The sequence below is a fragment of the Carassius auratus genome, chromosome 43, assembly GCF_003368295.1.
Source record: "Carassius auratus strain Wakin chromosome 43, ASM336829v1, whole genome shotgun sequence".
Taxonomy (NCBI): domain Eukaryota; kingdom Metazoa; phylum Chordata; class Actinopteri; order Cypriniformes; family Cyprinidae; genus Carassius; species Carassius auratus.
Genome location: NC_039285.1, coordinates 5,798,542 through 5,942,720, shown reverse-complemented (window position 1 = coordinate 5,942,720; position 144,179 = coordinate 5,798,542). Strand labels below are relative to the sequence as shown.

The following is a 144,179-nucleotide window of genomic DNA, read 5'->3' as shown; positions in this document are numbered from 1 at the left end:
CAATGTGTCAATCTCTGTGTTCTCAGTGATTGTTCATTACTTGGAATCATTAGTTAGTAATCCTTCATGTCAAATCCTCATGCATGCATTCACATACGTCCCCAAATATACATTAGCACCTCACATGCCTCTTTAACATAAGCCCTGACCCGGCAGGTGCTGGCCACAGCTGAGCAGAATCAATGGCCCCTCTGTTCCGCTCACTTTGTTCTATAGCGCACAGTTGCTGGATCCCTCATATACATACTCACACACACCTGACCCATTCTGGACAGTTGCTGCACCCCTAATCTAGTCCTCATATGGACTGGGGGGGGGGGGGTTATGGTGACTGGAGCGTAGAGATGCTGGTTTAGGTTTAGCTTTCGCTGCTTAAAGGGATAGTTCATATTTTCGAATCAATCCAAATGTGTATGGCTTTACTCTGCAGAACAGAACAGAAGATTTAAACTTTTTTTTATTTTTTATTTTTTTTAACATCCAAGATTCTTCAAAATGCATTATTTTGTGTTCCATACAAGAAAGGAAATCATACATTCACACAGAATGACATGAGGGTGAGTAAATTGACAGATTTAAATTTTTGAGTTTTTGGCAAAAACAGCTTCTGGTCTCTGCTCCAGTTACGTACACATGTACGTAAACTATGTAAGAATCTAGTGATTACATTGCGGTTATGGTCATGCTACAGCAGTTTTTTCATAGTCAACTATCCAAATATACATGACAATGTATAATCAAATATTTAGTTACCATGAAATAAATATTAGCAGTTGTTATTTTTATATTTTATTTCGCATGTTATAAATAATATTCACTCAGATATACATAATAGGAAAGGAAAGATGCTCACAATTGCTCATCATTTCATTCCAGCTTTAAAGAATGAATGATAGAGTTTCAACTTTGTATTTTAGAGCAAGTGCACAATGCATTTGTAGTTTGATTAATGTGTATACATCCTGGATAAAATTATTGATTTAAACTGACTGAAAGCAAACTTTTAAATGCATGCAAACTTTATTATTTTGTGGTTTTTAGAGTCCTGTATGTCATATCTATTTAAAGTGATAATGTCATATTCACTGTGTGTCTATTGGAAAACCTTTGCAGGTTTATCACATTCCAGTGGTGTGATGTGACATGGTGTTGCATTCGCTGAATGATCTCTATTCACGCAGTATCTCTTCTTTCGAGATTCCCTTCTGTAGGCCTCTCTAGACACAGACACATACACATACATGATGCGAACTAAACTAACTAACACAGTCTGCAAGTGATAATACCAACACTATACCTTCAATTCGTTGCGGATTAATTTTACCCTCACTTACTCATTTGGTCACAGCTAAAAAAGAATCTAGAGAAGACGTGAAGCAGTAAGAGCAGAAAAACTTTGAGGTGAAATTAAAAAAAAGACTTGTGGGGTTGGTGAGTGAGAGGAACAGGAAGTCAATTTTTTTCCCCTTTACAGTAAGCACTAAGCCCCCACAGAATAGAGAAATGGCACACACGAGTGTGTTTAGCAGTAGGTGGTGGTTTGATGGATGTTTGAACAAGGATGTGTCGACATAGTGTTATCTCTAGCATCTAAGTTGTGACCCAACTCAGCCAATTGTGAAAGGCACGTATAGGTTTTTCTCTCAACTGTTTACTTTCATTTTAGACATAACCAACTGAGTCTACACGTAAACCTTGTGTATTATGACAGTATTAGCGCAAAAGATAACTTAGTTCAATAATCAGGCACTGTTCAACAGGCTTTGAATGCACAGGTCAGACCAGTGCGCAAATGAAACCTTTAAAATCAAATGCAAATAATGAGAGAGTAACTCTACTTCTGAGTTAACACTGCTGTGAATGCATGTGGTGTTGTACAGTATATGATGGAGGCGCCAGAACTGCAGCTGATAGAATGTGCGCTGTAGCATGATATTACGATATTTCTTCAAAAGCAGATCGTGGAGACCTTTTTATCGTCCACATTTGTGTTTATTAGTGTTTATCAGAGCACTTCTCCACAGCAGCTGATTCACAACCCCTGCAACCAGAGTTGGCATGCGTTGGGTGTTTTGTCTTTGCATTGGCATAATAGACTGAATCAGTTTTTATTGTTATTTTGTAGCTTGACTCCTGTGTGATGGGGTTATGCTATGTACAAGTGACTTGTTTTAATTATACTGACAATAGGCAGCAGTTTAGGCTTCAATCCTATTGCTATGGAGTCCAGTTATGTTCTGTTTTTTATATGAATGCCCACCCTGTAGTGCGGATGACGCAAGCAGTTTAATGCTAATAAAATTAAGTGTCTAACCCCTGACCCTTAGAGGAGCCCATAAATGTTTATTTCTTTCTTTCCTCTGAAACCAGTTGGAATATGATTTTTAATGTTTACCGTTGGCCCAGTAAAAGGACATGGATGAGATTCAGAAGATTGAGATGAAATTTTGAAGGCAAAAGTGGGCGGAGGCAGCTGTCACCATCTTGGCAGTGAGCGTCACTTCTGGATAATTGAAAATGGGCAAAAAAGTCGGGAGCTGGCTGCTAAAACCATGCCCACCTAGCTCGATGGTGCTGACAGCAGCGGCAATCCACCGGTCACTCAAGTGGCTGAGCCCTTAATGATGCAGAACTTTAAAGCTTAAAGCTGCGGTAGGGAACTTTTGACGCTCTAGCGGTTAATAAACAGAACTGCTTGCGTCCTGCGGAAGAACATCGTAGCCGGAACTACTTCTCTCTGTTTATGTCTATGAAGAATCACAAAGGTACTGGGTTACTCCGCCGCGGTATCCCCGAAGCAATTTAAAATAGTCCGAATATAAACACTTATTATAGGTGCACCCTAGTGATTCAGGACAAGCCAAAAACACGGTTTGGAAAATGGATTCATGGTGTACTCGCTTATTATATACATTTTTCTACATTTTGAACACAAACAAAGTTACGGACCGCAGCTCTGATTGGTTGATTTCTTACCGGGAGCAGTCGGTAACTGCAAATGGCAATAGGACCACTGGGAGGAGCCAGAGGAGCTTGATTTTTTTCACAGATTATCTGTCTCATATTCTACTGTCAGGACATAATGACAGGTTTAATAAATATGTAAAAAATATTTTTTTACAAAAGTTCCCTACAGCACCTTTAACATAATTTAAACAGATCAGTTATAAAAACAAAATCACCCCTCACAGTTGTCACGAAGGGCAAAATTGGCTATAAAAACCAAAATATTTTTTGCCTGCTGTAAAGTTAGGCATTTTAACATGGGGAGTCTATGGGATTGACTCCCTTTTACAGCCAGCCTCCAGTGGCCAGTCGATGAATTGCCGTTTTAGTCACTTCTGTGTTGGTTTCAAGAGAGTCCGTCCACATTGAGTTTCAAAAACATTCTTCAGGAATCTACGGGTGACATCACGGACACTAGGTCCATGTTTTTAAACAGTTTATGGGCAAAACGCATAAAAAGTTTCCCGTTTATGGCTTGAAAATGTTGTCATGTAAACAGCCTTCTCTGATTTCTATCTTGTTAGTGGTGGCCGGAGTCATTCCTGTCAAGGGAAGAGGAGGTTCATGAGAAAATGAGGGAGAGAAATGAATCATCTAGAGGACTGTTGATCCAAATTGATACCTCTGTGGTCTGTAATAGGTGTCAGGGTGGGACGTGGAGTGGGGGATGGTCTAGAAAGGCCTTTATGCCAGAAATGGGGTATAGTTGTGTTTAGAAAAGCGTGTGAAGAATTTAGAGTATAGAGTCTTAGGTTAGAAATGAATACATTATGAAGAATAGGTGAAAGTGACAGTGCTAGAGTACCAGTGAAAGGGCTTTTGGAATTGGGGAGGGGTCAAATATACCCTCCTGTTGTGTGTAAACTGTGCCCAAAAAGGGTCAGATGGTGCAATAGACTGCCAGCTGCTCCGTTCCTCCCTGCGTGTCTTTTTGCCTAATGTGAGCGAAACAAAGAAGTGGCATCCTTTCCACCTCCTCCATCTCTGTGTGTGTGTCCCAGTGCATGAGACTCAGAAATAGCTGTTTTTTTTTTTTTTTTTTTTTTTTTTTAATCACGAAAATGGCAAGGGATTATTTGAGTTTGTCTGATTCCTGTTATTGCCACCCCTTGTCTTCATCCAAGCTCTATGTGTGTAGGCCTTGGAGAAATGACTGGAGAAAGGAAGCTGAGGGTGATTGATTGAGGTGCACACACCCTCTGGTCTATCCTTTTATGTTGTAGGCCATAAAATCACGAAACCAAATACATATCGGGCTGTATTTTTTAATTTATTGTAGAAATTTATAGTGAAATCCCCTATCATGCTGTTGGGCTTACATTTTACAAGGCTCAAGCCTTTTGGATGTCATTTTTAAAACATGACTCTTAGCAATTCTGCACAAACAATGATCTAAGTATGTAAACACTCTGAAGTCATAATGATGTCACTGTGTGATCGTTTACAGTAATGGTTAGTGCTCAGAAAGAGGCGTGAGTATTTCTTTTTTGCCGTTCTCCAGCTTTTTATTGTGGAAGTGTGTAGTCAAGTGAGTTTGTGCAAATTTAATCTGCGTGTGTCTGTGGAAGAGGGTTAATAAGAGTCATCCAAGTCATTATGAACTCTTTGAGATAAGCTTGTTCCACCTTTCCAGTGAACTCTTCTTAAGTCCTGTAGTATCCTAATTAACCGTTTCTAGAATACTAGGAAATGCCGTTTCCCAATTATTTTCCCAATAATTTTATAGAAACATATTTTCAGGATTCCTTGATGAATAGAAAGTAAAAAAAAAACAGCATTTGTTTGAAATGGAAATCTTTTATAGCATTAAATGTATTTTACTATCACTTTCGATTCATGCTGAATAAAATATTTAGAAAAATACATTATTTCTGATAATGCAGTGCACAAGGTTTAACACACTCTCCCATTTTATTGTTAGTTCTTTCAGTGTTTGGAAATAAAATATAGGCCAAGTTGCTGAATAGGAATCAATTGCATGTGGTGGTGATGTGTGCATGTCTTTAAATACAAAGTATAGAATGAGTTGTTTTTGCATCTTAGTACCAATAAATGCTCTTTTTGTATTGCAAAGGAAGTTTTGAGCTTTGACACTTACAGCATGTTTTGATGCAATGAACTGTTTCAAAATATCAAGGAAAATTTACATTTTTCATGCGGAACCATACCATAGTAACACATATTACCTCATTTTAAAGAGTAATTTAATTTGATCTAACCACACAAAAAAATAGCTTGTTGGTCTAACTTAATAAAATTATGACGCACATTTCCATGCATTTAAACTGATTTATTTGAACTTAAATTAAGTTAAATGTACTGATGAGTAAAATTCATGCTAATTTAATGCGATCCAACCAGTTTTCTGCACTTTTATGAAAATGGAAAGGCCTGTTAGTTTAAGTGTTTAATGTTTAGTTATTTTGAACATTTTAAAACAACATAAAATTTTGTTGTTGTTTTTTTGTTACCATTGTGGTGAAGAGTAGAGCTTGTGCTTAGGTGGTCAATATCTGTCATACACACATAAATGTTCTATGATCGTTTAATTTTGAAGAGTAGAAATACTAATATGGACTCTATAAATCACATGCTGGCCCTCAAACTGATTCAGTTTTATTTATTGCTAGAAGAATGTAACAGCCAACACAACACTTGTTCACATGCTAAGTAAAATGTTTGTAGCATGCAAGTAATGATCAAGTTAAAAATGTTCACATGACAATGACTCAGTTGAAGCTCATGTAGCTTACACCCTAACCACAGGAACTATACTTCACCATAAAGGTGACCTCAAAAATAAACAAACTTTAATATGTCTTTCCCTTTACCAAAAACACATTAAACAGCACTTAATTTCAACATTTATTCTTCTAGTCTGTCCCTATGCAAAGCATGCTGGCAACTAGAAATCCACTGCCCAGTTTCAGTCAATGCAACGTAAATGATTCATGTCTGCCCAACTTAACTTCAATGGTTTAACAACATTTTACAAATGTAATTTCATTGAATATAATAAAACTGAGTGCAAATGACAACTGTATAAAAAAACTAAAGATTTACGTTGTTTTAGCTTATTTTATTCCAGCAAACTAAGCAAACAACTAAAATAATTTGTTTTGAGTGCATCTACTTCTTGATTTGACTTTAATCTTAAGTGGAGCATGAACAAAAGCACTACAACTTTTAATCATTAATGCAAACCTGGCTGATATGCATGATCGGCCGTATGCATTGGAATGTTAAATGAATGATGTCCCCTCTATGTGCACGTGCTGGAACAAGGTACAAGACTGAGAATGGCAAACAGATGCTCCAGTCCTGCTTAATGAGTGAATAGATGGTTTACAAGCATTCCTTTAAACTTAAATGCAGAAGCACAGACATGAAGAAGAATTTAGAAGAATTTAGAGTATAGAGTCTTAGGTTAGAAATGAATACATTATGAAGAATAGGTGAAAGTGACAGTGCTAGAGTACCAGTGAAAGGGCTTTTGGAATTGGGGAGGGGTCAAATATACCCTCCTGTTGTGTGTAAACTGTGCCCAAAAAGGGTCAGATGGTGCAATAGACTGCCAGCTGCTCCGTTCCTCCCTGCGTGTCTTTTTGCCTAATGTGAGCGAAACAAAGAAGTGGCATCCTTTCCACCTCCTCCATCTCTGTGTGTGTGTCCCAGTGCTTGAGACTCACAAATAGCTTTTCTTTTTTTTTTTTTTTAATCACGAAAATGGCAAGGGATTATTTGAGTTTGTCTGATTCCTGTTATTGCCACCCCTTGTCTTCATCCAAGCTCTGTGTGCGTAGGCATTGGAGAAATGACTGGAAAAGGACGCTGAGGGTGATTGATTGAGGTGCACACGCCCTCTGGTCTATCCTTTTATGTTGTATGCCATAAAATCACAAAACCAAATACATATCGGGCTGTATTTTTTAATTTATTGTAGAAATTTATAGTGAAATCCCCTATCATGCTGTTGGGCTTACATTTTACAAGGCTCAAGCCTTTTGGATGTCATATTTAAAACATGACTCTTAGCAATTCTGCACAAACAATGATCTAAGTATGTAAACACTCTGAAGTCATAATGATGTCACTGTGTGATCGTTTACAGTAATGGTTAGTGCTCAGAAAGAGGCGTGAGTATTTCTTTTTTGCAGTTCTCCAGCTTTTTATTGCGGAATTGTGTAGGCAAGTGAGTTTGTGCAAATTTAATCTGCGTGTGTCTGTGGAAGAGGGTTAATAAGAGTCATCCAAGTCATTATGAACTCTTTGAGATAAGCTTGTTCCACCTTTCCAGTGAACTCTTCTTAAGTCCTGTAGTATCCTAATTAAAAGTTTCTAGAATACCAGGAAATGCCGTTTCCCAATTATTTTCCCAATAATTTTATAGAAACACATTTTCAGGATTCCCTGATGAATAGAAAGTAAAAAAAACAGCATTTGTTTGAAATGGAAATCTTTTATAGCATTAAATGTATTTTACTATCACTTTCGATTCATGCTGAATAAAATATTTAGAAAAATACATTATTTCTGATAATGCAGTGCACAAGGTTTAACACACTCTCCCATTTTATTGTTAGTTCTTTCAGTGTTTGGAAATAAAATATAGGCCAAGTTGCTGAATAGGAATCAATTGCATGTGGTGGTGATGTGTGCATGTCTTTAAATACAAAGTATAGAATGAGTTGTTTTTGCATCTTAGTACCAATAAATGCTCTTTTTGTATTGCAAAGGAAGTTTTGAGCTTTGACACTTACAGCATGTTTTGATGCAATGAACTGTTTCAAAATATCAAGGAAAATTTACATTTTTCATGCGGAACCATACCATAGTAACACATATTACCTCATTTTAAAGAGTAATTTAATTTGATCTAACCACACAAAAAAATAGCTTGTTGGTCTAACTTAATAAAATTATGACGCACATTTCCATGCATTTAAACTGATTTATTTGAACTTAAATTAAGTTAAATGTACTGATGAGTAAAATTCATGCTAATTTAATGCGATCCAACCAGTTTTCTGCACTTTTATGAAAATGGAAAGGCCTGTTAGTTTAAGTGTTTAATGTTTAGTTATTTTGAACATTTTAAAACAACATAAAATTTTGTTGTTGTTTTTTTGTTACCATTGTGGTGAAGAGTAGAGCTTGTGCTTAGGTGGTCAATATCTGTCATACACACATAAATGTTCTATGATCGTTTAATTTTGAAGAGTAGAAATACTAATATGGACTCTATAAATCACATGCTGGCCCTCAAACTGATTCAGTTTTATTTATTGCTAGAAGAATGTAACAGCCAACACAACACTTGTTCGCATGCTAAGTAAAATGTTTGTAGCATGCAAGTAATGATCAAGTTAAAAATGTTCACATGACAATGACTCAGTTGAAGCTCATGTAGCTTACACCCTAACCACAGGAACTATACTTCACCATAAAGGTGACCTCAAAAATAAACAAACTTTAATATGTCTTTCCCTTTATCAAAAACACATTAAACAGCACTTAATTTCAACATTTATTCTTCTAGTCTGTCCCCTGAAATCCACTGCCCAGTTTCAGTCAATGCAACGCAAATGATTCATGTCGGCCCAACTTAACTTCAATGGTTTAACTTAACATTTTACAAATGTAATTTCATTGAATATAATAAAACTGAGTGCAAATGACAACTGTATAAAAAAACTAAAGATTTACGTTGTTTTAGCTTATTTTATTCCAGCAAACTAAGCAAACAACTAAAATAATTTGTTTTGAGTGCATCTACTTCTTGATTTGACTTTAATCTTAAGTGGAGCATGAACAAAAGCACTACAACTTTTAATCATTAATGCAAACCTGGCTGATATGCATGATCGGCCGTATGCATTGGGATGTTAAATGAATGATGTCCCCTCTATGTGCACGTGCTGGAACAAGGTACAAGACTGAGAATGGCAAACAGATGCTCCAGTCCTGCTTAATGAGTGAATAGATGGTTGTCAAGCATTCCTTTAAAGTTAAATGCAGAAGCACAGACATGCATGAAAATATATGCTCTGATGCATCATTATCAATACACAATCAGTGTGAAAGTATATTGAAATGCTCATCCATGGACACACCCATGTTGTTAGTGTTGTGGTGGTCACCATAGAGACCACAGGGTTGAAGAGTGCAGCTCTGTAATTAAAAGCTGGATGTGGGGGTTTTTTATTAAACAGTTTGTCCTGCAGGGCTCCCTGTGCAGAGACGTATAAGCAGTGCACAATCCATTTTGGAAGGGCTGTTGATACTGCGACATGAAGGCCACATGTTTTCTCAATAATGGTTGTTTGAGCATTATTGAGAAAAAATACTGTATGTTGTTCCAACTGTATGTTGTTTATCTGCTTGACTTTTTTTCTGCAGAGCACAAAAGTAAAACATTATTTTGAAACATGTTTGCCATTCCAGTTAATAATGGTTTCGAAAAGCACTGTGAAAGTGTCATAAAAAAATATGACTTGTGGGCTATTTTCAAGCCATATGATAGGTCTGTGAGAAAGAAACTGAACTAAAGTGATAAGATAAGCTTATCAACAACCGCTTTTGGTTTATTCCTCATATTAAGCTGACATTTGAAATACATGGACTACTTTTAAAATAGTTCAGTTATGTTTTTTGTCATTTTGGAGAATGATAGCCTCAGTGCCCAGAGTGTCCAGAAAGACCAAGTGAATACTTCTTGGGTGAACTGTCCCTTTAGATAAGATCAATGTACCATCTTGACTTGTGAAATGAGACTTCTTGTTTTTCAGACTTTGTGAAACTTTAACGTTTCAACATTGCGCTGTCAACAGGAACTACTCTTCGGCTGAATCTGTAAGGAAAGTGTGAGTGCAGATAAAAACATTATAAAGTGGCCTTGGACGCACCGCATTTTGATAATAACACCATCATCTGCTTTCACTAAGGTGTTCTTGCCTGAATGCATGAAGAAATTACTGGTTGTAAATAAAACTGCCATACCCTGACATATCATATGTCAACATTTCAGAACGGGACACGCAAAAGTTATTGCAATAAAATGTGTGCAGCAGCTCTATTATGTGTATTTAAATAGTGCTGTCTACAAACAAATGGTCAATGATGAGTGTGGATTTTGTCTATGAAGGAGTGCCACACAATTTACCCTTGAGGAATTAGGATAGTATTTTAAATGTCCTCTCATATTGCTCTTCAAAATTAAATTATGTCATGACAAGAACAACTTGGTTGTTGTGTATCAATAGTTGTAGGCGAGGATGACGTCTAGTGATCAGCAGATGAACTGCAGCTTACAAACTGTTACTCATTTGGCACAAATCCTCATTCGTTGTGTAAAAAATTACAATATTGTTATTCTTTTGTGGTTTAATATACATGCAGCATTTCATCTTTCAGAATAATGGCTTTGCTTGTGGCCTAAAAAACTGCATTTTTTACTTTAAATCAGTCAATTCTAAATCAGTTTTGAAGGTTATAAGAAGATCGTGAAAATGCTACGCACATTAACGTGTTAGAAAATAACACACAAATTTATGATTGCTCTGAAATATTGGATACATTCCTGTTGCCCCCGTCACGTTCAATATTTCCCTTCTTTTAATAGCTCTAATCTCAGAGTTGATCTTATACATATAAACAGACCTGTGTGAATTCTTTAGTAAGGAGTGTTCGTCTTTTTATGTACGTGCACGTGTACGTGGCCATACTCTTTGATGTTTCTGTCTCCGGTGACGAAAGATTAAGCGGGCGGGCTGTTTGAGGAGCCGTTCTGGCAGGGGTGGGTGGGCTGTTAGGTAATAAACCATCAGGCGGAGCCAGAAGAGCGTTTTATAGAGCACAGCGCCCTGTCACAGACACAGAGCTGCAGTTTCATCTAGCTGTGGGAAGTTGTGCTTTATATCTTGAGATTTTTAGTTACAATCAAACGCAGAGATGACTACTTTGTTCAGATACCCTGTGTTTCCAGTCTTTCCAGGTGAGATTTGGGTTTGGAATGCATGCAAGTAGATGATGACAAATAACATGGAAATGCACTTTTAGGCAAAGCAGTGTAGTTTTAGGTTAAATGTATATTCATGTATAAGGGAAGTGTGTATTTTAGATGCAGTGATTGAAAACCTTTTAGATTTGTTTAAATTCATTTAAATAGTCCAGAAAAAGACATTTTTAAAATATAAATATTGTATGTCGTCTTTCAATTGATGTGGTTAAAAAGTATAATTTTGTATTTATCTCTTTAGCTATTAACATATTTGTATTATTCATCTGCATTTTTATTATTAATAAAATACCTTTTTTTTTTACTGAAATGTACTTAATGTATGATGGTTTTTCCTTGTTATTTCACATTGTTAGGATGTGTGTCACATGGACACTGTTATCAGTTGACGAGATCTTGTTTATTCAGATATAGTTGATCAGCCTTTCAGCTGATATGGAGCTGTGTGCTGAATGATACATGCTTGTTTGTTACTATAAAACTAATGTCTAGGATCCGGCTGTAAACAAATAATCATGTGAGATAGCAGTCACATGGGCTCGTCATTCATTATCTGTTTAATGATATTAGAAAAAACTATAAGATAAACCACTGAGAGAGAGCTTTATTTATTCACGTGGTTTTTATAAATGTATACATTTTAATAATAATTTCATTGCTAAGATAAATGCAGAACTTTTATTTATGTTGATGTTAAAATAGGTGTGTTTATGTCTTTCTCTCAGGTCTGGACCAGACAGACATACCAGAGGGACTGTCCCGTGCACGGAGCATTATGGCAGAGCCAGACTATATGGACGGTGATGGCGATGAACTCGTAAAGCCCAAGAAACTCCTCAACCCAGTGAAGTCCTCCAGAGATCACCAGGACTTACACAGAGAGCTCATCATGAACCAGAAGAGGTGATGCACACACAGCCTACATTAGATCCGTCTTCTTTCTCTGAATTCATTTTATTCTGTGTGGACATGTACCATTTATAAACTTTTTTTTTTTTTTTTATTTACTGTTGGACTATAAATCTGAAACAGCCATCAATGCCATCCTTTTTCATATAAACATAAGTAAGATTTTGGCTGTCTTTATAGAAATAATCCCTGACAAAGTGATCTGGACCCTTTCCCCCTTTCCGTTTTATTATTATTATAATTGACTATACATTTATCCCACATGACATGAAACTATCATAGCTATATAGAAAATGCAGTCAATATATTAAAATATTTGACCACATTTGACCAATCAGAATAAAGTATTATGTGATTAAAAAATGCCTGCATAACTTATGCATCATATAAAGATCAGTTTCTGCAAGTCCACTGTTGAATATTTCACAGATGAGTTCTTTAAAAAAAAATAGTCATTCTGAAATCTGATTCTACCTAGAGGACTTTTTGGACAAGACGAATGATTTCCACCTGTCTGATCTGTGTTTGTGTGCTGTATCTAGGCAGACGGGAACCAGGAAAAAATGTTTGATACACTCGTTTTAGTCCACTCATTCTTTTTACCTCTGTCTCTCTCATTCTCATTGTAGATGAATTGCAACAGCAAAAGTATACACACGCTCCCTGTTACATAAAGCAGTTTTTTCTTTTTCATTTGGAAAATCCCTTGAGGTACTTGCAGCTTGTGCTGTGACTTATCCGTTCTTATTCACATCAAAGTTATTCATGTTGCAAGAAACTTCTAACACACGCATTCTACCAGCATGATTACATAAACTCCTGTTCTCTGATTCTCACCTCCCACATGAAGGGAAGAGTTTTTAGAATTCCCACTGATATCAGGATCCTCTGTTGGGGATTTATTCCAGTAATTCCCACTTAGGTGTACTGAATGTGTTTAGCAGGTTCCAGGCAGCGCAGAAAAGATTGGAGTCTTTGTTACTTTGTATTAATATAGATTTGTAAAAATGACTGTGTGGCTTTTGGGTGATATTTTGCACTTGTTGAGCTAGTATGGTTTAAAATACACAATACAGAGAATGCAAATGACATTACTCTTGATAAACATAAATATATATATATATATATAAAATATTATATATATAATATTATGTGTGAGCAAATATATTTAAAATATTTATTTAAGTGTGTGTGTGTATATAAATATATTTTTATGTTTGAAATTTTTGTAAAAAAAAAAAAAAAAAATCAACATTTTAATTTACTTGTATGCATTTAGGAGATGCTTTTATCCAAACCGACTTAAAATGCATTCAGGCTATACGTTTTTTTTTTTTTTTTTTTTCACCAGTATGTTAATTTATATAAAATATTTCATAATAGCTAACTTAATGATATAATCAGTATTTTTCATGCCCAGTGACTGGAGATTAAATTTACTTTTCTAGCTAATTTTGGGGCAGTCATGGAACCTAATCACTTCACAGGCCTGGAAATTAAGTATTAACACTTTTTGTATTTTTCCTTAAGATGTTAGTGAGTCTTACTTAATAGAGAGTTGGGAATTGAGTGTGTGTGCATGTTCTGGCTTAGGAAATATAAATGGGAATTGTTCCAGATGTGGGATGCTGATGTTACATAAGAAGGATTACAGCATCCTTTTAGACTGTCTTCCCATGCACCCTTTCTCTGTTCTCTTTCTCTGGCGCCCACCTTCTGTCTGCCTCCCACCCTGCTGTACACCAACACTCGAAGTGTTTCTGTACACTCAGAATGTTATGAAATCACATCTACAGCCAGTGCAGAAGGTGAAGAACACTGAGTGATGGAGAGATAGAGGTCAGGCTATATATAGTCTGTTGCATCATATATTAGATAATGTATTGAGATGGGGGGCTGGAGTGGGCTTTTATTTAAACGAGGCCAAACTCTTCTTTGCTTTGTTAATTTCTGTCACTATTCATCTCTTTCCTTTTCTTTTTTCTGTCATTTGCCTTGCTGTCTTTGATGAGTGACCACACATAATGATAAAGTGACTGTTTCTAGCAGTTACCAAGAGACCAGTGTGTTCCTGTTATACAATCAGTGACGCCACACACTGGCATTCTTGAAGATGTTTGTACTTCAGAAATTCACAGAACAGAAGTATTTTTTATATTTTTGTCCCAGGTACAGTTACATGATACAGCTAAATCTTCCTTCTTAAAGGGATAGTTCACTTAAAAAAAATTAACATTTTGTAATCATTTACTCACCCTCATGTAATTTAAAAACTTTTTTACTCAAACCCTCATGTCATTTCAAACCTGTATGATCGACTTTCTTCCAAAGATTACTCAAAATAATACTGGACACGCACTGACTTTCAGTTTATGGACAAAACAGCACTGGTGGAAATGACATGATGGTGAGTAAATGATTGCAGCATTATAAACAATCCCTTTACACCAGTGTTTGCAAGTCCGTTTGTTATTCTACAGTCACTTCACTCGAGAAATATCACTTGTTTACTCCGACCCAACCACTGTTCCTGTTATAGCTGAACGACAAAGAGAAAACAGCCATAAAACCACACCTGTGGACAAAAGCACATTCTTATCTTAATATTGACTCGAATAAAAACAATAACTTCCAGAAAGCTCACTAGTCACAAGATGCAGGTGAAGTATTTTCTTTGGAAAGGCTGCATTTACACATTGTTAGAGCCTGACTGTGGTTATGGGGTTATTTTTCATTTACTTATTTCTAAATATATTAGTTTAGACCAGAAGAGTAGAGAATGGTCAAATAACAAAATGACAAAGGCAAAGTTTTATGTCTTTATTGTAGTTCTATTTTTGGGATGATATGAAACGCATCATATAATAGCTTCAGCTTGGCAAAACAGATTGCTAATGGATTTAATTATTAATCAGAAATGTGCCCTGAATCATAAACCAATCATTGTTTCCTCCTATCCTGTTGGTGGAATGTATCTGATCTGTAATTGGTCTCATAAAGTTACCTGCACAACAGACATATTCCACTCATGTGATAAACGCCTGATGTGCTGCTGTTGTTCTTACTTCTGAGAAGAGACAATAGTTGGAAGGAGAAAGTAAAACACTGTTCAGAAACTAAGTGTGTTATTTTTTATTTTATTTTACACTCACCTGGCACAGATTGTCGTAATTAAGTATTTTTTGGAGCCCTATACTATATAACTGTGGTCCAAATAGCCAAAACATTAAATCTCCCATTTTCTTAGCTCTGATGTTTTCATCTGCTCCTCTCATTTTTCTCTTCATTGTCTAGACAAGTTTACAAGTTTTGGAAGGACGGACAAAACTGTTGACATGACTCTGGTGTGCCAGACAGAGAGCAGGAATAAGTTGTTGTCATTGTTTCAGTATTATTTGTATATTTTATGTAATATTTTCTTAATATTTAGAATTAACTTTCATTTTTAATTTCTTGTAGTTTTGTTTAGTGCTTTTGTCATTTTTATTATTCAAAAGAAATAGCATTACTCTTTATTTCATTGTTTTGGTTTTGGCAGTTTTACTACTTAATTTATTTTGGTTCATTTTAAAGATCTAACATTTTATTTTATGTCAGCTTAATTTCAATTACCGACATTTTAACACTGGTTGTTGTAACGGATAGATAGATGGATGCATGGATGGATGGATTTTTATCATTATTGAATTAATTATAAAATCAGTTGACTATTCTAAATATGTGTTTCTCTGAAATTCTTTACATATGAACTATAAGTGTTTCATAAATAACTGGTTTCTGGCTTGTTAGTTTAGAGAAACATGGGATTGAGAATTCCGAATCAAAGATGTCACAGAAAAGTACTTTAATTGAAAGAGTTAATCTCCATTCACTCTAAACGCACAGCAGTCTTTGGTCATTATAAACCAATTTCAATCCCCAAAACCCTTCCAGGAATCCATCCATACTGGATTACAGTATATGGGGCAGTCAGGATTTGTTCAAAGTCATATTATGCAACTCTATGGATTATTATCCTTAAACTGTTCAGGAGTCATCTAATTTTTTGCTCCCATTAAATCAGACCTCTGATCGTAATGGAAGCTGTTATGGTTTTAAACGAACCGCAAATCCTAAATGTTAAATTTCAAAGTGCCGCTTTTGTGCTCAAATTATGAAACTATTTGATGAGAGGTGTGTTGATACTTTGTTAAAAAAGTATGTTCTGTATGAATGTGGGTAGTATGAATAGAATTTGGGCATACTATATCCACCATGTCATGTGATGCTTCACTGCCATTCATAAATACCCTCCCATTGCCTCGTGGGGTAGTAAAGTGTCCATCAAATATGCACTTCAGTATCTATCCAGAACTAGTACCGTATTTTTCGGACTATAAGTCACACTTTTTTTTTTTCTCTTGGTGCTTGGTTCTAAATAGATGCGACTTCTAGTCCAGTGCGACTTAGGGTGTACTCACAGTAGGCACGGTTGCCATGAACCAGGCCCGAGTACGATTGTCCCCCCTCCCCACTCCCCCTCTGGCCTGCACTCACATATAGGGTTTCAGCATTCGGACCGGAGCACGCTTGCGTCATTATGGTGCGACAGTTTCGGGATAAACAGGAAGAGCGGCGCTCTCTGAACACAATGGACTGCATCGCTCTGTTTTCTTTGTGGATAATTTTGTGTTGTTTGGTCCACAGCCTGTTGTTAAACAGATGTGTCGCCTTAGTGGCGCGAAAATTTTCACGTAATCGTGCTGCTCGTATGAGGATGTTTGCAAGGTACCAGCTGAAGTGCAGCAAGGACTTTGCAGTTTTTAGTTTTTATGCGTTTTGCACCTCTGCCGTAGACCAAAGCGACCCTTTCCCTGCCATGTTGTTTTTGGAGCGTCGCAAAACCGTGATGCAAAGCATCCTTTTCCGTGCTCCGGCACGGTTAGCGCTCACACTGCATGCGAACCGCGCCCGAGTCCAACTGAACCGTGCCCTGGCCCACCTCTTCCAAGCGGGCCAGGGCCGGCCAATCGAGCCGCGCCCGGGCACGATTCGGAGCACTCACACTAGTCAAACGAACCGCGCTTTGGTGGTCAAACGCACTCGGGCACGGTTCAAACTGGCAGTGTGAGTACACCCTTATATATGTTTTTTTTTTACCTCATCATGACATATTTTTGGACTGATGCGACTTATACTCAGGTGCGACTTATAGTCCGAAAAATACGGTAGTAGGTCACCTGGGCACTTTTTGCCTACTGTTTTTGGAATACTGTGAATTCAGACATAATACATCTGTCGAGTTTTGCAGGGCCAGTAACCAGACAGTTTTTCACCAACTGTAAAATTCTGGATACTTAATGTCAAGTTTCTCATAGTCTAATTTTTTTCTTATTACAGGGGTCTTGCGCCACAGAATAAACCAGAACTCCAGAAGGTGATGGAAAAGAGGAAGAGAGACCAGGTGCTGAAGACTCAGAAAGAGGAGCAGGAGGCGCACAAGAAGAGGTCAGACCTTGAGATCGAGCTCATGAAGAGACGAGAGAACCTCGAACAGGTATGTTTAATCGCATACGAATACATAGACATGGTATTATAGGCATATCCAGAAATGATCGACTAAAATTGTCTTCTTGTTTAGCTGGAATTGGAGCAACAAAAGAATGAAGAGGAGCAAGAAAACACCCCAGAGTTTGTCAAAATGAAAAGCAATTTGAGAAGAACCAAACAGGAAGAGGAGGGGCAGGAGCGTGCCACCTAGAAACCGTTTCTATTGTACATTTGTTGACATGGCAACTGGACTGTTGTTTGTGGGGATTTCCTGGTGTTCCTCCCCCATGTGTCCCTGTGAAACAAGTGACTGTAGACGAACGGTTCCTGTTGCCTGCTCGCAGACACAACCAGTATTCACGCTGCCTCTTTTTCTAAACAACGATCACAAATAAAGAGGATTGAAGAATAAACGAAACGCATACACACAAACTCTTGTACATGGGTGCAGCCTCTTTGCCACTGGTTGACTGGCTTTAAAGAACACGCATGGCAGAACAAACAGAGACCAAATGATTACTAGGGCTGCTCCGATCACAATCGGCCGATCATTATGCGCATCTCGTCAGTAAAGCCGGTTCTCTAATCAGCGGTAAATTCCATCAGGTGCGTGATTTCACATAGAGCCATTGTTAACTGAGAAGCTGCACAAATCCACGTTCATTTTCAGTGTTTATTTGCGCAACTAGTCAGTTAACAACGGCTCTGTGTAGTAACAGTAGCTCTATGTGAAATCACGCACCTGAGGGAATTTACCGCTGATTAGAGAACCGGCTTTACTGACAAGATGCGTATTAACGATCAGCCGATCATGATCGAAGCAGCCCAAATTATTACTTTGGTATATTTTATTTTTTTTGAGGGGGGCACATATTATTTTAATATTTTACATTATAAACCTGAAATGGGACACTGGATGAACTTTTTTAAGCCAAAACAATGCTCTTTTATTTATGTTCAGTGTCAGCTTTTGTTTGTAAGGGTTTCTCCGAGACATTTTTCTCTTGGTTGATGATTAAAAAAAAGAAGAAATGAAAGTAAATATGCAAAGTTGTGATGCATCTTGCTTGCTTTTTATGAATTGTAATGTCTGTGCGCTCCCTGTGCTGAATTACATAAGCAATACTAGTTCTAGTTTTGTGAGGTTACTTTGCAAATATTTTTGTTATAACTTTTTTAATGAATACATTAAGTTAATACACTTTAGTTTAATGTGGTATTAAACGCAAGTGCAACCGTTTTCTTTAACTTGAATGGTAGTTGTTCTTAAGAGTTTAAAAAGAACATGAAATGTTTATTAATGTAGATTTGAGCCAATAAATAACCACTTTTTGTGTTCCCTTAAAACCTTCTTTTAATAAATATTATTTTATCATGTTGAATTCTTTTGTTAATTTGATGTCTGTGCATTTCTGTGTGACCAAGATGTGCAATTGATCTTATAGAGCAAGGTTAATTTAAAAAAAAAAAAAAATTTCCCTAAAAAATGAAAATGTGGTTAAGATATTAGATATTCTGGATTTTCGTACTCTGCATATGGTGATATGGAGAGACACAGAGGAGACTGTTGAACCACTGATAACAGATGGACTATTTTGATGATGTCTTTCATCCTTTTCTGGACCTTGACACTGTTATTTACTAGGCAGTCTATGGGACAGTTTTAAGTCCTGGTTTTCATCCAAAATATCTTAAATCGTGTCCGAAGATGAACAAAGCTTTTACAGTTTGGAACGGGGGGTTAGTGATTAATGACAAAATTTTCATTTTGGGGTGGAGTATCCCTTTACAGTGCTTTCACTTTAAACCATTGCTTCTGGTCAAAATAAGAGTCCTCCAGTAACAAACTCCCATCCCATTGTCCTCACATTAAAATCCACCAACATGTTTGTATAGAACTTTTTTGGACTGTGTTGCTTGTAAATGGTGCTTGATCTGTGCATATTCCTCTCCTGATTCAGATGACTTTTTCAGTGGAGAAAGCAATAGTATGGATTGAGGACTCGTTATTTTAGGATTTAAGTTCAAATGTTTTGATGGATTTGTTTATTACAAACACACAGCTTTTCCCTTCATAAGTTGTTTGTACTGTTTGAACTCCCACTCTGATGTTACCCATTCACTGTAGAAGATCTAATCATGTAAAGTGAAAAGTACAGTAGGTGTAAGTTAGTCATCTGGAATTTGCACGGCAAGGTCTGCTCCTCCCACGCCATAAAATGAGACTGTCCATAAAGGAAGAAGCACGAATCCACTCCAAACGATTCACAATTAACTGCATGAGGCTTCAGAAGCATTCTGATGTTTTGATTCATTTTGTATCTGACAATTGCAGATGACGTTAGTGCAATGCAGAGCTGCAGTGTTTGAAGACTGACCCTTCAAATAGAGCAAATCTTAATTCTAGGAGATCTTATGTAACTAGGCTGTGTTAAACAGCTGGCAGCAGAAGTATGTCTGAGTGAACGGTGTCACAGACACTAAATTAAAGCCTTTATATGTACTTATGACAGCTGAAATACTGTAACATGATCTGAAATCAGCCCAATATTTTCAAAAGGTCTCTCTGAATATTACACCGTTTATGGCATTTTGTTTTAAAGGGACTTTCTGGCAGTCTGTCACACTTTAGTTTAGTGACCACTTGCTTCAGTAAAGTCCTAATTTGCTTCTCATTAATAGTTAGTTTTTATACAATCTATGGTATTAACGTCTATGTTCTGTATTTCAAACAAACTTTTTTACAGTATACAATACTGCTTTAATAAATAGAAAGTTCAAAAGAACAGCATTTCTTTGAAATATAAATCTTTTGTTACATTATAAATGACTTTACTCTCACTTTTGATTGATTCAATACATGCTTTCTGAGTAAAAGTAATCAGTTCTGTAAAAAAATTTAACTACTGCTAGTGAGTGCATATGAAGATAAGTTAAAGCTGCAGAAGGTACCTTTGGTAAAAATGTATTTTTAAAATATTTGTTAAACCTGTCATTCTGTCCTGACAGTAGAATATGAGACAGATAATCTGTGAAAAAAAATCAAGCTCCTCTGGCTCCTCCCAGTGGTCCTATTGCCATTTGCAGGAATGCAATCGCTCTCCTCTGAAACAACCAATCAGAGCTGCGGTCCGTAACTTTTTTATGTGTTCAAAATTTACAAAATGTATATAATAAGTGAGTACACCATGAATCCATTTTCCAAACCGTGTTTTTAGCCTCTCCTGAATCACTAGGGTACATCTATAATAAGGGTTTATATTCGGACTATTTTAGATTGCTTTGGGGGCACCGCGGCGGAGTAACCCAGTACCTTTGTGATTCTTCATAGACATAAACAGAGAGAAGTAGATCTGGCTACAATGTTCTTCCGCCAAACGCAAGCAGTTGTGTTTATTAACCGCTAGAGCGTCAAAAGTTACTGACTGCAGCTTTAAGTGAAGAGTGTTATTTGCGGGTGAAGCAGTTCTGTGCTGATGAAGATGCTCGACTGATCCACATGGCTCTGCAGATGGGCAGCGAACCACCATCATCTCTACACAAGGACCTGGACCACCTCCTGATACTTGTGAGCTTCCATGTATTAAATACTGCATAATGTATTATTCATAATTGCAGATCTCTTTAAAGCCAGTAACTTGTATCTTCATATACTGCTCCTAAAATTTCATTCATTATATTTTAATACGTAATAGCATCATGTCACTTAACATTACTTTTGAACTATTATAATTAATGAAGAATTGTGTTTTTTTTTTTTCTCAGATTGGAGAGTTTTACAGTAAAGATCAGGAGAGAACCGGCAGGCTGGGGTGCACCGGCGGCGCCAGGGGGGGTCTTGGGGGGTCTCAAGACCCTGCCAAAAAATGCCTTGACCCCCCATTTGACCCCCCAGCCTCTTCCTGATTAAAAAATATATATATGCGGGATAAAGATCCAAAAATGTTTCTCTTCAAACTACGCAGAACAATAATAAATAATAATTATTTCGACATTTATTCATACACTGAACCGAGAACCGTTTCTGTCGGGCGCGTCCGATTCGAGAACCGATGAGCTGATGATAACTGCGCATGTGTGATTCAGCGTGAAGCAGACTGACACAGAGCGCATCTGAACCGAACTGATTCTTTTGGTGATTGATTCTGAACTGATTCTGTGCTAATGTTATAAGCGCGGGTAAACTGAAGGCTTGAATGAAGGGCAATCATCGCCAATGACGGCATTACATCGAGCGCAAAAGAACCGGTGAACCATTTTTTTTTTTCAGCTGGTTTATTTGATCGAATTGTCCGAAAGAACCGGTTCACTTGAGCACCTGCTCCTTTGCCCCTTAAGTGCCCTTTTGTCAAAAGCAAAATTTCCTCGAATTTTTTTTGTAATAACATAAACTTTTGTGAATGCCTGCCCACGCCCAATCATAATATTAGTACAATTTATTAATAATAATTTAGCCGTAAATAAAATGACCAACATGATGACCGTTCACCTGGCTACGACCTCATCCAACCAGGAAGATTCCTCATGCTGCACGCGCATTTTTTAATTGCTAGAGGATATTTTCAACATCGTGGCAGCTGGTAAGTGGTGTTTCATTCTCAGCGAAGTGATTCTGGTGTTTATTTACTTATTATTATTTTACAAGAACGATGTGATGTGAGAACATGCAGATACGTTGTTTATATTGCAGTGTGTAGCCTGTAGTCAAAGAGTATAGAAGTAACTTCTATACTCTTTGCTGTAGTGTAGAAGTAACACTAGCGTGCTGTTTGAGGGAGAAAAGTTTCACATGCATCGAGGGGTCTGGTCTTTTTTATGTTATTTGAATAAACTTTTATTATATTGCAGTACTTATTTATTTTTAACACGTAAAAATAATTATCACAACACTGGTAAGGCTCAGATTTTCTCATTCTCTGAATTATCATTATAAAAATAAAAACAATTCAGAAATGAATTAAAATATAATTATATTTTAAATGTGATGCAAATATTTTTTCTACAAAAGCAACAGTGTTTACAACAGCAAGACCACTTTAGCCTGTAAACTCAATAATATCTATCTGGAAATAAATGTAAAAATATCAATGTCAATAAAAATGCATAATATACCTGACATGAAAGTGCAGTGTGAAGGATATGAATTACAAATATAGCCTGTCATTTGTTTACATTGCAAAGGTCTTTTTGTTGTTTAGTAGCAGAAATATGCATTTATTAGCCATGTCCACTGTATTTTTTGTTGGTTTTCATGAGACCCCCCTTGAAAAGACCAGGACCCCCCCATTGCCCCCCCAATCAAAATTGTCTGGAGCCGCCACTGCTGGGGTGTCGGGCAGTGTTGTGTCACTGGAGCACTTTTTCCATTCTCTCATGCTCTACAATAAGAACCTGCGACAAGATGTACCCAGTGCCGACAGCATGCAGTACCGTCACCCACCCACTAGAGGCATCACTCAGAGTAAGCTGGAAGGCCTCACTACATTCCTTCAGTTATCATCTATCATCACCTGGGTATAGCACACATACATCACAGTATAAGGACTGTTTAATTGAACAATATCAATTATAAGTTAAAATGTTTTGTTAAAAATAAGTTTTCATTTCAGCAAGTTTATACATATCTCATTAAACTGTATTGTACATCAACATTACATTAGCTATCAGTCAACCTGCTTTTCAGATATCGACCAGTAAAAAAAAAAGACACACACACGCATATATTAAGCTTGTCGTGATATACTGTGCTGACGGTGATACTTTTTTTAAGCATTAAAACATTATACATTATATACGTGCTTCTACTGTGGAACTAATTTAATTTTCCTTTAACAGGTAGAGCTGAGCTGTGAGGAGTATCCTCTCACAAGGGCTTTTTATCATCTGATCAGTACTCAGGTGGAGAGCGCACTTCCAGTGAATCTTGGAGCAGGACTGCGTGCACCAGACTTTCAGCCTTATCTTGACTGAGGCAGTGCTAGAGGTGTTCCACACACTTCTGAGGGAATATGAGCCACAGCCAGCGGACTTCTTGCAAGAAATGGTGGAACTTCAGAGAGAGCAAATTCCAGCAAATAAGCCCCTGGGGCACAGCCTGATGTTTCACCTGCTGAATGACTCTCTCTCTGCCTCAGCCTGCTGGAGGAGGGCGCTCACCATCTAGATACCTACGCCTCCTTTCCTGGTCAGTATCAGAGCCCTGATCTGTATTTTTTTTATATATCCTGTTATATTTGTTAGTAAGACTTTTAAAACAAATTGTCATAAAGTCATTAAAATTCATTAAATCAGTATGAAATGCTTAACAGATCAGTTATTAGGAAATCAAAATTGTGGTATACCAATAAGCTAATTGTTCTATACTGTTTTGAGTAATCGGGTGACGGCAAAACACTTACTACAAAATTATTATGTGTAGTATGAAAAATAGATGTTCATTTTAAAATGAAATATTTTTATATGATGTATTTTATGATTATAAAATATACAGTTTTCATATAACCATTCATGAAACTGTTGTGTGTCCCTATTTAATATTTGAAAACAAATTACCATTCAAAAAAGTGACAGTAAAGAAGTTTATAATGTTGCAAAAAATATTTAAAATAAATGCTGTTATTTTGAACTTTATATTTATATCATCAAAGAAGCCTAAAATTGTTTTATGAACTAATTAGCTGTTTTTAATATTTTAATAATAAGAAATGCTTATTGAGCAGGAAATCAGCCTTTAACATTCTGATTTTTGAAGGATCATGTGACACCAAATACCACCAAGTGATTGTTGTTGTCAAATACATTTTTTTGGGGGGGGGGGGGGGGGTTGTTGAAACAACATCAAAATCCTATGTGTTTTTGAAATCTTATGTAATATTAAGGAGTGATCGTTCATCTGACTATAAAAAGCCATAGGCTTTAAACACTGCTTTTAATGATAGTAAAATATGTGATCCTGGACTTAAGTTGCTGGGGCATATCTTTAGCAATAGCCAAAAATACATTGTATGGGTCAAAATTATTGATTTATCATTTATGCGAAAAATCATTTGGATATTAAATAAAGATTATGTTCCATGAAGATATTTTATAAATTTCCTACCATAAATATATCAAAACTTAATTTTTGGTATGCATTTTTCTAAAAATTAATTTGGACAACTTTAAACATAATTTTCTCAATATTTCAATTTTTTTGTGGTCCAGGGTCACATATATAAAAAATATATGCAGATAAATTAATACTGAATTGACAGGTACCTCCATATGGGAGCGCTTGACTGCCCCTGAAGAATGTTTCTCCAAGCTGCAGAGAGAAAACCTGGCCATCATCGAGAGCTACGGCACTGCGCTCATGGAGGTAGTGTGCAGAGATGCTTGTGACGGCCATGAGATTGGCAGGGTGAGAGCAAACAATTCAACATAACCTTACTGAGCTCTTGAGAAATAAGTTATTATAACAGAAAAGACCTCCAAATGGCTAGTGATTTGAGTCGAGGACATTGTCTCTTTTCCAGATGCTGGCTCTGGCTGTGTTGGACAGGGTGCTGTCTATAGACAGACAGGGCCAGTGGCTGGTGTACATGTGTAACAGTGGGTACCTGCGTGTGCTGGTTGAGAGCATGAGACAGGACGATGTGGCCCTGCAAACTCTGCTCACACCTCAGCCTCCACTGCTCAAACCACTCGACATCTATGAGTCCAAAATGGCACTGCTGACCCGTGTGGCTAAGACAGCACAGGTCGCTCAGCCGGTGGAGTGTCAGGTGTTTCACATTGCTCCCTCAGAATGACACGCTCAGGTCTGTACTTTATAATCTGTGACTAAGTTACAGATGAACTTGTCCTGTCGTCTTCCTCTCTGTGTCTCTCTTCCAGAGTGTTTGGGCAGAGACATCCATCAGGGTTTGTTCCTAGTCCTCTAGAGCGATACAGATAGATCCTGCTGCCTACTCTCAGACTGATACAGGTCACCTTGACCTCCACCACCAGGCATCACCAGCAGGGGGCGGCACAGGTCCTTAAACATCCAAGAAAGTCTTCCTCTGAAACGGGCTGAATCCAAATTCACAAATATGCTAACGAGTTAAACTAGTTGTGACAAAAGTACATACTTGTATATAGCACTGTACTACATCTAACTGCATAGTTAAGTATATCAGTATTGGGACATACGTAAAGTAATTTTATTTACTCTATTGTTTAGAAGTTTTAGGTTTGCCAAGGTTTTTAAATGTTTTTTTTAAAGTCGTCTCTTATTATATTACAATTACAATTGAAAATCATTTCTATTTGAATATAATTTAACATTTTATTCAGTTTTGTGATAGCTAGCTTGTGATAGTTTAAAATGGACTTGTTAACTTTTTAAAAATATGTAAAAATCTTTACAAAATTAAAATATTTAGTGAACATTTAATGAACATTATCTTATTAATATATTATATAATATTATATCATAAGAAATAGAATCAATACATTTATTTTAGACAATAGACATAAATGTGCAGTTGATGTGAAGTCATCTGTGTTGATTTGTAGGTGCAGCAGTAAATCATCGTTCACTCTGATGTCATTCAGTCCATCCTGCACATCATCAGCAAGACTGCACTGCCAGGTACAGACACACCACAGCCGCCTCTACAGATCCTCTATACACTGATGGATGACTTATGCTGCGTATCTCGATTTTTTTTAGGAGCCCTTTAGATGGGACAGGAAATCAACTGATGGAAGTACAAGGACACATCGGCAGATTCCAGGTAAGATATAGACAAATGTCTTCAAAAGTTTATAAAAAAAAAAAAAAAAAAGGTAAAGAATAGTTGGCTGACTATAAATGGTTAAACGAAAGACAACACACCAATCACACTTCATGATGATGACATCAGTACTGTCAGTTGCTTTTTAAAAGCTGAAAATTCTGTAAATGTAAGTTCATGTATTAAGTTTACAAAATGAGTGAGGTTTATTTTTTTCTCTCTCCTTCAGCGTCAGTCGTTGTCTCTGCTGGTGCGGCTGGTCCTAACTGTGTTTTTTTCCTCTCTATGTGATTATGCTGTGACAGATGTGGCCATTCCCTCTGTACGGGTGCCCAGTCTGGGATTGGTTCTGCTTCTGCTGAAGAACAGCACCACTGACTTCTTCCGATATCATGACAGCCACAGACAGAGCCTGAACAAGCTGGAGCGAGTGGAGCAGCTTCCCCCTGAGGAACTGAAGGAGGGAGGTATATCTGCATGGACAGACGCTGCTGTACTAGAGCCTAAAATTTGCTTGTTTGATTCAAATGTTCAAATTTAGGATGTATAATATGTCTGTCTGTGTGCAAAGCTGTGCCAGAGTCTGGTGTTCTGGTTCTGGTGGAGTGGAAAAGATCCCATCAGTGGAGAGAAACGTGCTTGTCAAGCGCAGACTCGTCCAGCTGGTCAACAGTCGAGCCAAACTTCTTGCCCTCTGCTCCTGTATCCTAACACAATATAGAGAAATCCAGGGATGATCAAGTCTGCTTTTCAAAATAACTTTCGACTGTTTATTCGGTTACATTCTTTTGACGATTGCAATCTGACACTCAGTATGTTGGAAACAGTTGCATGTTTTTCCTTGACATTTCTCTGAAGATGTCGTGCCTGTTTGTGATTTGGCGCCATCTAGAGTTCTACTTGCTGTACTGCACTCCCACTGACCCCAAAGACTCACTTCTGCCAGGTTACAGAGGTTAGCTGTCTTTCGATCTAATCTTCTTCAAAGCTCAATCAGTTTTTGGGTGTTTTTAACTGCATGAGAGACTCATTTATTGCTTTCTGTGCAGATCCTAGTGGCAGCAGAGATTTAAGGGTGTCAAGAGTGAGCCAGCAAGATCTTGAACAGGTACTTCTCTTCTCTTCTCTTCTCTTCTCTTCTCTTCTCTTCTCTTCTCTTCTCTTCTCTTCTCTTCTCTTCTCTTCTCTTCTCTTCTCTTCTCTTCTCTTCTCTTCTCTCAGAAACTGTTACACTTCTCTGTGTGATGTGGCGAACAGCTTCAATGAGCCATTACAGAGGAAGCAGCTGGAGGTGGAGGGTCTGTATAGCAAAATCCGCTCACGTCACACCTTCATCCCGGCCCTGACACGCAGGATCCGAGGCCTAGTGCATCACGCCAGAGGCTGATCACTGACATACATGTAAATTCCCTCAAATAGTGTAAAACCTTACTCTTTTGTATTAAGAAGCAAATACCGTATTTTTCGGACTATAAGTCACACCTGAGTATAAGTCGCATCAGTCCAAAAAATACGTCATGATGAGGAAAAAAAACATATGTGACCAATCACGGAAAGTAGGGACACAAGTCGGTTCTGGGGCATTTTGAGTTATTCACAGATTCTGAAAGTGTAGTCTCCAAGCTTTCCAACGATGTGTAACACATGGAAATTGGATAATATATTATATAAATCGCACTGGACTATAAGTCGCATTCATTTAGAACCAAGAACCAAGAGAAAACATTAACGTCTACAACCGCGAGAGGGCGCTCTATGTCTTCAGCGTAGACTACAGGAGCACTGAGCAGCATAGAGCGCCCTCTCGTGGCTGTAGACGGTAATGTTTTCTCTTGGTTCAGGTCTCTTCATTCATTTCTCTCGGTTCATGTGATATTAATTTTGATAAATAAGTCACACCTGAATGTAAGTCGCAGGACCAGCCAAACTATGAAAAAAAGTGTGACTTATAGTCCGGAAAATACAGTAATTTCTTTTTGTAGTTTTGATAACTATCAGTCAACAGATTACATTTTCTTGCTCTGAAGATCTCTGTACTAGATATCTGCTTTTTTTTTTTTTAAATGTGTTTAATAAATGGTTTTTTAAACAGACATAAACAGGATGTTCCTGTGATTTTTATGAATCAGGATGCTAAGTACTGTTGCTTGAGCAAATAAAGCAGTTTTTGTTTCTGGTGATTCGCACAGTCAAGAGCAGAGGCACAAAACCATTGCAAGATAATCTCGTTTTATTTTACAAGGTACACTTTATAGAAGGCAGTAAAGTGCGTCATCTTCAGTTTCATTTGTATGTATAAAACAGGTTCTGTCTCAGTTTTGAGAGCTGATGTAGATTTACCGTGGAAGAGATACTGGGACAGAGAAAACCAGCATATTACATTCAGATTGCATGGTAAGGATTCTTTCGAATGGCAACAATGAACACACCTCCATGTTTTAATACAGAAACTCACGTTCAATATACCAACCTAGTTGCTGTAAAAATGTGGAACTACATTTATAAATGTCCCATTCAAAAAATATGTACTGTGGAATCAACAACTGGTTGACAAGGACAATAATATGACTACAATTCTTAGCTGTGATATGTGTCCAGGTCAAGTAGCTTTAAAATTGTTCATTGTTACCACATGGCAGAGTTTCCCAGAAACATCAAACATCAAGTGGTTTATTTTCTTTTTAAATGAATTCAGATTCAGATTGAGATCGAGTGTGAAAGAAGGCCTGTAACGCACAATGTTGGTGTGTTGAAAGTGAAAAAATTAATTCCCAGTAATGTTAAGAATATGCAGATGTACTTTAAGTCTGAAAGAAATAAATGAACATGCAAATTTCTTAAATACAAAGGGATGAATAAATGGTCCGATCTACACAGAGACTGAAAATCGAATTGTGTGCTATGTAAAATCATGCATTTCTGCTATAAATTATTTTTAAATAATAAAGTTATAATTACAATATTTAAAGAACATATACATATCCCTGCTCCAGCGGGCCTTATGAGTGTGATTGTGCAGCCCACAGTAGATATACAGAACAAAACCACCTCCATTAGACAAATAAAGGTCCGTTATAGAAAATTCACAACCAGTTCTTCCACTAAATCCCGAATCTATTACCATTATTAGAGAGCTGATATCGAAGTCTGGAGGTTGACTGACACCAAAGCCACAATTTTGTTCATGTTTGATTTGAATGTGCTTTTAAATGAGGAAAAGTGAAACGGCTCATAACCGAGCGAAAACATTATTCACATGGTGTCGACTGCTGTTGTTCCGTTTCAGAAACTGAGCTGGGGTACAGCAGATGTTTAGATCTGTCAAAAGCTTGATGTCAGATGTGCTGAGGTACTGCAAACCAGAAAGTATATTTTGGCATCTCGGTATACAATATTTGAATATATTTTAGCTGCACATAAACTAAACATGGAAACCCTCTCATTCGAAACATTCCTATTAAAGAGTTACTGTGTTGCCTGCATGGAGAAGACCAAATCAAATTCCTAGTATCTGTATACATGGCGAAATAAAGTTGAAATGAAAATTAAGGACAGAGACTAAATGAATAGGCTACTCACGCAAAACAAACTTTTATACAAACATTCAAATTGCACATAAGGTAGTTTTAATAAAAAACAGACATAAATTATTACTAACAGGTTAAGCTCCTTTCTTCTAGCTATCGATCAAAATTTCCTGAGGTAAATGTGACTTCTTTCCGTGGTCAGAACACTGATTGGGCGATTGAATGAGGGGTAATACATTTCAAGTAGGTCTTCTAAATCTTTCACCATACCTTCTGATGTTCATTCACGTTTAATTCATAGAAGTAAAGATGAAGATGATGTACATCACAGAGATGTCTATTTTGATGTCTGCATTTAGCGCTGCATCCGCAAGATGTATTTTTAGAGTGTTTGCTCATCTGAAATACGTCTATAAGATGTTTGTTCACAGCAAATGCTTTCCAGATGAAGCGATCTTTAACAGACATCTTGCAGACGTACGTGTGCTATCTGGTTTAACGCGTGCTCCACTACTACAGCTTACTACATAGGCGGAAACAATGATTAAAAGAGCGCCGAAAAACAGCATTTCTAATTTGGGTTTCATGATAAAATTGACAGAATTAAGACTTTGTTTCTTATCAGAAAGGTCATTGTGCTACACGTTTGGTGAAGCTCTATTCAGCCTCGCATCTCTTTCACGCATGTGCAGTTGAGATTCTCAGTCCAGTTGCATTTAAGCAATAAACGATTTTAATACTATGATATACCGGTATACCACTGCAACACAACCAAGGATTTACAATATTGACAACACACCATGTCTGCTTGCCATAATGAAGGAGCTTCTATTTCATGCAGAGCATTTTGCATCTGAATGCTATTTATATTTGCAGTAAATTGCAATCTTGTCTTTTGAAAAACGCGAATGTCCAGCATTTTTTTTCTTTTCTTTTTTTACAATGGTGTCGACACATCTGGATTTTTGCCTCAATATATATGTTAATGTTCTGAATTGTACAATTTTTACATTAGGCTAAAAACAGTGCTGCGTCAGCTGTAGTATAGTGTGATGATGGAATAGCATGTCTGTTTCTCCATGTGTTCACATGTGCTCCGTTTGCATCCTTCATGAACTTCAGATCTCTCAGGTGAGGATGAAGCTGATATCCATATGCTTTCTGGATGTGTTCGAATCCAAATGGATCTTTAGAACAACTGGACCAGCAGTGATGGCGCAGCAAGCGGGAGCGTAAACACTCTTCTTACCGACAGCATTGCCACGTCAGTACTAAAATCTTCAACAAGAGTTCGCTCTCTTTGCTCAGACGCCATTAGAGCTCGGCTCTTGGGGGATTTCCGTAGAATGGTGTTCTTCAGGTGATTTCGGTACCTCTCCTGTCACTGCCATACGGATCACTTTGAGCCAGCGCTGTTTCAGTTCCTCGCTCTCTGCTGCAAAGCTGTGGACTGATTTCGACTGAGAGATTCTGAAGCTGGCGGGAGGGTCGGTGGGTCTTGGGCTGTCCTCCACCTGGTAGCCGAGCAGAGGAATCGAGGACTGGGCCTTGACATCCTGTGAGGACAGTGCATCTTTGTTTAGTAAAGGGAAGTGCTGTGCGGGAACAGAAATAAGACAGTTCAGTGAGAAACAAGCGCACTGACCTGAGGTGCTCTGTACAAGTAGAGAACTAGAGCTTCTTTTTGAGGAATGATACACCAGACTTTCTGCCAGGGCTTGTTCTTCTCGCAGTACTGCAGGAAGCCACACATGATACTGTTGCCCGAGAACTGAGCAGCTTCAATCTGTGAGGAAGAAGCAGTCAAGTTTAGCACACTAGTATAAATGCTTCATCACTCCCATATTAGATGACAGCGTGAATTTCATGAAGCGTGTCTGGGTCATATTTCACTTCAACATGAAAAGAAATCATTTTTCCAAAGAAAAACCTAATATATATATATATATATATATATATATATATATATATATATATATATATATATATATATATATATATATATATATATATGTATAGACACAATGTATCTTCAGTATATATTGGTTTTGTCCTAATTTAAACTATTTCTGATTCATTTACAACTCCAGTTTTCAGATAAAAATTTAAAACTAAATAGCAAACCATCCAGACACATTCCAAAAAAAAAAAGAGAGAATAATATGCTTAAACATGGTGAAAATAAAATTATGGTCCAAGCATTGCCCTAATTCATACTATATAGTTAAAAATTTTAAATATTGTAAAGTATGCATGAATCATTAAAGTATCTCTTAATTTGCCTTATTTCAATAATCAAATAACTAATCAAATTATATTGTAATGACAATGATCCTTTTAATGATAAATAACAATGACAAGAACTAAAATTAAAATACATGGATTCAATAACAAGGCTTCGTTTAATTTATGCACAATGTAATTTACTATTTTTTATTGTAATTGTGAGGTGAAATATGAATCTGACATTCACTGAAAGTGAGTAAATCAAAGAATAACAAAAAAAAAGCCAAAGAACAGGGTAAGTTTCAGTTTTTCAGTAATCATGATAAGTAAGAGCATTTCATCAAGAGTCAGTTTGCCTCCATGATACACAAAGTGACAATTTAGAACAGGGAACAAGCAAAATGATCACTTCACACGTGTATTTTAAAAATGATTTGCATAATCAGCTGTGTTGCTTTGCTCTCTCTTCTAAAGTGTTACCAAACCAGAACATTCAAAAATAAAGAGTACCAGTGATAACACTTTATAATAAGCCTTATTAATAATATTAAGTTAACAGATCATGAATTCATGTCAATTTGTTAAAAATGAAACATTCAAATATTTATGAACATACATCAACCACTGATCTGTTAAGCAATACTGAATGTTTGTTAATGGTTACTGCAGGTTATTATAAAGTGTTACCGACCGATCTTACCGCTGATGAATTCACCACAACAGTTCGTGGACGTCGCAATTTCTTCCGTAACTGTATATATGTATATATATATATAAAGGTTATATGATGTCCTGTTTTCTGACAGTACAGTGCGTGGTAATTGACACATAACAGAATGCAGTTTTAAGCTCAGGTCACATGATCCTGAATTCACCTCTAGAATGCCCTTCTTCTTGCCCTCCCTCTCCTCGCTGTCTCTATGGCCGGTCAGGATGCAGAAACAGTCTTTGCACACCTTGCTCATCTTATTCGCGTCATATTCCAGAGTGGCTTTGTAGTCTGAACACTTCCAGCAGACCACCTGAATGAAACGGACATTTCAGAGCATGAAAAGCATTGATTTAAAACAAATGCTTTCGGTTTGCTGCCGCTTACGTATCCGCAGGCCCGACAGTGATGTCTCCTGCGTGTGATGGCGTTAAAGGCCTCTTTGCACTTCATGCACATGGTCACTTCATTGTCTCGGATCCAGCGAGGGGCTCTTTTACCCAGCTCTGATATCTTAAGATCCTACACGGAAATATAGACATGATATGATAAAAACAAATACAAACAAACAAATCTGGACTACTGTGACTGTATACTCCTAGGAATGTGTGTATTATATGCATACATAAGTACATATACACAAAAAATGACCCTCTGCCTTATACAATTAGTCTGAAACATCGAATAACAGTAGCATTATCATTCATAGTACTTATATCTAAAACTGAGACATAATGCAATGGCTAAATAAATAAATAAAAATCATTTACATTTAAATTATTAATTACATTTAAGTTAATTAAAATAACTTAAAAACTAAAATAGCTGAAAAATAAATGTAAAAAGTTCAAATTAATATCAGTCTTATGCCATTTTATTGTCTATAATGTTATTCATTTCAATAATATTTCAATACATTTTAACTGATTTAAGTAATTTACATTTAATTATTAATTTTGAACAATGGAAATAACTGAATATTTGTCAGTTAATTATTAATTTCAACAATATTTCAATCATTTTGTTCTTTTAGAACATAGTTGAGGTGAATAGTACACTTCTAAGAGGACATACTGACCGGTACTTCCTCCACATCTTTGAATGCTGACTTAAAGGTCTCATTTTTCTGGAGGGAGATGTCTATTGTTTCCTGGAATGCCTAAACACAAATGAAGCCAATTTTAAAAATGGACTTGCAATGACTTGATTATAATCGACATAAGTGACAACTGATATTGCATTTTTACCTTTATCCAGCTTTCTTTATCCTGTTCAGAGCTGTAATAAGGCAACAATTAAAACCATTTACCCTAAGGCAACCATTAAAAACAACCTATGTTGAATGAGATACAGTATGCATTAAAATGCCAGCATTTCTAGAAAGATGGCGAGCATGGACGGTCTGCTCTGTACCTGGCCTGCAGCTCCAGTGTCCGTTCCTTTCCGGAAACCTGAAAGGTGTGAGGATAATCCTCATTGTATGTCTCCATCACCTTCATGCCTTCGATCCCGATACGTGTGCGGACCGTAAACTTCTGTCCCACCAAACTGAACTTGGGAACGCAGTACAGCAGCATGTTGTTGAACTGTGGGAAGACATTAATAGAGATTTAAGATGATAAATTGTCAAAAAAAAAAAAACTCATATTAACTCATCAATGGTTACAAATCGTCAGCATGGACAACAGTTACTTGTCCTTACCAGGAAGAGATATCTGTCCATGGCTGAAGTGTTTCTGGCTGCCAGTTTTAGAATATGACCCTCCTTTATTAACTCATTTGAGGCGTTCACTATGTCCTCTTCCTCTCCCAGCATCTCATAAATCTCCAGCAATTTCTTAAGGTTTTCCTGAGAGACAGAAGACAGTATAAACAATAGTGTTCCTGTAGCTCAACTGGTAGAGCACTGCGCTAGCAAGCAAGCAAGCACAAGGTTGGGGGTTTGATTCCCCGGGAACACATGAAATGTAGAAATTGATAGCCTGAATGCACTGTAAGTCGCTTTGGATAAAAGTGTCTGCTAAATGCATAAATTTAATTTTAATTTAAACAGAAAGGCCACAAAACTAAATTTTTTGAAGATTGTTATTGAAACAAGAGGCAGAGTTATTGAGTGGCACCTGAGTATAAGTCGCATCAGTCCAAAAATACGTCATGACGAGGAAAAAAACATATATAAGTCGCACTGGACTATAAGTCGCATTTATTTAGAACCAAGAACCAAGAGAAAACATTACCGTCTACAGCCACGAGAGGGCGCTCTATGCTGCTCAGTGGAAGGCTTCAAGAGCACAGAGCAGCATAGAGCGCCTTCTGGCGGCTGGAGACGGTAATGTTTTTCTCTTGGTTTATTTCTCTCGGTTCATGTCAAATTAATTTTGATAAATAAGTCGCACCTGACTACAACTCGCAGGACCAGCCAAACTATAAAAAAAAAGTGTGACTTAAAGTCTGGAAAATACGGTAAGTGACTGAACCGACTCTTTTAAAAAAATTATTATTAGACGTAATCTAGAGTTACAGTCATACAGCAGAGGAAAACACTCACTGTTTTTCTAATGGCGGTGTTGGAATGAGTGGCAGCCATGGCAATGATCTCTAAAGACTCTGCGGAGACAAGGGTTTTACATTTAGAAATGGTCATGTTTTAATTCTGGTTTAGGAATCTGCTCGCTCCTGAACTCACTTTCAGCATCCCGCTGGTCTATGTGGTCCTGAGGAAGTTTCTTCAGATAGTCTTTGAGCAGCATCTCGTACCGTGGCACTCTCTGAACGGGCTCCAACATGTGGTGCTGCAGCGACAGACTGCCACATACTTCCTGACGCTGAGCACACAAACATACACATATGAAGGCTAAAACAAACAGATATCTCCAGAGAGAGTAAAGCAATATCTGCCAGACTGATTAAATCAGCTGTAATCTGGCTATTTTGAAATGTATCTGTCGTAGTATCGAAAGTAATAAACTGCAGTTTAATACTTAATACATCAATGATCACCTGGATTTCCAGAATGATGGCTTTAAACGGAGGTGATCGATCTGTCCACTGCTTCAGGAGATCCATGGCATGATCAAAGTTCTTCACATATTCAGCGTACATCTTTAGAAAGGGAGTGAGTTTCTGTAGGATGTCCCCAATGCGAGGTGTTTCCGTCCTAGAGAAAAAAATCTCAGAGCATTAAGACCATATTCCTACTGAATAAACCAAAACTGATATCTGCGAAGAGAGAGTGGGAATGTCTTACCATTCCCCCATGCGTTTTTCCAGGTCAGGCAAAAGGAACTGGCTGTGGAAGGTATGAATGGAAGAGATGTTGGAAAAGATGTTTTTCACCACATCCACGGGGAACGTGTCTTTTCTGGCTTCTTCTATCAGCTTGGCATAAAACACCTGCAGAGCCAGAACGAGATGATGTATGATCTACTATCTTTAACTGAACAGTACTGGTTTGGTTAGAGTCCATGAAAAAAGCAAAAAATGTTTGAATACCCAAATGAGCACTTACCTTATCTAGCAAGTTGAGTCGTGCAACATAAGCCTTCTCTGTCTGCAGAAGTTCATTCACTATCTTGTAGAGTTTCTGCTCATTGGTTTCCTAAACAAAAGTAGTTGAATATGAACACCTCATCGGATGCAAATCAACAGATTTTATATCCTTTGTCTGTTTCTTTGGCCTGATGTTTCAAGAAAATGATGATGTTTAAAGATCTATAATGGTTAATAATGTCATATTTAACACACACAAAAAAAAAACAACACCAACTATATTATAAAACATAGAATATAAAATATCTAAAATATTTATGAAATGTTTTTTACAAACAGTATAAATAAAAGCAATACTACAAATAGTAGTATGATCTATTTTGTTCAAATTGCATAAATGACAATGAAAATAACACACACACACACACACATATATATTTAGATATATTCTATATTCACCCTTTAAAATGAAAAGTATACCAAGTTCACATTTTAATTAACAAAAGTTTGTTTCTAAACTTTGCTATCCTTTGCAGCTCTTCTTGAGGCATTATAAATAATTCAGATTGTCTAAAATTCTGAGCTTGTGTTAACTTAAATTATACAAAATATGTTTGTTGGATTGTGCTGAGAGGGAACTAACACTGCAGATGTGTCTTTGGTGTGACACCCAGCTCAGCACAGCAGTTCACATGGCTGAAGGGAAACAGATCTAAACCTAAGGGTCAAGGGCAAAGCCAATTCAGAGGCTGACTCCCACTCCACCTACATTGCTCACCTCCCCATAACATTTTCCCCTTCTTTCTCTATATCACACCCATACCCAAACGAACATCCACTGGCATGCACTCGTAGTACACGCTGAGGTCTCTTAAAGGAACTTCCTGATGTACACTGCCAACATGTACACTTCCTGATGTACACTATCTTCCTGTCAGCAATTTGAAGACATATCACGTCTACCTCTTCTTATCAGAAGCCACTATTTCTGACACCCTCTAAATCTTAGCTGATGAAAGAAACCAAGCTAACTTCCAATACATCCAGCGTTTTGGCACAGCTGAGTGCAATTCAAAAGAAGCTCATTGTTGAAACGTAATTCAGAGGACAGGAAATGAAAGGAGGGCTAAAAGGAACACATATGTGGTGTGGACAGAGGATGGAGGGTCTGTGTACTTGAAGCTTCAAGTGTTTTCACATTCACAGAAAATGGGTCCTTACATTTTATTAAAGAACATTTTAAGTTACTATAAATGTAATACCATTAAAATTCCATTCAAATGAAAGTATGTAAATAAATAAATAAAATAAATTACATAGTGACCAAAAACGCTAACCAAAATGATATTATTTATGATAAATAAATAATCAAAAACATTAAAATATCATATTTGACATAAAAAATTTAAGCTATGAAATAACACAAATGGAGGTAAGTCAGTTATGTAGTATTATGTACAAATAATATTAACCATAATAAAATACATATGTAAAACAATAAAACATTCTAATTAAAAATTTTCAAAATGTAATTAATCTTTAAAATAATTAAAGATTATCTTCTACACTTCTATTTTGTCCACTTTTGTTATGTGGTGACCAATGATAATACTATTATGATACTGATAATAATAATAATAGCTAAACTATGATACAACACAAAGAGAATCAAGCAAATTATGTAAAGACCAAAAATAGTTTTAAAATCGTTAATAAAACAAGTTAATAAAACCATAACCAACAATGGAAATATGGGAACTATTTAGTGACCTAAAATGTTAAACAATTCTGTAACTCCCTTATATTTGACTGTATTCTTTTTCTAGATTCCAGCCTTGAAGCATTTTCTTAACCAACTTCAGGAGGTGCATGCTGGGATGCTTTTAAAATGACACTGAAAGAGTACACATGTAATGCTGGACACTTGTTGGCTGTATTTCTATAACTCTCCAGTCCAACGCATCCATTCCAAAACAAGTTATTTCATTTATTTATCAATTTACTGATTACATGACTAAAAATATAAACACAAGTTTTTAACTTTTTAAAACCATATCATACATTTCAGTCAAGAGACTGACTAATCAACTTTTGATTGTCTATATCATCTAGTGCAGGGGTCAGCAACATCAACACATGTAATCACTGGCACACAAGCAATAGGAACAACTGCATTCCCGTGTATATTTTGAAGTATTCATTCCTCATAGACACATAACCTGTTAGGAGCCATAAATACTATGTGAGAATTAACCTGCGCTAGTCTACAGATGTGCACGGCTCCGGCAAACAATTCGCGCGAACGCTGCACAAGTGGGCATACAAGGTGCTTCTTGTGGTAAAGTCTGTTTAGCTTCAGTCAAACTACGCAATTGGGGGCATGACAGCTTATAGTTTATTCTGCATTTTTGTTGCTCATAGCACTAAATAAATTACTGCTATAAATGACGGTTATTTTGCAGTCGGTATATTCCATGTGTGTGAACGACAACATTGACATACACTAGTGTTCAGTAGGGCCACACTGAAAATCTGTTATTTAAAGTGTCATTTAAACATTAAAATAAGCTATTTTTTTTTTTAAGTAAAAAAAAAACCTATTTATGAAAATATGCTTCTGAAATATTTAAGATTCTGCATTGAGACTCTTTGCTGGTGGGTGGACACAGTGGTTACCCGGAAAAATTAAAAATAGCACTGCATGCCCAAAAGTTTGCGAACCCCAGATCTAGTGGAAGGATGCCATTAAATAAAATGAATTTGCTTAAAAAATATATAGATTTCATTCATACTTGCAAATACAGTAGGGATGGGAAGATTCCCCGATTCGCTCGGTGCATCGGCTTAAAAAGTTAAAGATGCGATGCATCTGTTTAAAAAGTGTGCATCGGATTCAAATTGGCTTTTGTATCGCGATGCATCGTTTCTAACATATCTGCATCGGTAAACCCAGATTTATTTCTTTATAATTATTAGTAGATAACTATACTTTCATTATTTAGAAAAGGAATAATATTTTTAGATTGTTTTCACCCTTCTAAACTGTTTTTCAAGCACGTCTCTCTTCACTGTTGCGTGATGACGTAGCCTTTCACAACACCACAGAGACCGGGGCGTGTCAAGAAAGTCACATAGATTAACATGGCAGAGGTAGAGCAGCTGCATCCTCCACCAAGTAATTACAAATCCAGTGTGTGGAAACACTTTGGCTTTTATAAGAAAGCTGGAAATCTTGATAAAACCCATGCAATTTGTAAAATATGTCGTGTAGCTATAAAATATACAGGCAGCACGACAAATCTGACAACACACCTGACGCGCCGACACGGTGTCAGTTTGGAGACGCCGGCCGCCTCCTCCTCCTCCTCCTCCTCCTCTCACTCGGATTTAGCTGAACGCCGGTTGAGCAAACGATCAAATCTTTTTTTCAATCGAAGTTGCCTAACAGTTCTGCTCGGATCAACTTATATTTCTTAAGAAAAACCTTAAAAGAGCATATTTAAGTTAAATTTAATCTGATGAGTCTGGTTTACAGCAGCCTTTGACTGCCTATACTAGTTTATATTATTTTCATTATTTTATTTTTTACATTTGAATACAGTTATGAAATAACTGACAAATTTTTTTTGTTTTGGTACTTCATATTATTATTGGTTATGTCAAAATAGCACCTGTTTTCTGTTCACTGAGTAAGCCTGTCTGCTGAAAGCACATTCATCTGCTAGCATGTTATGGAACATTTCTTCAGTTTACCTCTGAGCAGCATCCTTAAATTGTTTCACTGTTAAATGTTTGAGCTTTTAAAAGTTTAAGTAGGGACAAAACAGGAAAAAAACATTTGGTTTTATTTAATATTTTTTTGCACTACCAAAGCCTATTTGTATAAGGGTCATGCACTAGAAATCAGAAGGCACTTAAGTTAATTTATGATTTGTTGTCTGAAACAAAGAAATAAAAGTATCTGTAACATAATGAAATGCATATCATGATTTGTTTCATTGCATCATACCGCATCGAATCGTGTTGAATCGAATCGAAATCGGATCGCACTGCATTGTAACAGAGGTGTATCGTATCGCATCGCTAGCTGCTTCATGTATCTTTAATGTATCGTATCGTTGGCTATGCATCGAGATGCGTATCGCATCGGCCTCAGTTATGGAGATGCACATCCCTAAAATACAGTATATAGCAGCTATTTTCACCCTTTAGTAATATAAAAAGGGCCTGAGAGCGTAAGTGTACCATAATGGCAGATTTTGTCATCCGAGTCTACAATAGTCCACATCTATGTGATTTAAAAAACAAAACTGAAAGTATTAATCCATGTGCAATGTTTTCTTCAGAGGAAATGAAGGCCTGGTCGCAAGTCTAAAGGTTCAAGAAAACAACCAAAAAAAAACAGGCTCTAATGTGAACGTCAGCATGTAAATCTGGCACATGAGACAGCACATTGAGGTGTCAAATAACTGTGTGCCAGTTTCACTTCCGACTCCATTAATACACTCACACTCACACAAACAGACAACATCGGAGCGGATCTTTGCAGAAAACGACAAAATTTCCTTTCACATCTTACCTTCTGCTCTGGGATGCTGTTCATCACAACGTCATGCTGCTCTGGCTCTTTCCTCTCCTCCTCGGCCTGTTCCGTGTGAGCGTGAGGCGGGTCTACACAGTCCTCTTCCATAATTTCCTTCTTAGCCCCATCGCTGTCATCTCCATTCACCAGTTCCTGGCTGTCTGTCCTCTCAACCGGAGCTGTGTCATGTGTAATTTCATCCATGTCCTGATTCAAGTCCTGTTCTTTGTTATTTTGATTTAGAACCCCATTGGGGGGTGTGAGAGCATGATCTGGGCTGTTCGCAGCAGAGCTGGAGTCTGTGGGCTTCTCCGTCTGTCTCTGGTAGTTTTTGCGAGCCGGGCTGCAGTTGGGAGATCTGCTGACCTGCTTCAGAGGAGCGCCCTCCCTCCGACTGTCTGTGTGTCTGTGAGCAAGAGAGAGAGAGACAGACAGAGTAGAGGAAGGTCACCTTCTTCAGAGTCAGAGAACTCCAAAAAACAACTTTTACCACTAACAGAGTTGGCGAACGGAAAGAGAAAGATGCAGAGAAGGATGTGTCGTTTGTGTGAATGTGAAGCTATTTAAAGAAGTGTTGAACAAACTTCCTGTGTCTTGTGAGGCGGCGATGTGTGTGCTTGCAGGGGACGTGTAAATGTGCTGGTCATGGGAGGAGTGGAGGAAAAGAGGAGGATGGGAGGAACAGGGAGGGTGAGGAGAGGTAGAATGCGGCTGCAGTGTCCCATGAGAGACGGCTGCCCTACTTTACAATACATGCCAACATGCAGGAACACACATTTACACACTCAAGAGAGTGAGACGGTCTTTCAGGAACAGTGGGAGCAAACTATAAAATATATAAGAGATCATATACAGTCCATCCAGAGAGTCTGGTCATACTTTTATCACCTGGAAGGGGTTTATTTTGTGATAATGAATGGATGACTGGACAGGAACCCACTTATTACACGGCTGCTTATTAAATAAATAAATGGACATGAAATATTATTTTAGTTTAAATGATTTTACTATGAAAAATCATGTTGAGCCACTTTGTTCAGAAAAAAATATTATATATTAAGTTTAGGCAAAAATACTCATCGAATTAACTATTAATGTAACAAATGCCTCGTTTTGAATTCTGGCTCAAAATGATAGAGCATGTCACGTATATCGACTGACCAATCAAAATTGATTCATTCCAGAGTGCCGTGTAATAAGAACACTTTTTTTTTTTTTTGACTGATGAACAATAAATAATAGAGATGCACAAAATAGAAATTGTGACAATACCACAATAATAAATATTTTTATATCATATAAATAAAATAAATTAAAATAAATATTTTATATCATATCATAACTGAATTAATATTTTTACTTGGCCGGTTTTACCTGATTTACCTTGTTTCTGTATAAGCATTTTACATGTAAAATCAGGCCTTAGAATATTACAATGTACAATAGTTGAATAAGTATTATATAAAATATGATATAGAAAAACAGTAAATCTTGATAATATTTGCTTTTTATGATGATAAAATTCGAATATCGGTGATATGGTCACTGATATATTGTGCATCACTGATATATTGTGCATATTCATCAAAACCACATAAGTAAACTGTAAAAACATGACCCATTCATGACTTTACACAAGCGTGCATAAACCGAACAAAATTAAGCCAAAATATAAAGCTTTGTGGTTCATGCACACACACACACACACACACGCACACACACACACAGATATCCTGCACCTCCAGCTGTTTCCCTGTCTATGGCCCACCTGCCCTCTAGATCAGATAGCGTTTCCTGTGAGATAGAGAATGGAGATGTGGATCTGAGGGTACAGAGCACCACAGTGCTATTAATAAGCCGTTGAGCTCTGGACCACTGAGATGGATTAATATGTGCTATCTAATATTTTGTTCAGTGCATGACTCAAAACATTTCAAATCTGTCCTGCGCAAAGAACAAAAGGTAAGTCTTTGTAATCTGGTATGATGAACTGCAATCACAAAAAGGCATATCTAGAAAACAAAATTAATTTATCAAGTGAAACCACACAAGTAGGGCGGTATGGATTTCATTGTTTTTTTCCCATGAGGTTGTAAACCAACCCCGTGCAGTTGTCTGAGGTCATGGGTTCTTCGGTCAGCCCAGGCCAGACAGCTGCAGGAGTTATCAGACCCCGGTTTACTCCATCAACCCGTGCGCTCTCCCTTTGCTCCATAGCTTACAGGATGAATTCCTGCACATATTCTGACCCACACACAACACAATGGCACTAGACCAGCAGGCAAAACAGGATAAGGGCTCGCAGGGGTTTATTTGAGCGGAACTGATGTTAATGGTCAGTCTATTTTGTTACAGTGGCCATATCATTTCATACGAACTACACCGATGCTGAGCTACAGACTTATAGCAGATGAAGTTAATGAGTATCATGCAAAAAAAGGTTAAGGGGAGTTATTAGTGTTTAAATCCATGTAACCATAGTAAAAACAGTAAAGCACTGTCTCAAGAGGCTTATTTCATAAAACAGCAGCAAAAGCCATGTGATAGAAGACACCATTGTTTAATAAATAATTAAATGCATTCACATTAAAATAATTTTGCCAATAATATAGTATACTGGGAATTTCATGTTACTTGAAGAGACTTTCACAATTATTTTACTACAGAAGAATTACATACAATCACACCTCAAATTTCGGGCACTGAATATTTATCAACTTGTTCTCAACCTATGTTTTTAAAATCATTCAATAATTCAAAATTCACGACAGTGTGTAATTTATGTTTTAGAATGCAATGTGAAAGTCTCTTCAAATAATGGAAACAACAGATCTTATTTTACTCTTAAAGCCCGTTAGAAATTCTAGAGGCCTTGGTGAAATAGCCTTCAGGTTGTCCTACAAATGACTGAACAGCTCTGTGTGCAGCAGTAAAAGTAAAACATACTGTAGAGTAAGGCATGAGCCAGGGAAAAAGTCTAAATCATTGCACTTTGTTGAAATGCACTTTAAGCACTTTCAAAAAAGTTGTACCCGAGCTAACAGTGAGGAAACGATGGCTAGACATAAATTGATAAATCAGCCTTACCTCCTATGTTAAAGTTTCATCACATACAACAGTAAATGTCAAATACAAAACCAGTTCTTTTCACAATGCTTGAGAAACTCGGAACAGAACGTTAGAGTAAAACCAGCTTCTGCTTTTTGATCTTCTTGTGTAATATCAGGGAAGACATTTCTTTACAGTACTTTAAACACGTTACACAGCTTACTCTGATTTCAAAATATTTTCCTCTATATATCGTACAAACAATATACAAATGAATAATTTTATTTATAGGTATACTTTTATATACTTGCGATACACAAAACGTATCAAAAGTAACAGGAAAGACATTTATAATGTTGCAAAAGATTTGATGTCATAAATGCTGTTCTTCTGAACTTTCTATTCAAGAATGCTAAAAAAACAAAATGTATCATGGTTTCCAAACAAATGTTTTTAACATTGATAATAAGCAATGTTTCTTGAGCATCAAAGAAAACATCAGAGTAATGGTTGCTCAAAATTCAGCTTCGCATCACAATAATACATTCTTTTTAAATACACAAAAACAGTTACTTTTAATTGCAATAATATTTCAGTTTTTACTGTTTTTTTATTCAATAAATGCAGCCTTGGTGAAACATCTTTCAAAAACATTGAAAAAATTCTTACTGACTTAAACTTTTGAAGAGTAGTGTACTAATGAGAAAACACTATAATAAAACTTCCTCAAACTGTAAGCTACAGTAAGGGCAGAATATATGAATATATGAGACATCTGAAATATGTCTGATCATATAACAGCCAGACATGTTTGTCCAAAGCGACCAAAAGCAAACAAGATGAAAGAAACAGTAAACTTTTGTCAGTATATATAGTACATATCAGCGAACAGAGGAAAGAGAGGGAGATATTGTTCACAAGTGTACCTGTTTTCCTCAAAGCGACTGATGAGGTCAGACACTAGGCCCCTCCCTTTTGCTCCTCCTACTCCTCCCCCCTCCATGCTGGGATCAATGGGTGACGTTCCAGCAGCCAGAGGAAAGGAGACTTCCGTCACCGTACTCTGAAGGTGTGCTGGCTTAGGAGGCACTGCAGGAAAAAAAAAGGGGACACAGATTATGTTTACTATGCTAATGTAACAAACCAATATTTACTCATTATACATGATCCAAGAATACCATTACATGACCAGTGTGAGTGGAATCAGGTTCCACAATCTCCACGCCATAAGCAGCATAAATTTACAGGAACGAGTGCCCTGGTTTAGTTACATGTCTTGCTTAAAGGTACAGGTTGTTGGACCTGCCACTAGAGGGCGCACTATCAAAACAATAACAATCGCGTGGTTTGATGACGCTAAGAAGGAGCATGGAATTAGGGGATTTGTTGTCTTCTACCCAACAGCTGACGGCTATCAATTAGACGGAAAGATAAATCATGGATTTAACGCGAGTTCAATGATTTGCACGAGTACATTACATACAAAGTCAATGCAAAGACGCGATCAGACTATGGATCAGACGTGTCCTCGCGCGGGTCTAGAGAATAGAAGCTTGTTGATCGTTATAATAGCGAGATCGGCAACTCTTTCTAGTTGAAATTTTTCGCGAAGCTACTTCCACATTTGTCCACGACACTGTTGTCATGTGGTTTCTACGTTAGTAAAGGCGGTCACAAAGGATAACTAACGTCATTGACAGGCGACTGCACTGCCCCGTGTCACTGTTTAGAATGGGAATTTTCTCATGATTTACAAGTAGTTGAAAACATTAGAGATATTGTTAGTAATCAGCTGGACGAAATATATAACACTAGCCTAGTGGTTTTGGATATTTTACTGCAAATATCTTACAAATTGTAACTTTAAAGGCAAACCATCCCTCAAGCTTTCACTACACCTTTAATCGCATTTAAGGAAGTGTAAAACAAAGTGCCGAAACAGAACATAAACGTGGGAAATCCCCTAAGTTGTTTTAAGGAAGCACTTGGGTTATTGCAGAAGGGAGGGCCACTGCCCTGCAGAGTTTAGCTTCAAACCCAATGAAACACACCTGAATCAGCTAATCAAGGTCTTCAGACTCACTAGGAACCTTCAAGAAAGTGTGTTTTGGAGCTAAACTCTACAGGATATTGGCCCTCCAAGAGAAGGACTGGACACCTATGGTCACCACAAGGTGGCAGTGTAGCTTTAGTATATAGAGATGGAACCTGAAATACTCGGAAAGTTGAGATGAAGTGTATCTGACAGCTGATCTAAGTCAGTTTGATACGGTGGATACATTTCATACATCTCTAATTCACTAAATGTGGTCTTTGAGGTTTATGTCAGTGGGCTTTTTGCTTTTCATTTTACATTAGTTTTACAAAAGAGGAGCTTGATGCCTTTCTGTTAATCATATCCGCAGCAGATGCCCTGAATACTTTTCAGCAAATATGCAGAGCGATGACAGTGCAGAACTTTAGTGTCTGTAAGCACCTATAGACTATTTTTTTTAATTCACAGAGGTTTAACTGTGACTCTTATCACAAGGAAATCATTCACACTTTTCAAACACGACAGAGAATCTGCTTAGTGATCGAGCACAGGTTCAGGGGCGCTATGAGGGTGTTGTACAGCACTGCTACTTCAGCATTAATCAGTAGCCACGCTGATTTGAATCCTGTTAATGGTAACATTCAGTGTCCAGGGCCTGTTATAAAGGGGAAGATGTGTTTAAAAAAAGGTTTCAGAAAGAGCTTTAACTATTATGCCATAGATGAACCATTTGGGGTTCCTCAAAGTGAACAGTTCTTAAAATAACTTTTTATTTTTAAGTGTGAAGAACATTTTAATAATCAAAAGTACATTCTTTTCCATTATAAAGAGCCTTTTGTGCAATGGTAAGGTTCGAGGGATATTAAAGGTTCTCCACGGAAGCATAAATGTCAATTTACCACCATGGCTGAGTTTTGCATGTATTTCTGCTACTTCTTTAGCATGTATTCTGTTGAATTTTGGAAGGACTTGTGTGTCTGTGCATACGGGGTGCATTTATCCATACCTTGTGGTTTGAGATGGGGTGGAATCCGTCGGCCTGTAACTCTTCCATTTACTCCAGTAACGCTCTTTTTGATGAATCTACAACCATGACTCAACTTCTCACTGCGATGATCTTGCTCATTAGGAATATGGCTAGCAACGGCTGAAGGACAGAAAAAAAGGATGGGAATAATTGGGATGGTAGCAGTTTCGAAAGCAGTTTGTTTTATCGAAATGCTTATAAGCCATACTGTGTGCAAACTTCAGTTGAGTGGCAAGAACATGCAGTACTAACAGTGTTCTGGTAAATACACTTTATGCAGAAGTGAAATGCAAGAGGTCTGTTTTCTGTGCTCCTGATATCAGTCAGGGCTGGTATAAAAGTGGCCTTGAAACTAAAAGTGACTTAAACTTGAAACAAAGACTAAAAATAACCACAAGTTCCTCTGTGTCTAATGCAGAACAGACAAATAACCAGCTTGTTTGGATGATTAATATTCAACCTGCTATGAGGAAGCTTTTTTGTTCACCTCAACCAAGAAATGTTTCCTGAAAAACAGCTTTGGCAAATATGGTAAAGCATGCACGTATCTGTAGACAATGACAGCTGACCTTGAAAAGTACAGATCTAAAAATGGCAGATCTTTTTTCTCATGTGCAACACAGTGATCGGTTTTAAAATAACTAAATGAAAATGATCTTGGTTCCCACGTTGTAGAAGAAAAACAAACTTTTCAAAACAACAAGAACAACATTTCAGTAAGCTATATTTTACTGCAGAAGTTGGACTAGTGATACAGTCTGCTCTCATAAAAATTAACAAAGTCTTTTGGAAAAGAATTAGAAAAAACAAAGAAGTACAGACATGACCATAACCCATAAAATAATGACACAGATCTATTAATTAATACAGTTTGTAGTACAAGCATCAAGTCAACATGAAATGACTTTGCAAGTCATTGTACTTCCATAACTTCAAAAATATAAAATAAATTAAAATTAAATTAAATTAAAACAAGATAAAAATATGGGACGTGGGTTTATCCATAAGAAAACGTCTGGATCACAGAAAAATTATTTGGCAGGTTTTTGGACGAAGAGGACAAAAAACTAAGAGGTCAATAAAATAAGAGAACCTGGTGATGTCACGCAAAAGGTAAAGTAATTTCAGAGGCAGAGCAAAAGATTTTAATGTTAAGTTACTGTAAAATGTTACTGTGAATTCCATTTCAGAATTCCTCTTTTGTTTCCGTAATGTACTTTCATGTGAAGCAGGATATGCAACAAGAAAATACAATTAAGGACGGGAACTGACTCGATCTTGAATGCTACATACCAGAATGAAGCCAGACTGAAAGCATGTTTTCAAAGCCAATGCAAGTATGCAAGTATCTCTATTAGCTAATACTATCTCCCTGTGCAAAGACGTCAACAGAAAAGAAAACATTAAAGTATTACATTATTTAAATTTTTTTTTAAAGACATGCACCAATAAATTCACAATTCACAATCAGATGAGGAATGTGTATTGAGGAAGTAAACAGGGTTCATTTTGAATTTCGCTCGCATTAACCTATACTGTACCATTCACTCATATTAGTAAGTATGGGAGAAACCACAACACACGATTCAGTGTGTCCAGTTTTCTTAATAGCCAATTGGTAAAGTCATTGCATCACTAAACCTGCACAGATGCAGCCCAAACAGTCAATGTTCTGAAATGCACACTTGTGCCTATTCAACGTGGACTGGCTTTATACAAACCTGAAATATGTGACCACAAAACTAGTCTTAAAGTGCCCCTATTATGGAAGTGAATGAAAACATACTGCAAAGTTTGAAATCTAAAAGTGCACCATGTATAATATTTTTTCTGACTCTTGAGTCATGAAAATGAGTTGTTTTTAAAACGAATCCTTAGCTTTTTCAAGGTGACATCAAACTGAAACATTAGCATATTTATGCCCGCCCACTTGTTGAGCAGACCCGGGAAAACTTGAACCTCCCTTTCCTCAAACACCATGGTGGATTCTTGTGGAGAAGACGCTGTGCTCTGCACTGTGAGGGGAAATCCGTTGAAGGGTACGTCGAAAAACAAATTTTCTCCACCAACTTCAAAATCATCCGAAATCGCTGCAGATGCACCGACCCAGTGTTTACAAAGTGAACATGCAAGGATGGTCAAACAGTCTTTCCAAAAAAAAAAAAAAAAAAAACTTTTAAACAACAATGTAGGACGTTTTTGGAGGAGAAAAGTGTTGGGAAGCTTAAGACAAAACCCGTTGTACACGGAGTATGCATGCGCATCGCAAAGCTGAACAAGGCTTGCAAAAAGTGTATAATTTTGTATTTATTTTTCAAAGAAAATTACAAATCTGATAAATTATTTGCGACTGAAGAAAGGGAGACATGAACATCTTGGATGACATGGGGGTGAGTAAATTATCAGGATATTTTTATTCTGAAAGTGGAGTAATTCTTTTAAAAACTTGTCGTCATGTACTCGGAAGCCTACTGTAGCATGCAAAATATGTATTTAGTTCGCTCCGCGCAGCTTGTAGGTCTCTGTCTAACAGCAATATCTATTCACTCGCAATTGACTAGAAATGTATGGATGAATAGTGAATGCTTGTCATTGTTATTACTTGTAGTTCTGAAAAAGAATACAGTAACAGTGTACAAACTGCAGTGCGTTATCAATATGTTTCTGCATTGGGCTAACACATATAACATGGCTGTTTGGGTATACACCACCGAGCTGTGGGCAAGTAATGGTTGATGGGCGTTCTGTTATTGACCTGCACTACATGCAGTAGACCATTCATGACTGAGTCATCAGACCAATCACCACAGTTTAGCGTCAATTAAAGGAGGAGTTAAAAAAAATCAACCTTAAAGAAATCGAAATCGAAAACCTTGGCCAAAACGGGCCAGCTGGGACTAGAGGAGTGGTTATGAGAGCATCAACGCCGCGGATCATTACAGAAAGCTAACAGCTATAACATAGCATTAAAGACTTTTTTAAATAAGTTGAGCTCAAAACTCACTTTCAGTCAGCAGTGCGTGTTTGAAATAACTTGATCAATGTGGATTATAATCACTAAACCAGGCAGAAATATTTGTAAGCGATGCAATATGCACGCTAGGCATTAACATTAGCATAGTTAACATGGTAAATGCGACTACTTGAAGAAATCAGATGTCAGCTCTTAATCTCTATCACAATTGTGTACTAATTTAGTAACATATTTTATCTGTCATAAGCAGTGTTTAGAATAATGGCGTTAAGTAACGACGTTATTTTTTCAGTAACCGGGTAATCTAATTAATTACTTTTCCCGTCGTTACAATGCCGTTAACATTACTGGACATTAAATGCGGTGCGTATCTATGCATTGATTGAATAAACTGTATAATCCGAACGCACCCCTGGCTCACACAGCTAGTGAGGAGGTGGGTTAATAACGATATAAACGATTATGATTGGCTAAGGCAGAGTCATGTGTTTCATGGTAGCCAATCAGAGCCAGTGTTTTTACACACATGCCAGCACATGCGCCAGCGGTGCCACACAAACACGCACGCAACAGCTAAACAGAGATTTACAGCAAAGATGGCGAGTCAGGTTGACATTTTCAAGGTGGAGATATAAGCACTACAAATTCATTGTGGTCAAAGACAAGTACGTGTAATGTGTATATTATGTCCAGGAGCAAAGACTTTGTCGACATCCGTTGTAAGCAATCTAATTTAATGAAGCATCTCACAACAACACACACATCTACAAAGCTAGTGGCCAAAAACACTTTTCTTACAAAGATAATAGTTGAAGTGCAGGATAAAACTCTTGCTGTCTGTTGACGTGCAATAAATATCGAAAGTTATGTACGAACACCAGTCTGTTCTACTCATTTCAACTGACTTGTTAAAACTGCTAAAAAAAAATTCAAATTCTTTGACAAATAGCAACTTTTTTTTTAAACAGTAACGCAAACAGTTACTTTCCCTGGTAACTTAATCCTGATACATTAATGAATTATAATCAATGTATAACTTAATATAGTAAAACATGAATGCTTTTGGATTTAAATATTTAACAAAGCAGTGACTTATTTCTTATTAGTTTTCTTATAACTTCTCTTTGTTGGTGAAATGATGGCGTGTAAAGGGCGGGTTTTAGTGAAGTGCACTTTAAGTGTAATTAAAAAAAAAAATTGAGATAAGAATAGATGAGCTTTCCATTGATGTATGGTTTATTAGGATTGGATAATATTTCGCTAAGATACAACTATTGAAAATCTGGAATCTGAGGGTGCAAAAAAAATAAAATAAATCTAAATACTGAGAAATCCACCTTTAAAGGTGTCCAGATGAAGTTCTTAGCAATGCAGTAAATAGGAAATTTACGAAATATCTTCATGGAACATGATCTTTACTTGGATGGAAAATGGATAATTTTGACCCATGCAATGTTTTTCTTTTTGGCTATTGCTAAAAATAAACCCCCGGTGACTTTTATGTCAGGTTTTGTTCCGGATTTGAAATATTTAAATGAGTTTGGCAAGCAGTTTTTGACATATGATATTTCCCCAATTAGTTAGGCACAGTAGAGCTGCAAACACAACCACTAAAAGAAGTGACTTTCTTCTAAAAGGGCGATGCTCTACCATACTTCATGAAATAAAACAAATGCATAAAGTTTGCAGACAAGATAAAATGCCACTGCAAGATCTGTGAGGCCACTGACTTCATTAGTGCACACTAAAGTCAAAAGTCATAACACATTAAGGAACTGTAGCTGCAACCCTGGTTTAGATTCCTCTTTCAGGTTATTCATCCTGTTCGACCACCGCACATACTGTATTAACCTCACAATAGAGTCCAATCGTATTCATACCAAGAACGATATCTATAAAAATAAAAAAAATAACAATAACTATACTAGCGTTCAAACCAATGGACCATTCCTTATTTGGGTGCAATGAACAGGACACACAAGTCTTTCGCTTTCCGCTGTAAACCATCTTGTTACAGGCCCCATGCAAATGGTGTCCTGCCCATGTCTTGTTAAATTAAAGCATGGGGATGTTTATGCATTAGGGAGCACAAAGAGAGTCTTTCTATTGCCTTCCCAGCTTCATCTGGCCCCCTTTTCTTCACTGGAAACATCATTGGCCAGTAGGCTGCATGGGACTGTCCATGTCTGAGGATGAATGCTGCTGTTGTGCTTGAAGTATATATATGGTGGTGGTGATGGTGATGGTTTAAGGACAGCGTCATGTCTGATTGTCCCATTTTTCTCAGTTTCGGCTCAGTTTGTGGCCAGGATTGAAACAAGCTTTCTTTTATGGACCAAAGAATGCCTCTAAATGCCTGCATTTCCCAGAAAATTTCAGTCTCTTAAATAAATATTTTTGTAATATCCCCAAGACCATCAAGGCCAACACTTAAAATTATTATTACTATTATTTCATTTTTTTTTTTGCCTGTGTGTACATAATAACTTTTTCTGTATTTGAACAAACTCCTGGAGCTTATGTATTAAACTCTGACCCAGGCAAACACCTAACAACCATTCACAACACCCTAGCAACCATCAACATCACTATAGCACCGTGACAAGGAATTTTGCAGGGGCAAGCACCACCAACAATTTTATTTAAATTGGGTTTGCATTAATACATACCATTTCATAATAACTAAAAATGCATAAAAATGTGTGACGAATAGACAATGACAGTACTTTCTTACTAAAGCATCAACATACAACAGAAATTGTTGATATTTAACTCTGACTTACATTGAGTACTTTCACACGTTCAGTCTTATCAGTACATTCATCAACATTTTTCTATTAAGAGGTCATGTGAGACGAGGGTTGTTATTAAAATGAAGAAGTTGCAACATTACCGGAAAAGTTCTGAGGCTATGTGTGAAAAACAGTGTACAAGTACAAGGTTAGACGACTGACTCTAACATAAGAAGTCTGCTGACGCAGTTCTCCAGGCCATGTAGTTGTACACCTGTAGCACTGGACTCGAAGATTATAATTATCTATGCTGTGGAAAGAAATTTCATCAAACTGGATGGATGCTGAAATAAAGAGCTATTCTCAATTGAGAAGATGAAGAAATTATTCGACAGATTACTGGAAGAGATGTCTCACTGAAAGCTCTGTCAGTTATGTTTTATGTTATCTCACACAAGACAAATTACTAGCATTTTTAACATTTATACCAATGACTTTTCCATTGAAAGTGTTTAAATGACAATTCCAGCAAACAGCAACCGAGTTGTAACTAAATGTTGTTGCTGATGTGTGAATGGAATTCGAAAAAAAGACTGAAAGCTGCTGCAGATGTAGTACATTTACTGGAAAAGTCAGTTCAGCAATTCCGCGTGAAATATTTGCACTGAATAATGCACATGATAACTGGCCTCTGAGTTACCATGGCATGAAATCAAAATATCCACATCATAACAGATGCAGATCTATTAGAAACGTGTGGCTGTTTTTTTGCAGCTATAATTAGTAGAAAAGTGAGCCAGGTTAATGTCAAACTATGTGTGGCCTAGTGAATGTAAACTATGATAATAATTGTAGCTAAAATGTTTGCATTGGAAAAAGCCTAAATGTTCTGCCTTCCGAGTCTAAAACACAGGGGTGTGCCAACTTTGGCATTCCTGGCTAAGTTTAGAAAGGAATAAAAAGTCTGTGGTTTGACTTGACATATACAGAGAGTCCAGTTCAAGATAATGACTTAAATCAGATCAGTATCTGAGTTTAATGACAGCAGTTTGTTCCAGTAAAAAAAAAAAAAGAAAAAATCTAGAAATGTCTGGCCTTCGGTCACTGAAAACATTCCAGATCTGTTTACATTTCTGTACATGAAAGTAAGACACATGAATTCCAGTTTTAAGTAGTTGCGACTTAAAAAAAAATCAACCTTAATTTGGATAGTAAAATTTCTAGTTTATGGGAAATCCACCATAAATGTATATTTGAATATGGCTGCATTTTGGTACTGTACTATCAATAAAAACCTTGTGGGAAAGTAACAACCAAAACAGAACAGATAAGAACAGCTCATTTAGTTTGCAAATGGAGATGGGAACTGACCATAAGGAGCAGAAGTAGTTAGCAAAAGTTTTCGGAGTTGTCATGCAACAGAGAAACACAGACAGGCAATAAATAATCGTGAAGGAAGTTAGAAATTAACATACATGCAAAATGCATTTTCTTTATCATGCAATGGTGCTAGATGAAAAAAGCAAACTAACAAGACTGAAAAATGTGAACTGCTTGAACTTGTTCATCCATGTTGGCAAACAAACACATTATAAAATTAGCTAAAATGTAACAGACAGGTGACCAAATGTCTGAGATGGACATATCTATGTAGAATAAATCTAAAGCGGAACCTTAAAATATCAAAATATCATATGAAATATTCACTAATGCATTCTGATTTCAATTATTCTATAAAATAATTTTTCATTTTCAAAGTAACCACTGTCACAGAGAAGAAAGACGAACACATTTGTGTTAATACACATAAAAGCTCTTCCAGCTAATGTGCTGTTGCCAAGTTTCATTATACTGTCACAATATCTAAATAGACCATGTTAACTGATGAAAACAGTATTAGCAGGGGTAAGACTGAGATCGTGGTCAAGCCAAAGTAATCTCACCTTCTGTTCGTTAAAATGAGCCCAAATAATCCCAGGACAATGAGAAATATAACAGCAGTTTTCAGCATTCAAGCCTTCCGGTCCTCTATAAACTTCAGACTGACTGAAACTCTGCCACAAAGGCACGAGGAAACAGCCCCTCCCTCCCTCCGAACACACACACGCACGCACACACACATACTGCACTCAAGCATAACACTAACATTCATTGTCCATCAAATCCACTAGATGTTGCAATGTACATAGTGCTGTGTGTTAATGAACACCTCGAAAAGATTCTCATATTAATATGATTTCAGGTAATGTGATAAAGGGCAAAAAAAATAATAATTTCCTCATCATTTCTGTTTAAAATTTAGAATTATCTGTATTAAAATCTGTATTAAATTTTTTTTTTTCATGATTGTCTTGAAAAGCCAACACTGTCATAACCAAGAGTATGCTAAATGTTATTTGCAGTAAACGTATAATATATATATATTTTTACAAATAATCATAATTATATATAATATTTAATAATACAAATATAGAAAACAATAACATTTTTAAACATAAAATAATATTACACAAATCTAAATTAAATCGAAAATAAAAAAATATATAAATATGCTTTGTTGCATTGAAAAGACATTCTTAAAAAATTCTCCTTTTATGTTCTGGAGAAGATTCGGGTGAGTGAATTATGAAAAAATAAAAAAAAAAATTCTTTAAAAGCTTCAGAGCACAATCCAGTGTGAATGTTGTTGCATTTCTGAATGGAGAGGAAATCGGACTTTGACTGTAAGGGGTAATGCACGTAATGAAATAACTTGATGGTATAAATGAGGAAGAAATGCAACAGACATTAGTCAGAGTGGATGACACACAGAATTTTTTTCAATTGAAGAAAACTAGGCTGTGTGAGATACACTGTGAAAAGGTCATAGATCCGACGTCGTTTTCAAAACTGTTCTGTAGAGTTTTTTGTCTACTGTAAGTTTTCTGGAAAGTTTCATCAGCTGAACAATTGACATGTTGTTAAAAAGCAGTACAACTCATTAAACGCATTGTACTTCTACCTCTCACAACCTTATTTCCATTCCGGTAAAAAAACGAAATGTGGCGGAACCCTGACCATGGTCTGCGGTGCCCCTTCAACAGCTTTGAGCAGCATCAGTCTCATTCCAAACCCTCGTCTTAGTGGCACACAAAAACTCTCATGTTACAAAATACTGAGAGGAAAATTCAAATGGACTCCGGATACACAGGCTAAAATTAAATGAAGCTCTCACTGGCACAGACTGAATGGCAATCATTCAAGGGTGGGAAGTTATAAATGGACACACACAAGTAGTCTTCTACATGTAAACTGCATGCAGCGGTCTGCCACACCTTACACATTAATTAAACTGTTTACCAGATTCCACTGCAGATCTGACTTACTTTCCTTTCATTTTCAACACTGAGTGGAGACAGAGAAGAGTCCTGGGCATCTGGGGCTGTACAACCTTCTTGACACATCCCACTCAAACCAGTACATACTGATGCCCTTTCTGTTGGATGCAGTTAATGAAGTAAAATGGTCTGCTTTGCGGCTTGGATCAATTCCAGTGATTCCAGTAATCCAATACTTCTAGTTTTTCCTCTTTAGAGGTGAACTGACATGACATCTGAACATCAACCTGCCACAGCAACAGTATCTACAACAATCACTCAAGAGCTGTCAGTGTATAACTTATGATATAAAGATTTTTTTTGGGATCCTGCACTTTTGATCAATTAAATACATGCTGAATAAAAAAAAACTAAGTCTAAAAAAAAAAAAAAAGAAAACTAACCCCAAACTTTTTAACGGTAGCCTAAATGTCATCTATATATGATATGTGACAGTGACATACAGCCAAGTATGGTGACCCATACTCAGAATTCGTGCTCTTTATTTAATCCATCCAAAGTGCACACACACAAGTAGTGAACACACACACACACACACACACACACACTGTGAACACATACCCGGAGCAGTGGGCAGCCATTTATGCTGTGGTGCCCAGGGAGCAGATGGGGGTTCTGTGCCTTGCTCAAGGGCACCTAAGTTGTGGTATTGCCGGCCTGAGACTTGAACTCGCAACCCTAGGGTTAGGAGTCAAACTCTCTAACCACTAAGCCCGCCTTCCCCAAAGGTGATTGTTCAAAATACTATACACAAAGTATATAAGCAAAAAAAAATACAAATAAAATTAAAAAAACACTCAACCACTATATGTCAAATACTCAAGACCAAAACCACACCAATAACCACCTGGTTATAAAGATCACATAAAATGGAAGATCTCATGTAATCAGCTCAGTGATATCTCTTACATTTGGCCTTATCACGAGTCCTCAATTACAGTAAGCTCAGTACAGCGTTCCTGTCTCCCCTTAAACAAGTCTGTCCTGCACAACTACTGCAGTGACACCTCACCATAGACCTCCATTTGTATTCCCATATACTGTCTGGAGAACAAAAGCTTTCGTTAATATCGATCTGACAAAATGAAAGCAAACTTTGTGAAGGTGACGAGGCCTTAGTTTACACACGGAGCTACAGACACTCACAGCACAATCTGTAACCTTGCTTTTTAAATTAAGTGTACATTTATTCATTTTTAAGTCCACGTTTTTCAGTTTTAAAAGCATTAAGCAAAAATGATATTTTGTAGATCTCATAGCTTCTATTCATGTGGTGTTGTGCTGGGTAACCCACCGTATAAAGTCATTGGTCCTGTGATCCTTCCCAACATAACTGTAAATTAAACATCAAATCTGGTTTGATATAACTACTAAATTATTCGAAATTCTTCTCCATGTTAACTCGTCCTTCCATTAAGAGAAACAAAAGAATGCAGAATGCAGAGGAAACATAAACGAGGTTGATTAGACCAAGAACTGAGGTCGATGGATCATTGACAACACTGTACAGTAAGTGTGGCACAGTCACGCCTATTCATTCCCATAAACCTTAAAACTATTACATAACATATAAAAGTATCTTTTATCTCTTACAGAAGATCATAAATCCAACTGCTCGCAGCTACAGTTTTTAAAAGAAGATTTGATATGACACATAATTCATGCATCAACAACTACAATTAATGTAATCATTGACTCCCAAGGATCTGAGCTAGAAGTCTTAGTGAAAAGAGAAAGGAATAGACAGATTAGGAAGCAGAGGAGAGGGAGAGTTGTTGCTCACCTTTGTTCTGAGCGATCTTCACCCCAACACAAGCTTCCTCTTCATCACATTGTTTGGAGGCAAAGCAGCTGGGATTACTGGCTTTATCTGAAAGATGCCAAGAGAGACATTTAGTTGGTTTTATTCTCAGCACTTTTCTGACAGTTTCCAGAAAGGTTTTGAGATACCTTCATGATCTTGAATTTATATAGATATAGAGGAAACTGGGGGGATAGAGATACTAAGAAACATGTGGGAGGGGCTAAAAAAAAAAAGAACAGGAAGAGATCTGCAAATATTAGTGCCAAAGGGTAAATTACACTATACCATTTGAATCAATAGAGAGTTATGCTACTGATATCAGCCTCCATTCCTCTGGAAATACATTTTTATTAGAGTTTGGAATGTCTGTGAGGATTTGATATAATTTCATCTCAAAGGTGTCCAAGGGAGTTCAGATTTGTATTTTTAGCAGGCCAGTTCTTAAACACAGGACTCAGCAAATAATTTTTATATCGACCCTGCTTAATGCACACAGCACTGTCCTTTTGTAATACGAAAGGACCCTTTTTAAATTATACAAAGTTTTCACATTAATGACAAAGAGCTTAAACTAACACCACAATACAAAAAATGATTGAAATAGGCTATATTAAATTATACAATTCTTACATAGTTAAAGCATATTTATATTTCAGATATGCTCACTGAATATAAGCCTAACAGAGCACTCAGATCATTAGGATTGAGTCAGTTAGAAATACCAAGGGTTCACACAAAACAAGGGGAGTCCTCCTTTAGTTACTATGCTGCCCGCAGTTGGAATCAGCTTCCAGAAGAGATCAGATGTGCTAAAACACTAGTCACATTTAAATCTAGACTTAAAACTCATATGTTTAGCTGTGCATTTATTGAATGAACACTGTGCAATGTCCGAACTGATTGCACTATATTTTCACTGTTTTTTTTATTTTATTTTATGTAAAATAATTTTCTAACTGTTTTAAATTAATTTTAAATAAGTACATTTTTTTTAATCATTTTAAACGTTTTTTTAAATTGTTTGTTTTATTCTTGTTATTATTTTTCCTTATTATTATTTTACTTTCTTTTATGTAAAGCACTTTGAATAACCATTGTGTATGAAATGTGCTATATACAGTAAATAAACTTGCCTTGCCGTGCCTTGCCATAAATTAATGTCATGATAAACACTTAAGCTTAATTATACAAAATCTTGTAATACAGATTTTAAGCTTAAAATGTCACAATGCAATGCACAACTAAATAAGTAAATTAAATACTCCTCATTTACTCTATAATGTATACGAAGCTGGACGCTTAAAATTATGCACGTGAACGATGCAAAATAAATAAAACATAATCTGTATGCAACATAATTTTATCTTAAAAGTGTAAAGATAAACTGCATTATGTGTAATAGTAGTATGACTGCATGAGAATTAAAGTATAGAAATATCTTCTGAATGATAAAAACGGGAGCAGAAGGTCTGTGTGTGAACAGAGAGGATGGAGAACATTAATCCAACATTTGTAGCAAAACAAAGGAAAGTAAATCCCCAGGGACTCGCCAGTAATTAATTCTGCTGTAATATCTAGTCCATGTGAGAGCCGTGTTACTGTACTCTATTTCTATTTTCCAATGCACATAAAAGATGAAAGCCAATCAGTAAAGAAGTGACATGTGGTTGCCAATTGTAGACATGTGTGCATGAAGGCACACACTGACATGCTGAAAATATAAAATCACAATAATAATGTTACACTTCTGAGTGAAAACTAAAGGGAATGGGGAAGTAAAGAAAAACAAAATGCAGTGATGAAAGATGGAGAACTTACTGAATAAAGTAAACTGAGAATGTGACAAAAACAGTCAGTTTAACGTCCAATGAAACAAGTTTACAGTAAGTTACATTTTGAGTGGCTCAGGGTGCGCTTGTGCTTTATCCTGGGCATGAGATTAAAGCAAGGCTTTTTCCTCATACCATCTGGAGCCCTGGTGACAGAAGGATCTGGTGTCCCCCACACACTCAAACGTGCACACATGCTCACATACTAACCATTTTTAATAGCAGCTTTACAAAAAAAAATCGCATTCTGTAAGCTTACACAACAACTGTCAGGATTCCACCATCATCATCACTCCCTCCACCCACTCGCTCGTCATCCCCTGAATATTAATTGTCATCACCTGCATCTCTTCATCCTCATCACCGTCACCTGCTATCCTTCATCACTGCTCACCCTTATATACCCGCCTCAACCTTCAGTCTCCGTCTGATCTCGTCATTACATGGCTTACAGACTCTGTCTCAACACTCACCTGAGAATCCGCGAATCTTCTGAGAACCCTCAAAGATTGGTCCGTCTTCTTCTGCCTTCAGTCCTCCTTCGGTGATCCCACTTCCACTTCCTGTGATTAGAGATCGTTCAGTAAATCGATATTGGTCCATACTCGCTCTCATTCTGTTATTCCCGTCTGGTTCGGAGCATTCTGCAAATAAAACTCTCAAACTGACCATCCTGTCTGCCTCCTGTCTCGTCCGTGACAGAAGATCAGACCAAAGATGCAGAATCCTACGGAGCCTGGAGGGAATCCATCTCAAGACCCGTTTGCCGAACTAGTGCGAGCAGTGTGCCAGTCAATCCGCTCATCTTTACCGGACAACCCTTCCGCCATCCCCGAAGCCATCCTTCACTCTGCACGCCGACACCAACTTCCGCAAACACCCGCTACTTCGCCGGCTGCCTCTGCGAGTCCCATGGCCCGACCAGCGCCGTTCAGTGGTGAGGCGGAGGATTGCAGTGGTTTTTTGCTTCAGGTTTCACTATATTTCCAAATGCAAGCACATCAGTTTACCGACGATTCCGCCCGGGTGGCCTTTATTATTTCCCTACTCTCTGGCAGAGCTCTCCAGTGGGCACAATCCCTTTGGAATTCAGATTCCCCAGTGTTAAAGTCCCTGTCAGGTTTCATATCTCATTTTAAGGAAGTCTTTGGCCAGGCAGTTTCAGATCTCTCAGTCCATGATCAGCTTTACAATCTCCGTCAAGGAAACTCCTCTGTCAGCACGTATGCACTCCAGTTTCGCACCCTGGCGGCATCCTGTGGCTGGAACGAGTCGGCCCTGATTACCGCTTTCCGCCACGGCCTGAATCCGAACATCCGTCAGCTATTGGTTGTTTATGATGACTCCATGGGGATTGAGAACCTCATTCAAAAGACCATTCGAGTTTCTCAACGTTTATCTGCCTGTGACAATCCATCTACCGCTGTCAGTCCTCCGTCCTCGATTCCCATTGCTTCTCCTCCAGCACCTGAACCTATGCAAGTGGACTCCACCCATCTCACTCCTTCTGAGCGCCAGCGTCGCATCCAGCTTCACCTCTGTCTGTACTGCGGGAGCGACAATCATCTCATCTGCTCCTGTCCTGTTCGACCTCAACGTTCTGCGGTAAGCTCCATTCAGATCCCTCCTAAAGTGGAATCTTTAAACCGTACCATGGTTCATCTGTTAACCCCCCATATCTGTGTCTCAGCGCAAGCCCTCCTCGACTCCGGTTCAGCGGGGAACTTCATTTCAACCCAGCTCCTCCAAAAACTGAATGTCCGCAAGCACCGCAGCCTTCAAGAGCTCAGAGTTCAAACCATCCAAGGAAAGCCGCTAGGTCGAGGTCGAATCAGTCATGTCTCTCCCACATTAATGCTCCGCATTGGCTGTTTACACGCAGAAGAGATCTCATTCTTGGTGCTGGAGGAGTCTACTGCTGAGCTCATCCTGGGACGCCCCTGGTTGATCCAACATCAGCCCACCATTGACTGGAAATCCGGGGAGGTTCTTCGTTGGGGAGAAAACTGTACACATACCTGTCTAGCTCCAGTCAAGAGGAACCCGAAAACCCTATCTTCCCCCTCTTCTTCGTCTTCCGTGCTCAAACCCAAACTTCCAGTTTGTTCGACTTCAGTTGAGAGTCCAGAGGTCCAGCATCAAGTAGAGATTCCTGCTGAATACAGGGGGTTCCAGGATGTGTTCAGCAAGCAGTTGGCGACCAAGTTACCACCTCATCGGCCATGGGACTGCGCCATCGACCTGCTACCTGGAGCCACTCTACCTAAAGGCCGTATCTACCCTCTCTCCATCCCGGAACAGAAGGCCATGGAGGAGTATGTGAAAGAAGCCCTTCAGCAGCAGTTCATCCGTCCATCGGTTTCACCCGCCGCTTCCAGCTTCTTTTTCGTGGCTAAGAAGGATGGAGGCTTGAGACCATGTATTGATTACCGCCATCTGAACTCCCAAACGGTCAAATTTCGTTACCCCCTTCCTCTGGTCCCAGCAGCCCTGGAACAACTACGTGGGGCCCGTATATTCTCCAAGTTGGATCTGCGCAGTGCATACAACTTAATCCGTATCCGTCGGGGTGACGAGTGGAAGACTGCTTTCGTCACCCCTTCCGGCCACTATGAATACAGGGTAATGCCTTTCGGCCTATCCAACGCCCCTGCAATCTTTCAAAATTACATGAATGAAGTGTTCCGAGAGTACCTCAATAGATTTGTTGTAGTTTACTTGGATGATATCCTCATCTACTCATCATCACTTCCTGAACACAGACGCCATGTCACTCTGGTCCTGCAGAAATTGAGAGCCCATCAGTTGTTCCTGAAATTGGAGAAATGTGAATTTCACACCACGTCGGTACAGTTTTTGGGCTATATCATAAATCGGCATGGAGTGCAAATGGACCAGAGGAAGGTGGATACCATCCGGAACTGGCCGCAGCCCACTACTGTGAAAGAGCTTCAAAGATTCCTCGGATTTGCCAACTTTTATAGAAGATTCATCCATAACTACAGCATTATCAGTGCTCCTCTGACCTCCTCTTTGAAGGGCCAGACCAAGTCTCTATCCTTCTCCTCCGAAGCCATCCAAGCCTTCCAACAACTAAAAGACGCCTTTTCAACCGCTCCCGTCCTCGCCCATCCTAACCCAGATCTGCCATTCGTCGTCGAGGTTGATGCGTCTTCTACTGGAGTAGGAGCAGTCCTCTCCCAGCGGCAGGGTGAACCTTCCAGACTCCATCCATGTGCCTTCTTCTCCAAGAAGCTGTCCCCGGCGGAGCGAAACTATGACATCGGAAATCGGGAACTGCTTGCAATCAAGCTTGCCTTGGAAGAGTGGAGGCATTGGCTGGAGGGAGCCAATCACCAATTTCAAGTAATTACCGATCATCGTAATCTGGAATACCTCAAAGAAGCCAAGAGGCTCAATCCTCGTCAGGCCCGCTGGGCTCTCTTCTTCACCCGTTTTGATTTCGTTGTTACCTACCGACCCGGCTGTAAGAATGGAAAAGCTGACGCTCTCTCACGCCTCCATCATTCCTCGTCTGAGGAGTACCGCCCCGAACCCATTCTCCCTCCAGCCGTGTTCGCCTGTCCAATCCTCTGGGACATAGACGATCAAATATCCCAGGAAAACCGTCTCCATCCCGCTCCGCCGGGAGGTCCAGAGGGGCTCACCTTTTGTACCTCAACATTTCCGCACCGCCCTTCTGGACTCTGCTCATACAGCTCCGGGCTCTGGACATCCAGGTAGCAGGCGTACCCTCTCGCTCCTCAGTCAACGGTACTGGTGGCCATCTATCTCCAAAGATGTCTCCCGGTTTGTTCAAGGGTGCTCAGTCTGCGCCATCTCTAACACGCCCAGAAAACTCCCGGAGGGTAAACTCGTACCTCTTCCTATTCCCCGTCGTCCATGGTCTCACCTTGGTGTAGACTTCATGACTGACCTTCCTAAATCTAACAACTTCACCTGTATTCTGGTTGCAGTGGATCGGTTCTCGAAGGCTTGCAAGCTGATCCCCTTACCTGGACTCCCTACCGCCTTTGAGACCGCGGAGGCTTTGTTCCATCATGTTTTCAGAAATTTTGGAATTCCCGAAGATATAGTATCGGATAGGGGTCCGCAGTTCATATCTCGAGTATGGCAAGCCTTCTTCCGACTACTTGGGGTGACTGTTAGTCTCTCCTCAGGATACCACCCTCAGACGAACGGCCAGACTGAGCGGAAGATCCAGGAGATAGGACGGTACCTCAGGTCATATTGCCACCAGTACCAGGACAGCTGGAGTCGCTACCTCCCCTGGGCTGAATACGCCCAGAATTCTCTCAGGCAATCCACCACCGGGCTCACTCCTTTTCAATGTATCCTGGGTTTTCAACCTCCTCTATTCCCTTGGTCTGGGGAGCCCTCGGAGGTTCCAGCCGTTGACTATTGGTTCCATCAGAGCGAGAGGGTATGGGACTCAGCTCACGTTCACCTCCAACAGGCAGTGCGAAGGCACAAAACCCAAGCCGATCGTCGACGGACAGACCCTCCCCAGTACCAACCGGGTCAGAAGGTGTGGCTTTCTACCCGTGACATCCGCCTTCGCCTGCCCTGCCGTAAGCTGAGTCCCCGATACATCGGACCATTTACCGTGCAGAGGCAGCTGAATGAAGTCACTTACAGGCTCAACCTTCCACCTCATTACAAGTTTTCACCTTCATTCCACGTCTCCTTGTTAAAGCCTTTCATTGACCCTGTCACTTCTCCTCCCTCAGATCCAGGACCTAGGGACTTACCTCCTCCTCCCGTTCCAGTAGAAGAGGAGCCTATCTACCGTGTCCGCAACATCATGGATTCGCGGCGACGAGGCCCCCGGCTAGAATACCTAGTAGACTGGGAGGATTATGGCCCCGAGGAACGCTCATGGGTACCCCGCGAAGATATCCTGGACCCAACCCTCCTCACCCAGTTTCATGCAGACCATCCTGATCGTCCTGCACCCAGAGGTCGTGGTAGGCCTCGCCGTCGCCAATACCCCTCTTCTCAAGCGTCAAGAGCCGCCTCGGGAGGGGGGGATACTGTCAGGATTCCACCATCATCATCACTCCCTCCACCCACTCGCTCGTCATCCCCTGAATATTAATTGTCATCACCTGCATCTCTTCATCCTCATCACCGTCACCTGCTATCCTTCATCACTGCTCACCCTTATATACCCGCCTCAACCTTCAGTCTCCGTCTGATCTCGTCATTACATGGCTTACAGACTCTGTCTCAACACTCACCTGAGAATCCGCGAATCTTCTGAGAACCCTCAAAGATTGGTCCGTCTTCTTCTGCCTTCAGTCCTCCTTCGGTGATCCCACTTCCACTTCCTGTGATTAGAGATCGTTCAGTAAATCGATATTGGTCCATACTCGCTCTCATTCTGTTATTCCCGTCTGGTTCGGAGCATTCTGCAAATAAAACTCTCAAACTGACCATCCTGTCTGCCTCCTGTCTCGTCCGTGACAACAACCACAACAAAGAAACTTTAATGAATGTGAAACCCTATATAAAACCTTTCTGAGCTATCAAAGACAGATTCTAAACAAACTGTAAAATGGGTTACTGGGATGTATAGAGCTGGAAAACCATACATAGATAATTGCATGACACCTCAGTTCATCTGTTTGCTTGGTAAAAGTCAAAATACAGCCATCTTTCATCTGAACACAAAAGAAAAATAGCAATGACATGTTTTATGAGGTTGTTTGTAATCCTGTGTAGCATGTAATTTAGCATTTATGTGGAGCCCTTGTTAGAGCATTAGAGTAGATGCTCCATGAATCATGTTCACAGTCGAGTGGCCATTATAATTGTAAATATTGTGGTTTTCAATAGGCAGTGAATTATGGATCTGGTCAGTGCAGGAATAAATGCTTTCCTTAATCAGGCTCAATCAATTTTCAGTATGTGCACATTCATTTAATGTATTTGTAACCAACTAAGAGAACAAACAGAACGCTAAACTGAATTACGATGAGGCATAAAAGCGATGGTTCATCTCATTAATCTGGCATTTACAAACTGTGCCCCAAAGTGCTTGAACATTGATTTAATATTGAAACAATAAAGAAAGACAGCAAAATCCTTACAAATAAAGCAACCAGATTCTACCAAGTATAAAAAGCTTTTTTGATGATACTAGGGATTAATAAAGTTTACCACGGCTTTATTGCAGTAATAATCAATATCAATAAAGGCAAAAATAATCATCAAATGGAGCTTCTTACTTCTTACAAATGCAGTTTCATTACCATTTTTTTGATATATTATCATTATTCTCAAAATATTTTATTACATTAAAATTACAAGTACAATGATTTCTTTTTTACTAACCTAATTTAAAATACTATGATCTATAAATAAATTACAATATTACTTTATTAAAAAAATTAATAAATGTATTTATTTTCACATTAAGTTAATGAGAATTTGAGGAAAATATGCTTGTATTAAAATGAATAACATATTCATATATATATATATATATATATATATATATATATATATATATATATATATATATATATATATATACATACACACACACACATGTATATATAAAATGTATATATATATATATATATATATACACACACATATACATATACTTATATGTATATACGTATATGTATATATGTATAGTATATATATATATATATATATATATATATATATACACACACACGGACATGTATATATAAAATGTATATACATATATATATATATATATATATATATATATATATATATATATATATATATATATATATATAAATATATATACATATGTAAATATATATATATATATACATATATATATATATATATATATATATATATATATATATATATATATATATATAAATATATATATATATATATATATATATATATATATATATACATATGTAGTTGTACATGTACAGCAAATTGTTCAAAGACATATCAATAATCTGATGAATTTTGCTTATTGTTATGCAAAACATTTTGCAAGAAAATTTAGATAAAAAGCATCACTCTACCTGATTTTGAAACTTGCACAGGTCATTAAAAAGGGTCTAGACAAGACTGTTACATATCTACAACATGAGATTTGATGCACAAGGGAACGAACTAAAAATCTGAAAAATACCTGCTCTGCTCTTGGTCCTCCAATGTGTCATGCTCTGCGTCTTCCTCATACTTTTAAGATGTTTCTTTATCTTAAGCAACAACAATACGCTAAACAACGGGGAAATGCCGACAGCATGCAACTCATCTTAAAAGTGTCGCTCATAACAAGTGGTTGCATTTTTTTTGTCCTTCCTGTGGTTGTCTAACTCCTTCCCCTCAACTCCTCCTTCCCACTCAAAATTGGTTTCTCAGCCAATGTGAACAGGACACTGTCTAAATAAATGTCCATTCAAAAACATATTGGCAATTTAAACATCATAGATGATGTACCGTGCTACCAACACCTCCAGAGAAAATAATTGATGAAACAAACATCAGGAAAATCCTCACATATCTGTAATTAAAAACATCCAACTATTTCCTCAGTGTACCATCTACAAAATGTTAAGTGTGCATGAATGTGCTGACTGTTGGCCACTAGAGAATAATTAGTTATTGATAAAAGCTGCGGCGTCAGAGACTGATGAGAATGAATGAGAATGTAACAATATCAACAAACCAACCCACTTTTCAGCTTTCATCTCTCCAGTCCCAATGTGAACAGAACTATGGGAACGTGTGAAATCTCTTATGGGCCTTAAAAAAAATATAGCAGGAAAGGAATGGATGCTACCCTTTCACAACTCTAAGACAAACCTAAGGTACTAATGACAAACAAGAAATGACTCATAATCTTAGACTCTGTCTGTCTTTGAATTGTCAGCATGCTGACTGAGCTCCACACATAATTATGACCCTTGATCAGTTATGAGCCTCTTTTCTGTGTTTTTGAGTTTCTGTGTTATTGCTGCAGCACAGTTCTGCTTTTCTGCTTCTTGCGTGTGTTCATGATTAACCTCTCAACTGAAAGCAGTCGCATGTTCGACAGTGAGAAGCAGATAATAAAGCATTTCTGTGCACCTGTTCTCAGCACGAGACAGTGTGGGTGGAAGTGAGGTCATCATTTATAGACACAACCAAGACTGTGTAGAGGGACACCATCACCCTTAGGTGAGAAAAATGACAAATGAGACCGCATTAGTGTGGTTTCTCCTACACATCATAGCATTAGAGAGAACCACTGAACACTTTTGCTGTAAAAAGTCCCCTAGAATTTCAAAAGTGATCTCTTAGAACTTGTCAAAAGTCAAAAAGTTTGTAATAATTAAAATAGTTTTATTTATGCTTTCAATTTTTGAAAAAACTTGTGCTCACCAAGGTTACATTTATACAAAATTAAAATATCTGTCTTTATCAATACATTTTAAAAGTAATGTATTTCTGTGATGGCAAAGCAGAATTTTCAGCAGTCATTTCTCCAGTCTTCAGTGTCACATGATCCTTCAGAAATCATTCTAATGGGCTGATTTGGTGCTCAAGAAACATTTCTTCTTATTATTAATAATATTTTTGAGGAAGACATTGACAATAATAATAACGATGATTAATAAATGAGCACCAATAATAACTGTTAATAAATCAGCATATTAGATTATTTCTGAAGGATCATGTGACACTGAAGACTAGAGTAATGGCTGCAAAAAACATCTTTGCCATCACAGGAATAAATTACATTTTAAAACATATTTAGAAAAAAACAATGTTATTTTAAATTGTAATAATATTACTGATTTTTACAGTATTTTAAATGAAATAAATGCAGCCTTGGTGAGCATAAGAAACTTCTTTGAAACTTCTTGTGTCTACGTAGGATAAACACCTCAGATCTAGTTTATACTTAAAAAGGAAACACAGATAGATTGATGTAAAGTGCTTGAAAAGGGGTGGTGAAGCAGTCTTAGTCATCTGTGAAGGTTACTACGTATGTGTTATTTAGCAAGTTAATGATACTTTAAACTCAGTCAGATCCAGACTACAGATCCTGTAAAGAGATACTTCTTTGTTTAATCCGATAGCTGTGTGGTGTTTGCTGGTGTGTGGATACCAATCACACACTTATCACACACAGACACATACAGATCTCCACCTGCTTTCATGAAGCACCCTGACCTGTTTCCACATCCATCTGTTTCTGCATCTGTGTCTGTGTTTGCATTTATGTGGCTGATTCACCCCAGGTTTGCTCATCGCTGTGAGCGCACAAAATTATAATTAGATATTGCTCTAGGTTTTACACAAAAGCACCGTTTAAATCCGCCCACATACAGACACACGCCACTGCTTCAGTGTCTGCAGAGTTAAATATGCATCTCTCCAGACAAAAATGTCACACATAAACTAATACTAATACACTAATACACCAAAACAGCAGGTTCCTATTCAACTCTAGTTGAACCATACTCTTCTGCGGTAAACCTGATGAGCTTCGAGAGCCACAGCCCTTCTCGAATGTGGCCATCTGTGTGCAAAGTAACGACGATCTCTACATGTGAAGAAACATCACAGACCTGAGTCTTTGTCGGATTGGTGACGGCAGCCCTGTGTTTGAGATTTCCACTTGAGTTCAGTTCCGTCGTCCTTATCCGAAGAATCATGCCAGACTGAACAGTCCTCTCATGAACCCTCCTCCCTCTCTAGTCATCCTCCATCCTTCCTCTTTCTCTCTTTCACTCTCTGGCTCTACACTTGCTTTACTGCTTCTCCTCCTCCTTCTTCTATTCCCCCTCTCTTGCTTCCCCCGCACACACTGTGTTTTCCGCTCAGCCTCTGTTTTTTTCTCCACCGAGGATAATCACATTCCAGAGGAGGGACAGCATATGGCAGGGAAATGCCACACGCTCTTGTCTGTCCGTCTTTATGTGCCAATGTGTGTGTGTGTTGCATGGACAATTACCCCTATTGTATTTCCGGAGGGGTGGGCCAACAAACAGGGGGTCGGGGGGTTTGGGATTCAAGGGGTGGGGTGCGACTCGAAAGAAAAAGCTAGAGGACTATTGATGAGTGGGTATGATATTTGGAAAATGCCAGCTTTTCTCCTCTGATTGGTCGGGTCACTCGAGTCCACGTATCGCTGTAATTCAGCGGATGGGCGAGTATGAGGCCGATTCTATTGGAGGGCACACACCGGTCATGTGACGAAAGGAAAGGGCCACATGGGAGACTGAGGAGGAATACAGATGAGTCAGTGATTTGTGGGGGAAGGGGAAAGAGGTGGAGGGCACTGTCACCACCTACGATATTCTCACACTCTCAGATGATGACATAAAGACAGTAGGGAAAATATAACACTTCATTATGGGTTCTTGGACATGTACCAAGGGGATACCATGGTATTCTTGAAGTTTATTTATTGAAGTATTCGTTTAGTGCCAAGATACACAGTATATATATATATATCAAAGTATACCATTGTATTATGTTAATCAATGTATTATGTTAATATGGTAAGGCCGATACATTACATAAGGAATCTTCACTCTTTGCAGATAATCAAAATATTGTTTTATTATAAAAGAGTTTATGAGAGACTGCATTTTCTTTTTTAATGATACCATTTGATTTTAAGAATTAATAATGACCATTATAGTTACTGAACTAAAAAATTGTATAAAAAATATTTTTAAGAAAACTTTTTTTAACTAATAAATGTGTGTGTGTGTGTGTGTGTGTGTAGATAAAGTGCTGTTACTGACTTTGAGATTTCTATGCTAAATTTTATAAGGATAAAGGATAATTCATATCAACATTACAACATTATCCGACGAACACCAAATTATTTTTAATATGTTTTTTCATTATTATTATTATTATTCAAAGTCCTGGGACCATGGTAATAGTACTAGTAATTTACTTCCTATTTTTTACATTTACAGAGAATCAAATTGTGTATTGTGTCACAAAACAGCTCTATAAAGCAGTAAAGCCCAACAGAAAATGAAGCCGGTAAAATGTGCTAGCAATGTTTTTTTTTTTACACTTCTCATTTAGACGGTTTAAAATGTATTTTATTTATTCTGCTTAATTCTAATCAGAAAAGCCGAGCCTAATAGCCTGATTGAATTTCCAACATGCCTTCAAATGTACACACACACACACACACACACACACACACAAAATCAACACTCGACTATAAACTGCTTAATTTTTTTCTGTCATATGCCTCAGTGGGATAACCCTCGTGCTAAATCAACCAGTCAGGCCAAACACTCCTGACCTCTTTCAAGTCACACTTCTGGTAGTCTCTTTCTGTTTTCCCTCACATGTCTGACCACCACTCTTGCCTTTTGACAACCTCACTTTATTAAAGTCACATCACTGCAAGCACACCCAACACGTTTCCCATCTCCCCCACACTCAGTCTCCTCCTTCCATCAGTAACATGTTCAGTCCTCTCCTCCCCCTACACGGCTTGTGGTAAATAAAGCCTCAGGCCATGTTTTTACACAGACATTACTCCTTCCAGATGCTTCTGAATGACCCTTTAACATACTGCTCTCATAATCATCAGGCTTTAGTGTGCACTGAGTGTAATCATATTCAATAGGCCTAAAAAAATATACATATATAAAATAAAAATCAAATTATATAGTCAAAAAAATCTTTTTTTTTGACTATATTATGTAACAATAAAATATATATTTAAATATTTTATGTACAACTTATATTATTATTTGTATAGAAACTTAAGTTAAGTTAACTTTATTTAAGTTCCAAAAACACATTTATACCTGAGCAAATAGCTTATCTGAAGAACAAGGTAAAATTTTTGGAGACATAGGTCTGTCCATTAGGATAACATTTTGTAAGTCATGAACCTGGTATTTTCAATCCTTTAAAAATCAAATCCATTTATCTTCCATTTCATCTGTCTGTTATGTTTGTGGTATTTTCACAGGCAGGAAATGACTAGGGTCATCGAATTGAGTCACTGAATCTGTAAACTGTACTACACATTTAAGGATGGCTGGTGTGGGTGTTTGTGTTCTTAAAACTGGTGCATTATTATTGACAAAATAGCCCTTCCTGTCCTTCTTATAAACTCATAGCACAAGCAAAACACCATCTCAATGTGCATAAAAACACATGCTAGTTCAGATTTCCTTGCAGACAGCTTTGTGTGGGTGTGAATCTTAAAAGCAAACGAAAATGTTCCTCTTTGCTGTCCAATTTGGCTCAGTTAATATTAATAGTCAAGCTTGAAGGGAAAACAGTGCTGACACTCGCTATGTAGCTCTCCTTTTTCTGTGTAATTAATAAACAAATCTCATTTTTTCTACTCAAGCACACAAACACAATAAGCTGCACCCTTGGAGAACAATTATCCTACACATAGACAAAGCAGCACATACTTGTCACCTATTTTGGGCACAGTGTTTTGTGAAGCATTATTTTATAATAACTGTGAATAGCAGTACAGTGAGTGAGTTATTGCAGACTTCACAGGTTCTGTACTTGAGTGTCAAAGCACCACTGACATCTGCTGGACAATAAGACGCATTTGTTTATTTTCTTGTTTTTTCTTTGAAAGTACTATATAAAGTAACCTATATAACAAGCATTAAGTATATAAAAAAATCTATAAACTACGCAAATAAATGTTAAATAATGAGAATAAGTGAAAGAATAAATACATTACTGTGAAAAAAATAGCAGAAAATGATTACCAAATTTGTTTTATTATAATAATAATTTAACCTCATTCCAGAAGGGACTTCCACATGCATGCTGCACTTCAATACCAAAAACACTACTTTAAACACAGACAGAAAATGCAATGAAAGAGAAGGAAAATGTCAGAAAGAGACAGAGAAAAGGGAAAAGAGGAGGAAGCTCTCAACATGGAGGTGGAGGGTCATTATGGCGCAGAAACTACGAAGGGAAACTGTATGGGAAGGATGTGATTTCCTTATTCAGGTGCATGAAAGCATTTAATACGTTTTTCAAAAGCAGAGGACAGCCCTCCCTCCAGCAGAACATTTGCATTTGTGGTCGACCACACGTGTAAAAGCATTCTTCACACCTGCTGAACAACTGTAACAGTGTCAGCAGCACACACTGACCATCAACCGTTTCGAACAGCCTTGAATCCATTTATTTTCTCCAAAGACCAAGCAACTTTGAGATGAATCAACACTGAGGCCGGATTCTCAAAAATCTTCTTAAGAAATAAATTAAATTTCTTAAGATAAATTCCACGAAGTTCGTAAGAATGTTCAATTCAAGTGCAATTCTTGAAAAATTCTTAAGAACATAATTTTTTTCTTAAGAAGAAAATAACAGCCGTTATCTGAATGAATACAGTACACGACGCACTGATAAACTCACGATTGTCTTCTTGGGCTTCCTGTAGATTACCCTAATAAACATAACAAGCACGCATCATAGACTGCATATTTTCGTTGCGACTTTGAGTGGCGCGCAGCTTCACGTTTTAAATGGGGCTTGTTTTTGAACACTTTAAAACACTTCTAAAACAGTCTGTCTCAAGCTGCAGCGATACTTTTTTTTTATTTTTTATTATGCCATACAGTACATCAAAACAATACAAAGAGAAACATTAAAACGAGAAGGAAAATATGAACAACAATATGAAAACCATGCCAGAGGACAATAACAACCATTAAAAATAATAATAATAATATTTTGGGGGTGTCACTTTATACAATAGCGTACCTGTTTACAATACTATAAGTTCGAATAGCTTTTTTACTTGTACAATTACATAAAATCCTACAATACAGAGCTGCAGCGATACCTTTCATTCATTTTGTGCTGTTTTTGCGCTCTCATCTGAGTGAACGCTTCCGGTATGTGAGTCCGCACTACAGCAAATGTGTCCTGCGCGTTCATATGTGCTGAATACTGCCAAAGAATATGTATTTATAAGCTAAAATGAACGGCGTTTAATTAAAGCTCCCTATCTGACTCGTTTCAGAGTTGCTAATGAGTTCTGAAGTCAGCAAAAAGCAGCACAGGCTGACTGATCTGATTAACAGTTGTCCCTTCAGAAAACTCGAGCACATCCCTAACCCATCTACCTATTATATGTAGCTGTTGTTGTAATTCGTAAATATAACAATTAATTTGAAATAACCTAATAAATTCATTAAATAATTCTTATTGTTTTGGATTTAAGACAAGTCTGGGCTGTCCTAAACTTAAGTTATTTACGATTTTTTTGAAAAAGATTCTTTTTAAGAATTTGAATTCTTCTTAGGTTTTTTCTTAAGAATAATCTTAAGAAAAAAGATAAAAATATTCTTAAGATTAATTTTTGGGAATACAAAATATTCTTAACTTTTTTCTAAAGTTAAAAAATAAGAAGAAATCGGCAGTATAATGTTTTGTGAATCCGGGACTTATGAGACTAGAAATGTATTTTATAAGGGAAAGAACAACTCATCCCAGGAACCACTGTGGATGATGGAACAGAATCAGCATTGATGGTATAACATAAAAATTTGCAAGTTTATTGATTTATTTTGTTTACCACCTATGCTACAACATATTCAAATACAATAAAAAATAGAAAAATGCAATACTATACAAGTTGTTTGAGAGTGCAGAAAGACTATACAATCCACAATTATTGATTTATAGCAGTGGAAAGTTTCCATCGTAACTCTGATTGGTGGATCTAACTTAAAGGAATAGTTCACCTGAAAATTAACATTTGCTAAAAATGTACTCACCCACAGGCCCTCTATGAACAGATTTGGAAAATTTTTGCATTTGATTACTGTACATGCCCATTAATGGATCCTCTGCAGTGAATGGCTGCTGTCAGAATGATAATCCAAACAGCTGATAAAAATATCACAATAATCCACAAGTAGTCATGACTTCAGTCCATCAGTTAACATGATGAAGTTAAAAGCTGTGTTTGTAATAAATAAATCCTGTATTAAGACATTTTAAACTTCAAACCATTGCTACCAGAGTCCATAATAATCCAAAAAATTGCTTTCTCCAGTTCTCCAAATCTGTTCCGATGAAGAAACAAACACATCTACATCGTGGATGGCCTGAAGGTATGCAAATTTTCATTTCTTATGGTTTTTGGGTTGTGTAATACTTCAAAAATACTTAAATAGCTTACCACACATACTAAACACTTTGTTCTGGTGAAAATAATTTTAGAAGTACTAAATTGACTTCTCAGTAATGGTAGATAAGTAAATCGCTCAAAATTATTTAAAATTAATGTGATTTTTACTTCCAGAACCCTCTAAAGATAACAAGGTTTATTACCATTAATTATCACATTATTGTTAATTAATCAATATGCAAATCTCAGATTTTGTTAGTGTTAAAAAAAAACTTTAGTCTCTTCCTTCCTAACAGATTAGAAAGTCAAATAATAAACTGAGGTTTTTTAAATAGGCCATGACCAGACCTTTACAAACCCACAACTCAATGTAAACACACAAAACAATGGGCCAGTAGTTCCTGCCCAGCGGAACGGTTGGAGGACTTGTGCGTACTGGTTCCCAGATCTCAAGAGATATGTGCTTTTCTTCTGCTTGGGTCGGTAACTGATTTTGCACACAATCCTTATATAACCAGTCTAAAATACTGTGCCACCATTCTATTATGCAAAGAAATATCTGACCTGCAAATTCAAGTCTGTGCTATACTGGTAGTGTGTATGTTGGCCACATGGGGAGATGTTTTGTCTTTAGTATGGCTGAAAAAATTTTACCTGACACCTGATGTCTGGGTGCCCAGCCACCCATAAATCACGGAGGTTTAGATTAGTGAAAAGATGCTTATGAGTTAGTTTAAATGGGCGGGACAAGACATGTGTAAGAGAGAGAATGTGTTGTCCTGAAACAGTTGCAGGCATTATTTCAACAGAAAACTGAATTCAGTACAAACTAGTCTGTGGACAACAGCACGGATTACTGTGTGTAACTATTAAGAAACATGCTGATGAGTTCATCTTCCGCATGGAATACATATGGGCTATTTATTCTCTTGTTCAACAGTTTATCAGAGAATTTTTGTCTTAGTAATATTTTGTTATACTGTTCTGTTTCTGAAACAAATTTCCTTTTCTGTTGATGTCACCAATCACAATTTTAAACAATAATTAGTTCACAATCGCTGTGTTAGGCAGAATATGACGGTGAATAATTTGAACCCACCCTCCTGTACAGAGAGTAAACTTCTCCAGACAGCTGGCATACTTTCTTTATATGCAGCAATTTAAGAAGACGAAAGAAGGCATTTTGAAGAATGTTTAAATGTTTTGTCCACTCAATGAAAGTCAGTGGGGTCCAAAACAATGTAAGAAAAAGAAGAAAGTAATTTTTCAAAATATGTTTCATGCATTTTAGAACAATGTTGAGGAGGAGTAAAATACATTTTTATTTATTTTGGGTGAAATATCCACTTAACACAGATTTACTCTTCAAATGTAACACCAAACTATGTTGACAACCAATACATGAAAAATTACTGAAACTGAACATTACCTTTAGCTGGCCAAAAACAATACTTCCGACGACGCTTAATTTTTCTTAATCCATTCCCCATGATCCTGTATGTTGTTTGGTGATTACATGAATGAAGCTTTCCTACGCATCAATAGATACATTTTTCGATCTCAACTGGGTTAGAATCAGAGTTCCTTCAACAGCCTCCTCTCCAATCTCTGACAAGCAACCGCTACTTTCTTTCCCAGAGTCACGGTGAAACGTCTCATTGCTGGCATGTTGAAGCTCATTAAAGTGAGAACCGTTGGATCACCTACCGGAGGCAGTGTGGTGGAGAAGAGCTTTCCTGAGGCCAGAGCCCAGACAATCCATCACTGTCCATCAGCGAGACTTTACAACACAGAGAAAATGAGTTAAAGACACTGAATGAAGTGCAGGGAAGAATCCAGGGGTTCCACAAAAGGGCTGACTAGAAAGAAGAGGAAGAAAATGAAGCCCGGCTTCCTGTAGATGTAGAATGGACAAAAATATCCACTGTATCACCACTTCCTCTCTCATTCCCTCTTGTGCTCCCCTCTAAAAAGCAGTCCCGTTAACAAAACAATCTCCAAACGACTTCCTAATGAAAGATGAAAGATTTTGGCAAAAATCTTTTTACTTAAAAGAAAAAGGATCCTAATATCCTGTTAAGATTCCAAGTTTTTCAATGATTCTTCATTAATTGACGTTAATTGGAGAAATATACATGTTGTTTGGTCTATGTTGCCATTCGAGGATAATGTCTCCAAGAAAGAGCCTGTTCTAGGCTTGATGCTTGAACTACAAAATTGCCCCATCCCTCCAGCCCAAGTGGGGAAACTCCAGACAAATATCAGGAAATTGCAGTCATCTACAAGTGTTTGTTAAGAAGCTGAGTTGATCAAGAGGAAAGGGGCATGGGTAGGACTGCCCTGGGCGGAGGCACGGGTTATGTAAAGCTCCATAACTATCACTAATTCTCATAGGTAAACAGAGCAGAGATCTGAACTGGGTGAGACTTGAGTCAAGGGTGAAATCAATGATCTAGGGTCTTGACATTTGTATAGTCAAGAAGACAAATGAAAGGAAGGAAATTACAGAGAGCTAGATTTTAAAATCCTACACCCTTTAGAGTCACTGTTCCTGGTTTCTCACCACCAGGCGTAGATCTTTTTAATCCAACTACCTACTGAATGATATGACTAACACAAGACCTTGCAACACCCCTGTCTTCTGGGCATTGTGTGTTTCATAATAGGCAAGATAGGAACTCACGGTCCCGTCATCAGACCCTGAGTAGGAATTTTCCCTCTCTAACAGGAAGTGCGTCACTACAGGACCATCCCATGCATGTAAACAAACTCTTAACCCCATCCCCTCCCCTGAACGTTTACATGGAAAATATGGAGTTATTTAAAAATGTGTCTTTGTTAAAGCAACACTTTTTGGGTGATCCTGTTCAGGTGAATGCTCAGCAAATGATCTTTAAGAACTATTAAATTATTTATCTTATACACTACAGTTCAAAAGAGCTAATTTAGCTATAAATTACCAAGCACTTTTAAAAGATGAGAGAGTCCAGGATCATAAAATTAGTTTTAACTACTCCACAAAGTACAACTTGATATGTAACATTTAAAGAAACAAATATATAAATTACAGTAACATATAAGCAGTCCTGATTTCCAATTTTGAAATAACTTCATAAATGCCCATTAGGTTCTGGACACAATGTTAAGAGGTTGCAAAACCCTTTTGGTATTATACTGCCACCTGCTGGGTGTTTCTACATGTACTGTATGTTTTACTGAGACAAACTGAAAAGATCTGTAGAGTAAACATACATATTAAACAATCATAATGATTAGGTATTAATGCAAATTCCTTGCAGATATGACTATTTATTTTAGACTAGATTTCAGTGTTATAGATGAAATTATGTCTAATTTCATGTGGCTGGCCTACAGTGTCCTGTCCTCAAATATTTACTAGAGGATAAAGGAAGGTGTGTATCCATGAGATATTTATAGCCCCTCTCTCTCTCACACATCACAAACTAAAACCCTGCTATTGCAGTATACACCAATCACAACCAAATAAAGTCTGATAAGCTCTTATGATGATATTATGACAACAGGTCTGGCTCACCTGACTATGACTCTGAACTTCTAAAACATTGACTTCAGTGTAACTGAGGAAGCATGAGATTCAGTGAAGCACGACAGAACATTAATAGTTAACTTTAACAACAGCACACATTTGTGTTAGTGGTCACTCCAAAAACATAGTTATTTTAAGCCCAAAAGTTTGAAGAGGAAAGCATTTCTATTTAGTTTCTAACTAGCATTTTTTTTCTTCAGGAAATAGCTCCCAAGGGTCCCTGTTCTTTTTTCTGTTTATGTAATATGTCTATTGTTAAAATGAGCGGAATATGAAAGCAGCTCAATAATTTCTTAAGCTACTGAGAGAAAGCTAAGGCATGACTGGTATTTTCAAATGCAAGCAGACACACTTGTTCATAAAAAGTACACACTTTCCTTGCTCGAGAACTCGAGAAAAAATGTATTTTGTTTTCCTGCCAGTGTTTTTCCCCTATCTTTCTTTATTTAGCTCTTCCTCTAGGTATTGCTTCAATAATTGTATATATTATATATTAAAAAATTATCGGAAGAACTGCAATCTTTTGCTGTCATTGAAAGGCAAAATCTGCCTTTCATTTACCCAGTCACAGACACACTGGAGTCTATGGCACCGATTGACTTTTTTAACATCAGTGGCTGTGCTGTGCCAGGCAGAGTAGTATTGACACTATAGGCTGTTATTACGAACACAGACTGACTAAATAAACCTGAAATATCTAATAGACTGGAAAGTATAACAGCAGTACACCTGCACATTAGTTATCCTAAAGCTACGGAATTATGAAGGCTGTCTCATAGTCAGAGATGAGACATGGCACTATTGCAAACACTGTAACACAACCAGTTGGGACTTGTTCACACTCATATCCTGAACTTTCAGTACAAACAGAGCTATCTTCTATGGTAGATAATGGAGTCTGGCATGGATTCCAATGCATTTTCCACGTTTTGTCAAATCTCTTGTGTGCTGTCAGAGATTAAGGCAACCCACGATGATGAACTTGAGCATGAAAAGATTGGAAGCATGAAGAGCTGGTTTTATATTAAAACTGAGAAATAAAAAGATCCATCGAAAGTAGATGTTACAAAAAAAAATTTGGCCATGTTGCGAAATAAATATTTCATCAAAGGCTTTTCATAATGGCTTTCATTTTGATCTAGCACTTCACTCCAAAATTCATTCCAAAAGGACCTCCTTAATTCATAACTTCACGGTGTTGTTTACTTATCGTATGCTAGACCTTTATGTTTATCAGAATGTCAAATATATTTATAAAATATGAATGCAATAAATCAAATATGAAAATATTTTGTAGGTAATACCATGGTCTCAAGGTCTGATAGAGATGACGATAGGCTACATCATATCGTGGAGGCGATACAATGTGTCAATCGTTAATAATAACTACAATATGTAATAAAAAAATAAATAAAAAATGGTCGCAGCTTTTAGTGGGAGTAATTTAATTACTCATATCATGGCATAGAATTTTGGTTATATAGCCCACATTAGAAACTTTTAAAAATCATTTCCAGTATGGTGTGAACTGTCGCTGTCACATGTTGCCATTTCTTACATTTACAGGCGGACCGAAATATTTCAACAAATGACCATTCAATGTGTTCTTTAAGTTGCGTAGAGAACACTCAAAGGCCTGACAGCGTAACTGTTTCACTGGAACAAATGCTTCCAGTGTTTTGGACATTTGGCACGAGGAGGATAAGCCCATAAGCCGACTATCCGCGCTCACCTGACCGCTGCACTCACCTGCGGATTCCGGGCATTTCTTCACCGGGAAGCCTGCTCTCCGCTTCGGCTTTGTCTTCCTCCGGATAGCGTTTCTCCTCAGTTCACTCATGTTTTTGTTACCTCATTACAACATTTAAAAGACCTTTAAATAACAGTTGTTTTACGTCCACGCAGCATCTCGGTCCATGTCTTAACAAGCGTCTGCAACCGTAAAAATAACCCTGCAGAGTTATGCAAAAGAAAAGCGAAATGCTTCGTTTAGTATTTTCTTCAGATTCCCGGGCTCTTACAGTAGTACACTGTTCTGAGCCAGTCACCATCCCAAGAGCTCTGATAGCAAGATTGGCCCAGTCCTGTCATTTCCTCTGTGCTCTGACCGCCTACTGTATATTTTGACTCGCCGACCTCTTTGATTCATCTCAGTGAGTCGAATCGTTTGAATCAGTTTACCTAAACACTGCTTAGCCAGTGAAATTGGAGAACCGGTGTTATGGCGAATTTTGACTCTTTGCCTGGAGATTATCTGCATCGAAGAACTGTAACTGTAAAATAATAATAATAATAATTAATAAAACGATCAAAGTTTATGAAAAAAAAAAAAAAACTATAAATGAATACATTATTAAGTTCAGTAGGGTTAGGCATTCATTTTTGACCTCCTACTTTATTTTGACTTGAAATCACTTAGTGATCCAATTTACTGCTGCATAATTTAATCTTGGGTTACTGTATCTGCATTAAACAACTGTATAGAAACTACAAAAGAATTGAAAAAAAAAAAAACATATGACCTCATTGAGTTATCTGAACACCGCTTAGCCAATCAAATTAGAGGATCGGAACTAACACTTTAATAACGTTGATTGGGACCAATACAAATTAAAAGATCAAACTATATATATATATATATATATATATATATATATATATATATATATATATATATATATATATATATATATATATATATAATGACAAAATTACAATGTGTTAATTATTTGTTTATTTTTTCCTTACTAGACCTTGATATAAGGTGCAAAGACAAATGTAAGCTATGACGCGCTACTACATTGTGCACACAAAACCTTTTACACACATCGTCAAATAATGTTAATCGTCAAATAATCAGGACAGGACTATATAAAACTAATATTGTTTTTTAATTTTACTTAAAAGAAAAGTATGTGGCTCATGACTGTAGCTGTACACATTAAAAATCCTGCAGCAAGATCATACTTTCACCAGTACACACCATCTGACATTGATGGTGTTACTCAGTAAATTACACTTAAGATGCAACAAATCTACCACAATGTGTAGTTAATAACACTGAAACTCATTGGAAATGCTCAATAAGAAATGGGTACAGTCTAAAACGCCAAATGAATGGGCTCTACTGAACAGAAACTGAGAACTGGGAGCTAAGAGAGATTGTGAATAAAACCATTGTTGCCATATATCCTTCTTTGCATGTCATTAAACAGACTATCTTTGTTCTCGTTCCACAATGGATACAGTTATGCTTTGAGAAGCGTCCGATAGATTCTTCATCTAACTCCATCAATAACCTTTCAGTCAATCAGCAAGACTGAAAATGTGTTTTTGTGGTTTGCTGCTGTATACAAACAATGACATCTGATATTTATCCGTGTCCTGCTGGTACAAATCATGGTGCAGTTGGAGGACAGATGTCCAAATGGCATTAAAATGATCCTGTGCCTTTTTTTTAAATGCATAGATAAATGTGTTTGTGCTATATATAGGGTAAAGGTTGGATATAACTTAAAGATAAAAGAAAATAAAAGAGAGAAGGAGATATGTAAAGAGGTTCTAGTGAATATGGGATACAGTAAATAGGGCTTGTATGCTGTCTTTGGAGCAGAACTGAGAATAATAAACCCACTTCATGTTCAAATTTAGCAGTGCACTTGGATCAAGCCTCACTCAAGCTATAACTCTATTCCCTCAAAAAAATAGGCCCTGAACTAGGCCTATATGTCCACTCAATCCTCAAAGACTTATCTGACATCAATTCGGCAATAAAAAAAGATAATTCAGGTATAAAATATAATCTTTATGCATTGCAATAAACTGTTAAAAAAATGACAAAAGAAACAAATTCCATGTGCAAAGACGTTAAAGAAGCTAAGATTAGCTAAACTCAATCACATCAGGAGCTTGAAGGTCAAAATCAAAGTCACACAAATATCTCACTGATGTTGTTTCTACTTGATGAAAATTATGTGTACATGTTTCTCAATAATACATTCACCTCTCTTCAACTCTGCAAACACATCTTTCTTGCATGTTACACTTTTTTTGTGCGTCAAAGATATTAATTCTGACTGATAAAAAGTCTCCTTGCACCATAATATTACTCCTGGGTTGATGTAATTAACACAAATTTATGTTGTTTAAAAGTGTATTTCTAAGAAAAGCTGCATTCATATTCAAAATCATATTCATAGTAAAACAGTCAGACACAAAACACATATTCTTAAATAAACAAAAACACAAATAAATAATGCAATAAATAGTGAAATAAATAGGTATAAATCAGTCCATTTCCGTTTGATCTCATCTCACTCGAGATGATAATTAGTACTTACAATATGCATCACTAAATAATTCATCCAATTTCGGTGACTGTGCGGGCTCCTCTGGAGCATCTGATTGGCTGGAGGTCATGATTGACTGATATGCTCCACCCCCTTCATCTGTCTCTGAGAGGAGTCCAACGACAAGAGGCTAAGGGCCAAAAAAATGAGAATGATGGGCCAGACAGTTGAAAGGATCGCATGGAAGTCTGGTGTTGGCCGCAGTCATCAGGTCCTCTTGAAGAGCTAACAACACATTAGGACTACAAAGACACAAGCGACACAGGCAGAAGGGAGAGAAAACAGAAACAGTGGCGATGAGTAGGTGTAAAGTGAAATCGCCACATCCTGTTTCCTATTAAACTGGCGCAACGGTGATATAGAAAAAAAGCACAATTCACTGATACAGACACGAACATTAACTCCCTTTTGACAGACACACAGGGGCACATTCTAAAGAAAGTAGCTTTTAAGAGGCAAAGTAGTATGGGACGAAAAGAGCGTTGTCTATATTCGACAACTAAGGATGAGAGGGTGATGAAAGGATGCTGGGCATCTCAGTGTTATTTTTGTATACTTCAAGAGGCTTTATTTAAATACGTGAAAAACCTTAAAGACACACTTTTGACTGGTAGTGTATATCAATTGTATTGGAAAAGTGTGAGGAAGTGGATGCTGCTGTTCACATTATTATTTGTGAATGCGTGAGCCTACGTGACATTTTTTTTTTTTAGAAAGAGAGTGAGAGAGAAAACAGTAGCGTGCGAGTTTCTCTAAAGGACGGGTTACCTGTGGCCCGTGGATGCCCTCCCACGCCTCAGTTGTGGGGAGGTTGGCGGTACTGAGCCAGCAGGCTGCTGACAATCTAAGAGAGACTGATAAATTAGACATATACAGAGGTGTGACAGTCAGGGTTAGTGACACAAACACAGAGAGAGATGGGCACAGAGATGCGAAGTGAACGAAGCTGGAAATGGCTGCAATGCTCTAACGTTTGGGCGTGATTCTGTGTGTTAATCTAAAGAAGAATCACGTGCAAAATGAACGGATAGAGCATGTAGAATAAGAAAAAATTATTACAAATATTCAGCTGCGTATGTTCATCTGCATTCATGAGGCATGGCAGGTATAGATGGAAAGAAAAGCAAGGTGGTATCACCTTCAGTTTGTTAAACAGAGATACACTACTTTTCAAAAGTTTGGGGCAGTGAAATTGAGTTCTTATCTTCACCAATGCTGCATTTATTTGATCAAACAATGCAGTAATATTGTGAAATATTACTACAGTTTAAAATTACTGTATTCTATTTCAAATATGTTAAGATAAAATGTATTCCTTATATTTTCTCCGGTCATCAGTGTCACATGATCCTTCAGGAATCGTTCTAAAATGCTGATTTGGTGCTCTAAAAACATTAATTATTATTATTGCTGAAAACAGTTGTGCTGCTTAATATTTCCACGGAAAGTGTCATACTTTTTACCCAAGATTTTCTGATGAAAAAAAGCAGCGTTTATTCGAAACAGAAATATTTTGTGACATAATAAATGTCCTTAATTTCATTTAGATCAATTTAATATATCCTAAAAGTATTAATTTCTTAAAAATAAATAAAATAAAATCTCTGATCTCAAACTTTTAAAAAAGTAGTGTATGCAGGTGCAAATGACAAACGGCGTTGCTGCTTTGTTAATGGGAGCTTGCAAATACACATGCGTTTACACATTTAACAAGTCAAAAAGTCATATTTAAAACATTATATTTGATGTTGTCTAGCTAAGAGCACATATACACATTTGGAGCAATCTATGGAAATTAGTAATAAGAAGATTTTTTTTTTTTCCATTACAATTTGAGTAGTTTTTAGGATGATGTGAGGGTGTTTGTCAGGGTGTTGCTATGCAGTTATTCTATGTGCTTTTTAAGATGTGGCTCTACAGTGTCTGCGTGTACTGGGTTAGTTGTTTGTAGAAATGTATTATGACATAACCATGTTCATAGTGCAAACAATTATAGCTATCTACAGCTCCAGAGTCATAAATGTAATTTAATAAAAATTTTATCAGAAGGAAACTACTGCTCTGTGGTTGGTATATGTCTTTGTCACCTTGGGCAAAACAGCATTTAACAAATCCAGTAATGAGCAAAGGATGTGAAATGTGGAAACACTGACTCCTGCAGGCAGATGGAAGCATCCATTGCTCATTAAAAGGAAAAATAAAGATTGTTTTTATGATACAATATACTGACAGTTGAAAACTGTTTAAAAAAAAAAAAAACCTATAGAAGTGTCACACCTCAGGAATGTGATGCATTTACATTATGTCACATTACGATAGTTGAAAATTATGACTGTTGTAATTAGAACAATTATTAAAACAAATTGTTAAACCTTCGTAAATTTAGTGGGAATAAAATGGTCAAGTGGCACTGCATTCTATAATGTTGGGTCTTCGTGACACCGGTGAAGTGGATCAGACTGGTTTCCATTACACTAAAGTAAAATTCCAAACAACATCATACATAATATATATAACATGTCTTTAAGCAAGGCACAGGAATCAGCAATATTACACTGAAATCTCAGATCACTCCTAGAAAAAAAAAAATAAAGAAAAAAATAATAATCCAGAGACTTGTCTATACATGTAAATGTAACAGCTATGAACTTCATCTCTGTAAGCCTTGCATGAGCAATGCTAACACAATGTTCTGAACAATCTTTAACAGCTGACCTTGTCAAATGCTTTTTCGCCCAAAGGTTCTTAAAGGTGAAGGTCTTTCTACAAAACGAGTGCCGTTTTTTAATACATACTGTACACATTATACTTATGCAGTATAATATATACACTTTATATACAAATGTGTAAAAAATGACTTGAGACACATTAAAAGCTGTCATCTGTTAATGTAATTTTTTGTGTGTGTGTGAAAATTTCCTGTTATATTATTTTATTTATTTTTCTTTTCTTTAGTCTTAGTCAAGAATACATTTTTTGCCATTCTCCTTGATATTTTAGCAAATATTTACATTCTGATTGAGAAATATATGTAAATAAAAAGTAGCATTTCTTAATTGCTGTTTGAGTTGAACAAAACAATATATTTTAGTTAAATTAAATAAATCCTATAATATAAATCCTTAATCTGAAATTAAAGTGAACTCTTCTTGTCCAATAGTTTACTTAAATAAAAAAAAAAAAAAAAAAAAAAAAAGTTATCATAATGGCAAAGTCTTTTCAGGAACTCTTCCTGACAACTCATCGTATAACTTTATATTATGCTCTTTTATGTTTGTCAGCAAGGGACAATCTTACATTTTCAAACAGTTACCACTATTTTGTATAAAAAACAAAAAACTGATAATTAAAAAAAAAAATGAAACAAAAATATATTACAGAAAAATACATTATATATAATAATATATAAATATTAACATGTAATGATCAAAGGGCTTAAAACTCTCAACCCTGTTACCCACTGTATATTAACCCTAATAAAATGCATTAAAAGTCATACATTTAATTTGAAATGGAACAAGACAACTGATTAAAACTTAAAACACATTATATGCCTAAAAGAATGTTTAAAACATCCAGAAATTGACATTAAAAATTTCCTTATCAAACTAAACAGGCACCCATTCCATAGAATGACTCATGATATAATGAATGGCACTTTGATGTGGCTCTGTACTCTAGAGCTTATTGAAATGCAATAGCTGGGCAGCAGGCACCATGTGCAAGAACACGTCTCTGCATTTGCATATGACAGATCCTGCACTGCCATATGCTGTGTCCAGGAATAGATCTGCTCTATACATAGTGCATTGAGTTCAACTGAGCATTTAACTGTTAGCTAGCAAAGCAGTTTGCATTTATCTTTAAAATAAGTTTAATGTAATAATTATACATAAGCTGCTACTCATGATTTCAGTATTTAGCACTTTGTCACAAGTCATAAGGCTTGATGACTACATAAAGGCCAAAGTAATTGCCAGTGGATGGCGCTGTAGTTATGGCAGACGTGCTATTAGCCAATGCAAAAAGAACTGAAAACTCCATCACACAAACTAACTGCTTTGCATGCAGTATGTAGCACCCATTTCATCAAGCTATAAAATGGAAGCGAACATGCAGGAATTATATTCGAATAGAAACATGCACCAATCAATACCTGTTCTGCTTTACAGAGTAATTCTTCCAGTATGATCCGAATACATGTCCTTACTGATGCAGATTCACAACAATTGTGCTTGCCAAAAAACAGCTTTCTTACCCAGGCCGCAAAAAATGACATCAAGCATAATGCAATTTTTTGTATTATTATTAAAACTCATTTTTATATCCAGACAACATTATTTTAGTAATATACGATCTCATAAAGCCAATAATTAAAAGTTTGGAATGATTACAATTTTTTTATGTTTCTGAAAGAAGTCAGAAAACATTCTAATATGCTGTTTTGGTGCTTAGGAAACATTTCTTAATGTTATCAGCGTTAAAAAACTGCTGATTAATATTTTTTGTGAACCCTTTATTAATAATAATGAAAAAAATTCAATATTTATTTGAAATTTGTTTTGTAACATTATAAATGTAATGCATCCTTGCTGAATAAAAGTATTCCATCCTTTTTAAATCTTACCTCAAACTTTTGAATGGTAGTGTACCATGTTGTAGTGTTTCCACAAAAATGTTAAGCAGCAGCACAACATTGATAATAATGAGAATTGTTTCTTGGGCAGCAAATCAGCACATCAGAATGATTACTGAAGGATCACGTGACACTGAAGACTGGAGAAATGATGCTGATAATTCAGTTCTGCCATCACAGGAATAAATTACATTTTAAAATGTATTCAAATAGAGAGTTATTTTAAATTGTACTAGTTTTTCACCACATTACTGATATTGCTGTATTTTTGAACAAAGAAAATGCAGCCTTGGTGGGCATAAGAGAATTATTTTGACCAATAGTGTCTTTCTAGAGCTGGCAAAACATAATTCTGTTCAGAATAATATCAGTAAAAAAGTCTCTAAATCTATCCCTGAGTTGAATCATATGCTCCAAGCAGTCATAGAATGGAAACCAGTCTGTCCTTAATCCATGTCACCTACTGAGGGTCACCACTAGGGATTCTGGGAGTCCCAGACTGGATTAGAGAAGTTCTTGAAGCAGCTGAAGGTGTGAATTGAGTCACATTGGAGCGCATACGATATCTCACGGAAAGTGGCAACTGCCGAGTGCCCAGGACAGGAGAACGGTAGGGGGAAGTAGGAGCAGATCTGGGAACGTGAGCATCAGAGTCTCCACTACGACAAAGCTCAATACTTAGCATCTCGGGGTCTAAAACTAAAGTTTGAGTGCCCAGTTTCCACTGAGACTGGCCACGGAAAAACGGCTGGTCTGACGAGGTCCAGGAGGAGGAGGATGGACCAGGGACATCCAGTGAAGGAGAGCTACTGGCTGATGCAACCATATTGTTTTGGAACAGACAGAAAGGGGGTTTTGAAACCGATGCAGTGGGGCTAGGGGGAGCAGTGAGTGCAGTTCGATGACTTACTTTTTGAGGGCTGCTCTTAATTTTTGTCACTTTCCCTCCACGGCCACAGTACGACTGCTCATGGTCAAACTCCAGGTCCTCCAGGCGCTGGGTGAGGGCCAGTTTCTGCTGGATGGCCATTCGTAGTAGAGAGTTCAGAGTCTTCTTCTCATCTTCTGCGGCAGCCAGCTGCCTCTGCATCTCATCCAGCTGAGTTACGTACTCATCACATCTAGACAAAGAGTGGGAGAGAACCTCACCACTAAGTTATTAAAGAAAACCACAACATTTTTACTACCATAATGTATTTCAGTGTGAAAAAGAATATTCAGCTTTAAAAAATATGGCGAAGAACTTGATTTTGTCCATCTGAAGTATATTGGATTCTTGAACAAATGGCTCTAAAACATCAGTTCAATTCAGTCAAAAATTCACTGTGTAGTAAGATACATATTATACATTTTTTAGTAGTAGTTTAAAAAAATTATATTGTAATTAATTAAGAATCATTGTATTAAATTAAATAATTGTATTGCATTTATGCCACATTTAAAAATACATTTAGTCAATAAAATCAATAAAACACGTTTTGAGACAATTTAAAAAATGTTAAACTTTTAAATAATCTTAGTCGCATCCCAGCTAACAAAAATATGTTCTTAAGAAAGTTCTGCTGAAGTTTCATTGTTATGAAAACATTATTTCTGAATGTTGTCTGAACATTAGAAATGTTCAGTTTTAAACGAATCAGTTATACAAATGTTATAACAAGAGAACATGTAAACATTACGGGAATGTTATTTTTGAAAGTACTTATTTTGAAACAAGTAGTAACATTGAAAAAATGGGAACAGTCGCATTCAGTGTAGACATGGTGTAAAAGTACTAAAAGGATCGTTATTGGAATCATTAAGGAGACAGAATCGTTTATAGGATTTAGAATCTGAACTAATTTCCATCCCTACCTGTAACAATAACTAAATGGCTCTTTAGCTATTAAATAACACTATTCTGACCTAGGTGATATCAGCTGAACAGTAAATAGTTTAGATTTAGTGGTGGAGCAAGCAGTTACATTTTGATGAAAGATTACGCTTATAAAACATTTTTGATGAATCATGAACGTGTATTAAAAAAACAAACTATTCCAATTTGGATGTCCTCAATTACATTAAATCAGATAAGGGCTGATAAACGCACCTTGTGGCAAACATTGCCCTCAGTGAAGAAAAGGTGGCTGCATCTTCTTTGAGGGCCTTTAGTTCATTTCTAAGCTTCATCATTGTCTCCGTCACCATGGACTTCTCATTTTCATATTTACTCTTCAGGTTTGCAAGGGCCCCCTCGGCAGTCTAGAAACACATTTTAGAACATACCAAGCTCTGTTATATATGCTTTTATTTGAGACCAAACACAACATAAGACATAAACGTGGCCTTCTTACCTGTTTGTTAGCTTTCAGGACAAGACGCAATGTAGCAATCTGCTCTCTTTTGGTGCTCAAGAGGGATTTGAGTTTCAGGATCTCCTCCATGCAGAGCTCTTTGTCCTTATCGAGGATGGGTGCCAACTCTCGTGCCGCAGCCCTCTGCTTGGACAGCTGGAGCGAGCGGTCCACGGCTTTCTGCAGGTGCTTGATCTGGTCACGGATGATGGCGTTGAGGTTATAGATGTTCATGGGTTCGCGACGGAGATCACCTGTTTCTGGCACTGGGGAGGGAGAGAGAGATGAACCATTGATTGGTGAACCAAACGGGGTTTTGTTGGGACTTCCTCCTTCCCCTTTAGTTCCTTCTCCAAGGGGTTCCTTTGATGGAGAGTCTTGAGGACTCTTGGACACGTCTGAGGAGTTAACAGCAGCGATCCGGCGAGCTAAACGTGGAGAAAGCAAGGCTCTTGGGTCTTCAGGGCCTTTGAGACTGCCGCTACGTGTGACCCGGCTCTGACGGTAGTAGTCCAGCATAACACGGTTAGGAGTTTCGTTGTTGCACAAGCAGACATGGTGGTAGAGCTGAGCGAGTTCCTCGCTAAACGTAACCAGCTCGTCCTGAGCTGTGTTCAGCATGCTGTTACTTTCGCCAGCCATGACAGAAGCACACCGGAGCTCCGCTTCCAGACTGAGAAGCCGCTCGCGACTCTCGCGCCAGGCTTTCTCCAACCGTTTCACTTGTTCTTCAAGAGCCTGGACCTTCCCTTCACCGTGGTTGCTCTCTTCTGATTGGTTCTCCACAGACTGGTTATATTTTTCCTTCAAAACCTTAAGCTCCGCCTTCAAGTCAATTACTTCAGTCACGGCAACTCTGTATTTGCACTCCAGAAGCTCCATTCCATTGATGTCTGCCTCATAATCGCAGCAACCGTTAATGGGCCCGACGCTCTTCTCGGACTCCTCTGTTTCAAACTCCTTGTCGCTGTAGAGACGCTTCATAGAGTTGAAGCGCTCCGTAAGCCGGTGAACACGCCTGTGCTGCTCAGTTAAAGCGCCCTGTGTGTGCTGCAGTTGAGTTTGAGTCTCCTGCAGGTTGGTAAGTAGAACCGCCTTCTCTCGCTCAACCTAGTGAACAAGATGATACACAGTTTGTTTCAATACTTTTGCTAGAAAACATGGAATATATTTAACTTGATGTGCTTATAAAACTTATAGACAGTTGTGACAGCTAGGTGTGTTAGCTTGCTCGTTACAAATTTAGCATAACTGCAGACCTGTCATTAAACTCAACTGCTGCTTAATTGCTTTCTGATCACTCATTGTATCAGAAAGGTCAGCCATCTAACACCTGAGGCTGAGATAGTGAAACGCTATCGATTTCTTACTGAAGATTTGCCAAAAAGGACAAAAGGAAATACAAACTTGATTCCAAAAAAGTTGGGACACTGTACAAATTGTGAATAAAAACAGAATGCAATGATGTGGAAGTTTCAAATTTCAAAATTTTATTCAGAATACAACACAGATGACATATCAAATGTTTAAACTGAGAAAATGTATAATTTTAAGGGGAAAATAAGTTGATTTTAAATTTCATGGTATCAACGCATCTCAAAAATTCTTGTCTAACACAGGCTTCTAGTTGCTCAGCTGTCTTAGGTCTTCTTTGTCGTATCTTCCTCGTTATGATGCGCCAAATGTTTTCTATGAGTCAAAGATCTGGACTGCAGGCTGACCATTTCAGTACCCGTATCCTTCTTCTACACAGCCATGATGTTGTAATTGATGCAGTATATGGTCTGGCATTGTCATGTTGGAAAATGCAAGGACATCCCTGAAAGAGACGACGCCTGGATGGGAGCATACTGTATGTTGTTCTAGAACTTGGGCATACCTTTCAGCATTGATGGTGCCTTTCCAGATGTGTAAGCTGCCCATGCCACACTCACTCATTCAACCCCATACCATCAGAGATGCAGGCTTCTGAACCGAGCGATGATAACAACTTGGGTTGTCCTTGTCCTCTTCAGTCTGGATGATATGGCATCCCAGTTTTCCAAAAAAGAAATTCAAATTTTGATTCTTCTGACCACAGAACAGTTTTCCACTTTGCCACAGTCCATTTTTAATGAGCCTTAGCCCAGAGAAAAAGCCTTCTGGATCATGTTTAGATATGGCTTCTTTTTTGACCTACAGAGTTTTAGCCGGCAGCGGGGAATGGCACGGTGGATTGTGTTCACCAACAATGTTTTCTGGAAGTATTCCTGAGCCCATGTCTGAGAAACTTCTTTTCTGATGTTGCTCCACTATTTCTCGCCGCAGCATTGGGGGAAATGGTGATCCTCTGCCCATCTTGACTTCCGAGAGACACTGCCACTTTTGAGAAGCTCTTTTTATACCCAGTCATGTTGCCAATTGACCTAATAAGTTGCAAATTGGTCCTCCAGCTGATCCTTATATGTACTTTTCCGGCCTCTTATTGCTACCTGTCCCAACTTTTTTGGAATGTGTAGCTCTACTGAAATCCAAAATGTGCCAATATTTGGCATGTCATTTCAAAATGTCTCACTTTCAACATTTCATAAGTTATCTATATTCTATTGTGAATAAAATACAAGTGAATGAGATCCGTAAATTATTGCATTCCTTTTTTCTTCACAATTTGTACAGTGTCCAAACTTTTTTGGAATCGGGTTTGGACATTTAAAAAGTAAACAATGGTGGATGGGGAAACACTTTTTTTCTGAATAAATGCCAGACAATTAAAGTAGCTTGAAGGGTGAGGAAACAAGAAACAAATATTATGGCAACTACTTTGTGCAACTGGATGCTGAAATAGCAGTCTCTTGGCTATGTATTTAATGGCAATCTCACACAGCTAGAGAAAGCATTACTACAGCCACATTCCCCAGAGGAGACCATTAGGTGCAAACATGTTACAGTTTATGAAATTTATGAAATTGATCTATTTGGATAAATGTATAAATTTATGTGTGGTTACATAGCTGTTTTTTTAATATCATATATGACTAACTGGCTATAGCGTTTTTAATGTATCATTACAGATATATATATATATATATATATATATATATATATATATATATATATATATATATATATATATAAAATTAATTACCTTAAAATGCAAATGAGAGATTTTAATAAATGATAATTAATAGTGTTACACTATGTACATAGGTATAATCAATGTTAGTTACATTAAACAGGCAATCTTTGGTCTCATTAATCTAGTACTTGTTCCTGTTCAAATCAATTTGGCTTTAGGGCAAAGTTAAGTTTTATATCTTTTTATTTTTATTAATTAAATCCTGTACTCTCTAGAGCACTGCTTTTCCACTTCTGACTGAATTGTTTGCTTGTGGTTATTTCCAAATGTACAAACTTACTACACTTTTATAATGGCTATTGTTGTTAATTTATACATAATTTCCAGATAAATAATGTTATATAACTAATATGCTGTATTTGGTAATAAGAAAGTTTCCATTAATGATTATGTTTTCATCTTCATCTTCAACTATAAAAGATGCAACCATAGGGACACAGCTCACAAATTCATTAACTAGCATTATCATGGGAAATACCCTTAACTGTTATCTCTCTTTTTTTTTTTTTTTTTTACATCTATCAATGAATCGACAATAACACTAAGCTACATTCACTGCAATTATTGTGTCATAATTCTTTTGTCTGATTTGCTGTGTGATGCTCCTTTAAGCAGCTGATGCTCTCTATGTTTCCGTGTCTGCACTGGCAGATTTTCTATTCTTGTCCCATGCTGTCTCTCTTGCTGAATATGCCTGTGGTACAGTACATGCACATACAAATACATTACTGTGTCCTGCTTTTACAGAGACCGGCAAAATGCACTCACTCATAATGGTAATCAACATGACAGCAGCCTCTCAAAGGACAAAACAGACTATTGCACTTACAGAAATGGTCTTTCCTACACTCAAATTTACACTGCAAACTCTTTCTACATAAAGTATTTTCAAGTGATATGTAGAAGTGTTAAGGGCATGAAAATGTGTCAATTAAGGCAAGCTTTGATGTCTGTTGAGATTAACTGGATACAAAATGTTTAATGCCCTTTAAAGGGTTTAAAGCATCTATGTTAGCTTATAAAGTAGCAGTAGATGCATTCAAACTCTAATGAAAAGCTCTCAAGCTCTCTCAGCAGGAGTCAACAGTTGCTCATTAATGCACAGTATAACAGCTGTTTTCACCAAAACATCCCTCTGTGAGTACCTGAACAAAAACAGTTGAAAAAACATAAAACCCCAAAAAGTTTTTCTGAAAATAAAATAAAACATTTAAAAAGTACATTTATTATATTTCAGATTGTTGTCAAGGCCAACATTTAGTTTCATGGAAAGTTAGAAAATAACTAAAAGTAAATAATATAAAACAATTAAATATGGTAGATAAATGTGACTCACCTGTATTAGCTGTTGTTTGAGTTTCTGCATCTCAGACAGGTTGAGTTCACTGAAGAGATCAGACACTGGGTGCAGCACCTCTCCCTTCCGGCCTCCAGGTTGGTGAAATTCTCCGTTCACCTTTGGTCCATGCCCATTGCACTCATTACAGCGGTTACGTTCATCATTGTTGGGGTTAGACCCAGATGCAGACGTGCCGTTGCTTGCTGTCTCCTCTGTGAACTTCAAACCCTCCACGGCAGAGATGGCCAGATGGGTGCTGGCTCCGTACACACTGTCCGTCAGGCTGAGATGATGGGCCAGCTCCTTTCTCAGATTGTTCTTCTGATCCCTCTCACTCTTCAGAGCATCCAACGCCTCTTCTAACTGACCTTCAGAAATGTCTTTCAAACGTAAAGCATCTTCCAGCTGGCTGTTGAGTAGCACCGTCTCTTCCTCAAGCACTTTGATTTCATGCTTTAGACCCTCATATTCCACCTGTACATTTTAAAGAGTTGAAAGAGAATGTGAACAGGCATATTTGTGGACACTTGGCTGTTTAATATGATAATAATAATATTTGTGTATATGCAATATTATTGTATTTCTAAGTCTATATACTGATATATATATATATATATATATATATATATATATATATATATATATATATATATGTGTGTGTGTTTGTGTGTGTGTGTGTGTTATTATTATTATTGTGTAGGTGTGTGTGTATAAAATTCAGCCAAATTTTAAGGTTATGCCACATGACCTGAGGAAAATGAGTATAAATGCCCAAGCAAGTTGCAGAATAAATAATAAAAATATTACATAGTGACATACTGCCACTCATTTCAGGTAAATGTTTTCCATGTAATATATATTAACACATTGCATAATCTTACAGGTATGAACAATATGATCCAAGTAGGACATGTTCCTAAGTGAAAATCCTATCCCATCCAATCATCCCATAAAATCCCAACTCTTACCTACTACTAAAATCATAAGTTTATGAAAATATTGAAACCCCTAAACCCCAACCTTAAGCCGTCAAACCTGATTGGTTAATAGGAATGGTGATCCAAGATTATCAAGGATTTTTAAGGGATAGTTCACCCAAAAATGAAAATTACCCCATGATTTACCCTCCCTAAAGACATCCACAAGTTATATGGCTTTCTTTTTTCAGACAAATACAATGAGAGTTATATTTAAAAATGTACACCTAGGACGGCTTGAGGGTGAGTAAATAATGGGTAAATTTTAATTTTTTGGGTGAACAATCCCTTTAATCCAGGAATGTGTCCTACTGGGTTAAGCTTGATAAGCTTGAAGGTACAGAAGGAAAACCTAATTCTGAGGGTGGAAAAAAGGGGCATAAAACTACACTAAACATAATTTGGTGCATGAAAACCTAATGAAAAACTGTCAAAAAGTATGCCCTCTGTAAACAAAACACAGATGCACTAAATTTAGATTAAGTGACTGCATGTAATTCAACTCTATAGTCGGATTTGCTCACATAGTATGACACTGTGTTTCACAGTTAGTGTGTGTGTGTGTGTGTGTGTGTGTGTATACCTGATTCTGTTTGAGTGTTGACACTAGTTTTTGTAGAGTGATGTTCTCCTCCTCCAGTTCAGTGTAGTCCTGGAGCAGTCTGGTCTCTCTGAACTTATACTCTCTGATTTCCTCTCTCATCCTGTTCCTCTGTAGCTCTAACATCTCATTATTCTGAAAGAGAGAAAGGGAAGGTCAAAAGGAAAAATAAATGAGTCACTTGGCTGTTTATGCATAACCCCATGTCAGAAGAAAGTTTCACAAAATCAGCTTGTTAAAAGTGAAAAACAATACTGATGTTCTGGACAGCATAGAGTAGTTTGAGGGATTTGTCTTCTTAAATTAAATTAATTTAAATAAACCTATCAGCAGTAACCCCTATACAGTGTATATATTGAAATACTCCTTATTTTCATTAGAATGGTAAATAAAATGAAGAATATAAGCAGCAGTAAACCCAAAATTTCTATTAAGAACTTCCTGTTTGCATTATATTGGTGTTATGTGTAAGTATGTCATAGTGAATCTTTGTAAAGAATCTATAAAAAATCCATTAGCTGTACATACAATAGCTTTATATTTCTGTGAGTCAGAGTCTAAGATGATACTGAGTATGTCAACACTTGAGCTGACAGGAATGCTGGGTAACAAATTGCTTTCGGTCAGAGGAAACCCTCAAGTCATCACTTTTCTTCCTCATGGTTCAACCTATACGGGAAAGCCGAAACAAAGGTTTCTTCAACAGCCGAAACAGAATATTACAAACAATTTAAGAAATTGCAATTACAAAGAAAATTAAGCCGTTATAACGAGAAAACAACTTTCGTTATGTCGAGATAACAAGAAAATTAAGTCGTTATAACGAGAAAACAAGAAGGAAATAAATGATAATGCATGGCCGCTTAGAACTTCCGTAGATATCCTAGTGAGTATAAAAAGAAATGTGTTTAGTTGTTCACTGCAGCTGAAACAAAAAGTAAAGGTGTCGCCAACAAATCCTCCATAACTGTAAATGTCATGGGCAGAAGATATTTTGCACACCCTGGCAGATGACCTTCCCCTGAGCGGAGATATTGATTACTGTACACAATACAGGAGCTCTTCCAGAGGATGTGATGTCTCATTGCATATTCCAATTTTTTATTTTTTTTTGTGTAAACATTCATAAAACAAAACTATTTGTAAGATTTAATTTCCATGACATTTCAGTGATAATTTGAGCTATAACTGAAAAATTGCCTATGTTAACATAATCTAGACTGTCAGAATACCTTGATTTACTGTAGTAATTAAGCTATTCATAATGTGAGGTATATGACATGGTGTGAAATTCCCTGTCTCATAGTGCTGCAGTGGCCGAGTGTGTACAGTGTGTCTTCGTGCCGACCTCAGGCCATTTCTCTCATGCCCCAGTTTAGCCATGCATTAGCACCCTACAATACACTATGGCGAAAGTCTCTGACCCTGACACCACCCTCTGCCTCCAGTGACTGCTGACACACTACACACAGACTGACTCCCCTCAAAATAACCCTTTGACCCAAGATGGAGTTTCATATAGTCTTCTAAAATTAATTACATTCAGAAAGTGTGTATACTTGGATAGGTTTGATATGAATGTAATGTGGCAGCAGTTCCACCAGTAAAATAAAAAACACAACTCACGTCTCTGAGCTCCTGCACCAGGGCGTTGAGACGTTCAGTCTCCGCTTGGGCATTGGAGGCCACGGAGCTGCTCAGGTTGAGCTGGGTTTGAAGGTCCACCAGACGTCCCGTATAATAGGCCTCTTTGGAGGCAGACTCCTGCAACAATGTCTCTTCATTTGTCTCGCCATCCTCGGCTACTTTACGCTGGTTGGTGTACGCCTGACCGAACGCCTAGAGGAAAATGAACGACAGAAACAGAAAAGGGGTGTTTAAGGAAGTGTCTACAAAAATTATGACTGTATTCACAACAGCCTACAACCATAGTACCAAACAGCTGATGGTAGCCATTGACTTGCATACAGTATATAATTATTTTCCACACTATGGAAGTGAATGGCTACCGTCAACTGTTCGTTTACCAACATTCTTCAGAATATCTTCTTCTGCGCTCATCAGAATAAAGAAAACCATACAGGTTTGGAACAACTTGAGAATGATGTTGCATAAATGATGACAGATATTTAATTTTGTTTTTAAGTATACTGAGCCTCTGCATATTTTATCATTGCATAACATCATACCAGTTCATGACAAAAGATCAAGCAATTAACACTGACAGATATGAGCCATTAGCAAGTGCCAAGAATAATTAGTTGACCTGAATGAATAGACCAATATGACAAATGATCCCAAATCAACAAAACCAATGTGATCTGATATTACAGAAAGCGACAAGGCATTAAGATTTGATCTCGCTCAGATCTGATTGAGCCGTGAGCATGAAAAATCAAAGGTGTGTCAATATTACTGTTAGATGCGATGTGTTTGTTAATGTAAGTGTAATGTAATTTTAATTTAAAATCACACTTCCCGGTGAGAAAAACTGCTCCACCCTTCCTCTCTGATCACCTGCCCAGGCAAAGTGCTCCACTTCAAGGTAACTGAGATAATATTTCAGCTGCTCACTCGAATCAATAGAAACAGTGTTCTGATTCCCCTGACACAGGTTTTCACTCCATGCAGATCCGCTGTTTCATGACTTAAGCATCCTGTCTTGATTGGAAGATGATGGTAGATGGTAAACAGGAAGGAGGAATAAGCCAGGGTTAACAGTCTGACCTGTTCTGAAAAATTATCACAACGCTAATCAGTATTTGAAGATTATTAAATATATTGCTCGTTTTATGGTTTCATGACTCATGATTGCACATGTGCATTATGGTGCATTTTAAGTCTTTAAAGCAAAAATGACAGTAAACGGCAAGTGCAGGTTATATGGTGTCTCTGTGATGCTCACAATACCTGAGCCATTATGAGAGAAGCATAACTGAGATGAGTAACAGCGGAGACCACCCATCTGAAGAGAAATCAATTAAATACACACTAAAAAGAGGAAGAGAAGTGTATATGGAGGGGCGAAAAAATCAATTGGAGTACTGGTGGCACCTTACAGCCAATCTGAATGAAAAGTTGCTGATGTGGATAGAGAAAATGTCAAATACTGGAATGGCTTTCCCAAGCACTGAATCAATTCCAGTCATAACTAATTTAAGAAAGAAAGATTTCAAGAAACACAAAATTTTGGGTAATAGCAAAAATTGGTTTATATGTAAAGATATTTAGACATATTTCTTCTAAATAAACCCAAACTAAATATTTTACAAAAACATAAAAAATAAAACAAAATAACATAATAAAATATAATGTATTATAGTGATTTATATATACAAATATCAGTATAAAAAAAAAATCATAATGGTCCAGAAATTATTTAATGCAATAAATAAATAAATGCACAATGATATGTTATTTATCCTATCAACTGTTTAGTTTTATGAGCAGATATTAGCCATGTATTAGAGTGTAAACAACATGAGATTTCTTTCTTTCTTTCTTTTTTAGTGCCTATAGTGGATCAGAGTGTATTTTCTGTTGTGACCACAGGTCATTTATCATACTTGCCCATTTCATGAACATGAACAAAGAAAACACTCCCATTACATATTATTTTTATTATTATTGTCAGGAATTTGATTTATATTTGACCTGATTCTCAAATTCTACCTAATAATCCAGATTCAGTGGTTAAATGGTCACTCCCACAACATTATCAATGATTAATGACTTACAGTTCAGTATATTTCTTAGACAAAGATACTATATGGCTTCTGAAGACTAGTGAATATAATCCTTTACATTTGGGGGTGTACTATCTCTTTAACACTCACAGTTTTTTCTGTCCTTTTGATTACTGAACTCTGGGGAGAAGGCACAAAAGCTAATGGACACACCGCGTTGATTAATTCAGTGACAGAAGTGTGAATAAGCTCTCATTGTGATTTAAAATGAGGGGCTGTCAATGTCCCAGAATCCCTGCTGAAGGCCCTCTGCCTCCCAGCTGCGCTCTGAGAGAGAACAAGAGAGAGATGTATGGACTCTCGTATCAGACGTTGCTGTGACCACAGACTCGATCTTTGCTGTATAATGTAGGAGGCAGATGGCTTGTGGAGACAGTGTGTCCATAAAGCTGAATTTGTCCATCTGGTTCCTGTTATTTAAAACGGGCAGTCACACCACGATGCCCACTCAATAGCTAATCTCTAACCTTGTCTCTGAATTTTAAGTTTGTGATTTTTATGGCATATTCAATTTTTATACATGAAACTCAAAAAAAAAAAAAAAAAGTCAGCCATATTTCTTCCAAATAAATAAAGAATTTGTGTATTTAATATTACATGTGTGTGTGTGTAATAAATATAATATTAAATATTATGAAAATTATATATATATATATATATATATATATATATATATATATATATATATTAGATGTATATACACTGTATATATATACACACGGAATATACTGTATACACACACACACATTCATATATATATATATATATATATATATATATATATATATATATATATATACACACACACACACGTTTTTATTATATAAAATGTAAATATGATTTTAAATGTGATTAAAAAAAATTTAATAGTAGATAAAATGAAACTAAATTCTTAAACACTAAATATATCTATAAACATAATAAATATAAATATACTATATCCTGCATCTTGCAAGCATCACTATAACTGTCTGGTATTAGATTGTATGTTACATACATCTAATGTACAACAAATATGTTTTATATATATCTACAACAACAGGAAGTATCTGAAAGCACAAGTGCCAACAGCTACAGCTACGATAACATTAAACTCCATACTGTGCAAACATTAATTTGAATTCACCTCTTTCATGAGAACAAACGTGAGTATAGGAAACAGAAAGAAAAGACAAAAGCGAGAGAAAGAGAGTGCTCAGAGCAGACATCAGTCAGTGTTGTCAGTGATTTGTTCCAGACAGTCGTGGTCGCAGCGTCTGTGTGTCTATGACAGCAGGACCGCTGCCAGCACAACCCAGAAAATCCTTGTTATTTCCGTAACTAGGCCACAGTCAAACTTTGCATCATCTATCTCATTCATTCAAGGGTATTGGTGGTTAGTATGCATCTTGCTTGCATCAACGATATGTTATGGTATCAGTTCAATTTGCAAGATATTGCAAGATTATTTTATATACAAAAGTAAAACTCGCTAACCTAAGTATGGTGACAATATTTAACTGCATGTGACAACAAACCTTAGAAAGAGAGAGTAACTGGCACAACAAAGTTCTGCACACTCCTAACAAACCTCCTCATGACTCACACAAAAATTAATCCCAACATAAATCACACACTGATTTGAACCCTAACATCAGCACATATGGCCAAACAATGTACGAAAAAGTGAGCTCATCAGATTCATTTCTGATTGCTCCATTTAATAGCCCTATACTGTAAATAAGCTGTACAGTATGTTGTCGTACACATACTTTTGTGACATTAATTCTGTAAATGACACAAAATTTTCAGTCTCGGTCTGTTTAACCTCATAATTAACTCACACTTTATACAAAAAAATGGGATCTAGACATAAAATGGCATTCTTTAGAACATAACCCTATATGTACTATTACAACCATCTTTCATAAATTGCCCGTATAGGCATGTATTTGCTGCAAAAAACTGTCTGAAATTTCAGTGACAAAACTATAAATTCATCTTTTAACTATTCATTATTCATACGATCCTGCACCAAATCCCTAAAATCTGTCTAGAACTGCCACTAATGAGATGAGGTGTCCAAAACCTAGTGAGCTGTCTATGTAGTATACACTGGCAAAATAAACTGCATTTTACCGGAATGGAAAAGCAGAACAGTAGCAACCTAACACTAACAATCTTAATCTTAGCTAACACTAGATGGCTCAGAAGCTGGCATCTTGCTAGTCTGATGAGCAGTGTTGGAAAGTTGGAAAATTACTTTTAAAAGTAATGCATATTGTGTTACTCCTAAAAAAGTAACTATTACGTTACTTAGTTACTTTTACACCAAAAGATGAATAAGCCTCAGGCTGAAGGAAATGTAAATTCACGTCTGTACAGAGGAGGGCGCAGCTCAATCAAAGCCATTCTGGGCTGCATGAAGAATAGGATGCAGGAGAAGAAAGTTCTGCACTCTTCAACAATAAAAAACAACAACAACAACAACAGCAAAAAACACAAATGCTATGTTTATCTAGAGTCATTTTGCTTATTACATGTGGTTGAATTGGATCATCATAGGTCAGCAGCACAGAAATTGGTTATTAAAATGGGATTCATTACATAAAGAATATTTGAATATTATTGCAGGTTTGCATCATATTCTGAGTTTGTATTTCACAGTTTTCTTTTCTTTTTGAGGAAAACAAATGCATGATCACATTTAGTCTAGAACTACAGTACAGTGCCCATCATGTTTACACCATGCACACAACACTTCTGCACTTACTCTCTCAGATATTTATTTCTCTAGTTACTCAAAAAAATTAATCTAATTCCATAACTTGTGGTACTTGTAATGCGCTACCCCAACACTGCTAATGAGTAAGTAGTTGAATCCAAAATCACATTGTTTTAGAGCATGTACTGAATTAGATTAAGAACAAACTTCTTGACCATTGAAACACATTCAGTAGATACTATATACAGAAGTACAGTATGAATGCAGACCCAAACAAAATACATCAGCCATCTTGGCATTGTCCTTATACCTGTCTGAAATAAAGGTGGACTATGTCATATATACAAATAATATACATTATATAAAATATCTTTACAATTAAATACATTTTTAATCATTTGGAACTAAACATGCATTCATAAAATTTACACTTTCAGCATTTTTCATAACCTCCTCAACACATAAATTTATGTTTGAGCCAGAGGTATTGAGAAAACAATTGCTCTGTTGCAGCAATAGTCTCACCCTCATCTGTAACCTTTAAAACTAACATATTTGTCTGAATTACCTCAAGGCAAAGTCCTTAGAGGAAAAGACACAAGAGGACTTGTGGTGATGCTGCCAGTTCACAGATTTATCATCATGACTCAGACAGAGAGCGTGTCAGAGTTTCAAAGGCTTCCTGTCAGTGTGAAGAAATATAGATTGAACCAGACACATTAGAAAGCCAGCATTATGGAGTCTCAAGGCACAGTATATTACCAAAGGAGTCATATATAGAAAACAGTAAGCTTAAAAAGTAAAAGCTTTGCAGAAAAAGCCTCATAAAACAAAATAAGCTAACACTTTATTTTAAGGTGTCCTTGTTTCACGTTACATGTACTTACTATTATAATAACAATTAATTATGCATTATTTATAATTTTAAAGGAAAAATAGGTTGATTTTAAATTTCATGGCATCAACACTTCTCAAAAAAGTTGGGACAGGTCCATGTTTACCACTGTGTGGCATCCCCTCTTCTTTTTATAACAGTCTGTAAATGTCTGGGACTGAGGAGACAAGTTGCTCAAGTTTAGGAATAGGAATGTTGTCCCATTCTTATCTAATTCTTATCTAATATCTTACTAGCACAGAGAAAAAGCCTTTGCTTCTGGATCATGTTTAGTTATGGCTTCTTTTTTGACCTATAGAGTTTTAGTTTTAGAGTTTTTAATTTCCATTACAGTAGCATTCCTTTATGTGATGCAGTGCCGTCTAAGGGCCCGAAGATCGCGGGCATCTAGTATGGTTTTCTGGCCTTGACCCTTACACGCAGAGATTGCTCCAGATTCTTTGAATCTTTGGATGATATTATGCACTTGAAATCAGGTTTGTATTACATCATATCCAAAACTAAAAATTATTTGATTCAGCTCACGAATATTTAAATGCATGTAATACATTTCTGCAAGCTCTTAATGGAACATCTAAAACATTTGTCTTTTTTGCAAGAGCATTACCATCTCACATAATTTCTGTTTATAAAGACAAAGGGAGGAGGATATACATACAAAATGTGTTCTTCAGTCACACACATCTGCAGCAATGCACCACTTCTTATTCACTGCAACACATGTTCAGCTGACAGTGTTATGCAGGGCGAGAATAATAGAAGACTGTATTGTTCCAAAGGAGCAATAGGAGCCCAGAGCAAGTAAAGAGACTTTTCTTCTTCATTTTACCTTGTTGGAAGAGATTTGATTCTGTTTAAAATTGAAATTCACAGCATGCATAGTATCTATAAACAGCAGATGAAAACTGCCTCATCTTTAGTTGAACAGAGCCACTTAAATCTCTTATTCTGGGTAAGCATTAATGCACATCAGCACTGCACACTGCCAGTTGATGTGAAAATTATCTGCAGCTTGAACGGTGGTTTACTTCAATGATAAATGATTACCTCATCATACTAAATAGTCAACAGTAAATTTGCTCCACCTCCCGAGGCAATGAAAACAAGTCCATTCATCACAGTTAAAATGGTATGATTTGGTTTTATATGGTATGCTGTCACTCCTTTTTCTCTTTTTTAGAGTGCCGTCAGTCATAGGCACAGACTAGGCCAGGTCTGCAGTATTTAAGGGCAGTAAACTGCCCCGTATAGAGAGGTTGTATTCCAGTCCTCTGCCTCAAGCATCTTATAACAATGTCACTTAGTAGCCATCCTTAGAGAGCGAGCGTCCTACATACATGCTGGGAAGGGAACTGAGGCAGGACAGGGTCCCATTTAATTAGCACACAGGTCAGGAGCCAAGCATGGGCCACTACCACCTGAACACACAAACACTGAAGAGCGGGAAACTTCCACAAAAATAAAATTGCTGATTTTAGGTTTGAAAATGTTGAAAATTCGTATAAAAAATGAAAATGTATTTTTTAGGTGCACTATATAATAATTTTAAATTTATTTAATACTAATTTTTTATGAGTAGAAATACTTGTAAGTAGAGATACTTGAAGACAAAGAGAGAGAAGTACAGGAAATGTGCTGATGACCGTGATACACTCTATAAGGCAGCAAATGGATTTGTCACACTTAGAGGGAGAACAAATAAGGGATATAGAGTCTATAGTCTACAATTGGCTGAAACAATCATAACTGTAAGAGCAGAGTACAGACTTTATTCATTTCATTGACAGAGGCCACAGTTTCTTTTACAGCAGCCAGTGAAGTTGCAGTCTAGAAAGTTGAAGAAAAGCAACAATCAATACATACACCCATGGGTAAAGCAGACCGGCCCTTTTCCAAAGTCTCATTGCAGCAGAAATAACAAGCAAAAAACTGCAGGGTCCTAGGCAGTTTCTTCACAGAGAGATGTAAACAGTACAGGCCTGAAACCGTACCTGTTCTGTGGAGCCACTACTGTTTGATATTTTCAGATCCACCCAGAACTCGGAAAATCACTGGAGACAGCGTGTGTGAGAGAGGAGAGGCGATGGATGAGGTGTGGCTGGCGGCGTGTGATGGGGCACACCTGATGGAAATGGAGCTTCATCACCACCACGGTTTAAAAGTCCAATGAGCCTCTCCTCGAGAGACTGGTCTCATCCCTCTGCATGCACACTGGTGTCCTCGTGGGTCCAGGAAGGGTGCTTAGAAGGACTCCCGCGCTGCCAGAGACGTGAGCTGCTGGACCTGCGGTCCGGATGAGAACTACACCCGTTTACACGGCCTTCAGGCAAGAATGCCAGGCTGTCTATCCCCTTCAAATGCTACGGTCAGCTAGAAGGATGCAGCCGCTGGAAGAAGCCGCCGCCCCTAAATAAATAATTGATTTAATTAATCTTGCATGTTTTAATTTTAACAGTGAACCTCTATTGTGCAGCACTTTGTTAGCCTAAAGTAAAATGAATTGTTACATTTTTGTTTGATTATGTTTTAAAAGATTAAACTTGATTAAAATGTTTTATTTGCTCCTTTGATTACCATTTTTGATAATTAATTTGTATTAAATCACAAATGCAGTAAATTTGGACAGACACCACAGAATTTAAGAAAACAAATTCCTATTATTATATATATAAACACTTGAATTTAATTAAATTTTTGTTTTATGAATAACATTTATTAAATAATTTTAAAAAGATCCAGAAAAATAATTTTACAGAAAATGAAACATAATTTGGTGGAAGATAAAAATTCAGAAGGCCCTAAAAAATGATTTTTATTGAACTTTCAATAAATTGTTTTTAAATATATTTTTCTGTATATTTATCCTGAATCTGGGAAGAAATAAAACAGATTAGGGCCCTAAATGTATGCATTTGGCAGATGCTTTTATCTAAATCCTTACTTCTAAGAATGAGCAATGAAATAGTGATCCCCTATAAGTAAAAAATGAATTAGGTCTTTTCTCTGTAGTGGCAGTGAAAATGCTGTTTATTGGTATTAATTTGAGTGTGGTGCTGCAACAATCATTGGCATCAGAGACTTGAATCAATATCTCTTACCCCTGGGTAATCTTGAGAGAAGAGGTCCTTTGTGCCAAGAGGTTAGGCTATGGGGGCTGGGTAGATAAACTAGGGCCTGTACGACCAGTCTTTATCGATCAGCTCCTGCTGATGTTCTGAGGGGGAGGCAGCCACGAGTCCCATGAGGCTTCCTTTATACTCTGTCCTTCTGTCTGTCTCTTACTACATCACTTTCCTTTACTTTCTCGGTCTAGGACAGGCAGATTTATGACTCCATATATGGATGACCTAGAAATGCTCTATGCCCTTTTGTGAGTATTTAAAAGAGGCCCGAAAGTAACTAAGGACAGGACTCAAAGTGTTTATCAGAGTTCCTATAATTTTATTTCCACCCTACCTTTCAGTACCACTTACATTCTTACTTTATTTACTGACATCCGAACTGTTTTATAACTTTAATAAAGAGGTACAGATCGATGACTTTGAGCGGCTTCATGTTCAAGGTTAAAGTACTTGCATTCATGAAGCTCAAAAAGTAAACCATGATGCTAGCAAAACCAAGATCATGGGTTTGACTCCCAGGGAATATCTTAACTTCAATGCTTCGATAAAAGTGTAAATGCAAATGTATAGCTTAGAATTTAAACCCTTTGACCCATTTCTACTTACTGTTAATTCCATACAATTGTAACAGCTCAGATATGAGATGTGTGCAACATCTTCCACAAATCAAGATTTTCCTGTCTTATCACTGTAGATCAAGTCACATCAAGAGCATTTCAGTGGAAAAAGATCTGTAGGGCACTATTGTTCAAGTACACACACACACACACACACACACACACCAAACCATAAAACACTCAACACTCTATTTCCTCGGTTTCCTGAGGGATTGAAAAACATTTTGAGCTCTATTTGCCGTTCACCACAAATAGATTAAAAAACAAATGCATAACAGTGAATCATGTTACTCCTTAGATCTGCATAGCTGAAGATGTTTCATGTCTATGCAACAAGTAAATAAAAACAAAACATTTTGTCAATTTACTCATCCACATTTTGTTAAAAAGACTCTTTCACAGAACACAAAGTAATATATATATATTTGTTTTCTCTGTTTTTCTAACATTGTTTTGGAACCCATTGACTTTCATTATATGGACAAAACAGTTCAAACATTAAAAACGTCTTCTGTGTTCTTCAGAAATAACAAAGTCTTACGGGTTTGGAATGACTTGAAGGTAAGAACTTTCCTTTAAGCTTGATTTCTGGGGTTAATACTGTTGTAGCATTTTCTTTTTGGCAACATTTAATAAACTAATAGTATTGACCTGTTTTCCATTGGCCAAATAATTATCTAATTATCTATCAAAAGACTAAAATATGTGCACAAATATATCCTTCACCATAGAAAACAAACATGCCCACAGTTATGTTCAACACACAACACTATACTACGAAAAATTGGCACAATACAACTTATAAAAACAAACAAAAAGGTGTGTATACAGTGAAGGCAAGATTTCATATGGCATTTCCTTCCTCTTGCACATTCAGACAATCTGATTTGCAAGTAAATTCTGGCAGATTTCTCAAAGGAATTGAGCAGGGAGCTCAAAGGCAAATAGTGCAGTGTGGTCTTTTCTGTTTAATATTCATCAAAATAAAGGAGAAATGAGGACAGATAAGGAGAAAAGAGACCAAACACAGAAGGTCAATCCTCGAGAGGAAATATCACCGACTCGTGCCCTTCATGAGACTATCAGCTGCAGACAGACTCTATTTCAAACAGCACAGATGCTTTGAACATAAACAGAGATACAGATCCGAAAGGAAAGAAGTAAAACAGAAAGTGCATTATTGATTGTACTATGACTCTCAGATGATAAAGCAACATTTAAAGGGTCTGCACTGTCTGTACTCAAAGTGTTTCTAAATAAACATGCATTTCTTATTTTTCTGAAATTAAATCGGAATAGATCAAATAGAATACTTTATTGCAAATAACTTACAGATGCTGCACAGGCCTGATGCTATTCCAAACTAATAGATACAATGAAGGCAAATTATGTCAAACTCACCCCAATTTTGGGGCTGGTTTTGAACGACATGCTATGTCATGATTTGCATGAGAGAGTTAGTTAAAGAAAAAGCCCACAGGGCAGACTAGTCTGATCTAGGGGGAGCTGCCATGAAAAAAATGCAATTACTGACACAGTTTCATGACAGTTATTCACTGCAAATGACTCACTGCTGTCAGTGAATAAATATAAATGTCTGAGATAAGCTTTCATACATATTTTCAAGCTAAACAAAGACCCATTTGTCATAGTCGTTGGCCTTCCATTGCGCTTAACTTCAGGAGAATTTAGGGATCAGGCAAACACAAAGACACACATACAATAGTTCATACACATTCTTTAAAATAAACTACTCCAAATAACAATTGATATTTGTATGTGTCATTTTCTGAAGATGAATTTGAGCTTTTGACTTTGATTTTTATTAATACTAAAAACACCTAAACAAAGGTCAAAAGGTCATCTACTCTTGAGCTTTCAATTCATCAAAGAATCCTTAACAAATTATATCCCAGCGTCCACAAAAAAATTAAGCATCACAACTGCTTTCAACAACACTGATGATAATAATAAATGTTTGAAGACTGGAGTAATCCTTCAGCTTTGCCATTAAATAAATAAATTACATTTTCAAATCTATTCAAATAGAAAAGAGTTGTTGAAAATTGTAATAATGTTACAAAATATTACTGTTTATACTGTCTTTTAAAATCACAAAAATGCCACCTTGGTGAGATTTTTTTTTTTTTTGTTTTGTTTTTTTTAACTTCCAGACCCCAAACTTCAGCAATGCAGTGTAGATTAATACAACAAAACACCCATCAATTACGACACATTAGATTAAACAATTCAACACCCTAAGCCTTTATGTCTTCATTAACATTGACAATCAACATTAATGGATAAATAAATGCAACCAAAGTTCCTGGATCACTGTAGCAATGAGAAAGTATCCTGTTCCATTGCTTTTGGTCTAAATGTTCCTCTGTCTCTCTCCTTTCATCCTTATCTCTTCATCATTTCACCTCTCTAAAAGAGTCCATTTGTCCCAGATATGTTACACTGTGCTCGATCGAATACACTTACAAAACAGCAAAGGGTGTCAACTTTGGATGGCTACTGTATACTCCATATGCCTCACTATACTTATAGTTGAGGGTATAAGAAAAAAACTTGGGCTGATGTTTGAGGGTGAATACAGTATGATGCACTGAACTGAAAGTGTATTATAACAACACAAACGATACATACAAGCATCGCACATTACTTGCATAACACTAACAAGCCAACATTTGCTTAGTTATGACTGAGTTTTATACAAACCAATAAATCTACAATACAATTTTGCTTAATATATATATGCCATATTGAGTAAAAATCTTATTGACTGACGTTAGACACAGATACATAGAGAGAAGACAACATTTCCCAGCAGGGATGGACATTATGGGCCAATGGCCCAAAAAACTTACAGACACACTAAATATCCTTAATATACCTGTGAGCTGTGACACCAGAATCAATCCCTCTTGAGAATGAAAATTCAGTTTGATTGAACAGTATTTTAAAATATACTTACAAAAAAGTAACAGGAAAATACTGTTAGAAATAAGTACTGTTAGTGAAAGACGGCTTTAAATACATATCAAATATTATTTGTCTGTGCGTGTATCAATATTAGAGAGAGAGAGAGTAAAATGAAATACATCTCTCTCAATTCCAAATGTATTGTTTACACACACATGAATAAACACATATACTGTACAGCAGACCATCCGAGCTGTGTTTACCTCCTGCAGCTGCTCTAGCTCCTGTTTGAGAGCCTCTTGCTCGGTCTCCAGCTCCGCGTACTGCTGCTTGAGCGTCTGGTTCTCCTCCAGCACCACCAGACCGCATTCCGCAGCCCGTATCTTCTCCCGGTTCGCTTCAGCGAGCTCTCGAGTCAGCCTCTCTACCTCGGCCCGGTAATGATCCACCGATTCCCCGCATCCGCCACCGGCTGCCATAGCCTCCGGTCTCCGGTCGGGTGAAATCTCTGCTTCCTCCGTTCCCGTCACTCTCGCGCTCTCAGAGAGGCGGAGGCTGCAGGAGGAGATTCAGGTGGATGCTGCAGTCCAGCCGATGCGCCTCCTGTTTGCTGTTGCTTAAATTATGTTTACACTAGTGGCATATGAACTAGACTCGACTTCTTCACTGTAAATAGTGCCGTGATAAACTGCACTGATGTTCCATCCCTCAAAGACATTTTTTTTTTCGTTTCCAACTTGCATTCCAATATTTTGAGGAAAAGCGGCGCCATCTACCCGGAATGCAAAGTGGGCAGAAGTTGATGTCTCTCAATATGTGACGTCACTCCATATCCCCACCCCTAATCATTTACACCGTCGTTTTTTTATTTTATATTTTGATACTGTATATTATATATGTAATATACAGTAGGAGTAGGCTATATATGTAAAGTTCAATAGAAAATAGTAATGCTAATTATAATTAGTTCCATCATATGTGTTAATTATAATAATACATTCTAATAGTGGACAGAAGTATTCACTATTATTATTATTATTATTATTATTATTATTATTATTATTATTATTATGTTTCGTGTGTATAGCCTACACACACACACACACACACACACACACACACTCACAAACGCATCACATATGGTTTCAGGAATATCAGAAATTCTCAGCTACATTGCAACACTTATTATTATTATTATTATTATTAATATTATTATTATTATTATTATTATTATTATTATTATTATTATTATTATTATGTTTGATTATTATTAGGGCGAAGGTGTATGAAAACATTGCGCCACCTGTTGGACAAATAAATAAATAAAATTTTTAAAGACGAGCAAAAAAAATTATTTGCAGGCATGAAAATGTATTTCTTTCTTTTTTCTTTCTTTCTTTCTTTCTTTCTTTCTTTCTTTCTTTCTTTCTTTCTTTCTTTCTTTCTTTAAAGGCTCTTAATTATGCATTGGTCTTAATTATGCATTGTTTATATAGGCGGCTGGTCTTTGAAAGTCCAATCTTTATCTATTATATTAAAAAAAGTAATCAAGAAAGACTTTGCATGAATAGTCATGCAGATTCATTGTTTAATGGTGTGTGAAGGTTTTCTTAATCATTAAAATCTGAGCTATAATCATGAAGATTCTGAAAGTTACAAAGTAACCCAACAACTTTAAGGCCACAAACTCCACAGATCCCAAGAGGATTATAAACTATAAAACTGTAATTTACTGTGTTTCTACTGCCATTGAAACAATCACTGATCACTGAAATTAAGATATTTGACAATAATTGCTACATAACTCCTTTAGTCTCTAGCTTACTTAAGCTGAATGTAACACTGGATGTGACACATTCCTGATCCAGAAGGCACTTGAATGAAGCATGTCTAAGTACATTATAAGCATAAGAAGTAAACAGGCTAAGAAAAAGACCTCACTGTACTTCTGTCAGTTTTTCACCAGCCTGTGTGTGATTTCGTTTTCTCAGACTTTGTGGCACATCTACTGGACTCTAGTGGAGCTTTTCAAACATAATAATTTGATTAGTCAGGATATCAAGCACATCATTATGTGTGTGCAGAGGTGAAAAATCACATGTGCATTATCTAGAAAACTTCCTTTTACAATCATTAACGCATGGGACTTTCAAAACTGTGAGATTCATTTCATCCGAGGAATGTCCATTAAGGTAAGTACTAATGAAAGAAATGTACTCATGTTCACCAGAACGATTGGATTTCTAAAAGTAACAGCCCACTGGGCATACATCAGGCTGGTCTGATGAAAGAATGATTGGATGATTAGGTTTGTCCTGTCACTATCTTAAATAAATCTCCACAATGAGAGGCATGTGATACATAGTATTTGGGAAGTCTTCCACTAGCCTGGTTCAGAGACCCTCACTGGAATGTAAAACCATGCTCACGTTCATTACTCCTTGCAGAACATTTGGCATATACTAAATCATTTATTCTAGTTTGTTGCACATTTACCTCCAGTAAATGTTTCTCATACTAGGTTTATTTCTGAAAATGAGTTTTTTTAATAGGCACATAGCCTAAAGATTGGGAAGTGTGTGAGAGTGGTTGAGGAGTCTGATGGCTTGGGGGAAGTACATGTATACCTCAAATGACCTGCAAGTGGCTTTTAGATAAAAACATCTGGCAAAATAATAAATGTTAATATAAATAAGCTGCAGGCAGTGTATGAAAATTCTCAGCAAATAATATCTTTATGGTATAGAATGATAAAAATATTATTTGTACTGTGGATTGTTTTTTTTTATTTATTTATTATTATTTTTCTTTCCAGATCTAAGGAATACTTAAAATACTTAATAAAAATTATATATGCTGTAAAATGATTAATCGCGATTAATCGTATCCAAAATAAAAGTTTTTGTTTAGATGTGTGTGTACTGTGTATATTTATTACGTATAAACATAAACACAAACATACATGTATATATTTTACAAATATTTACATGTAAATATATATTTGTATATATATTTATATTTATTATATATATATATATATATATATATATATATATATATATATTAACATTTTAAATAGAAACAAAACATATTTTTCTTAAATATATACACGCAGGTGTGTGTATTTACATTTACATAATAAACATACACAGTACTCATGCATATATTATGTAAACAAAACTAACCTTAATAGTTTTAGTTAACTATTTTTTTGCTAGATAAACCTGCAATCAAGTTACTATGTAAACCCAGCAATCATTCAACAACTTTAGAGGATCCTTGCCCTGAGATAAGTAATAAATTATTCACTTTTGAAAGAAAGAAAGAAAGAAAGACTTTGAAGATGCATTGCATGGTGATTAACATGCATGCAAATATACTGGTGGACATGTACACATTAGTGTGTGTTAGAGTGTATTCCTGAGCCAGAAGCCAGAGCAGCACGTGGCTCTGGTCAGCTGCCTGCTAGTCGTGGTGTAATTGAGTTCACATGAGCAGCTGATAGGTCCCACAGCATTTACAATCAGTGGCAGCATCCCCAAACCCAATCCCGTGTCTCTGTTTTTTCCCCTCCTTTCTCTGCTCTCTTCTGTTTTACGCTGTTCTTAGCTCTTGCCCTCTGTCTTATTAGAAAGTGTAATACCTCTGTTATAACACTGTCTCCTGCCTCCACACTCATGGCTCCAGAGAAAACCAGTGACGGGTTGGACAACCACGCATTTGCTGTGAGTAACCTCCATTAACAGAAATACATTTTAGGCAGAATTACTAATTTCTTTCTTAAATTAATCTTAGAGCTTCTGGAAGATTGAATATACTGTAGGAACATTGCATTTCAAGGGACTGTGATCATGAGTGCATAATGGGTCTTGCTTTTACTGAGTAAATCTAAGTTATAGCAGACTTTTGCCAGGATATGAGATCCTTAAAATCACACAATTATAAAAATGTGATAATTTTTGAAAAAATGTTTATGTCTATGTTGTAACCAAAGATTTTAATCACTCTTGATCATGCATGTGTTACTCATGTTTGTTATTGTTGTCATGCTCAATGTTTTAGTGACTGGAATGTGGAACTGGAGCAGTGTGTGTGCGTGTGTTTATCACTCACATATCATGACGCATATAAAATTTTTCTTTTAAAATGTCATGTAATAATAATTATATATGTATATTGCATTTTGATCAATCAAAAATAAATCAATAAATAGATTTGGGGAAGGGGGGCTACTGTTTTTTTAAAAACATATAATATTCACATGTGCAAAGTGAAACTGATGGAATTAGGAGAGGGTGTTGATTGAAAACAGCTAAGCCAGAAACTGAATTTTAGTCTTTTCTGACTTTAGGTTGATGGTATAGACCATTTCTGTGAGTTACCAGAGAATAAAAATGGAAGTGATCACTTTTCTGAGGAGGGAGACAGTAACAAGCTAGCATATTGTGTCACTGATATTCCACCATGGTACCTTTGCATCTTTTTGGGGATTCAGGTAAGTGGCCTGCACACATCTACCTGTGGAGCCAGTTATACTTGTGCAAAATGTTAGATTTGTATGATAAAATTTATCTTATACTATCAGTCCTTTAACTCAATTCCAATCTACCAATCTTGATTAGAGTGTGCACTATGAACAGCATTGTATTCATCAGTATACCAATAAAAAAACAGTTCCAATGTACAGGTGGAACAAAAAACAGTTCCAATATTACATTTCCAAAAAATCTAAAACTACACTGAACATTTTTAATGCTTGAATATAAAGAGAACGATTCAGGATTTTGAAACCCCAAAATAACAAAAAATTAATAAAGCATATTTAACCCTGTAAAGCATGACATATTAAATAATAGTCCGCATTTTATTTTTTTTGTAAAGGAACAGATTATTGAACCTTAGACAAATGAAAATGAAAAGAAAATCTGTTTGTGTATGTATTTTTTTTTTATCTGGCTTTTATGGCCCATATACTATTCAATAGTGAGAACATGAAGCAACAAGCATTTTATTCAGAAGCCCAAACTGAGCAGATACTGTGCATGCAATTTGCTGCAGTTGTTATATAAATGGCCAGAAAAAATAGGTGAAATTATGATAGCTTGTAATGTAAATTAAAGAGATCTTTATAAAAATACTTATATAATATCAAATAGCAATTGTCACTCTATGTCTCCCAATAATATGATTTCATAAGATGATATTTAAATATTGAACTTTTCAACAACGTTTTGATCATATTGGCCATTTAAAGGCCTTTTTTTAATATACAATTGAACTTATACTGATTTCTAAAATTCATGCAAAACAAATGCATTTTCTCTATTGGTGTAAGACTTTTAGTCTTCACTGTACATAGAATGTGTTACAGAAAGAACGTACATAACAATTTCTCTCCATTTCTCTGACAGCACTATCTTACTGCTTTTGGTGGCATCATAGCCATTCCTCTGATACTGTCCCAGGGCCTTTGTCTACAGCATGACGGACTCACGCAAAGTCACCTTATCAGCACTATCTTCTTCGTGTCAGGGGTGTGCACCTTACTCCAGGTTACTTTTGGAGTGAGGTAAGGTTACTTTATCACTCTCGGCAGAGTCATATTTCACAATCAAATAACAGAATTCAGAAACAGTGCCAGAACCAAGGCCAAGGTCAGTGCACCAAGTAGGAAGATATGTAATGACACGTAAAGAATATTTGAAGGATGAGGTGTAGTTAAACAATGAAACACTGTTTGTGTTCTGTTGTGTTCATCTTCTTGAATCATGCAGTGTTGTGTTGTGGTTACTGAGACACATGGGACTGTCCTTGTCAATTATTTAACCATGGGTGTTTAATTCTATAAAAGTTTGTTTGATTATAAAATTACCTTGGTTTTCTGAATAATGTTTATGATGCAGTTTGCTTTGAATTAATTTATCCAACTATTACAATAAAAAGTTATATAAAGAGTTATTTATGTTCCAGATAAACCGTGTCCCAAGACAACAATCCAAAGATTCAATCCAAGGGTTCATAATAATGTAGGCTTAGCAGCAATGTTTTCACCGTCTGATAAGCCTCTGCACTAGGCTGAAGTCCTATTGCATTCTTTTGTTGGTGCTACTTGACCCAAATAATAGGCAGAAGAAATCCTGCTATGTTAACTCTACAGATCTTCAAGAGCATACTATTCAAACATGATGGATCCAAATCAGTCTGTTATTGAAGTACAGCAGCCAGAAACATGTAGGACTTTGGTCAGAGGGATTCCTGCAAAAGCTAAAATCCGTAATAGGATTGGGAATTTTTCATTTTTTTATCTTGAAGTTCAGCACATTTTAAATCCACATTCCTCAGGCCTCTTAGCTGTGGAGCTCCCTTTTGTGTGAAGCAATAGAATTATATTATAATTAATTCAAGAAAAATGTCTTAATACCCCTTAAACCATGCAAATTACCTTTTGTAGGCGTAACTGATTTGGTGTAAGACAGCTTTACCTTGTTTTTGACCTGCTGAGATGGATTAAATACTTACCTTTTAGTGAGGAATCAGGGAGGTTTGAGAATGACATACTAAAGTTGTCAAGTTGACAAAAGGGTTTGAATGTGAAATTCAATTAATTAACTAAAAAGCAGAGGGTGGAAAGACACATCTCAACAGTAAAAGTCAGAAGAACCTGAGAACTTCTTGAAAAGAAATAACAAAAACAACAAGCGCTAGATCTTTGGTGACAAGGCTCTTCTTTTTCCTAATGCAAGGTTACCCATTCTCCAGGGCGGAACTTTTACACTCCTGTCGCCCACCATGGCTTTGCTATCAATGCCTGAATGGACCTGTCCAGCTTGGACGCAGAACGCAAGCCTAGTCAACACCTCCTCCCCTAAGTTCATTCATATTTGGCAAAGTCGAATGCAAGTGGTGAGTATCTCAATAACTGATAGACTCTCTATGTACGGACTCATGAACATATGAGACTCATAAGTAGATCCAAATAGTTATGACACTTAAACCACTCACATTTAAAAATACAATGGCTATACTGTTACAAATTATATCTTAACTGTATAATGCTAAATTCAGTTTCTGTTGTCGTCTCTACACAGCTCCAAGGCTCGATCATGGTGGGCTCCCTATTCCAAGTGCTGGTGGGATTCTCTGGTCTAATTGGCCTTTTCATGCGTTTCATTGGGCCTTTGACCATTGCACCAACTATTTCCCTAATCGGCTTATCACTATTTGACTCCGCTGGGATGAACGCAGGACACCACTGGGGCATCTCTTCCATGTGTGTTCTTCTCAAAACGAATCATCATTAATGAAAATATGTAAAAAATATATACTACACAGCACATATTTTGCTGATTTTGAACAGACAAGCACTCACATTTAAGGCTACAGTAAACAAAACACCCCAAAGTGATGTAACTGAGTCAAAAATAGAGTAGCATATAAACTGATTCAAACCTGTGAATCATTTATGTGAATTGGTTCATGTATATGAATTGTCCAAAAGATCTGATTCACTAGAAGGAATCAGACTACCATCTGAATATTGTAGTTCAGGTTGTAGCCTTTTGACTTTTAGTTAGTTACTCCCCAATGCTGTTCCCACAATAGTAGCTTGCCAATATTTTAGTTTAAGTCAAACTCTCATGTTCAGTGTTCATTTCTGGTATACTGGTTGATATAGTCTCTGGACATGTAATGCTTTTTTAAACTTGAGCTGTCAGAAAGCCGTAACACAGTCTCATTGTCCTCCGCAGGACGACGTGTTTGATTGTGATATTCTCACAGTACCTCCGTCATATTGCCATCCCCTTCCCCAAATACAGCAAAGCCAAGAAGTTTCACACCACCAGGATTTACATATTTCAGATTCTGCCTGTAAGTCTTATATCTGTTGTCTAGATATTAATGCTCCTTAAAAATACGTTTATAAGCAAGGTGTGCTTTCTTAGGTCCTGCTAGGAATCACTCTGTCATGGTTGATTTGCTACCTGCTGACGATCTACAATGTCCTGCCCTCAGACCCTGATAAATATGGCTATCTAGCTCGGACTGACATTAAAGGAGATGTTATTGGCAGGGCGCCTTGGTTCAGATTTCCTTATCCAGGTATTTCAACCAGCACAACTAAGAGCAATAAAGTATTTTATATGCCCATATCCTTACAGGAATCATAGTTTATTATTGCTGATGTATTCTCGGATAAGCTATTGAAATCTTTTATATATTCTGTTTTTTTTATGGCTATGTAACTGTATTCCCAGGTCAATGGGGAGTGCCGACTGTTAGTCTGGCAGGAGTTTTTGGAATCCTGGCAGGGGTCATATCCTCCATGATTGAGTCTGTGGGTGATTATCATGCCTGTGCCAGGTTATCTGGTGCCCCACCACCACCAAGACACGCCATCAACAGGGGCATTGGCATTGAAGGCATCGGGTGTCTACTGGCAGGTGCCTGGGGAACAGGCAACGGAACCACCTCCTACAGTGAGAACATAGGAGCATTGGGTATCACCAAGGTACAGTAAGTTTTACTGGTCAAAATGTAATTTGAATATACTTCACAATGATTGCATAGGCTCACAACACTACTATCTAATTTTATGTATTTATCTTATATGTGTGTGTATATATATATATATATATATATATATATATATATATATATATATATATATATATATATATATATATATATATATATATATATATAGATAGATAATATATAAATGAGAGAGAGATTGTTTGGCATGTTTTCTGTGAACTATGACCTTTCATCTTTTTTCAGGTTGGTAGTCGCATGGTGATTGTGTGCAGTGGCTTTGTAATGATTATAATGGGAATGTTTGGGAAAATCGGAGCCATATTTACTACAATACCAACACCTGTTATCGGAGGAATGTTTCTGGTCATGTTCGGGGTCATTATGGCTGCTGGTGTATCAAGCCTACAGGTAAAAACAGTACTGTTAATGCAAAAGGGAATATATCAGGGAAAATGTGAGATGTGCTCAAATAAAGTACCAACACTACCATTCAAAAGTATAGGGTCAGTGCAAATTTATACTGTATTTAGAACTCTCTTAAGCTCACTAAGGCCAAATTTTTTATCAAAACTATAGCAAAAACAGCAATATTGTGTAATATTATTAATTTAAAATAATTATTTTACATAATATATTTTAAATAGTAATTTATTCCTGTGATGGCAAAGCTCCAGTCTTTAGTTTGATTTGGTGCTCAAGAAGCATTTCTTATTATGATCAACATTGAGAACAGATGTGCTGCTTAATATTTTAGTGAAAACTTTTTTTTCAGGATTCTTTAATGAATACAAAGTATTCACTTGAAATATTTTCCAACATTACATTCCTACATTATACAGTATTGCAACATTATATTCATATTTTTTTCAATATCAATATGCTTCATATGATATTTTAATATCATGGCTGGTTTCCATTTTTTAATAGTATACAGACATGAACTCTTCACGCAACATCTTCATCTTTGGATTCTCGATGTTCACTGGGCTTGTCATTCCCAACTGGATAATGAAAAACCCAACATCCATTGCAACAGGTATTTATTACTATGATCAGTACCAGAACAACACGTTACAGACTCTTTATACGTACAGACACATCTGCTGTCAAAACGAATTATGCATTCCAAATATGTTTTCTTTCTTGCTTTCTGCATTAGGAGTTGTTGAACTGGACCATGTACTTCAAGTGCTTCTGACAACAAGTATGTTTGTTGGAGGATTCTTTGGATTTCTCCTTGATAATACAATACCTGGTGAGTTCTGCTAATAATCTGCTTCAATTACTGTGCCTATTCCTAATGCACATTGAAAAAGACACTTATTCAAGCAAAAAGTTTCAATTTAGAGTATTATTGTACACTGTACTCCATGCATCTCCCCTTTGCTTTATGTATGCAAATGTAACAAATAAAACATTTTAATTGATAAATCTGACTAATCAAGCAACTTTTGAGACTGTGCAATAACTGTTTATTAATATCTGTTTATTATACCGGCAGGAACAAAACGTGAACGAGGCATTATTGCATGGAAAAAGGCCCACCAAAATGAGTCAGACAACACTTTAGAAAGTGATGACGTGTACGGACTGCCCTTTGGAATTAATAGCTGCCTTTCCTCCTCCACATGGACAAAATATGTGCCCTTCTGCCCAACACACAAAGTCAGCAGACAGGATGACACACCATCCAGTTTGGATTCTTTGGACACCAAATCAGAAGCCAACAAAGGTGATTCACACATCATAGCGGGGGTGGCACTATAGTCTGTGATGAGGACTTCCATCTTAAATAAGTAACAAATAAGTCACATCTAGAGGTACGGACTGAACTGTGAAGGCAGCTACCTCCATGCACATAATGGAACTTTTCATCTGAAGCTCTACTGTGCAAAGATCTGTCTTTTTTTCATCTCTTTGAATTATCTGTAAACAATGTTAACATGAATTATTTTTTGTATCTTTTCTTTTTCTAAATAGTGCTCTAGGAGTGATTTCAAATAAGGATGGGAAGTGCCTCAATAGAAAGCAACTGTAAACATTTATTCATAATGTCTTGTTTCTTTTTTATGCTTATCATTTTAAATGAAATTGATTATATATTGCTGACAAACTGTATATTGCACTTTGTACACATATTTTATGTTTTAAATAGATTATTTTTCTCTTCATTTTACTTTAGATGTCATATGTAAGGAATAATTGATGACGGGCTGTTGAATTATTAGAAAAATAATGCATAAAATATATATGGGTGTGTGTGTCTGTAACCCATCATCTCAACTTTTTATAAATAAATGTCACCATATACTGCATATTTGGCAAATTCGTTCTCAATTTGGCAAATCTACAGTATTTTACACCCTGGAAGAGAGCAGAAGTCAGCCTACTGTGTGTACCTCTGTCAGCTTCTTGAGCTCAGATGACTCCGGCTTTTACATCTGCCAATTCTTCATTTATTATGGAGAAATTTACCATTTGTGGACTTCAACCCTGTCAAAAGGATCTATTACACAGAAGCACAAAAACATATTCAACTTATTGATGCAAGGCATGCTTTTATTGCTATTTGATGCAATTGAAATTTGACTGCATTACTGCACTGGAGCATTGAAAACGGAACCGTAGCAGCTAATTTGGGAACGTAATTAACTAAAACTAGCACTGCTAACCTAATACTGTTTACTAACATGACACTGTTTTCCAGGAACGAGCTATTTTCCTTTATCAGTAGCGGTGAGGTAGTTCAAATCGCGAATCGGTTCATTTGGACGCTTAATCACAATGAATCGCTAAGTCCTGCGCTGATTTTAATTGCGATATTCAAAACATGATAAATGGAAAAGGTACAAACATAAATGTTATACACAAGAAACTCAGTTTTGAAATTCACGCAGTAAATCTAATATGATGCCATTTCTGCTTTAGACAAGCTAGGAACACAATTTATGGACAATAAATCCCTTAACAACTCTAAGGAGATCGTTAAAATACACATGACGGACACATGCTGAAGTATTATCTGGATTTAAAGGGTCCTCGGAGGGTCTATATAAACCAGTTAATGGGGCCACATGAATGAAAAACCTTATTCTTATTCAGTGTTGAGGTGGCAGTGACCAAAGTCCAGAACAACAACAACAACAAAAAAAGGTATTCCAATGCAAAACTATACCATAGGCTTAGCTGAGACAAGATTTTAGTAATAAATCAAGTGGATACATACAGTATTCCACCTTTTTTTTTTATTTGTCACCCGGTTTTTGTATCCCACAAGATGGCGCTAAATAACAATAGTTGATACATTCATTCAGCTCAAATTTCCTATACAGTCTATAACACTCCATTGTCAATTAACTGCAATATTCACACCTTTACAAATATAGTTGTTGAACCATCATTGAAAGTGTTTAGTTAATTCTAAGCCTTATTTAAACCACTTTCTGCACTTTTAAGACAGTACATTCTAACAGCCTTGTACCCTTGAATCAATTGAGCTGTAACACATGCGTTATGCTGTAAACCTTTGCTACAAAAGGACACCTAACTTGTCTAATTGTCAAAACCAAGCCTCAAAGCATCAGCAGGAGATGTTGCTCTGCATTCCAAATGCTCTCATAAGTAAAACAGTGTGAAACACACCCAAAGTGCATGAGTTGATTTAGTGTTATGGAGCTTGGAGCGGAAAGCAGTGGTTGGTGGAAAACTGTGGTAGGTCTACTAAGTGCAATATTATATATTGCATTTGAAAATCCTGGTCTGTCCTGTATAAGAATACAGTATGTGATATACTGAGTTGATATACCTTTACATAAAGGTCTCTTTCTGCAGATGTGTAAAAACTCTAAAAGAACTTGACATTGTGTAAAGGTCAACATTCAGTGGACATTTTAGGCCATAATGCACAGTTTCTTTTTTTTACAATATCAGCTCATGCTTTCACATGATCAAGATGAGTCAATCAATGTTGGCTATTAACATAGTGAAAATAATAATAAAATAGTTTACTAGTAATCATACTAATAGTAAAACAATTAAAACAAATAAATTGTGTTAATACAGTAATATTAAATCTACAGGTTTTAATCTTTATATTTGTTTATTAAACAATAAAAACACATAAATAGCGCCATGTCTGTCAATAACATACCCTGTCTGATGACATGCATCTAATTGATTAATTGCAGATTTTCTGTCAATTATTCTTTCATGTATCTGTTATTTAAATAGGCTTATATGTCTGTTATGCATCAAGTTTATTAATAATAAGTATATATTTTTTTCAGTTTATTTTTTCACGATGATGTATATTATTTCACAGTCAGCTAAAATGGAAAAGGAATGAAAACCGTATTTCTTGTTCATCCTCCATCCTGCTGAATTCATGATTATTGGCACGTTTATATCAGTTTCCATTGAGGACAGAATCCTGTGGAAGTCATCTGTTGTAATCTCTCCATCGCCAGGCTTCTGCTTCGAGGTTCCTCCCTTTTCATAAATCACTAATAAATGAGAGTTTGTGATTATGGCTTGTGAAGCTGACCATCCTGATCACAACAGAGCTGACATGTCTGTCAAACTATCACCAATCTGCTCCTCATCTTCACGCCAAAGGGAGAAAAAAATATATTTCAAGAGAGACTAAAGCATTTTCAAGAGCATGCCATTTTTACACATTAAAAATGTCATTTTTCCAGAAAGGACACAAAATATGTAATATAAAAAAAATTACAATAAATTTGGTTTTAAAAAGCACTTTAGTAATTATATAATTAACTACATTTTTTTATATAATATATATAATAAATATATAATTTATAATAAAATACTGGTTCTGGATATTTTTTTTTCTCCATTGTTATTTTGCATGGGGTTATTATAGCATAATCACATATTATTGCACTTGGTTAAATAAAGCAAACTGCAAATATGTATCACGTATTACTGTACATATTTCATGTCTTTATATCAATTTTGTTTATAACACGAACATCATGATTCATGGCTATATATAGTATTTTTGAGAAAATATTGATAATTTTTAAAATGTATAAAAATCTTTTTTTTTTTTTTTTTTACATATAATTTGTATTCGTGAGGATATTAGTGCAATATAAAACATATTTTCCCAAGTAATAAAGATGATTTCTTTGTAATTATTCATGAAATTTACTAGCAATTTCTGAGTGAAAAATATTTCTACACCATATTTGTTCAGCGTAATTTTGCAGAGAAATAGTAGTTCAATCATCAAGTCTTTTCAGTTTGAATATTGAAACAGCTAAATGAAAGGGTTCACCTCTACTAAACCTTCGTGGGAATGAAACGTTCGATTTTGCAGATGAAGCATGAGAACTGCAGCATATTGTTTCCTCGCTTCCGATATTCAGAAGGATCTGGAGCTTGTGATGGTGATCCCTGTGGAGAAGATGATTCTAGTGAAGTCTGCTGGACATCCTGGTCTCCTCGCTCTGGCTCGAGGCTGTGTCCCAGGAATGTTTGATGAGGCAGCTCCGGTGCCAAAGGCCCCAGTCTGGATCTCTCTGAAGCAGACCTGAGACACAAGCACTCAATGTGGGCTTGTAATCCTGCTTATCATCTCAAGCCAAAAAAACATTCTTCACCTACCGCTTCCAATTGAACCAGTTTTTTGTTCACTCCCTTGCGTGTATAGGAAAGTACTAACTGAATAGGAAGGAAGAGGTCACGAAGACAGCAGTGTACAGAAAGATGGAAAACTTATGTATTTGAGAGGTGTCCAATATGCTGATATGCAGCTGTCACAAAGTGACTCTGAACACATTATGAACATATCAGTTGAGGTGAATGCTGAGGTTAAGTTGAAACTGAAACCATTTGGAAAGTGTTTGGAGGGATGTACTTCCCTGATAATAGTGGCTATGAATGTCACTCAAATCAATGTGTGCATGGGCTCACCCACAAAGGGAGATAACAGATAAAATGGTTATATTTTTAGTCTATATATATATATTTCATTTGACCTTCTATTTTTCAACCCCTTCCTATAATGATATTCAGCAAATGTTACATGAATATATTCCCAAAACTCACCAGGACTAGAACTTGCCAGGGTTTCAACAATATGGCATTATCCTGGAAAACGTATTTCATTATGAGCTCTGGTCATAAAGAGACCATTTTTTACTATTAAGTCAATTCTTGATGGATAAAATCAAATTTTGTGATCTGTTTTGTAAATGTTTTGTAACACACACACACACACACACACACACACACGCACGCACGCACACACACACACACACACACACACACACACACACACACACACACACACACACACACACACACACACACACACATATGTATATATACATCAAGTGAAAGCTGAATAAATAAGCTTTCCATTAATGTATTATTTTTTAGGATCGTACAATATTTGACAGAGATATTTGAACTATTTGAATATCTGGAATCTGAGGGTGCAAAAAAAAAAAAAAAGAAATATTGAGAAAATCACCTTTAAAGTTTTCCAAATTAATTCTTAGCAATGCATATTATTAATCAAAAATTAAGTTTTGATATATTTACGGTAAGAAAATTACAAAATATCTGATCTTTACTTAATATCCTAATCATTTTTGGCAAAAAAGCTGGCTGCACTGTCCCTTTTTAAGGCTCCAATGCCATTATTCTCTGATCAAAAGGTGTTTAGACTGACCAGTCAGTGCTAGACTGTAAGGATACAGTTGCAAGGATACCGCTCTTGTTCTGATTTTATCTCCTGCTGGGTTTCTGGCCACAGGCCCATCACCAGGCGCACTGACCTGAAAGGAAATCCCTCATTCAACAGCCGCCTGGAGAACTATCACATAACACCGAGGCCAACACATTCAGTCACAGAACAGTCACACCTAACCAAGGGTCATCTATCCCACAGAGCTTTGCATTCATTAGCCAAATTTCCTCCCAAGAGATGTTCGTTTTGCAAAACTCTGCTCATAATCTTCATTTCAGAGCTGATAATGATCATAATGCATTTTAGAATAATATGAGAATAAAACAATGTGTCACTTGAGGCCAGTGATTTTACTATGGAGCGTTCAGAGGCACAAGTGCTGTTTTATGAAAGCATGGCGAGAGCAAAACAATAAAAGACCTGACCAAATGTCAAAAAAAGATAATAATCAGAATAATGGCATGTAATATAGTTAATTAATCTGTTTTTGGTTGCCAAACAATTTAGCAATTTGCTGCTTTAATACAGAACCTGTGGCTTTATTCTCATCCAATCAGAATTTGTATTTATATTTCCCACTGTGGAAAATGGGATTTCCAGAAAAAAAAAATATCATAAGACAAAAATGTACTTGAAAAAAAAAAAACCTTGCTTAGGATTTGCTTCCATAGATTTTATCTTGTAAATTATAATAATTTATGTTAAGAAACTGAATTATTTTGCCTTATGGCACAGGCATTATTTAGAAAACAAAGCCAACACTTACAGGAGTTGCAGTGCTGTTTAAAGCATGCACTGTGAATGCCGTAAAATAACCTTTTTGTGTCTGGTAATCTATTTTGAGTTGTATTATGATATGGAAAACTGTTTGCAGGGTACAAAACCATATCTTAAGTGTTATGCTCTGAGCTCCGCCCAACTGGCAATGCTTTATCATACTTCTATGTTTATTGGAAGAAAAGTAATTTTTATAGCAGACCCATTAATATTAATCTTATTTGGACAGAAGACAAGAAAATATGCTTACTGCACTGCCAATTGGCTCTTTCTGTCATGTGTACACTAGCAGGGTCTTTCACAATATCAGGAGTGCATCTCAAGGGTTCACTCTTTCACCCTTTTAGCTCCACTAGAACAGACCTCTCATCTGTCTATCTGGTTCACTTTTAGAGAAATACTGGCACACACACATGTTTGTTTTTGTGAAAAGTGGGGACATCCCATAGGCGTAATGGTTTTTATAATGTAGAAACTGTATATTCTATCGCCATTCACCAACCCTACCCCAAAACCTAACCCTCACAGGAAACTTTGTGCATTTTTACTTTCTCAAAAAAACTCATTCTGTATGATTTATAAGCGTTTTGAAAAATGTGGACATGGGTTATGTCCTCATAAGTCACCCTCTCCTTGTAATACCTGTGTCAAACCCATGTCATTACAAGAGCACACACATGCACGCATGCATGCGCACACACACACACACACACACACACACAGTTTCACATGCCACTCACAGACGAACATACACAAGCAGGTGGGAGAAATATGAAATTGTTTTCTGCTGCAAATTGTGAAATCCACTTAAACAGACTGTTTGCACAGCTGTGTGATAGGCGCCAGTACTTAGGGCCAGACGAAGCAGCAAATATTGTAAAAAAAAAAGATTTATAATAACTATGTCAAATCTTAGGGAAAGATACACTCTTAGAGAATGTTTTAGATTGCAATGCTTCATTATGGTGGCTGAGACAGCGACAATTAACGAGATGGCATGTTTTGTGCAGATGCCTTATTTCCATTTAACTGGTTGTCCATTGCTATGTAAAGTACACATAGCTAATGTATACTTTTAGGGAAGCAGCAAAACATTTAATATAAAATAAGCTAAGATACGGTCCCAATGAACTGGCTAACTATAAATTATCCTATTAATGCATGCTACTCAAAAAAAAAAAAAAAAAAAAAAAAAAACAGTGAACATTAAATACTGATTTTTTTATAATTTCATTTACTGTGTAATCAATTTTGCCTCTACACTGGTACCATATGCTTAATTAGTCAATTAATGTACTGTTTGTACATGCTATTGAGTAGTAATACTCAATAGCACACAGAATCTTGTTACCAAATTAAAAAACTTACTGTACAAACCAAGTTGAAGGGACTGATTCACATTCTAATTTACTCTGTGTCTGCTTGTGGTCCAGTCAACATGTCAGCGAAGTCCAGGTTTCCCGGCTGATGTCTGCCCTTGCTGACTCAGAGGAACAAAAGGGAAATAAATCATGAAAGCCACATTTTACAGTGCTGCCCACCCAGTAGAGAGAGGGGTTCAGACCAATGCAACAAAGTTCTACACATTCACATTCTGCAGCAACACTCAGATCCCATGAGTCTTAAAGAGTTAGACTGAGCAAAAACCAATGTTTGAAATGAATAATTGGTTGATTAGTCAATCTTTCGTTCAGTTGAACAGTTTCTCTGTTTATTCCACTCAGAAATATTGTGAAGTGGAGGACATTTTTATATTTTACATGTAGTTTGTTTTTCAATGCCACACACAAAAACTAATTATAAATGAGAATATTGTTTATTTAAAATAGTCTCTGTATTAAACTGTGCAGTCGGCCAATCTTTATTACAAGATATGTTTAGACAGGGTTTATTTTGTAAAACAATTCTTATATTATGCTGCTTATTAAATAGCTGGATACTTATCCAAATAAATAAATGCATTTGACATTTCTAACTGCATTTTCTTTCTACTACAGCTATTTTTATTGGGTAATATTTATTCATAAGGTCAAAGGGATATTTTATTCCAGAAAGACCAAATGAGGATCATATTATTAGTAAACGTAATATGGAAATGTTTATTAATAATAGTCACACACATCAATTGAGCGCAAATAAAATGTAACAGAACTATTACGGGCACTACTTTATTAAACTCAGAGCTTTATGAGGCGGACAGCAAAATTTACAATTGTGCAAACCTGACAAAGACTTTTCCATTGTCAGCACAGATGTCCGTAGTTGATATAATGGGATGACATAATGGAAGTGAAAACATCACAGCAAAGACCACTGGAACTCTCTGGTTCTGTATATAAAGTAGATGTGGTGTGACGGGTTTTTGAAGAAGTAAACACCTTTGAACATAAGTTTATGAAAGCATGGTATTTAGCTTTCATAAAGCATCTGAAACAGAACAGTTCCTCCAGATGCATCAGTGCTTTACTTAGCTGTCAGACTCTGAAGGCCTAGAAAGTATATGAACCATTAGATTTAGTTTGTAATTTAAAGGAAATGAATATACTTAAAAACACTTCATATGAGAAACTAGTTGGAATGACCGCAGCTACCCTAAAAAATACCATTCGCGTCCTGGATGAACTGGCAAATGCTAACAAGATTTCCCTCAATTTGGGGAAAATAACTCTTAAGTGCTTCTTGAAAGCTCTTCAAAGGTCTATGTTAGTAAGGCGCCATAAATAATGGATCCCAATTCTGAATATTTTTGGGCTACATGACTCCGAGGGGGAAAATGATGAAGGCTGAACTTTCCATGTTCTCGAGAGATAGAAGGTTGTTATTCTGAGTGTGTATTAATCGCTTTATCCTCACAGTGGTTTTCATCATTAATACATGCCCTAAATACATTTGAATTAAACACACTAAAATTTGAAATAAACACACGGCAGCTGGCATGAACTGGTATGCATAAAGAGCTTCGGGTTAACATTTGCATGTTCTGATAAAGGTTGAGCACAGATGTAGTATATCTTTAAATCAAGAGTTTTGATTTAAATTATCATTCAAAATTCAGTGCTGCCATAATTAAAAAAAAAATAAAAATAATAAAAATAAAGCACTCTGTTATAAGCCTAATTTACATTGAAAGCAGCCATTTTTAGTTTAATTTGTATTGTGTTAGTAGAGCCTGTTAAACTTGACTGCTGATGGTTATAGCCAATAAGACGCAGATTTTTATTTTTAAATACTGCACACAAAACTTTTTAGTGAATTCGTCTCAAAAGCAATCTTACATGTTTGAACAGACTAGACAGTTCTTTCTCTCTTATAATAAATAAACTCATATGAGGATTTGGACGGAAAATTTCAAGCTTTGAATCTTGTTTAACATCTCTGTCAGTCAAGTGATTCAGACCATGTAGACCACTAGTGAATTGTGGGATTAGTAGTCATCCCTCTTTTATATAACATAAAAATCCTACCGGAGCTATCATCCACTTAGTTGCATAATCCATTTTAGACTCATCAGTGGTACAAAGAAAGTATCTATTTCTTGCAAATTAGAAATATCAAGAAAAAACGTAAGTGAGAGCTATCTTTATTTCATATTTATAGCAGGATGTCAATCTAATTCCAATTTGGATCATAGGAATATCGTCATTGCAACACGAATAAAGGGAAAGTCTCTTTTTTTTTCTCCACACCTCGCTGAATTTTCCATATCCTGGGGTTGAACTCATACACTTCAGTCCCACCAGCCTGCTTACACTCCCCAGACTCAGCAGGCTCCTGATAGAAGCACATTTATCTTCATTAAACAAATGATTTCAGCTCATAACAAAGATCTCTACCCTTCAGGACCATCAGAGAGCACATTAGAGTTTAAACCCTCCGTCTATTCATTTTAAGAAGCAGTACAGTACAGAGACAGTACAGTAATTTCACATACATTTATGCAATTTCACCTGCATATATATAATTTCACATGCATAATACATAGCCAAACCATTTAGACACCAGATGAGCAATAAGATCAATAAGATGTGATAAATGATTTTTCTATGTTTTATTTGGAACATAAGTCTTTGTAACACATATGTCATCCCTCACACATTCACACACATTCCAGTGACTTACTGGGAGTAATGGCTAAATGGTATTTCAGAATGTTTTATTTCCAGCTGGCAGACAAGAATAGAGGTGGTTTTCTAGTTTATGTTGAACACTTGCAGTTCAGATTCAGATTTTCCCCAGACCCTTTCAGAAGGTGTATGATTACAATGTCACTTCACAGGACAGTTTGATTTCATACGAGCAAACGGAGCTCATCTCAATGGAATGAATCACCTCATGTCTTTGACTGAGCATGGTGAATCTGACCTGTTTAGTCCCACAGAAGAAAATCCATCCAAAGTATGCAGCTTTACACGCAGGGGATCCAGATGAATCTGTTTCTCCTCATTCTCCTAATTCAGAGCCTGGTCTGATCTGGTCTTGTCCACAACGACCTGCAAATTTGAACAAAAACATGCATGCTTAGCAGAAACTATGACAGCTTTCTTTATGATCTATAAATGCTTACCAAAATAGCACAGTGACAGTATGCATAAAAGTGGTCCAAAAGATGTGTAGGCTACAGTATATTACAAATCTTCTGTAGCCAAAAAAATAAAAAATAAATAAATAAATTCACTCAAACAAAGGTTACTAGTTATTTATTTCCTTGAAATCATCTTCTTAGCTGTAGTTCTCAAAGCTCTTTAGCACTTTACATGCTAAAACGTTTAGTAAAAGTTATGGGAAAGGCTGTTTGACATTATGTAGTAACTAACGCAATGGCTGTTTTTCCATTTGATCAAAAGTAGCCAAACTGGCATAAAACTGGGAATGAGTGTTAAGTGATCAAGTTAACACTTCTCACATTTTGTCTTTTGGATGTGTCATGTTATATCTTCCTAAAATGCCTCTCAAACTTTAGATTTACTGTTCATATATATACTAAGCCAAGACCCAGCATGTATTTTCCCTCTTAAAATTCCCCAACCTTTTTGTTTTCCGAGTGTTTATGAGGTATGGAAAACCGTAAACAGCAGTGGGGGACAAACATCTGTTGCAGGCGAACATCCCACTGGAGACATTTAACTTGCCATAAATGGAGGTGGTTGGCAGAAAATTATAGCTTCCTACGGAGACAGGGACAAAATACCAATTTCCAATTTCAACCCAAACCACCAGCTGACAAGAAAAACACAGCAAACTCTGTGAATTTATAACTTTTAATGAGAAAGTTGCAGTTAGGGATATAGATGGAGTATGGGATTAATGGAAGCATTAGTATTGGTTTTGAGTTACGGACTGTGCATATATCATACAAGGTCAATGGGGTTTGCATATCAACACTCATCACATGCGTGAAATGTTGCCCTGTCTGTCTCTACATTATCCTTTTCTCGCTCTAACCAGACAGCACAGCAGCTGTTTGTTCTGTGATGCCATCTGGACTTTGTCAAGGTGGAACGATACAGAAACAGAGACAAGGACCAGAAGCTTTGAGAGCAAAGCAAGCTACTTTATCAAACTATGCATGCCTTTGTATTTATAGTAAACAAAGCGTTCAGAAGGAGATCTGTGATTTTATACTGTGACAATATTCACACAACGCCTACCTTTGAAAAAAGGTTAGTATTGTTGTACCTGCAACACTGGAAAATAGTACTGGAAGAAGACTTTAATTGTATAAATGGCTTGTATTCTCAAAAAATTGACTAAAACAGCAAAAACCAACAACAAACAAAAAAACTAAACAAATAAGAGATCATCATAATGGCAAAATTATCTAAAAAATAAATATTAAAATAATTGTATTGATTTTTTTTTCAATTTTATATTATTATAATTTTATAAAAAACAAACAAAAACAAAACACATGATTTAAATCTGTAATAAATGTTAAAAAAGACAATTATTTGTAATGAATTAAGACAGCAGTATTTTCCTACCCTATTGTCTGTTCGAAATTTGCAAAACTCCCAGAGTTCGCAGTGGAAAGCATTTTAATTTAACGACATGCTGTTTTATGTGAGAGATTATAACAGCGGGGTGGTTGACATTTCAAGACTGCATTGCTGCTGAGTTTTACAAATGTTTTAGACAAAGTATTTTTTTCTAGCTGTCGAAAAGTTCTACCACTGGAGATGGCGACAACTGTAATTGTAATAAGCACAGGCTAAATAGTAGTGGATGAGCGGGAAGTTTCAATCAGTTTAAAATAAATAACACTAAACTTTATGGCTTCTTCTATTGAATAAGCTGTCGTGCCATTATCGATCGAGGTAGGGCATCTGGTAGATGCTCACAAAGAACGGTATTTGGAGACCGCAGGATTGGATACCAATCCTTACCTTTTTCCTCCATTTTCACGGACCTCATTAAATCGCCAAGTCTACCCCACTTCATTCCACATGATCTGTACCACTGGTAAACGGGGTATCCCCATACACTGGTGCTGATGTCAAAGCTTTTAAAATTCTGGATGTTTACCAGTTTTTTGTATCTGGCAGGGTGACAGGTACGCGATGCTTCACTCACGGCATGGGGAGGTGCCTAATAATGGCAAAGGTAAGACGTAAATCTAGGGTTTATTCTGTATTAATATCTATTCTTTACTTAAGTAAAAATGTATATAACACGTAACCTGTTTTTAGAGGACCTGTTCGTTCGTGACTACCCACTTAAGTTACCGTTGTACACCGGGTGTGCCAATGCAACTTTCTAATGCAGTTGATCTATAACTTTTTATACCAAGTACCACCTCAGAAAATATTTGGCTGTCCAAGTACCACCACAATGACCAATATTAAAAATACAGTAGCGTAGTAGGCCTAACTATTCAGCTTACGTTACTGCTCTGCACAGTTAAAAAACGAGGTAGTTTTATTCCTAATAAGAATATTTGTTGTTGTCAGCCACTTTAACATTGTAAATGCACAGTTGGACCTTTAACACTGCACTTACAAGTAAAAAAAACAAACAAAATTTTTATTACACCAACGAACACGAACTCATACTTATTTGGCTTGCCGTCCGTCCTACAGCATAGCTCTTCTGCCATCCGTCATGGCATTCACAATTCGCGCGAGTAGAGGGTGACGTCACGTGCAAAGGGTCTATAGTCATAGTACATTTCTTTTATGTAATGCTCTCTTCTATATTATTAGCTGCATGAGAATGAAATATATTGCATTATTCGGCCTCCCTCACTTTCAGAATCACATGGAAACATACATTTAGACACAACATGTGAAATCCAGATGATATACCTTTTAAAGCCTCTTCCGAAGACCATTATGTATGTCATGTCTAATAGATTATAATACACTCAGAAAAAATGGCTTATCAAGTATTCATACAATGCTACATTGGAATCCCTTTCTGTTTTTATTAAATAGTATCATAAAAGTAAAATAAATGAATTTAATGGTGAAATGTAAAAAAATAAATGAAGCAGAATAAAGGCATTTATTACAAAACAACAAAAGATCTGCCAATGAAACAGGAAAACATATCAGATGATCTGACTGCATATCTTAAGAAACAGTGAGCACAACTCAGCAGTGCTTCCTAGCAAGAGTCTCCTGGCTGGTGAGTTCTACGTGACATAAATTATGGATCAGAGAACCTTTGCTTGTCTGGAATATGGAATATGAGAGTGGAGGACGGAGCAGCAACCTGGAGTGGATTGTTCTCAGGCCAACCAAATAATAAAACACATTAATATGCGTACAAAGGTAGAAATGGGAACAAATGTTGATATATCAATTCACAAGTGAGATCTTGAGAACAAAGATTAAAATAATATGTTTAAAACTATACAAAGGTAAACTGTACAAAGGAATATGAACTGTTTTCAAGTTTTCATTTATTTACACTAAACGTTATCCAAAGCATTATCCATAACGTTGTTCAAAGTGACTTATTTTAAAAGAAATGACTAATTCTATTAAAAAATGATTTACACTCACATGAGATTAAAACTTATTATTATTGGTGGAGATTTTGATATGACTGTCATATTAGTCACTGAGTCATCCTTTAATTGATTTGTTTGGAGAGAAAAAGTAAGTATAGAAGCCTGTTTAAAACACACACACACACATTTGAAATAATTCTTAGAATAGTGAGATATATAGTCAGAAGTGTGAGATGTAAACTTTTTTTGGAATTCCGAGAAAATCAAATCAGAATTCTGCGTTTAGATCTTGCAATAAGAAATTGCAATTCCAATTGTGAGATGAAAAGGTAAAATGACCATTATATTTTATTCTGTGGCAGAAAAAAATTCATTGCAAGATGTAAATTCAGAAGTCAGTGAAAAAAGTCACGAGTGCAAGATGTAAGCAGAGAGAAAAAAAAGAACACCAAGACTGAGAATGACGAGAAATGCAGTCTGAATTGTGAGATATGAACAAAAAGTTGTAATTACTTTTTCATTTTTATTCTGTGGCTGAAACAGGATTCCAAGTGAAAGGAATATGAATAGTATCTGTATAAAACAATGATTCCTAAAAGAGTGATGTCCACACAGTACATGCAAGAACTTAGAAATGTCTCATTTCAAGTCAAACTGGGATCAATTTTTCAGAAATTTAGCTTCCAAAAAAAGGTAATTTTTACGTTTGTTATAAAGAGCACTAGACTTCAGCCATATGTACACCTCACATCTGTCCAAGATTCAACATTACTAAAGTAAAATCCACTCTGCAACCTGTACTTACAATAAACTTCTGTCTCACCATCTGAACTATCCAGACACAGACAGCTGAGCATCTGCAAAATGGGCAGGCCCAAAGCACATACAGTATAGTCTCCTGTAAAATTAACTATATTTATATCTTTCTCAGGGTAACATTCCAATTATCTATTTCTTTTCCAACACCGAGTAGAAACAATCTAGCAAAATTTTCAACATTCTTGTTAGCATCCCAGTTTCTTTGATCGAACCTTCGATTTTTTATTCTCATTTTGCCAGAAGGTAGTCTAGTCCTTTTTAAAGGGGGGGGGGGGGGGGGGGGGGTGAAATGCTATACTTTCATGCATACTGAGTTTTTTACACTGTCAAAGAGTTGGATTCCCATGCTAAACATGGACAAAGTTTCAAAAATTAAGTTGTACGTTTGAAGGAGTATTTCTGTTCCAAAAATACTCCTTCTGGTTTGTCACAAGTTTCGGAAAGTTTTTTTCGAGTATGGCTCTGTGTGACGTTAGATGGAGCGGAATTTCCTTATATGGGTCCTGAGGGCACTTCTCCCGGAAGAGCGCGCGCTCCCGTATAGCAGAGCACTGAGAGACTGTGCACAGACAATCACTGATCAGAGCGAGAGCGTCGCGAAATGTCACAAAAGGAGGAGTGTTTTTGGTTGCCAGGGCAAGACAACCCTGCACAGATTACCAAAAGAGAAACAGCATTAAGGGACCAGTGGACAGAGTTTTTTTTTTACAGAGCATCAACGGAGTTGTGCAAGTGTTTGTGTTTGTTCCCTGCATTTCGAAGATGCTTGTTTTACAAACAAGGGCCAGTCTGACGACGGATTTCTTAGGGATGATGCAATCCCAACGAAAAAGGGTCACGATCGTGTGTTGGAACCGCAGGCGGTGAGTAAAACTGCTTCAAATATCTCTGCCTCCTTGTTAGTGCGTCCGCCTCCCATCAGAGACCCGGGTTCGAGCCCCGCTCGGATCGAGTCGTTGCTGCTGCTGCCCTTGTTCAGTTTCAGCCTCTGGATCTGATTCTGGATCATAAATAAACGTCTGAATCTGACTGTAAGCCATGGTTTATTTTGGATGATGGTTTTTTCCTCAAGGCAATGTCAGAGCCGTTAAATATGTTTTTCAACGGCTCTGGGTAATGTCACAGCTTCCAACCGCTCTCGAAGCAAAAGCCTATTCGCGCTCGTGATTCTTTAGCTCCGCCCACACGTCACGCCTCTAGGCACTCGTGTTTTTCCGGGAAAAATCGGTACAGACTATATTTCTCTTATGAATATAATAAAACTAAAGACTTTTTGGAGTTATGAAGGATGCAGTACTACTCTATAGGTACTCAAGATTAACAGGATATTGAGTGAAAACGAGCATTTCACCCCCCCTTTAAGCTTTATCCATATATCTTTTTTTAGCTCTTAAATTAAATTATTGTTTCTTGCCCTTAAAGGGTCTGCGGTTGGAGGCTATGTGTTCGTCACGTTTGGTTTCCCAAATTAAATCCTTTGTGATGTTGTGCATATTAAGATGATACCATATGATTTATTGAGAAGAAGTGTCATGTAGTTGCCAGGAAAAGCAGCCAAATGAAGGGGACCATGCCCGGGTGGGTTCCATAATTGAAAACAGACATTTCAGTGGCATGCTGGAGACTTAAAAATTGCCTTTTCCAACTGTTTTGTCTCTAGTCTTTTGACCAGACAGTTTGGAATAGCTCTCATGCAAGATTTATGGTGGCATCCAGAGGTCTAGCATATATCAATCAATCAATCAATCAATCAATGTGTTTATATATATATATATATATATATATATATATATATATATATATATATATATATATATATAGCCATATTTGTAAAATCCAAAAACACTATATATAAATATCATCCAAAATCTGTTTCAAATTCTGAAAGAACAGATTCTTGCAGTACATTTCAAATTCAAATTAATTAAAAAAAATCTAATTCAAGAATATATTGTAGTAGCATATTTATTCATTCATTTATTTATTTATTTTTGTAGTCATTTTAATGTATATTTAGACAAAGCTCAACACTTTAATTTTTTTCCACTTCAGGAAGTGGAAGTGCAGGAAGCAGGAACCAGGCCCAGGTGTTAGGAGTTAACTCCTAAAACTTTTATCACAAGCCCATATTGTTCTACGGCTCATCTGCCCGCTGTGAAACGCTCCTCTGCCAGGATAGATACATCTGGCAGAGAAAACTGCATTGGATTAAAAGTTCAAAAGACTTATTGGTCTTATCCAGCTGCATTTGTGGCCTTGGATGGAGAGTAAGCACAGTCAAAACACATTGTTTCCGTGATAAGGTAACTGACAGCAAGGTCAGAGCATGATAAATCTTGGCTTAGAAAACCTGCTGTAAACCTTTTGACTTGGCCTACTATGTTGCCCTATCTGCTTCACAGTATCTAGTTCTAATGCGGTGCAGTCACAGCTCTAAAGCACATGACATTGAACAAAGTTGAACAAGAGGTGAATTTAAAGTAAATACAATGAAATTATGCTCATGCTACTGAATAAATGCTTTTTCAGCCAGGGTTGTTTCACCCTTAAAGTTGTTTGAGAGTTTCAACCTTAAAGCAACAGGCCAAGAAAAAATCTGAATTTTTAGCCTTTTCTAAGATGTTGCAAAGATTCTCTGAGATTATCTAAGAACTTCACAGCTGATATTCAATTCTCATTTCATATTTTACTTTCAGGACATGACCCTATAAATATCATTGTGCATCTAAAAAATGCAAAATATTATGCATAAATGTCATAGAAATAATAAAGTGGTCACTGAACAAAGCCTCAGAGTCAAACAGGATGTTTTTTATTTTATTTGAATGTTAGGACTGTACACATTTTTACTTTTGGGTTTATAAAATATGTGTTGCAATTTTGAAGCCCTCTAGGTTGCATATTTATGTAACAAAATGTGTTTGGCTTCAGCGGTAACCAAGAAGCTTGCGTTATAAATGTTATTTATCTTGCATTTATTTATTTATTTATTTAGAGAAATAAGAAGTAAAAAACAAACAAACAAACAAACACTTTCCTTAGGGCTTTGGCATAATTACCAAAACAGACTTTACATTAAATCACACACACACGCACGCACGCACCCACACACACACACACACACTCTCACAAATACAGCATGATCAAAAGCAACACAAATATACAGTAAACAAAGCACTGTGACATAACCAAAGGAAAAAAAGAAAGTAATAATTGTAGAGAATTCAAATAAAACACATTGATGCGATCATAGCTGGTTAAGTATAATTCCCCCCAAAATGAAAATTTGATGAAATGTACTCATCTTCAGCCCATCCAAGATGTAGTTTGTTTCTTAATTTAATCAGATTTTGAGTAGTTCAGTACATGATCTATCACTTGCTCACCAGTGGATACTCTGCAGTGAACAGGTGCCGTCAGAATGAGAGTCCAAACAGCTGATAAAAACACCACAATAATCCACAAGTAATCCACATGACTCCAGTCCATGATTTAATGTCTTAAAGAGTGAAAAGTTGCGAGTTTGTAAAAATGAATCAGTGGTTTTTAACTTCAAACCACTGCTAAACACGAGTCCTCATTTTAAGACATCAAAAGGAGATCAAAACAGTTCTAAACAAATATGGGTAGATTTTAATTTAGGAAGAATGCAGGGGTGGGCTTTTCACTGGAGGACGCGTTGTTCGATTACGGACATATTTTGACATGAAAAACATCTTAATAATGGATTTGTTTATTACAAATTGACAAGAATCGATGGACTGGAGTCATGTGGATTATTTGTGTAATATTGTGACATTTTTATCAACTTTTTGGACTCTCATTCCGATGGCACCCATTCATTGAATAGATGAAATTGACTAAATTTCTCCAAAACAGTTCAGATTATAGAAACAAACTCATCTATATCCTATAGCCATAGACATTTAAAATACATTCACATTTATAAAACATTTTGGTAAACTATTCCTTTAATAAAGGACAAATTTACCTTATATGTTATGGAGTATGAAGAGCCAGAGCCAATCAGTGTGCTTGGTGCAGGTCAGTTGGTCGTGTAGGACACCTTCCAGGTCTTTTAGCATCTGAGGATAACCATGTGCCCTTTCAAAGAGATGGAAAAATTGAAGTGGGGAGATCATGGCCAAAAGGACAAGAAGTCTTATTGGAGCTGAGCTTGAAGCAATAAGCTGCCATCTAAATGTCAGAGCATCTGTGATCTCAAAGGTTGAGAAAGTTGAAGGTTATGAGTTTTGAAATGTTGAGTTGAGGGTTACAAGCATGCATTTACAAATAAAACCAGGAGAGGGTTCTTCTACACCATATGGATTCAGTATAGCTCCGGTCATTAATCACCTCACTGGTATGGCCATGGTAAAAGGCTTTTATTTGCATTCAATGCTGTGTGTGCAATGTCAGCGCTAAATGAATGGGACTTGATTGCGTCTGGTGCGTCCAGCGGCTTTATAGTCACGGTGGCCATATGAGATCAATACTGTAGCCAGCATGTTATGGGGTTTGAGGTGGACCATAAATGTGGCTGAAGCTTCCTCTTTCCCTGCTCTTTCCTTAATTGAGACATATGGATTAAATTATGCTTTCGAGAAGCAGAAACTTCTCAGCTGGCTCGTGTTTTTCGACTGGAACCTCACCACGTGAAGTTCAGCGTACAACATGAGAGGAACAACTTGCCTTTCAAACAGGTAAGAACTCTGTGAATCGTTTGTTCTGTGTGGTTAAAACACATTGCAAAGGTCATAGATTGGTTGAACTTTTCATCCCAAGATAATATGGCCGTTACTAATCAAAGTTTGCACGTGAAACTGTATGTAAAGTGGATGTATTTTAAAAGGCAGAAGTCAAATGATTTGGTAAGGCTCTGTTCCCAGTCTGCAGCATGTCAGATAGCACTTGACAAATGGCCCTATTTCATTAATTATCCTTTCATAATCCCAGAGTTTCAACATAAACTTATCCCGTATCCTTCCCAAAAAGGACAGGCTTTCTTTTAGTTGGCATGGTGGGCGCACAGCTGCTTGGAGTGGAATGGCCACCAAAGAGCAATTACCATGACAAAAAAAGGCACACAACCATTTTCCCATCGGTCTGTGCTGCTCAGACATCAAACAGTGCCATTAATGTTTTTGTGAAAGTGAAGATTTGTGTGCCGTTTAAAACCCTGTGAGCAATAATTCTGTAGTTTCTTTATGTGAAAAGTTTTCTCTGCCCCTAAGGGGTACCTCAGACAGGATATCCTGGGAGCTGGTCTCAGAAATAGTCCATGGTTCCTCTCTCTAAAACTGAATAGTTTTAACAGCACAAGTCATTAGGATGAATAATGAAGCAGATAAGACAGCACGGGTAGTTCTCTTCACCTACACTTGTCAATGGGTACAAGCAGCACATTTCCACTTAACTCTTTGTGAACTGTCCAAACCTGTATGTTATTTTGTCCAAAGTAACAGGTCTAAGCTTATGGTAAAAAAGTTTATTTTAATGGCTAAAATGTATCAGGGATATATTTATACTACAATTCAAAAGTCTGGGGACAGTAAATCTTTGAATGTCTTTGAAAGAAGTTTTAATGCTCATCTACGATTGATCGATAAGCAAAATAGTAACATTGTAAAATATTACAGTTTCAAAGAACAATTTGGAATTTTAATATATTTTTTAACTGCAATTCATTTTTGTGAAGGCAAAGTTATTATCAATGATGAAAACAATTTCTCTATTTTTTTTGTCAAACTTTATTTTAGGGTCCAATTCTCACTATTAACTAACCATCAACTATGACTTTTGCCTCAATTAACTCCTTATTTTCTGCTTATTAATAGTTTATAAGGTACCAAAGTTGTTAAGTTTAGGGTATTGGGTAGGATTATGGATGTTATGGTTTATATGTACTTTATAAGCACTTATAAACAGCCAATATGTTAATAATAGACATTCTAATAAGCAACTAGTTATTAGTGTGAATTGGACCCTAAACTAAAGTGTTACCTTTTTTTTTTTTTTTTTGTGGAAACTGTGATGCATGATTATTATTCTTTTTTGTGATTATCATTTTGATAAATACATTAATCAGAACAACAGCATTTACTCAAAATATTATTTTGTTGTAGCAATATAAAAGTTAAGTTGTTGTCAATCTTGATGAATTGAATGAAATCTGATTAATTTTGTTTTAGTGAATTGAATTGAATTGAATTTTAAAAAGTTCCACTGTTACATTTACTGGATATGCTCACCTAAAAATTTTCCTAAAATGTATTTTAATATTTGAACATATATTTTCATGTCCATAAAGTACATTTGAAGAATTGAATAAAATATAGTGTTTTATTTATTTGCTGTATGGGTCCTTTTAACACATATTCATTTATATATTTAGATATAGTAGAGCCTTTTATTACAATATTTCTCCAGGCTGAACTTAATGGAGCACTACAACATGATATAACCTCATTCCCACAAGTCTTTCCAGCTTTGGCTACGCCACTCTTCCATGCCATACATGCAAAAGTGCATTTCCTTTAGACTACTGCCACAGCTGCTACCGATTTCCTCCTGCTGGATTCTGCCAGCACAGTATCAGTCCCTCTCCCTGGCACATTTGGAACTACATTGGTTACAAACTTAATACAGTGGAGAAAGCAACGCTTTAGCCAATTCAAACACCTTGTGGGGTAACAGAGAAAGAAAAAGATTTTTGGAGAACCACTGATTTACACACACTCCATGCCAGCAGTGGAAGAGAGTGTGCAACAAATGTATTTAGGAAAAAGTCTTTTAAATGTGCGCGCAGCTAGCGGTGAATATTAAAATACTCCAGCAAAACGCCCTAATGCAATCCCGCTGCTTTATTTGACTGTACTCTTTCACCAACTATTTCGGTGAACTGTATGCTGTTCACTACAGAACATCAGGGTGTGGAAGTACTGAATAGCTCATTAATCATCTATTATACCCATTCTGATGGCACATGCTGGGGAGATGTCTGTAAACTGACGGATGTTTGGCTGAAAAATCAGTTGAGGTCTCATGACTTCACAGCGAGGTTTGTGGCTGAGTTTAGCCCTCTGAGTCCTCACACTGGTTCTTTGATTAGTGGCACTGGTGTGTTGTTGCGATGGTGTCATTGCAGGCCCGCTGTGCCCTGTACGAGACAGATGGTACTAATGCGGTTAACATCTGTGTGTGCACAGCCCTGCTGTTGATCTGAGGGTTTTGTGAGATGCCGTTGTCCGAAGCAGGTCTTTATTGGTGTACTTGAACGTCTGTGAAGGCCATCAGGACTTTCCGTGGTATTAAGATGATTTTGATTACATAGAAAAGTGGGTGGGCTGACTTTAAGGACGGGCCAAAATTGCTGCTCTGGTTTTCTGCAACAGAATCTGGAAATGCACTGTCAAGTTAAGACTCTGTGCCAAGGTGAATGAAACCTAATGAAACCGAGTGTAAACAAGGCTGTATGACCCTACCCAAAAATATAACTTTGTGGTGCCATAAAAATAAAAGTACAACCTAAATAATTTATTAATAATTGTGCTTGCTATTTGAAAAATCCCCTAACGTTATGTATTAAATTGAGTGAGAGGTCTGCTGTGCTTTTCTAAGTAGTCACACATTTTTCATTTGGCAGATGAAAAAAAAAATGTGTGTGTGTGTGTGTGTATTTTAAGTATTTTTGCATTCCAGTAAAATATCTAAACATTTGAACAAGATTAACATGCATATCAGAACCTCACTATATTTTGTCAGATTTATGCTGAAATGCTGAGTATGCTAAAAGGAAAAAAGAGGTAAGAAAAATAACCAATTCAAGAAAAAGACCTAACTTGTTTTGTCCATTTGTTTATTTATTAACATTAATTGGTTTACATAAAAATCTATAAAATATGGGACTAATAGTTTATTTTTTATTTTATTTTTTTGCAGTGCAGTTTAAATGAGAATAGGACATATTAGCATTTGTATGTTCTGTAACCTCATTGTTGTTTTTTGTACAGTATTATGTATTCTGCTCACATTGTTGGTCTTTCTCCTACAATTATATTTTTTCCCCATGTATCCATAAAAACCACTTATTTTACGTTTCCATATACGATTGAACAGATTCCTCCTTGACTGGTTTCAGTGGATTGCTGGTCTTTGTTAAATGAAAGATGATTGACAGCCCTCTCTTCACAAGTAACTGGAAGAAACCCACTCTTAAAGATCTTAAAACAAGCCACCGGTGGCTGAACATGGTCCAATGTCAAGCCAGTGGAGACCATTGGAAAACAACTTCAGTGCTACGAATGAGGCCTGAAACACATTGCCTTCTCATTACAACAGCTGAAGAACAGAACAGACTCGCTAACTAACATCCCAGCTGTCAATCATCAGCCTCAAGCAATGGCGTTACAATCTGGATATGCTTCCCCAACATCAGTCATACTGATTCTATGTTGGCTGTATGCCCATATTGTTATATCATGTCTGTCTGTATTGAATTTTCTAACCTAACTGTTACGCTTTTTTATGTTTATGTGCAATATACAACTTAAGTCTGAGTGCTAAATTAGCATTATAGATATATCGAGGCATTCTTTTTGGTCTTTCCAAGGACATGTCACCAGTAGCAGTGAAAGGAAGGTTATCTCCATCCAACTGGCTAATAATGAAACTGATTTAGGCCATGCAACAAGAAAACTAAGCAAGCCTCAGAGGAACTATAACTCCATAAATGAGCTGATGTACTGAACTTGAAAGGCTTTTTACAACTCGGCGTTATTTTTGCATCCAAGTTTATATGAGCAGAAAATGATGAGTGTTTGCATGCTGCAAACCAAGACCGTTTAATAAAGTACTGAGTTGTTTATTGCTGAAAAGAGAGAAAGAAAGACCCCAATCTTTGATGTGGATTTAATCTGTCTTGGATCTAAAAGTCCAAAAGTACTGTAACATTAATTACACTGTACAAAAAAAAAAAAAAAATTCCTATTGAGTCATTCAGATATTTTTCCTATCATCATTCCCGTTACAGTCAATGTGTAACTTTATGGTGCGTTCCTTTTAAAGACGGCACAGAAATCATTTTATTCATGACCCCTGACCTGTCCGATGAGAGGAGATGGTACTGAGGCATGCTAAAACAGGATGTGAGCACATGAAGGAAATGAGCTGTGCTGGTTGGTCAAAAGATTCAGGATTTAATGTATTCAAAAGATGTGATATTCCTTTGGAATAACCCAATAGCTCTAAAGTGATCTGTTGAATGAATGTTTAAAGGAATAGTACACCCACAAAATGTATTCAGTTAACCTTTATCATTTTCTTTCTTCTATGGAAGGGTAAGATTTTCTTTCTGGAAAAAAAATTGTTTGTCTTTTATAAAGAAGGTCATTCAGGTTTGGAATGACATGAAGGTGGCTAACTGATGGCAGAGGTTTTATTTTTGGGTGAGCTATCCCTTTAAATACTATATTAGGCATCAAAGTAAAGAATATTTAAAAATAAATCTCAGTATCTCTTTGTTTTATTTATGTGTCTGGATCAAGCCCAGCCTTGTACAAAGATTTTAGTGCGGAGTTATACTTTATTTTTTTGAGCCAGAAAGAGGCCACTGGCGTGCTTTACCGTCTCCTCATTAGTCTCCGTCATTCTTTTCATCTTCTCCCAATGCTCAGGCTCTATGACCTTACAGATTCGCAGGATGCAGATAAACACAGATGTGCGTGAAAGGACGGAGTCCCTTCTTG

General features: G+C 36.7%; 4 protein-coding genes and 1 pseudogene across 15 annotated transcripts in view; 3 read left to right on the top strand and 2 right to left on the bottom strand.

Annotated features, from left to right (window-relative positions):
* LOC113061543 (protein FAM107B-like) overlaps positions 1–18,090 on the top strand; it is a 21,613-nt gene extending 3,523 nt beyond the window's left edge. The window contains exons 1-4 of one of the 2 annotated variants that reach the window (XM_026230726.1): positions 10,847–10,999; positions 11,749–11,926; positions 17,312–17,468; positions 17,553–18,090. In XM_026230726.1, coding sequence (XP_026086511.1) covers positions 10,957–10,999; positions 11,749–11,926; positions 17,312–17,468; positions 17,553–17,672 — 498 coding nt within the window. In that variant the 5' untranslated portion in view covers positions 10,847–10,956 and the 3' untranslated portion in view covers positions 17,673–18,090. Of the gene's footprint in view, positions 1–10,846; positions 11,000–11,748; positions 11,927–17,311; positions 17,469–17,552 lie in introns of those variants that run through there. The other variant, XM_026230727.1, reaches the window with a different exon arrangement.
* A 5,379-nt stretch (positions 18,091–23,469) lies between these two features.
* On the top strand, positions 23,470–27,607 carry LOC113061219 (nuclear pore complex protein Nup205-like; annotated as a pseudogene).
* Positions 27,608–28,432: 825 nt separating this feature from the next.
* Positions 28,433–80,339, bottom strand: LOC113061541 (FYVE, RhoGEF and PH domain-containing protein 4-like). Of its 7 annotated transcripts, none has more exons than XM_026230718.1 (19): positions 80,021–80,339; positions 57,730–57,816; positions 46,843–46,983; positions 44,728–44,890; positions 40,751–41,159; positions 36,191–36,280; positions 35,930–36,075; positions 35,683–35,839; positions 35,369–35,507; positions 35,231–35,289; positions 34,385–34,531; positions 34,096–34,268; positions 33,930–33,960; positions 33,761–33,841; positions 33,070–33,204; positions 32,849–32,995; positions 32,674–32,724; positions 31,393–31,533; positions 28,433–31,303 (listed from the first exon to the last, which is right to left on the bottom strand). In XM_026230718.1, the coding sequence occupies exons 1-19, from the start codon at positions 80,109–80,111 to the stop codon at positions 31,052–31,054; spliced, it is 2,640 nt and encodes an 879-aa protein (XP_026086503.1). In that variant the 5' UTR covers positions 80,112–80,339; the 3' UTR covers positions 28,433–31,051. The 7 variants fall into 7 exon arrangements, with proteins under 7 accessions (XP_026086503.1, XP_026086505.1, XP_026086504.1 ...); XM_026230720.1 differs by lacking the exon at positions 80,021–80,339 and adding an exon at positions 76,411–76,671; XM_026230719.1 differs by lacking the exon at positions 80,021–80,339 and adding an exon at positions 76,133–76,383.
* Positions 80,340–80,988: 649 nt separating this feature from the next.
* Positions 80,989–110,446, bottom strand: LOC113061540 (protein bicaudal D homolog 1-like). 5 transcript variants are annotated; one of them, XM_026230715.1, is made up of 9 exons: positions 109,897–110,446; positions 97,248–97,460; positions 95,604–95,756; positions 94,041–94,517; positions 89,590–90,699; positions 89,346–89,497; positions 88,167–88,377; positions 83,389–83,464; positions 80,989–82,862 (listed from the first exon to the last, which is right to left on the bottom strand). In XM_026230715.1, exons 1-8 carry the CDS (start codon positions 110,110–110,112, stop codon positions 83,417–83,419), a joined length of 2,580 nt encoding a protein of 859 aa, XP_026086500.1. In that variant the 5' UTR covers positions 110,113–110,446; the 3' UTR covers positions 80,989–82,862; positions 83,389–83,416. The 5 variants fall into 5 exon arrangements, with proteins under 5 accessions (XP_026086500.1, XP_026086502.1, XP_026086501.1 ...); XM_026230717.1 differs by having other exon boundaries at positions 80,989–83,474; XM_026230716.1 differs by lacking the exon at positions 83,389–83,464.
* Positions 110,447–113,175: 2,729 nt separating this feature from the next.
* Positions 113,176–120,177, top strand: LOC113061539 (solute carrier family 23 member 1-like). The gene is made up of 12 exons (XM_026230712.1): positions 113,176–113,358; positions 113,985–114,128; positions 115,045–115,202; positions 116,377–116,536; positions 116,722–116,903; positions 117,382–117,502; positions 117,577–117,733; positions 117,889–118,142; positions 118,412–118,576; positions 119,096–119,204; positions 119,328–119,423; positions 119,670–120,177. The coding sequence occupies exons 1-12, from the start codon at positions 113,311–113,313 to the stop codon at positions 119,933–119,935; spliced, it is 1,860 nt and encodes a 619-aa protein (XP_026086497.1). The 5' UTR covers positions 113,176–113,310; the 3' UTR covers positions 119,936–120,177.
* Positions 120,178–144,179: the final 24,002 nt, after the last annotated feature.

What these genes read in the sequence shown, in the direction of transcription:
- LOC113061541 (XM_026230718.1), bottom strand. Translation starts at nt 80,111, where the DNA reads ATGAGTGAACTGAGGAGAAACGCTATCCGGAGGAAGACAAAGCCGAAG. An exon ending in GAAAAACGCATGGGGGAATG is followed by an intron (nt 35,840 to 35,929) that starts GTAAGACATTCC and finishes TTTTTTCTCTAG; the next exon opens with GACGGAAACACCTCGCATTG. An exon ending in AGACCAGCGGGATGCTGAAA is followed by an intron (nt 35,290 to 35,368) that starts GTGAGTTCAGGA and finishes TTGTCTCCGCAG; the next exon opens with AGTCTTTAGAGATCATTGCC.
- LOC113061539 (XM_026230712.1), top strand. Translation starts at nt 113,311, where the DNA reads ATGGCTCCAGAGAAAACCAGTGACGGGTTGGACAACCACGCATTTGCT. An exon ending in TGGACAACCACGCATTTGCT is followed by an intron (nt 113,359 to 113,984) that starts GTGAGTAACCTC and finishes TTCTGACTTTAG; the next exon opens with GTTGATGGTATAGACCATTT. An exon ending in GCATCTTTTTGGGGATTCAG is followed by an intron (nt 114,129 to 115,044) that starts GTAAGTGGCCTG and finishes TTTCTCTGACAG; the next exon opens with CACTATCTTACTGCTTTTGG.
- LOC113061540 (XM_026230713.1), bottom strand. Translation starts at nt 110,112, where the DNA reads ATGGCAGCCGGTGGCGGATGCGGGGAATCGGTGGATCATTACCGGGCC. An exon ending in CAACACTCAAACAGAATCAG is followed by an intron (nt 94,518 to 95,603) that starts GTATACACACAC and finishes TAAAATGTACAG; the next exon opens with GTGGAATATGAGGGTCTAAA. An exon ending in AGGGCAATGTTTGCCACAAG is followed by an intron (nt 88,378 to 89,345) that starts GTGCGTTTATCA and finishes CTCTTTGTCTAG; the next exon opens with ATGTGATGAGTACGTAACTC.